This window comes from Onychostoma macrolepis, chromosome 06 (assembly GCF_012432095.1).
Source record: "Onychostoma macrolepis isolate SWU-2019 chromosome 06, ASM1243209v1, whole genome shotgun sequence".
In the NCBI taxonomy this organism is placed as follows: Eukaryota; Metazoa; Chordata; class Actinopteri; order Cypriniformes; family Cyprinidae; genus Onychostoma; species Onychostoma macrolepis.
The window spans coordinates 32336666-32460761 of record NC_081160.1 but is presented as its reverse complement, the minus strand read 5'-3'; the positions used below and the strand labels follow the sequence as shown (position 1 = coordinate 32460761).

Sequence of the window (124096 nt, the reverse complement as noted above, 5' to 3'; positions counted from 1 at the left end):
AAACAATTAAACAAATCAGGTGAATAAAACTAGTTTAATGGTATCTTGAGGACTGACATTACGCATATTTGGAGTGTAAATATTTATTCTACCACCTGACCAATTTTTGGACAAAGAAAACAGGTTTACTTCATGGCTGCATGTGTTATTGTTCCTTATTGCTCTGCCTCTGACTTCAAGACCCAGGAATGTCATAATTGTGTGTACTTTTAGACGTGTCTTTAGATCCACCTGCCTACAACAACCCAGGTGATACACACACAAAAGCAGCAGTATGTGAGCAAACAAAACAGCGTCAGTTTCATTTATCTATAATTTCCATCACATGGCCAGAGTTCGTCATAAACACATGATGACACGTACACAAACACACCCTTATTTTACTCAGCTTCGATGACTGATTCAGCAGTACTTGATTGCATATGAGTCTTATCAGCAGCAATACAGCAATAATGGTTTAGAAACTATATTCAGAAACCACTGGGTCAGTAATTTCCATATCCAATACCTGATCAGAAATGTAGTCATAGACAACCCAAAAAAAACTTGCAAGATACAGAAACTTCACAGATCCCCAGGAGACACTAAATTGCTATAGACGGTGATAAACAACAACTTAGAAATTCTGATGTGTTGCCAACATAAATAATCTCTTGGATGCGTTCTTAGTTTCCCTCAGTTGCAAAAATGACAGACACCTTCTTACGAACTTGTTATGATTTAATCTTATTTTAAATGGTTTTCAGTAATCAGTTCGCAGCATATAGCTTAGACATTTCTCTTTAGGTCACTGAAAAACAAACCAACAAGTCTGAGTCAGTGACCCTTGAAATTTATCTAAACTACCAACGTGAATGAATCATCCTATAAAGTGCAGTGTAAATGTGGATACAGCCATGGTTTTTGTTTTGTGAGATTCAGACCTGCTAAATAACAACCTAGACCAGACTAAATGACCAGATTGTACCATTGATGGTTACAAATAAGGTATGTTTTGACAGTTTCAAGCTGGTTTTATCTTAACCACTCGTCTAGATGGTGTATCGGCAACAACCCTCTTAATCAGCTTGTGTCAGAGTAACATACCACTAATGCCAATCTAAAAACAAGTCTTTAAGCTGGTCCAAGTTGTTTTGTTTTTCAGCAGGCAGATAAACTTCATGGTCAAAAGTATGTGGACACCTCTTTACAATAAATGTGTTTGCCTAGTCAAATAACTCCAAATCTTAATGCTACTCCATACAATATCAGTCTGGAGATTGTTTTTGGATGATGCTTTTCAGTTTCAGCATGACAAAGTCCTTGTGCACAAAGCAGGTGACTGCGATTCTGCCAAGTAGGGCATGTTCCTTATTGGATCAACATCAGCCAATCAGATTTTAGGAATAGGTAAAAGGGTTTGTTTAGGGTTTGGCTGAGGACTGGAGCTTGAGCAACGTTCTTATCAACTTCCCTCTGATTTTAGCCATAATTTATGATAAAGGTTGGATTTAGGGATAGGGATAAGACTTCTTGTTCTAGGATCAACAGAAGATGTTGATCCAGGAACATCTCACAAGTCAAGGTCCATCAAGAAATGCGAAAGATCTTGACTGGCCTACACAAAGTCCAGATCTGAATACCTTTGGGATGAACTGGAATAATGACTCCCAGAAGATCTAGACATTTTATGAAGAACGGATTGCCTATTAATGCCCATGCTTCTGAAATTAAACAATCAACAATCATGTATGGGTGTGGTGTTTGGGTGCTCACATACTTTTGTCCATGTCGTGTATGTGGGATGCTGTTATAAGCTCAGACGTTTATTGATAAGGAAAACTGATAAGGTGAGTCTGATATGACCTCTTAAGACAGTGTGGCCAGAGAATGAGATCTACTCCAAATACAGTCGTGATTGAACGTCTCATGGCTCTGGCGTCAAAGAGTGTCCTCAGCCAGAGAACTCAGTGTGAAGTTATTCTTACGGACTTCTGCAGCATGAAGCTCCTGACTGTCACGAATCTGGTCTGCACTTCCGTCCATTCACCACCAGAGGTCACTCGCTCACCACATGGACTTTCACACCACACATTTACATTTACATTTACATTTACATTTAGTCATTTTGCAGACGCTTTTATCCAAAGCGACTTACAATTTGGGGAACACATGAAGCGATTCATCTTGAAGAGGCAATCCGACAAAGGAAGTGCTTGTAACACCAAGTCTCAGGCATTGTTTAAATAAGTACAAGCTAGCAAGGGAAGGAATAAGTAAGGAGAAAGATTTTTTTTTTTTTTTTTTTTTATGTGTAGGTTGAAGTCAAGTAGTGTCGAAAGAGATGAGTTTTCAGCTGTTGCTTGAAGATTGACAGGGATCCAGTACTCCGAATATGGGTGGGAAGATCATTCCACCAGCCAGGAATGGTGAACGAGAATGTTCTGGAGAGTGATTTTGAGCCTCTTTGTGATGGTACCACGAGGCGTCGCTCACTAGCAGATCTCAGACTTCTGGAGGGATGTAGATTCTTAATAGTGAGTGCATGTAGGCGGGTGCTGAGCCTGTGGTTGTTCTATGAGCAAGCATCAGTGTCTTGAACTTGATGCGAGCTGCGATTGGTAGCCAATGCAATGAGATAAAGAGAGGTGTAACATGGGCTCTTTTGGGTTCCTTGAAGACCAGTCGTGCCGCCGCATTCTGAATCATTTGTAGAGGTTTGACTGTGTTTGATGGAAGTCCAGCCAGAAGAGCATTGCAGTAGTCCAGCCTAGAAATGACAAGGGCCTGGACAAGAAGTTGTGCAGCATGCTCCGTCAGAAAGGGCCTGATCTTTCTGATGTTGTGTAGTGCAAACCTGCAAGATCGAGCAGTCTTTGCAATGTGGTCTTTGAAGGTCAGCTGGTCATCAAAGATTACACCAAGATTTCTGACCGAAGTTGATGGGGTAATTGTTGATGAACCTAACTGGATCGTGATGTCATGCTGTAGAGTTGGAGCGGCAGGAAAGACAAGAAGCTCAGTCTTTGCCAGGTTGAGCTGGAGGTGATGTTCTTTCATCCATGCCGAGATGTCTGCCAGGCAACCTGAGATCCTTGCAGCTACCGTTGGATCATCTGGTTGAAAAGAGATAGAGCTGTGTGTCATCAGCATAGCAGTGGTAGGAGAATCCATGTGCCTGTATGATGGGACCCAGTGATGTAGTGTATGTGGAGAAGAGGAGGGTCCAAGAACCGATCCCTGAGGAACCCCAGTGACCAGTGTATGTGCTTTGGATACCTCCCTCCCAGGCCACCCTGAAAGACCTACCAGTGAGATAGGATTCAAACCAGCGAAGTGGAATTCCAGCGATGCCCAGTGATGAGAGAGTGGAGAGGAGTATCTGATGATTGACAGTGTCAAACGCGGCAGATAGATCCAGCAGAATGAGGACTGATGATTTGGAATGGGCTTTTGCAATTCGCAGGGCTTCAGTGACCGAGAGAAGTGCAGTCTCAGTTGAATGGCCACTCCTGAAACCTGACTGTTTAGCGTCCAGTTTGTTGTTCTGTGAAAGAAACAATGAGACCTGGTTGAAGACAACACGTTCAAGTGTTTTCGCTATGAATGGAAGGAGAGAGACAGGTCTATAGTTTTCTATAAGAGAAGTGTTTAATGTAGGTTTTTTGAGCAGTGGGGTTACCCGAGCCTGCTTGAACGCAGTGGGGAAGATGCCTGTGAGGAGGGATGTGTTGATGATGTGTGTGAGTGTCGGTAAGAGCGTGGGAGAGATTGCTTGCAGAAGGTGCGAGGGATTGGGTCAAGAGGACATGTTGTAGGATGGTTGGAGAGGAGAAGTTTGGATACTTCAGCCTCCGTCAGGGGACAGAAGGAGAAAATGGGAGGTTTAGCAGTGGATGTGGTTGGTTGGGGGTCCTGTGTGCGTGGAGGTGAGAACTGATCACTGATCGATCTAGTTTTGTCTGTAAAAAAAGTAGCAAAGTCATCAGCTGTAATAGAAGTGGTGGGAGGTGGTGGAGGGGACAGAGGAGAGAATTAAATGTTCTGAAGAGATTACGCATGTCTGGAGCGCTGTTGATCTTGTTGTGGAAATGTGAGGATTTGGCAGTGTGGACATCAGCAGAGAAAGATGAGAGCAGAGACTGATACCTACTCAGGTCCGACGGGTTGTTTGATTTGTGCCATTTTCTCTGCCGCTCTGAGTTTAGTCCGATGTTCACGAAGAACATCAGATAACCAGGGGTTAGAAGGGGCAGTCCGTGCTGACCTAGAGGAGAGAGGACAAATGTCGTCTAGACAAGAAGTTAAGGTAGAGCATAAAGTTTCAGTAGCTGCGTTTACATCCAGAGATGAGAAATGGGTAGGTGAGGGAAGGAGGAGGATACTACAGAGGAAAGATGGGAAGGAGAAAGGGAGCGCAGGTTTCGTCTAAAAGTAACCGGTAGGGGGGTTGGTGGCACACGGGTAGCAAAATGTAGTGTAAATGTAATGAAGAAATGGTCCGAGATATGTAGCGGTTGTACCAGAATGTTATCTGCAGTACAATTGCGTGTGTAAATTAAATCAAGTTGGTTGCCTGATTTGTGCGTGCTAGTAGTGGTAAGGCGATTGAGATCAAATGAAGCTAGGAGCGAGTGGAAGTCTGTAGCATAAGGCTTGTCTAGGTGAATGTTGAAATCACCAAAGACTAAGAGTGGAGTGCCATCCTCCACAAAGAGGACAACAACCCGTCCAGCTCCTCTAGGAAGGTGGCTAGAATTTGTCCAGGGGGACGGTAGATTACCACAATCTGGAGTTTTATCGGAGCTGATACAGTAATGGCATGACATTTAAATGAGTTGTAATTGCAAAGGGTAGAGTGGGTTGAGTATTTCCAATTGTGTGAAACGAGCAGGCCAGTACCCCACCCCGACCAACTTGACGCCAAGTATGAGAGAAAGAGAAATTAGTAGAGAGAGCAGCTGGGGTTGCTGAGTCTTCTGGACAAATCCAGGTCTCAGTCAAGCCCAAGATGCTGAGAGTGGATTTTAAAGAAAAGGCAGAAATGAAGTCAGCTTTGTTGACGGCTGACTGACAATTCAGAGACCCACAGAGAAAGCCAGAGGTGTAGTGGAAGATGTAGAGATAGGGCGTGAGGTTAGCAGTATTACGTTGCCGTCTGCGAGTGATGTTAGAGCGTGGCTGAGAGAGAACCGGAATGTTTTGGAGACACATGATAGAGGTAGAAGGAAAGAGGATAGGAGAGCAGAGTGAGGAAGGAAAAAAGATACTTAAGTGTGTAGCTCGGTGTCGTTGCTCGGTTCAAGTCGCACAGGAAAAAGTCGCAGGTCTTTACACTCCTCGGTCTTCACACGAGGAGGCTGAACACGACGGCTGAACGCTTCCGCAGACGCTTCCGCGTCAGCGCACACACCTCAAACAAATACACAGTCTAGAGTGAAAAAAAGCTGTGGTCGCTTTTAATTAGCACAACCACCAGCCAATCGCAGGGCAATGGCTCAAATCGAAACTAACACTTCGTTATTATAATGATCAGTAAGTGCAATCAAAAATATAAACCACAACGAAAAAGCAGAATAGAAATAGGTAGGAAACGAACTATTCTTTCCTAGCAGCAAGGAATTAATTTAAACAACAGAGCTAAGAATGAGTATTAAAACACTTACGCACTGCCGTCTGTCTCTTCTGGTGACTAATCGCCTTCTCCCACACACCACATGGACTCCATTTCCCATCATCCAACACTGATCACAGCTGTCAACAATCACTCATTGCACTATCACACGCACACCTGATCCCATGCACATACTGATCACACACGCTTTATAAGCCTTGGACTTTCTCTGCCTCTCTGCCGAGTATTGTATGCGTTTACCGCTCCCATAGCCGTAGCTACTCTACAGAGCCCCTGTTGTTTTCCTAGTTTTCCCCTGCCTGTTTGGTTTGTGTTTTCCCGTGTTTGTTCTAGCCCGTGTTTCCCTGGATTAACCCTTGCCTTGCCGTTTGGACTCTCATTGCACCCCATTGGATTCTAGCCTGTGTTCCCTGGATTATCTCTCTGCCTTGCCCACTGGATACTGTTGCCGATCGTCGACCTTTGCTTGCCCTAGGATTACTCTTTGTCTTGTCTCTGCCATACCTGTTTGCCATTGTTTCGACCCTGCCTATACGACCACGTCTCTGCCTAATAAAAACTTGCACATGGATCCGCACGAATTTGGCCAGGATGCCGGGGTTACACCCCTTCTCTTTTTCGAAGGACATCCTGGGATTTTTAATGACCACAGAGAGTCAGGACCTCGGTTTAATGTCTCATCCGAAGGACTGTGCTTTTTACAGTATAGTGTCCCCATCACTATACTGGGGTGTTAGGACCCACACAGACCACAGGGTGAGCACCCCCTGCTGGCCTCACTAATACCTCTTCCAACAGCAACCTAGTTTTCCCAGGAGGTCTCCCATCCAGATACTGACCAGGCTCAACCCTGCTTAGCTTCAGTGGGTAACCAGTCTTGGGCTGCAGGGTGATATGGCTGCTGGCAAAATAAAATAGCATTACCAGCCCATTTGATACTTTCTTAATTTTTTGGGTCTTGATTTTATTCATCGGATCATGAAAAGTGTGTTTCAAACAAAAAACATTCCCATAGCTCAAACAGTAGAGGTACCAGCAATGCTAAGGTAATTGGCTCGATTCCAAGGTAATGCATGAACTAATAAGATATATACTTCACATGCAATGCCAGTTGCTTGGGATTAAAACATGTGCCAATTGCAAAAATGTAAAATGGATTCAGATCTGAATGAGAACTTTTGAGAACACGGCGGCACTTTGAATGGGACGTTGGAGGCTGAGAGTCATATTCTTTATATAATAACATACACTGATTGACTGATTCATTAAAAACAACCAGACAGACTCACCTTCTCTCTCAGACGCTGTTTGAGAGCATTAAGTCGGGCCATGCGATTTTCTTGGATCAGCTCCATTTTGTGGTGAAGTTTCTCCTCGGCCATCTTGCTGTAGTTGTTGTTGACCTCCTGAACCTTGGTGAGCACCTCCTTCTCACGCTCGCGTTTCTCCGCCAACTGCTTCAGCACCTGCTTCTCCTGAGACTACAGAAAGAGGTGCAGAAAGGTGTGACAAATTTAGACAGTGAGATTTTTCTGACATTTAAAAAGTGCAGAGTAGAGAAGCCAGAAAGTGAGAAAAGTCATGAAAACAGCAATGGACATACAAAGAGGACTGTGGTGCTATCATGGTATCAAATGGCAATCCCATGGTACTGACTGATTACCATATTCATATCCTATGGTATCCACATCCATTTACCATGGTGTAGCACCTCCTCTTTTCAAAACAGTTTGAAGACGTCTGGGCATCGAGGTTATGAGTTTCTGGAATTTTGGTGTTTGAATTTGGTCCCATTCTTGCCTGATATAGGTTTCCAGCTGCTGAAGAGTTTGTGGTCATCTTTGACATATTTTTCCATTTAATGATGCGCCAAATGTTCTCTATAGGTGAAAGATCTGGACTGCAGGCAGGCCAATTCAGCACCCGGACTCTTCTACTATGAAGCCATGCTGTTGTAACAGCTGCAGTATGTGATTTTGCATTGTCCTGCTGAAATATACGTTGTCTGGAAGGGGAGCATATGTTACTCTAAAACCTTTATATACCTTTCAGCATTCATAGTGCCTTCCAAAACATGCAAGCTGCCTTATGCAAGCCCATACCATCAGAGATGCTGGCTTTTGAACTGAACATGCTGGAAGGCCTCCCTCCTCTTTTGTCCGGAGGACACAGCGTCCGTGATTTCCAACAAGAATGTCAAATTTGGACTCGTCTGACCATAGAACACTTGTCCACTTTGAAACAGTCCATTTTAAATGAGCCTTGGCCCACAGGACACGACGGCGCTTCTGGACCATGTTCACATATGGCTTCCTTTTTGCATGATAGAGCTTTAGTTGGCATCTGCAGATGGCACGGCAGATTGTGTTTACTGACAGTGGTTTCTGGAAGTATTCCTGAGCCCATTTAGTAATGTCAATGACAGAATCATGCCGATGAGTGATGCAGTGTCGTCTGAGGCCCGAAGACCACGGGCATCCAACAAAGGTCTTCAGCCTTGTCTCTGACGCACAAAGATTTCTCCAGTTTCTCTGAATCTTTTGATGATGTTATGCACTGTAGATGATGAGATTTGCAAAGCTTTTGCAATTTGACATTGAGGAACGTTGTTTTTAAAGTATTCCACAAACTTTTTACGCACTCTTTCACAGATTGGAGGGTCTCTGCCCATCTTTACTTCTGAGAGACTCTGCCTCTCTAAGTTACAGACCTGATGTCAATTAACTTAATTAGTTGCTAGATGTTCTCCCAGCTGAATCTTTTCAAAATGTCTTGCTTTTTCAGCCCTTTGTTGCCCCATGCCAACTTTTTGAGACCTTGTAGCAGGCATCAAATTTGAAATGAGCTCATTTAGTGGATAAAAGTGTAAAATTTCTCAGTTTACACATTTATGTTCTCTATGTTCTATTGTGAATTAAATATTGGCTCATGTGATTTGAAAGTCTTTTAGTTTTCATTTTATTCAAATTTAAAAAACGTCCCAACATTTCCAGAATTCGGGTTGTACATGGTAAAATCTAAAAAAAAAAAAAACCTTTCAGTGATAATTTCCTAAAATAACCATTTTCTCTTAGTTTGAAGGACATTATCTAATATTCCAAAGAACCTTCTTCCACTATTAAGAACCTTTAATGCAGTGAAAAGATTCTACGCTATTAAAAATAATGGTTCCAAAAGAACCTTTTCATAAAGTTGCCATAGATGAACCAATTTTGCTTCCCCAAAGATCCTTTCTGAGAACAGTTCTTGAAATAACCATTTATTTCTTAGTGGGCAGAACATTTTAACAATCTAAAGAACTTTTATTTTTCCATTTTAAAGAATGTTTTGTGCAATGGAAAGGCTACATGGATGATAAAGGTTCTTCACAGAACCATTGATGCCAATAATTTAATGGTGTCAGTGTCTGGTTGTAACGCGGTCGTAGTTGTAGAGAGGCACAAAGAATGAATGAATAAACGCAGACAATCTTTAATTAGCTTCAACACACATAGACCATGAAAATAACATTAACTAACATCAATCCGAGACGAGGAACAGAAAGAAACAGAAGGCTTATAAAGACAGGGAAACAAAGGAGCAAACAAGATGATTAATTCAACACAGGTGATCAGACTGACCGATAATTAGACAATGATTAGAACAGGAACTAAACGGGAACATACACGTGACACTGGTATGGTATAAAAAGAGCAGGTATGTAGAATGATGGTATGTATGTTGGTGTTGGATAAGTGTAGTATTGTGAATAGATGCTTGCTGGCATGGCTGGTGTCCCATTAAACCAGGGTTGCTCAATTAGTTTTCGCCGAGGGCCGAATTCTGCCAACAATACCAAGCCAAGGGCCACTGACCTAGATATATATATATATATATATATATTATATTACTGTTGCTTTTGTTAAAATAGTCACAAAATGGTCACAAGATAAATATTCAGTTTTTTCCCCCCAGTAGTCTGTTTTATTCAAACAATTATGAACATTTTTGCATTTAGATACAGAACAACTTTACCTGTTGAATATTAAAAATAAATGAACAAACAAAAAATCTGGATCTCCATGTCTGCCATTCAAATCAACTGTTCCTGCTCGTCTCCAGACTGGACCTCTTCTCTCCACTTTCCCTAATTGCAGATTCAATTATTAGATCTGTCAGCATGAATATTTTACACTTAGATTTTTTAGGGGGGGATCAAACTGTAACACCGTGTGTCCCAACCAGACGTGACACGATAAAAGTATCTTTTCAATGTAATTTTTGTCCTAACCACCCACGAAAGCGACACAATTCTGTTGAGCTTATGAATGCAAACCACCTGATTCAAACACATTGAGACTCAAACATGATGAAGAACAGCGACGTTAGTGAAGAGAAAAGCATTTGAAACACAGATACAGAGCTAATCAATCACATTTTTATTTGTGACTTTGGTGTCCAAATACATTCTGCAGCTCTTGTATGGACTGTTGTGCAAATTATGTAAAGAGCTGCACAGTAAACATAAATTATGAAGTATATTACATTCACAGATACATCTTTATACTTGTAAACAAATAAATACAGAACCTTCAGGTTCTTGCATTACAATTATACACTCAGACACAACAGAAAACATTATAAATACAATTGAATACAAATAATTCAACAACACCTAAAAATATGTCATACACAGTTACTAATTGCACTTTGCCTTAGGATTGCTTTATATGCTAGTACAGCACCTCTAAGTGGTCAAACATTGACATCGCGATAGTCATAGTCTAGTGGTGCTCTCCTGGTAAAATTGATTTGAAGATTGAGGTAAATAACAATGTCCTTCATTTCTATATTTCGTAATTACATGGATTTATTAATTTATGGCTGAGTAATGCAAACTTCACAAGAAGGCTGAAATTAAAATAGATAAATACAATATAATTTCCAAGACTAAAACAGACTTAAATATATTTAATATTTAATTAAAAGTTAAGATATACTAAAGTGCCATTCAAGAGTAGTTATTTTATGATGATATTTATGTATAGCACAAATATCCAACAGGTCTGACGATGCAATGTTCCCTGATGTCCATTTTTTTTTTTAAATCACAAAGTAATGTATAAATGAGTGAATGTAGAGTATATGAGTGCACATTTAACACAGCTATAAAGTAAATGCAGCTACAAAAATAAAACTGGATGAAGCACATCATCTTCTAGCAGTTCTCAGCAGACTTTTAGTGGGTTTTTGAACCTGGATGTACCGGGCGGGATTCACTACACATCCTTTCTCCTTATAATGATCCAGAAGTCTTCTCCACAACACACTGCACCGCAGCAAGTTTTTATTACCTGTCAAAATAGCAGAATCAGGGCACTGTAATCCAAGCATCAAATATAAAACTGTTGATAATAATAAAATACATAATGTAGACATATTAAAAGGAGGTTTAGTTTTATTTTAATAGCATTTGACATATTAACCGTCACAATTAACATAAACTGTACACACAAAAAAAAAAGATAAATGATATCATATCGTTCTGAAATTATTATAGGCTTATAGGACTGAATAATACTCATAATGCTTAAGAGACAAAAATGCGATGTGTGCATTATTCAAATAACTAGCAGGTGTTTACGGATCAAATCATTCACATATTATTGACTCCCACAAGCACAGACTGTTTGTTCATCAGATTCAGAGCAGATGGCGTAACTAACCAATGATGCACAGGCCTTCTTGAGCCCTGGTGATGCCCACGTTAACTTGGTGTGGGTCCATGATGAATCCAAGTCGTTTCATAATCCAGGATTTGGTTGGTTCTGTTTCGATATCAGATTCGGGACAAGAGCGCACAGTTGACATGATGACATATTTCCATTCACTTCCTGTGTTTCACAACAAACAAAAGAGAAAAGATCAGACATAATTAATTCAGAAACAATATCTACATGCCATTGTCAAAACATGCAACCATAAACAATTTTTCAAGTAGGCTATGTATCTGCCTTAAAAACAACAAAAGAATAAAAAAATCCTTAATTGTATTTATTTTTATGAAGACAGCAAAATAATGATAATTGTAATTTCTGTCATGGGTCAAGGTTCAGTGTTAAAAGTTTTAGTAATATTATATGTTTATTGTGTCACTTGTAAAATGGCATTTGTTAAAATTGTTATTACCTTGACTTTTCATGATGGTGTTGACTGTGATGTCACTCATACCCTTATCGAGCAGGGAATCCTTAATATTTGCCACTTGAGCATTATATGGTGTGAGAATGGCAATGTCCTTTGTGTTTATCCCAGCCTCAGTCAAAAGAATGGCGATCCGCACCTGTAGGAAGATTATCACAATTTGAAATAAATTGATATATAATTTTATTATATATTCTTAGGAGGTATTTTGAATTTACAACAATAAAGTCTTTGAATAAAATAACAAAATTTACACAGTATTTGTCCATTATTTAGAAACGGCTGTCATGTTTTAAGTTTTGACGGATGTGTTAAAGATGGACAAAGCCATGCCATGTTAGATTTTTAGATTAGTCTAGATAAAGTCTAATTTACAATATACTCGTAATTTAATCTACTACACTTCTCTCTTACCGCTTCTTCTGCCTCTTCCAAATTTGCTTTTGAATTTTCATTCCCCCGTTCAGTCGAGACCACCAGACTTTTCTCCTTTCCTTCAACATGACCAAAGACGATGCATGTTGGCCTTGATTTAATAAGGAAGAGACTTGGTTTGGGTGATGTTTTAGTTTTTAACTTTCCTTCATAGAACTCCTCAGATGGAAATGCACAAATGTCTTCTTGCTGAAAGAAACAAGATATGCAATGGAGAAATTTTAATTTGAATTAAGTGAAACTACTGCTGTTTAATTGTTTAGATTTATCACAAGATAAAAAAATATATATATTATCAATGGATAAAAATAAAACATATAACTTTAAAAGAAAAATTGAACAGCAGTTTATAGACAACTTCCAAAAGCAAATAACAGCACCAGACAGAAATGTTTTATTACAAATATAGTATTAGAGCTATTTATTTTATTATTTAAATAGCTATTTATTAATTTATTACCATTCTGTACTGAGTGTCAAGCATGAGTGCTTTCTCCACGTAACGCTCAAAAAGAGATTTGCTCATTCCCAGTCGCTCCACCACATCACAGTGGACTACAGGCTGCAGCTGCTTATGATCGCCCAGAAGAACAACCTACAACATGACATTAATACAATATTAAGAACCTAGAAATGAATTCAAATATGTTGCATCTTTGTTCAATGCAAACATAATGAAATGAAAGTGCTAATATCCAAATCAGGGTTTGTCTAAAAAGAACACTACTTTGGAGTCGTACCTGCTCAGGCTTATGAGCCACTAGTGGAATAAAGGCTTCAGGTTCAGTTGCCATGGCACATTCATCAATGATGATCTGTTTGAAGTCGAGGACTTTAGCTAAAGCATGGTGTGAGGCTGCTGTGCAAGTGCACAAGATGACATCATGCCGCAGTAATTCATGCTTTCGAGCCTCTTGGAGAACGTCTTTGTAGCTTTAAAAAAAGTTACATTTTTATTTTATTTTATTAGTATTATTTTTATTTAAGCTTTTCATTTCGATAAAATTGTTTCCAAGCAATTTCTAACATACAATAACACAGAATCAAAAAGAGATTTGTAGTTAATGAGCCATACATACAGTTTTTTTTCTTCATTAGTGAATTGAGCTCCTCTTCTAATTTTATTATCAAAAGCTAATATTTGTGTGGAATATGGGTTGTCATCCTTTCGAATCAGGTGGTGTAGTGCAATGGAACTAATAATTCAACAACAACAACAATACACATCTGTTAGTGAAAAGCAAGGTTTAGATTTGAAGAGTTCCAATGCAAAAGCCTCTAAAAGCTATCTTGGGCAAAAATAAGATAACAATACTGAGTGAATGCTCTCCACACATAGTATATGTGAATCAAGTACTTTCCCTTCGAATGCGCTAAATCCCAGCCTCAACCCATTCAGTAGTACCAGGACTTAAATAGAAACCTATACATAGTAGCCAAAAAGAAATGCTAATTTTAAAGAAAAACGTCAGACGTACTTGGAGGCTTTTGCAATTTATAAACTCTTCATTTATAAATACATGCATATTACATCGGCAGTTATATCTACACTCAAATAAGTGATAGATGGACAGCATTTGGCAAATACCTGAGCTCTGTGTTGGGTTTTTCGCCTCTTTTTGAATTGCGTGACAGCTTCAGATTGCAGCCTGGGTAAGGAAACTCCAACATCTCCGTCTGATCACTGTAGACTCTGAGAGGTCTAAGTTCATTTTGAAGTTTTAGGAGATGACCTGCAACACATTCATATAAAAAAGTTTAAGTTGCAGTGATCCTTAGTCAGGCAATGTTCTTTCCCCCCGGATAATTGGCAATACAGAAAATTTACCTGCAACAACATCAACAGACTTATTTGAGGGGCCACAGTACAGAACAGCTGTCTTCTTCTGTGAACTGGTGGCAGGAAGCTGTTGTATATTCTTGAGCAAACAGTACACGATATAGACACCAACAACAGTTTTTCCAGTCCCTGTGAAAATGCACAACAGTAATATAATAGGTGTTACGTCCCGTGACTTAATTGTGTATGTTGGGATATGGTCATATGTTTTTTCTCTCCTCCCTCTTTTTTTCCCCCCTTTCTCTCTCTCTTTCTCTCTGCCAAGCAGTGCTCCAAATCATCCACAGCTGATTGCATTTAGCGGCAGCGTGGTTTCCCTGTTACACAGTGTGCAACAGATATAAAGGAGCAGAGAGACACAGCTTGGGAGGAGTCCCTTATCTGCTATCCCAGAGACATTGTTTTATTTGCTCTTGAGCAATTTGTGAAATGTAAACCTCAAGTGTGGTTACAATGATGTTACTGTTGAGATTCTGTGTGAGTCTAGTTCTGTGAAAGCGTGTAGGGAGATGGGCGTCGATTTATTTGGGTTTATCCCCTTCTAAACTTTTCACCTGTTTTTCTTTAGTCAGGGAGAGAGGTAAGATTATTGTCTTTTATTTTGTTTTCTTTTGTCAGGGAAGTTATTTTATTATAACCTTTAGAACAACTGTTTTGTTTGGTATTTTGGCATTTGCTCTCTCCTGACGCCTTGGTTATTTAAGTTGATTAAGTGCCCTGATATTGTATATTTTCGATATATATAGTCTTTCGGTTTATGTTAAGCCCTTAATAAAACACTTAAGTATATTTCTGGCATTTGGTATTCTTTCGTATTATGGTGTTAAATAGAGGGTTTTGTGTGAACCTTTATGGGAAGTGTCAATGGTGAAAGTGATAAGAGCTGGGATAGAGGAAAATGAGATTTCTAAATGCTCACTTATTTATTTAATCACATCTTTTAACTTCGTCACTTCCGCTCTGTAACCCCTAGACTAAAAGATGCGATCGTAACTTAGGGAAGGAATGGAAATTACAATAGCCTAAGGCCAAAGAAACCAAAGAAAGTCCAAAAATATCTCTCACCTGGTGGGCCTTGGATAAGAGTGAATGGGTTGTTCAGTGCCTCTCTTATAGCTTTGCACTGACTGTTGTTTAGATGGGAAAACCCAGAAGGGAGATACTTGTCAATCTCAAAACTGGCTGGCATCTGCTTCAACATGTTGCATCCTTTGAGGAAATACAGTGTTAAACAAAATGAAACTATATTTGAATGTATAATTGTTTAAAAGATGGCTAGTGAATCATTAGTTTTGATAGTAGGATTTGAAATATAGATATGCAAAACATTTATAATGAGGCAGTAAATGTCAAACTGTTGCACCTCCTTCAGAGTTGATTTTTCTGCCCATGGCGATATTTTTTACAAGTGTGTTGGCTTTGGTTAGACTGTTAATTGCGTCCTCTTTGCGCCTGAAAATTAAATAAAGCATAACAATTAATGAAGCATAGCCTACACATATTGTTTGAAGATGTGATTATAATCTATACACATAAAACAATACAGTTACATTAATACAACATTTTAATAAGCTTTAGTGTCTATAATTTATAGTCTTACGCATCTGGCAGAAGCTTTGGAATCAGCTCCAGAGTAAATCTTGTCCTCTCACTGAATATTGCTTCTGGAATCTTTGTCATGGGCATGTGGTTAATCTGAAAATCAATTTGTAAATTCTTCGGTTCTTTGGATTCTGTTTCGTCAACTTTTGTAATTATGCCATGGGCCACCCAAGTGATAGAAGGAATATCCATGAGAGCTGTGCACTGAGAGGGACTACTCTGGTGAATCCTAGTTCGAATGCAGAGGAAACTGTTCCTGAGGTCACAGTCAATGGACCACTGAGATTTTTTGTCCAGTGGGAGGAGAAAAACCCCCTGATGCGTCTTTTGAGGAGAGGTTTTCCATCTCAAAGCTGCATCTTCAATAAGAATACTTTCATTTTCAGCAACAGCATTGGAGGCTGACTCCATTTCACACAAAGGTTTCCATATTTCCTGATAATCCATGTATGTCTTGTATGAATTCCTTGATGAGTGGAGAGCATAGTTAGAAAAACACTTGATTGGATCTTTCACATGCTCCAAACAAATCTCAAATTTTGGATGAACAGCAAACAGCTGAATTGCTGGCGTCATTAGTCCTCGAGCCGTGGCTGCACCTAGCTGTACTTCGACCGCTTCACCTGGCTTTATTCTCATCGACAGTTCGGCATAATGCTCAGCATACATAGGATCAGATTTTTCTGAACTTTTAGCATTTCTCAGTCTTTCATTGAATTGTCTTGCATGGATTCTTGAGCTGACGTCAAGCTCCTCAATCAGGGGAAACAATCTGTCCCAGTTTTCTTCTCTAAGAGCAGCTGCTACGCATTTCCAGGTCTTTGTAGAGACATAGGCCATGACTGAGTTTGGATTTTGCTTTTTCACTTCAGCAAGGATGTGAGGATTGGAGAATGAATATATCCTTCGCACCCATTTCAAGATCATGCAGTTGTTGGTTTCATCAAAATGTGGTTGATCTGCCAACTGAAGATCCCTGTACATAATGTCTAAGTTTTCTGATATAGAGGTTCTGTTAAGTGGGAAGGATAATCTGAAGTTTGTCCCTGATGCATTGAGTTCCACAATGTAGGCCACCTTTCTTTCGCTTTGGGTCGACAGTTCTATTGCAAAATGTAAAGCATTTGCTTTCCTCTGATATGCTGACTGTTGGTCGTTTTTTCTGGAAAATTCCATACAAGACAGGTCAATGTCATGAGCTTTGTACCTAACATTTGTGTTGTTAATCACAGAATGAAGAAGGCGCTGTACAATAACATCTATATATCGGCGGACTGGAGATGAGGAACATGTATAGCTGTCAAGATCTAAATCATGATGCCCAATTCTTGAGACATGTGTTGAGTTTGAGCGCAGAATACATGCTTTGTGAAACAGTCTCCTAAATGCAATAGCAAAAGGAAGAAGTTGGGGGTGAATCTCATCAGTTACAATAAAATCAATTATTTTGTAGATATTTTTCTGCTCTACTGCTGTCTTCAAGCATCTCAAAACAGATTTTAATATGGGGAAGGTTTCAGAATCAGAAATGCCAGCCTGAGGGTTTGGCATGGCTCTGCGGTGGATCAAACCTTGGTTATTCAGTTCATGAGACGCATATTCACTCTTATGAATTTGAATTTGACTTGAGAAGTGAACAGAAAGTGGAATCAAGGAGGCATTTTTGTCAAAAAGTTCAGCAAGCTTTTCATTTTTTGGCCTGTCCTGGCATCTCAGTGGAGTTATGCTCCTTGTTGTTTCATCAAACAGAAGATGTTCAGAAACCATGTGGTTAAACATGACCATCAGCTCTTCCACCATTAGGTGAGATCGCCTTCTTCCCAGAGTCACGTCTTCATCTGGCTGTTTGTAGCACCAGTCTTCCTGTCTCCTCAATCTCCTGTGGACCTCAGCAAAGGTCCATGCTTTCAAAAGGCAGATTTCAAGCAGGTCAGAATGCTGATGAGTGTTTTCAAGGATGTCTTCAGCTTCATCATAAGAAAATTTCCTCTTGGAGTGAATGACAGATTTGCAAATTAATTTTTCCATTATGCGGTTTGTCTTAGTATCTACTTGAATTATCAAGGAGATTGCTCGTCTGTCATGGTTAGGAATCAAACTGAAGAAATTAGCACTCAGCTCTTTAGGGAACATGTGTATTGGCTCCTTCCCACTGGGATAGAATGTAGTACACTGCTGTCTTGCATATTTGTCCAGTTCACTGTCTTTAGCCACAAAGCTAGCAACATCAGAAATGTGAACTCCTATTTCATAGCACTCACCTAAATCCCGTACACTGATTGCATCATCAAGGTCTTGTGAATCAGCAGGATCAATGGTGAATGTTGGCAGCATGCGAAAATCTTTTCGCCCATCTTCAAATAAATCAAGACTTTGAAAGTCTCTCATCTGTATTTCCAAAGATGAAGAAAGTGTCCTGCTCAACTGGAACTCTATGTCAAGAACCTTTAATCCATCATCTAAAGTTGTTATCTTTGGAAACTGTCCCACAACAATCCCCAGGGGATATTTGCAAACATTTCCCCACTTAAGCAATTTGACAACGAAGAGATATTTTCTGTGTGCCTCTTCACTGATTTTGATGAACTTCTCTACTTTGAGGTTCTCAGGATTTCTTATAGCAATGTGATTTGGTTTGTCTTTCCAGAATGGTGTGTAGATTTTGGAGATGCATTTGTTGATAGGTATCATCACTTGACTGTCGTGTCTTTCAAGGGTGCAGACAAATTCTTTGACAGCATCCGCACTTTCCAGGATGTTGATTACTTTTCCCGTAGGAGGATCTGATATCTCACTCAGGATCTCCACTGTTACCTTGTCTCCTGGGAATGCCTGTCCTATGTTTTTTCTGCCCATGATCTCAATTCTTATGGAGGGCTCGTCAAGTGGTTTTGCATAAGCTCTTTCAAAGCTCTCTTTGACCAGCTCACAGTGCTTATGTGTTGAAGAGTTAGTCAACAATTGCTCTTCATCTACTTCTGCAATTTGGTTTCTAACACTACTGATGAATTGCTCATGTTGAAAAACTGGAAACAAGCCTTCCTCTGTCAATGTAACGTTTATGTATTTGCTCTCATCGAGAAGCTCTTGAAGTATTGGGTCTTCTGTGTCTGGTATTTCAGATGTAGTTGATTCACTATCACTGCTGTCTTCATCCTCACTTCTGCAGAGCTCAGATATCTCAAGGAGATCTTGTTTCAAAGAATCCAAGGTGAAGTTATGGGCACTTCCCTTGTTGATGCAATCCTCTGTGTATGATGTCCATAGTCTCCAGCATGTACCGAATTGATGGCAGCAAAGGGCAGCTGCATCTCCAACAACAAATATTTGGGATTTGGCTCTTGTCATAACTGTGTTCAGCACTCGCATGTCATTGAAAAACTCAAGACAGGTCTGGTCCGTCTCCAATAAGCTGTTCTTGGTGTGCACAGTGGAAATCACGATTACTCTGAACTGTTTTCCTGCAAAATATGGGAAAAGGCAGTATGCTCTGTAAATCACAAGCATTAATACTAGTGTCTTTGAGCATAATCATGCCACAGTATTATATTTGAGTAATGCATCATCTTTACCTTGCACATTTTCTGCATTCTCCACAGTGAAACGGGGCTGTCCAAGCTGACACAGTCTTTGTCTGATTTCCAACACCTGAAACACAAAAGAGGCAAAAGCATCTTGTGTATAAACACACTTACATGCATTTGATACAATAGCAGGATGCCATTAATAAAAGCATAATATAAATTGGTAAGTAGCTATAGGTTTGATACCTGTCTGCCTTGAGAAAGGACACAGATTGATTCTGGATCTTTATCACCCCACTCTTGAGGCCATTCCTCCATTATTCCTTGCACAATGTCAACAACGCTTAGAATTTGTTCCGCATTGAACCAGGACATGCTTGTTGGGTCCAAACAGCATTCTCCTCTTACATGATGGAACTGCAAGGCATGCTGGTCTGGATGAGGAGGCACATCTCCTCTAGCCTTGATCACATCACTCTTTCCCACATAAAAATGTGTTGATACAAAATCCACAATGTCCTTTGTGGAACGGTAGTTTTCAGTGAAAATGATTCTGCTTTGTTTGGCGATGTCACTGTTTTCAGCTTGGTAGTAATAGAAGAGGCGATTGAGCAGGGTTTGTTCTGAGCATTTGTCTTGTCTCACAGAGAAGAGCTTGGGTCCCATCTGCATGTGATCTCCTGCTAAAACAACACGTGTATTTTTACCTGCTAAGCCCAGTGCCATAAGAGCCTCACACTCCAACATCTGCGAAGCTTCATCAATCAGAATGTGGCTGAAGTAGTTTTCAGGGAGCTTCATGTCATGGAAGAAACGAGCCACAGCAGTTGTTGTTATGATGATTCTTGTGGAATCTAAAACAGCTTTATCAGGAAACTCAAAATGACTGCCGTCTCTGGATAAATGGCAGTACTGTAGAGTGATGGTATCAGTGGATCTGGGATTGCTCTCCTTTGCCTTGATTCTCAAAGGTCTGGCTTCATGATGAACAGCTGCATATTCATGAAAATGTCCTTTTACATAAAGATCAGCAGAACTGTATCAAGAAAAAAGAGAAATAACTGTATCTTTCAATGACTGTATTAAACTTACTTGCACCATGCTTTACTGTATGAGCTAGAGAAATACCTACTTCTGTGGAGTAGTACTCCGAAATGCCACTGCATTGTGATGCCTTACCTGTTTGTGTGTGTGCAAATCAGGATTTTGTTCTGTGGTTGCTGCACAAGAGCCTGGGTCATCTTTGCAAGGGTTCGAGTTTTCCCTGTTCCAAAAGGTCCATAAATCAACAAAGGTGGGATGCTGCTTCTGTTGTCTGTTACACTCAGAACAAAGTTCATTGCTGCTTGCTGCTTCTCATTTAACTCTCCTGTATCTGACTGAGAAGAAATACAGACGTTGCTGTTTTTCAGGTCAGGTAAGACTTTGTCTAAGTTGGGGAGATCATCAATGGCTTTGTGCATCTCGCAGAACCAGAGACGATTTAGCTGGAACTGGACTTCCATCTCACACTGCTGTCCATTCTGCAGGTTCAAATCAGTGCAGCATTGTTTGGAAAGCTGCAAAAGTACTTGTGTCTCTGTGGCAGCGTCTTTTAGAAATTCAGCCTCATAAATAGGCCCAAAATAATCATTGTTTTTCACAACACGAACAAGAGATCTGATAGCCTGTCTTTTCACTATGAAGCCTTGAGGAGCATCAGGAGTTAGTGGGTGAGACAGAGCCACAGAAGCAAAAAGTTCCCCTGGACAAGCCCATTTCATTCCAAACCTGAGATCGAACAACTGATTTTTCAACTGCACAGTGCCTCGTAGATTCAGCCTGAAAAGAGAGAGTACAGTTTGTGAATTAGAATTCTGTTTCAGTTGTCAAATCCAAATATATTTACATATTTATACATACCTAGTAAGTAGTTCGCCTCCTTCTTTTTCCTCCCGAAATAAAAAATTGTGCATGCTTTGTTTGTAATTGTCATGGTTAATCACACTGTTCATCTGGTCTGTCGTGATGAGCTTGTATCTATTGATCAGCTTTCTCTTTGCCTCTTCTCTTTTAAAATATGGAATGATTTCCAGGCTTTCCTCATTCCAGGGCTCAAGATTCCCTTCAGTCTTTTGTTTTTTTAGCGGAATCTCAGGTGCTGGGGTCATGACTGATGTTCCCATACACTCATCCTCTCCAACTCTGACCTTGATTTTTTGTCGTAGTACGGGTCTCGTGTTGAAGTCAAACACTACCCACTGCTCATACTGGCCTGGTTGGTCAGATTTGAAGGACACTGGGATTTCATACTCTGCAGAGCCTCGAGACATTGACATAAAACGAGGACTTAAGGTTTTAGGTTTATCACAATAATTCAGGCAAAAATAATTTTTGAACTTGGCAGTTCAACAATTAATTAAGTAATTAGTGTTAGTAAAAGCATGCCATACGATTTCTTGCTGGGTTTTGTAAGAAATATTCAGTCACCTGTTTGGTTGTTTTTAAACCAAGCACTACTGGAATATGTCAGTTCCTCATCGGGGTCTTTGCCAAGGCTGAATTTCGCCCCCAGTTCCCGTTTGAATAAAGCAATAATCACTAGAAGTTCCTGGAGGGATTTAAGTCAGTTTGGAATTTCATTAAGATCAGTGTCATTGCAGAGGCTATCCTACACTACTGGCTCACACTTTCAGCCGTCTAAACATGTTTAGAAAATATTATTATTTTTTTCTTATCTTACTTGTGGACATAAGGATAAGGACTTCCTTAAGGTTTGTTATCAAAATTATGAGCTGAACCCCATAATTCTTACATTAAGAGCAAATGTAGTACTATCATTACTTAGTAACTGGTATTACTCTATTGTAACATACCTGGTCAAATGTAACAATGACAATGTTTTTTAAAGACAAACGTTATACATGTTATACGGGTTAATGCACAAACCTTGGATTTAATGGTAAAATTCCATGTACACTGTATTCCCTTTTTCCTTACATACACACTGTCTATATCTGGGTCACAGATGATAGAAACATCAGGAAGGGTGTCACTGATCTGCAGGAATATTGATTCAATCAGTGTTTATGATATTGTAAAAAGCAATTTTAAAAATGTACAATTAAAGCTTTGGTTGTAAAAATATAATAAAAAATAGCATGGGTCAATAAAATGTATTTGTTAGCATACATAACAGAAGGTTCAAATTAAATGCAAGTACAGTAGCAATGCAAAAGTGTCAAAGAGATCAAAGTGTCAGAGAGGTCAGAGATACACCTGTCAACATGTCATAACATGACATTATTCACTGTTCATTACTGAACGGCCCACTTACAATCATTTTCTTGTCATTGCTGTATCTGTATTCCTCCAAAAGCTTGTCCTGATAGGACAGTAGACCCATCTCGGCTGCATCTCTGGCTCTTTTTCGTGAAGCCTTGATTCTCTTTTGCCATTCACGAAGTTCCTCTTGACTGTGTGCCTTTGTGCAGTTATCACCATACTCACATATCAGGGATCTATGAGAGAATTTTTTATAGGCTGCTTTAACTTACTTTGACACAAGCAAACATCTAATGCCATGTCACACTTCATATAAATACCTTTCACACAATTTCAGGTCCTTGTGTGTTGGTGGCGGATCACGATACTCCCAAGTCTGAGAGGTACCTGTATCTTCAAAGATCAGTCTCCTGTGTTTCACACTGAAACAGTGGTTCATCAGTTTCTCATCTGTTGGGAAGTGGATCCGGCAGAATGTGCAGTCAAACTGTCTTCCTTTTTCTTGAGACTTTGACTGCAGTGTCCTTTGGTTTGGTTTTATGACTTTCACTAGCTTAGGAATTGTCCAGTTTTCATCCTTCATGATGTTCCACAGCGCTGCTTCTTCTGAGCTCCTAGCAAAGGTACATCTACTTCCATGCTGCTTGCATCCACTTTCCTCAGTGAAGTGCCAGCAAACAACATATTTGTAAGGTCTGGGAAAGTCTGGCAGGGGGGCAACGGGCCTCCACACTGAATTGTTACCTTTCCGCTTGATTAGTAATGTGTTTTCTGAGCAGATATGGCTAATCTGCTTGTAGGAGTATGAAATCTCTTTTTGTTTTTTAAAGCACTTATTACATCCCACACACAGCTCATACGACTCTTGTAATGTTTGAAGATTATGATGATTTCCTGCAAAAGCCATGACTTAAAGGACACAAAATTCCTGTGAAAATAAATAATTTGCAATTAGAAGTTTTCGCTACTTCCATTTACAATGTATTTTTTATAATAGTTTTGTTAGAGATTTTCCTATGTGTTTTTATAATGGGGGTTTTCAAGTAAAACAAGGACTGTGATAAATATAAATGGACAATACTTTTGATGTTTTGCCCTAAAACTTAATTTACACACACCCATACAACAAAATTTCCCAGTTATAGTCAAGTTATGCTTACTACAGACCTTGCTTTGCTCATATATTTTTGGGGCAAAAAAACATTATAAAAACCTAAAGGGAAATGTCAAGGGAACCCAGATAGCAAATTACTCTTCCAGGTTTTGATGTCATGGCTGCAGCACTCTGTCACACCTTCTAATATTGATCAATAAACCTTTTCAGCCTTCAGACTGAATAAACAAAAGTTGTAAGGAACATGTCTTTACATATGGTAATTTGTGTTTATAAAAACGGGTGTGGTAATTGAAAATTCTTGTGAACCTGTGAACACAACCTTTACATTTCATTAAATGTAATGCAAAAACAAATTTGTATAACTGTATAAGTGCAATTATGACACAATAAGCACAATCCACATAACTTTTTCTTATTTGAATTAATCTACAGATAAGTGAACACCAACAACAATAATTTTCAATCAGCATCTCTTAAAGGAACAGTTCAACCAAATGACATTATGTGTAACTCAAAAGGGAATGTTTATCAGAACGAGAGACTTAGTCACTATTCACCTATTTCTATATAAAAAATAGTAAAGTAAGCAGTGACTGAAGCTGTCAGCTTTGAATTCCACAGATGATTACAGAATTTAATGATCTTTGGTATAAAGATGAACTATTTTCTAATAAATAATAAACTGTTCACAAAAGAATTAGTAATGCACCGCATTCTTACCTTCATAATTTCCTTCCCATCCCAGTGGTTTTCTGATATGTCACGATCTTCCTATAACTCTAGAGGCATTTAAACAATTTATGGAGTTGTTACTGAGCGACGCTGGATAAGCCACTCCTTCCTAGAATTAAAGAATAACTTTCTTTTTCCAGCAGAGTGTGCTTGTACTGAACAGTGCAAACACAGTTTCAGCTTTCAGTTTCAGTACTGATGAAAACCACAGGAAGCAAATAGAGTTTAGGCCTGTCCTTTAACTAAATCAGAAAAAAAAACAACCCTTAATGTTCCTATTAGACTTTTTATAATATCTACACCAATTTCAGCATACATCAGTTGTTTTTGCTATCCTAAGACATTAGAAACTAGTGTTTGCATGCAACATGCTTTTTTTTTTTTTAAACCATGACTGAACAAATTAATAATGTTTTCCCCATTGGACAAGCTTAAATTTTTCCTGAAATGTTTCAGAATGGAACTTACCTAGTAATATACTGACCATTCTTTATCCTGTATTAAAATGTTTCTTTTAACAAGAAAGTAACAGTCTTATAAGGAAAGTAAAACAGATGCATGATTTAATTAAATGAGACATTGTTATGAGGAGATTACCCGTTTAATTGCTAATGCAGAATTACATTGTGGCAGTTTAAAAAACAATTAGCGATGATCAAATGATCAAATTTAAATGAAGGAATATTGTTTCCAATGTTGTGTCAACATTTTACTATTATACTTGCCATTAATCCTAATAACCAAACTTAGAAAATTTATTTTAATTCAACAAATGCACAGTACTATTATATTGAAACTCACTTGGTTGAAACTATCTTGGTTGGTAAGTAAAACTAAAACACTAGAACATACATTTAGATCTATTCTGGGCATTGGGCAGTTGAAAACAAATTAGGCTTATTACACATGAAACCAAACACTCCCTTTCCGTGCCATTTTAAGTAAAGTTATGTAAAGGACAAACAAAACAGGTTTACATCATGGCTGCATGTCCCATTTTGACTTTAGGACCCATGAATGTCATAATTGTGTGCACTTTTAATTGTGTTCTCAAATCTACCTACCTACAAGAACCCTGGTGATGCACACACACACACACACACACACACAACAAAAGCAGCTGTATCTGTCTCAGTTTCATTTATCTGTTATTTCCATCACATCATCACATGGCCAGAGTTCGTCATAAACACATGATGACACGTACACAAACACAACCTAATTTTACTCAGCTTCGATGACTGATTCAGCAGTACTTGATTGCATATGAGTCTTATCAGCAGCTATACAATCATAATGGTTTAGAAACTATATTTAGAAACCACTGGGTCAGTAATTTCCATATTCAATACCAGATTAGAAACTTAGTCATAGACAACCAAAAAAAAAAACTTGCAAGATACAGAAACTTCACAGATCCTCAGGAGACACTAAATTGCTATAGACACACTCTCAGAAATAAAGGTACAAAAGCTGGCACTGGGGCAGTACCTTTTCAAAAGGTACATGTTTGTACCTAAAGGGTCCATTTTGGTACCTTAAAGGTACATATTAGTACTTAAAGTGTACATATTTGAACCTAATAGGTACAAAAGTGTACCTTTTGAAAAGGTACTGCACCAGTGACAGCTTTTGTACCTTTATTTCTGAGAGTGCGGTGATAAACAACAACTTAGAAATTCTGATGTATTGCCAACATAAATAATCTCTTGGATGCGTTCTTAGTTTGCCTCAGTTGCAAAAATGACAGAGACACCTTATTATGAACTTGTTATGCTTTAATCTTATTTTAAATGGTTTTCAGTAATCAGTTAGCAGCATATAGCTTAGACATTTCTCTTTAGGTCACTGAAAAACAAACCAACAAGTCTAAGTCAGTGACCCTTGAAATTGATCTAATCTACCAACGTGAATGAATCATCCTATAAAGTGCAGTGTAAATGTGGATACAGCCATGGTTTTTGTTTTGTGAGATTCAGACCTGCTAAATAACAGCCTAGACCAGACTAAATGACCAGATTGTACCATTGATGGTTACAAATAAGGTATGTTTTGACAGTTTCAAGCTGGTTTCATCTCAACTACTCGTCTAGCGAGTCTATCGAGTCTAACTACTGGTCTATCGGCATCAACAACCCTCTTAATCAGCTTGTGTCAGAGCAACATACCACTAATCAGCAGGCAGATAAACTTCATGGTCAAAAGTATGTGGACATCTCTTTCCAATAAATGTGTTTGGCTAGTTAAATAATGCCAAATCTTAATGCTACTCCATACAATAACAGAGCTTTCCTGTAGCTCAAATAGTAGAGCATGGTGCTAGCAATGCTAAGATCATGGGTTCGATTCCCAGGGAAAACAAGAGCTGATAAAATGTAAAAACTGTAACTTGAATGTAATGTAAGTCGCTTTGGATAAAAGCGTCTGCTAAATGTAAATGTAACAGTCTGGAGTTTGTTCAACATCTTTGGATGATGCTTTTCAGTTTCAGCATGACAAAGTCCTTGTGCACAAAGCAGGTTACTGCGATTCTGCCTAGTAGGGCATGTTCCTTATTGGATCAACATCAGCCAATCAGATTTTAGGAATAGGTAAAAGGGTTTGTTTAGGGTTTGGCTGAGGACTGGAGCTTGAGCGACATTCTTATCAACTTCCCTCTGATTTTAGCCATAATTTGTGATAAAGGTTGGATATAGGGATAGGGATTAGACTTCTTGTTCTAGGATCAACAGAAGATGTTGATCCAGGAACATCACACAAGTCAAGGTCCATCAAGAAATGCGAAAGATCTTGACTGGCCTACACAAAGTCCATTTGGGATGAACTGGAATAATGACTCCCAGAAGATCTAGACATTTTATGAGGAACGGATTACCTATTAATGTCCATGCTTCTGAAATTAAACAATCAACAATCATGTATGGGTGTGGTGTTTGGGTGCTCACATACTTTTGTCCATGTCGTGTATGTGGGATGCTGTTATAAGCTCAGACGTTTATTGATAAGGAAAACTGATAAGGTGAGTCTGATATGACCTCTTAAGACAGTGTGGCCAGAGAATGAGATATTCTCCAAATGCAGTCGTGACTGAACGTCTCACGGCTCTGGCCGTGAGCCAGAGATCTCAGTGTGAAGTTGCTTATTCTTACGGACTTCTGCAGAATAAAGCTCCTGACAAAGAAAAGAGAGAGAGCATAATAAACATCCAATAAGTAAGAACTGTTTACATGCTACACGCCTTTTCTTTGCTACCTGGCTCCCTTCCCAAGTTGCACGAACTACATCAACTGACATTTCCTCTGAACATGAGGCCACATACTGTTCTATGTCCAGAGGACAACAAGAGAGAGTGTCAGCATCTATATTTTCCTTTCCTGGGCGGTACTTGATGTCAAAGTGGAAATCGGACAGTTCTCCCACCCAACGATGACCCACAGCATTTAACTGGGCGGTGCTCATCACATAGGTCAGGGGGTTGTTATCAGTGTATACAGTGAAGTGAGGTGCATAAAACAGATAATCATAGAATTTCTCACATATAGCCCACTTCAAAGCTAGGAATTCAAGCTTGCCAGAGTGAAGATTGTAATTTTTCTCTGCTGGGGTAAGAGTTCTAGATCCATAAGCGATAACCTTTAACTTTCTGTTGTGCCATTGATAGAGAACTGCGCCTAAACCCTTCTCAGATGCATCAGTATGGAGAGTGAATGGATAGTTGAAATCAGGATAAGCCAGGACAGGTGGATGGGTAAGAATGTCAATCAGTGTTCCCAGGGTGTTCTTGTGTTCTTCAGTGCAGACCACTGGTGTTCTGGTCACACATACGTGCAGTCGTGTGTGCAGTAAAGAGAGCAGAAAGCAGCGCACATACAGATGAAACTTTCAGTGAGTGAAAAAAAGTTGATAGTTCCATAAAAAGTAAAGACAGTAAAGACACTCGGACCCTGTGGCAAGCCATCCAGACCATCACTGACCGCAACACCTCGAGCACTACCACACTGAGCACAGGGGCCCCACAAGGCTGTGTGCTCAGCCCGCTGCTCTTCACGCTGCTGACCCACGACTGCACTGCCAAGTCCAGCTCCAACCACATCATCAAGTTTGCTGATGACACAACTGTGGTAGGCCTCATCAGCAACAATGATGAAACGCACTACAGAGAGGAAGTGGCACAGCTGGCTGAATGGTGTGGTGCTAACAACCTGTCCCTCAATGTGGGTAAGACAAAAGAGGTTGTGATGGACTTCAGGAGAAACTCTGTTGACCACCCCCCACTGACCATCGACGGCTCAACCGTGGAGAGAGTCAGTAGCACTAAATTCCTGGGGGTGCACATCACAAAGGATCTCACCTGGACCACCAACGTCACGTCACTCAACAAGAAGGGACAACAGCGCCTCTACTTTCTCCGTCGGCTGAAAAGGGCAAGTCTCCCTCCACCCATCCTCACCACCTTTTACAGGGGCACCATTGAGAGTGTGCTGACCAGCTGCATCACTGTCTGGTATGGGAACTGCAGTGCTGCTGACCGCAAGACCCTACAACGGACAGTGAACACTGCCGCAAAGATCATCGGTGCCCCTCTTCCCTCCATCCTGGACATTTTCCTTGCACGATGCTCCAGCAAGGCCTCCAGCATCGTGAAGGACCCCACCCACCCCTCCCACAACCTCTTCCAGCTCCTGCCATCAGGAAAAAGGTACCGGAGTATCAAAGCTCGTTCTGTCAGATTGCTCAACAGCTTCTTTCCCCAGGCTGTGAGAGCTCTTAACTCCAATCTCCCTGTCCCGCTCTGAAACCATGAACACCTCAGCCCCCCAACTATAAATAACTATTGACAAATTTCTCCTAAGTGCAATTCTGGGTGTGCTACACACAGGTGAGTGGGCTATACAAACCACCTGTAGTAACGCACTCGTCCCACTATATGCACACTAGACACTTTCTATAAACACTCCCTGCAACAAAGACTCAATAAGATAATATATGTTTACTTGAATATTGCACTATAAAATAATGTTTACTGGAACATTGCACTATGCGCTGCTTCCCACAAAATCTCTCTTCTGAACAATTTAATGTAAAAAAATATATATTTCCTGCACAATTTCATGTACAAATGTCTCTTTAGCACTATTTCATGTACAATATTTATGTAAAGTTCTTGTACAGTCTCAGTTTGTGTATGTGTAGTCAACTAGGTATAGTAGTTATAGTATTTATAGTACATGTATAGTCAGATGGTTAAACTGTTGTATAGCCCTATTGTGTATTTTGTTTTTTTCCCCCATATTTGCATTGCTGTATGTGTATCTCATGTCTAACTAGTATGTAGCACCGTGGTCCTGCGAGACACGACATTTCGTTCCACTATATGTCCACACATGTAGCAGAATGACAATAAAGCTCAACTTGAACTTGAACTTGAAGTCTTAAATGTTTTTGTACCGTTATAGATCATGTTAGTTCCTCTATAATGGGCAATAGGCAAAGTAGTTAGTGTAATCATTTATGGGTGTCGTGCCATAAAATATTTTTAATACGGCTGCCTTTGTATTTAACGTGAATTTAATAAAAACATCGTAAGTTAATTACAACACTTTCAACGTACAGAAAGAGAGCAAAGAACATTTACATTATCAAAGAACATTATCATTGACTTCAGTCTAGCCAGAGTTCAAGCACTCTCAAAAACCCCCATTATAATCACTGAAACTGTTTACATTGTGAAATGAATATCTTCGATCATAATAGCGATTGTACGCACATCTGCACTTCGCACATCGCCAGAGAGAGCAGAATTCAGTCAGTGAGCGCCTGCACTGAACAAAACAGATGGCCTGGCACTGAGCCAGAGACAGAAGCGTTTTTACAGCGCTGCACATTTTAACCAATCACATACGATTCTGTTGAGCTTATGAATGCAATTGCCAATCAGAGGTGTTCAGATGAGTCATCGCTGAAATGCCGGTGTTTTCAATGCAGATTTGAATTTAGCAGCTGATGATGTGCCACTCTGAACCTTCTATTCACACTGCTGTGATTGTATCAAATTTATTTGGCTATTTTTTTGTCTTTTGGAAGCTGCATTCAAAATCCACTTGGCTCAAAAATCTGAGGGGGCATGTGATTCCTTATGCCTGTGATTTTAAATGACTTCAAAACCACCTGATTCAAACACATTGAGACTCAAACATAATGAAGAAGCGACGTTAGTGAAGAGAAAAGCATTTGAAACACACAGATACAGATCTAATCAATCACATTTTTATTTGTGACTTCGGTGTCCAAATACATTCTGCAGCTCCTGTATCGGCTGTTGTGCAAATTATGTAAAGAGCTGCACAGTAAACATAAATTATGAAATATATTACTTTTACAGATAATTCTTTATACATGCCAACAAATAAATACAGAACATTCAGGTTCTTGCATTACAATTATACACTCATAGACACAACGGAAACAGTATGAATACAACTGAATACAAATAATTCAACAACATCTAAAAATCATATACATAGTTACTAATTGCAAATTGCCTTACGATTTGTTTATATGCTAGTACAGCACCTCTAAGTGGTCAAACATTAACATTGTAATAGTCATAGTCTAGTGGTGCTCTCCTGGTAAAATTGATTTGAAGGTTGAGGTAAATAAAAAATGTCCTTCATTTCTATATTTCATAATTAGATGGACAGAAATGTCACTGTATCTTTGTCTTTTTTTCATTTATATACACAAAATTAAGATTTGTTGTAACAAATTTAATGCTAAATGTTTTTTCTTCTTTATTAATTTATGGCTGAGTAATGCAAACTTGAAACTCAGGCGCGGCTTGTCTATATGGGCATCAAAATATTCATCCAAAACTTAGACCTCTATATAAACTGAATCCATAATAAATTGTAAATGTGTTCAGCATTCTGCAACAAATATTTTTCGGATTTTCTAGACTATTTTAAGTTGTAAAGTAAGCAGTATATATTAAAATCCCGTGCATGGCTTTAGCAGGCATGTATACATGATACTAAGGCTACGTTCACACTGTGAGCCTTAGTGCTTAATTGATTTTTTTTGTATAGCTGTTCACATTATTGTTTTAAATGTGGCCAATATCAGATTTCCAGTGTGAACAGATCATGGTTCTGAACTGACCCGCATGCACAAAAGAACGATATGAACAGTGTTTCCAGATTTTCACAACAAAATCCACCCAATTGTTTCTCAAAACTAGTCCAAAACTAGCCCAATCATGTTCAGGGGGCTAAATATTGCGTTAGTGGGGTCGCGTCAACCCACGAAGTGGATTTGGCAACACTAGCACAGCGCGTAAGCGTAAAGTAAGCGATTATGCGTTCATTTATAGTGTGATCTGCTGCAGAAGCCAGCAAAATTATGCACTGGCAATATGAACAAATAAAGACAAGGATGTGACGACAAGAAAGCAGAGTTTTGAAACTTTTATGATACGAGCCCTCATGTTTTGCTTGTTGTCACTGTAATACATATGAGTTCTGACACATCACACTTCCACTGATTACCTTTCGCTACTGTCTTGATAACTTTGGGCATGTACAATCTTTGAAGTGTCTCGCGTCAGCGTGGAATTATGACGAATGTTGATCTAATGTTGATAATCTAATCTAATCTAGAGTGACGTAAAATGAAATCCGACATGACTGTTCACTGCGGTCGCATTGCAAAACATCTGACATGGATCGGATTTAGTACCACATATGGAAGTGGCACAAATCAGAATTGAAAAGATCAGATTCCATGCGGTTTGTGCTGTTTACACTGTCATGACAAAAACAGATCTGAGTCACATGTGAGCAAAAAAAAAATCAGATTTGGGCCACATTTACATTTATCACATACTGATAAATGTAAATGTATAGCCTGAATGCACTGTAAGTCGCTTTGGATAAAAGCGTCTGCTAAATGTAAATGTAACAATGTAACATTTGCCTGCAGTGTGAACGTAGCCTTAGCCTAAGTGGGTCAGACAGTGCCTGAGCCCTCCCGAGCTCAACAGCGCCCCCACAATTTTGCAACGTAAATCTGTGGTGAAAAGGGGAACTGCAGTGCGTTCTAATTGAGAGCCATTGGGGCAGATTTGAGACTTATTTTCACGTTACCTTACGTGAACCTCGCTCCACCAAGACGATATCAATCCTCTTCAGCTATGTGTCTGCATCAGGCCAGTAACTAGTTGGCATGTCTGGGTTTTTTCTATGTGGAGTAGTGGATCAAATGAACAAAGTAGTCTATACATTAAATCCTTTAGTTTAAATGTGCTCACATGAATAGCCTTTATATGGTTCCGATGTGTTTGTTTTGTTTATTTTGAGAATAGACATATGTGACCCTGGACCAGTCTTAAGTGTCAAAGTGTAAATTTTTACATAAATTACGATTTATACATCATCTGAAAGCTGAATAAATAAGTTTTCCATTGATGTATGGTTTGTTAGGATCAGACAATATTTGTCTGAGATACAACTATTTGAAAATCTGGAATCTGAGGGTGCAAAAAAATCAAAATATTGAGAAAATCGCCTTTAAATTTGTCCAAATGAAGTTCTTAGCAATGCATATTACTAATCAAAAATGAAGTTTTGATACGTTTACGGTAAGAAATATCTTCATGGAACATGATCTTTACTTAATATCCTAATGATTTTTGGCATAAAATAAAAATGGATAATTTTGACCCATACAATGAATTTTTGGCTATTGCTACAGGCAGGTGAGGTTTTTTTCAGGGTTGGAGCTTTTTTTAATTAAAAGTTAATATGTACTAAAGTGCCATTCAAGAGTAGTTATTTCAACAGATCTGACAGTGCAATGTTCCCTGGTGTCAATTAAAAAAAATAAATCAATAAAAAAACAATCACAATAGTAATGCATAAATAATAAGTGAATGTAGAGTATATGAGTGCACATTTAACACAGCTGTAAAGCAAATGCATCTCCAAAAATAAAACTGCATGAAGCACATCATCTTCTAGCAGTTCTCAGCAGACTTCTAGTGGGTTTTTGAACCTGGATGTGCCGGGCGGGATTCACTACACATCCTTTCTCCTTATAATGATCCAGAAGTCTTCTCCACAACACACTGCACCGCAGCAAGTTTTTATTACCTGTCAAAATAGCAGAATCAGGGCACTGTAATCCAAGCATCAAATATAAAACTGTTGATAATTATAAAAAACATAATGTAGACATATTAAAAGGAGGTTTAGTGTTATTATAATAGCATTTGACATATTAACCCTGACACTATTAACATAAACTGCACACAATAAAAGATTAAGATAAATGATATCAATATTGTCTTGAAATTATTAGATCCTTATAGGACTGAATAATACTCATAATGCTTAAGAGACAAAAATGCGATGTGTGCATTATTATTAGCAAATAACTAGCAGGTGTTTACGGATCAAATCATTCACATATTATTGACTCCCACAAGCACAGACTGTTTGTTCATCAGATTCAGAGCAGATGGCGTAACTAACCAATGATGCACAGGCCTTCTTGAGCCCTGGTGATGCCCACGTTAACTTGATGTGGGTCCATGATGAATCCAAGTCGTTTCATAATCCAGGATTTGGTTGGTTCTGTTTCGATATCAGATTTGGGACAAGAGCGCACAGTTGACATGATGACATATTTCCATTCACTTCCTGTGGTCACACAAACAAAAGAGAAAAGATCAGAAATAACATTTTACACACCTTAATTCACTATACATACCTATTTAAACAACATTTACATGTCAAGTGTCAAAACATACAATCATAAACACAACTTAGAAAGTATAAATGCCTTGAATCTCTGCCTTAACTGTGCCTTAAAAACCATTAAAAATGTTTATTTTATTTAAATACATAGTTTTTCATGGGTCCAGGTTCTGTGTTAACGTGTTTTAGAAGATTTGAACAAGTGCATGCTTATTGATATTCACTGTGCCATTAGTGGACTCACTGATGTGAAATGGCATTTGTGAAAATGTTCATACCTTGACTTTTCATGATGGTGTTGACCGTGATGTCACGTAAACCCTTATCAGACAGGAACTCATTAATACTTGCCACTTGAGCATTATATGGTGTGAGAATGGCAATGTCCTTGGTCTTTATCCCAGCCTCAGTCAAAAGAATGGCGATCCGCACCTGTAGGAAAAACGATTATCTGAATTAAACATTTTAAAATATTTTTTTAATATTAAAAATATTAAATAGATAAATATATTTTAATTCATGAAACATGATAAATGGGTGGAACTAAGACATTTAAAAATTTTTTAATTTCTATTAATTTCTTTACCATGTGTATTTTAATATGTCCTAATTTAATTTCAATTAAATTTTGTAAATTTTATTATTAGCAGATGTAGCGTGAAGACGGCATGGTCACGTGATGCCTTTTACTTTTCACAGCGTTGATCTAGGTCAGCCACAGATAACTGGATAATTAGGTTTTATAAATAATTTTACAGCGACATCAGAGGCATATTTTGGAATTAATATAACTTTTTAAATTAGCCTTTTAACCGTCACCCGTCTCCTCAAGTTTACTTCACTATATTACAATTAAATCCTAATCTAATCATGACATCGTTATCGTTGGATAGGTCTAAGACTCCTAAATAGATATTTTACCATTGTTTTCTGTTACAAATTATGTAGTAACAGTAATAGATTAATTTATGAATTTAAGAGTGCACCTCAAAAATCAGGAGTTCTGACCTTTGTCTGCAAAAGTCTTTTTTCGTTGCCTTTTTCCCGGTCATGTTTTAGAAATCATCATAAATTATATATCAGTTGAAAGCTTAAAACCTCAAAATGCATCCTTTGAAACCCAATTTAAAATCTGACATTGCATTACCATGGAAATGGTACTTCAATATCATATTACAAAATGTATTTGTTCATGAATTATAACAATTTACAGTTAAATAAGAAGTTATAACAAGTGACAGTTAAAGGGTTAAAACAACTTCCTATTATATAAATATCTCAACAACAACAACAACAACAAAAAAAAGTCCATAAAAACGTCCTGAAATTTGACTGTTAGGAAAGGCAGCGTTTGAAGTCCTAAGCGAGCCCCCGAGAAGAAGTCGTCAATTAGTTATTCTAGCTGGTGTTATTAAGAAATTATAGACACTTCAGCGTGTTATGAGAGGCAAAAGTAGTAATTATCAGGAGAGGTTCTACTGTATGGATCCATTCTTTCATTTACTGAAATATCAGAATAATATACTGTGTAATATGCTATGTAGGAGATTTTAGGTTCACAGTCCTAAGATAATAGTTCCTTCTCTTACTTTCTAAACAAACACGCATACTGCACCTGCAGCAATCTGAAATGAAAGCACCCTAAAATAAACCATGTCATGTGTGGAACTTACACTATAGCCCAAAATACACATTATTTCATCTACATGTATCTTACCACTTCTTCTGCCTCTTCCAAATTTGCTTTTGAATTTTCATTCCCCCGTTCAGTCGAGACCACCAGACTATTCTCCTTTCCTTCAACATGACCAAAAACGATGCATGTTGGCCTTGATTTAATAAGGAAGAGACTTGTTTTGGGCGATGTTTCAGTTTTTAACTTTCCTTCATAGAACTGCTTAGATGGAAATTCACAAATGTCTTCTTGCTGTAAAAGACAAGATATGCAAAGGAGAAATTTTAATTTGAATTAAGTGAAACTACTGCTGTTTAATTTATTAAATCATTGTTTAATATCACTAGATAAAAAATACTATTAATCAGTAACAACTATATGTACAATCTGAAGCAAATATGTACCATCTGAAGTAAAGAACAGTTACAGAGAAATGTACAGATACAAATAATATTGATAATTTATTACCATTCTGTACTGAGTGTCAAGCATGAGTGCTTTCTCCATGTAACGCTCAAAAAGAGATTTGCTCATTCCCAGTCGCTCCACCACATCACAGTGGACTACAGGCTGCAGCTGCATATGATCGCCCAGAAGAACAATCTACAACATGACATTAATACAATATTAAGAACCTAGAAGTGGATTTCAAAAGTGTTGCATCTTTGTTCAATGCAATCATAATGAAATAAAAGTGCAGGGTTTGTCTAAAACAAACACTACTTTGGAGTCGTACCTGCTCAGGCTTATGAGCCACTAGTGGAATAAAGGCTTCAGGTTCAGTTGCCATGGCACATTCATCAATGATGATCTGTTTGAAGTCGAGGGCATCAGCTAAAGCATGGTGTGAGGCTGCTGTGCAAGTGCACAAGATGACATCATGCCGCAGTAATTCATGTTTCCGAGCCTCTTGGAGAACGTCTTTGTAGCTTTAAAAAAAAGTTTAGTTTTTTAAAATGTATATAAACTCTTAATTTCTATGAAATTGTGTCCAAACTATTTCTAACAAACAAAAAACAATAACATGGAATCAAAAAGAGATTTGTAGTTAATAAGCCATACATACTGTTTTTTTTCTTCATTAGTGAATTGATCTCCTCTTCTAATTTTATTATCAAAAGCTAATATTTTTGTGGAATATGGGTTGCCATCCTTTCGAATCAGGTGGTGTAGAGCAATGGAACTAATAATATAACAACAATACACATCTGTTAGTGAAAAGCTTACATTAAATACACACACATTACATTGGCAGTTAGTATATACATCTAAATAAGTGATAGATGGACAGCATTTGGCAAATACCTGAGCTCTGTGTTGGGTTTTTCGCCTCTTTTTGAATTGCGTGACAGCTTCAGTTTGCTACCTGGGTAAGGAAACTCCAACATCTCCGTCTGATCACTGTAGACTCTGAGAGGTCTAAGTTCATTTTGAAGTTTTAGGAGATGACCTGCAACACATTTGTATAAACAGTTTAAGTTGCAGTGATTCTTGGTCAGGTAATCTTCTTTAAAAGACAAGCGTGTAACTCCTGCTTCACTAGACAGACAAAACTGCCTAAATGGATAATAATTGGCAATATAGAAAATGTACCTGCAACAACATCAACAGACTTATTTGAGGGGCCACAGTACAGAACAGCTGTCTTCTTCTGTGAACTGGTGGCAGGAAGCTGTTGGATATTCTTGAGCAACCAGTATACAATATGGACACCAACAACAGTTTTTCCAGTCCCTGTGAAAATTCACAACCATAATATAACAGGATAGGAATGGAAATTACAATAGCCTAAGACCAAAGACCAAAAAATATCTCTCACCTGGTGGGCCTTGGATAAGAGTGAATGGGTTGGCCAGTGCCTCTCTTATAGCTTTACTCTGACTGTTGTTTAGATGGGAAAACCCAGAAGGGAGATACTTGTCAATCTCAAATCTGGCTGGTATCTGCTTCGAAACATTACAACCTTTAAGGAAATATAGTGTTAAACAAAATGAAACTACATTTGAAGGGATAATTTTATGAAAGATGGAAAAGATGGCTGTAAATCACTCATTTTGATAGTAGAGTTTGAAATATAGATATGCAAGACACTATAAGAGGCAGTAAAAGTCAAACCACTATACCTCCTTCAGAGTTGATTTTCCTGCCCATGGCAATATTTTTTACAAGGTTGTTGGCTTTGGTTAGACTGTTAATTGCATTCTCTTTGCGGCTGCAAACGAAATAAAAAAGCATAATTAATGAAACAGACGTGAAGATGTGATCATAATCTAAGGATACACATAAAACAATACCGTGCACATAAATAGAACATTTTTAGTTAGCAAGAGTATCTATAATTTGTAGTCTTACACATCTGGCAGAAGCTTTGGAATCAGCTCCAGAGTAAATCTTGTCCTCTCGGAGAATATGGCTTCTGGAATCTTTGTCATGGGCATGTGGTTAATCTGAAAATCAATTTGTAAATTCTTCAGTTCTTTGGATTCTATTTCTTCAGCTTTTGTAATTATGCCATGGGCCACCCAAGTGATAGAAGGAATATCCATGAGAGCTGTGGACTGAGAGGGACTACTCTGACTTTGGTGAATCTTAGTTCGAATGCAGAGAAAACTGTTCTTGAGGTCACATTCAATGGACCACTGAGATTTTTTGTCCAGTGGGAGGAGAAAAAAACCTTGAAGCTTCTCTTCACAAGAGTTTTCCCATTTCAAGGCTGCATCTTCAATAAGAATGCTCTCATTTTCTGCCACAGCACTGGAGGCTGACTCCATTTCACACAAAGGTTTCCATATTTCCTGATAATCCATGTATGTCTTGTATGAATTCCTTGATGAGTGGAGAGCATAGTTAGAAAAACACTTGATTGGATCTTTCACATGCTCCAAACAAATCTCAAATTTTGGATGAACAGCAAACAGCTGAATTGCTGGCGTCATTAGTCCTCGAGCCGTGGCTGCACCTAGCTGTACTTCGACCGCCTCACCTGGCTTTATTCTCATCGACAGTTCGGCATAATGCTCAGCATACATGGGATCAGATTTTTCTGAACTTGTAGCATTTCTCAGTCTTTCCTGGAATTGTCTTGCATGGATTCTTGAGCTGACGTCAAGCTCCTCAATCAGGGGAAACAATCTGTCCCAGTTTTCTTCTCTAAGAGAAGCTGCTAGGCATTTCCAGGTCTTTGTAGAGACATAGGCCATGACTGAGTTTGGATTTTGCTTTTTCACTTCAGCAAGGATGTGAGGATTGGAGAATGAATATATCCTTCGCACCCATTTCAAGATCATGCAGTTGTTGGTTTCATCAAAATGTGGTTGATCTGCCAACTGAAGATCCCTGTACATAATGTCTAAGTTTTCTGATATAGAGGCTCTGTTAAGTGGGAAGGATAATATGAATTTTGCCCCTGATGCATTGAGTTCAGCAATGTAGGCCACCTTCCTTTCGCTTTGGGTCGACAGTTCTATTGCAAAATGTAAAGCATTTGCTTTCCTCTCATATGCTGACTGTTGGTCATTTTTTCTGGAAAATTCCATACAAGACAGGTCAATGTCATGAGCTTTGTACCTAACATTTGTGTTGTTAATCACAGAATGAAGAAGGCGCTGTACAATAACATCTATATATCGGCGGACTGGAGATGAGGCCCATGTATAGCTGTCAAGATCTAAATCATAGTGCCCAATTCTTGAGACATGTGTTGAGTTTGAGCGCAGGACGCATGCTTTGTAAAACAGTCTCCTAAATGCAATAGCAAAAGGGAGAAGTTGGGGGTGAATCTCATCAGTTGCAATAAAGTCAATTATTTTGTAGATATTTTTCTGCTCTACTGCTGTCTTCAAGCATCTCAAAACAGATTTTAATATGGGGAAGGTTTCATAATCAGAAATGCCAGCCTGAGGGTTTGGCATGGCTCTGCGGTGGATCAAACCTTGGTTATTCAGTTCATGAGACACATATTGAGTCTCGCGTGCTTGACTTGAGAAGTGAACAGAAAGTGGAATCAAGGAGGCATTTTTGTCAAAAAGGTCAGTGAGCTTTTCACTCTTTGGCCTGTCCTGGCATCTCAATGGAGTTATGCTCCTTGTTGTTTCATCAAACAGAAGACGTTCAGCAACCGTGTGGTTAAACATGACCATCAGCTCTTCCACCATTAGGTGAGATCGCCTTCTTCCCAGAGTCACGTCTTCATCTGGTGCTTTATAGCACCAGTCTTCCTGTTTTCTGTATCTCCTGTGGACCTCAGCAAAGGTCCATGCTTTCAAAAGGCAAATTTCAAGCAGGTCAGAAGGCTGATGAGTGTTTTCAAAGATGTCCTCTGCTTCATCATAAGAAAATTTCCTCTTGGAGTGAATGACAGATTTGCAAATTAATCTTTCCTTTATGCGGTTTGTCTTAGTATCCACTTTTATTATCAAGGAGATTGCTCGTCTGTCATTGTTAGGGATTAAACTGAAGAAATTGGCACTCAGCTCTTTAGGGAACATGTGTATTGGGTCCTTTCCACGTGGATAGAATGTAGTACACTGCTGTCTTGCATATTTGTCCAGTTCACTGTCTTTAGCCACAAAGCTAGCAACATCAGAAATGTGAACTCCTATTTCATAGCACTCACCTATATCCCGTACACTGATTGCATCATCAAGGTCTTGTGAATCAGCAGGATCAATGGTGAATGTTGGGAGCATGCGAAAATCTTTTCGCCCATCTTCAAATAAATTAAGACTTTGAAAGTCTCTCATCTGTATTTCCAAAGATGAAGAAAGTGTCCTGCTCAACTGGAACTCTATGTCAAGAACCTTTAATCCATCATCTAAAGTTGTTATATTGGGAAACACTCCCACAACAATCCCCAGGGGATATTTGTAAAACTTTCCCCACTTAAGCACTTTGACAACGAAGAGATATTTTCTGTGTGCCTCTTCACGGATTTTGATGAACTTCTCTAATTTGAGGTCCTCAGGATTTCTTACAGCAATGTGATTTGGTTTGTCTTTCCAGAATGGTGTGTAGATTTTGGAGATGCATTTGTTGATAGGTATCATTACTTGACCGTCGTGTGTTTCAAGGGTGCAGACAAATTTTTTGACAGTATCCGCACTTTCTAGGATGTTGATTACTTTTCCCGTAGGAGGATCTGATATCTCACTCAGGATCTCCACTGTTACCTTGTCTCCTGGGAATGCCTGTCCTATGTTTTTTCTGCCCTTGATCTCGATTCTTATGGAGGGCTCGTCAAGTGGTTTTGCATAAGCTCTTTCAAAGCTCTCTTTGACCAGCTCACAGTGTTTATGTGTTGAAGAGTTAGTCAACAATTGCTCTTCATCTACTTCTGCAATTTGGTTTCTAACACTACTGATGAATTGCTCATGTTGAAAAACTGGAAACAAGCCTTCCTCTGTCAATGTAACGTTTATGTATTTGCTCTCATCGAGAAGCTCTTGAAGTATTGGGTCTTCTGTGTCTGGTATTTCAGATGTAGTTGATTCACTATCACTGCTGTCTTCATCCTCACTTCTGCAGAGCTCAGATATCTCAAGGAGATCTTGTTTCAAAGAATCCAAGGTAAAATCATGGACACTCTCCTTTTTGATGCAATCCTCAATGTACGATCTCCATAGTCTCCAGCATGTACCGAATTGATGGCAGCAAAGGGCAGCTGCATCTCCAACAACAAATATTTGGGATTTGGCTCTTGTCATAACTGTGTTCAGCACTCGCATGTCATTGAAAAACTCAAGACAGGTCCGGTCCGTCTCTAATAGGCTGTCCTTGGTGTGCACAGTGGAAATCACGATTACTCTGAACTGTTTTCCTGAAAAATATGGAAAAGAGCACCATGCTCTGTAAGTCACTATTGAATTCTAGTGTGCTTGTACAAATTATGGCATAGCATTACATATGAGTAATGCATCATCTTTACCTTGCACATTTTCTGCATTCTCCACAGTGAAACGGGGCTGTCCAAGCTGACGCAGTCTTTGTCTGATTTCCAACACCTGAAACACAAGAGGAAAAAACATCTGGCATAAACACGCTTACATGAATTTGATACAATAGCAGGATGCCATAAATAAAAGCATAATTTAAATTGGTAAGTAGCTATAGATATGATACCTGTCTGCCTTGAGAAAGGACACAGACTGATTCTGGATCTTTATCACCCCACTCTTGAGGCCATTCCTCCATTATTCCTTGCACAATGTCAACAACACTTCGAATTTGTTCCGCATTGAACCAGGACATGCTTGTTGGGTCCAAACAGCATTCTCCTCTTACATGATGGAACTGCAAGGCATGCTGGTCTGGATGAGGAGGCACATCTCCTCTAGCCTTGATCACATCACTCTTTCCCACATAAAAATGTGTTGATACAAAATCCACAATGTCCTTTGTGGAACGGTAGTTTTCAGTGAAAATGATCCTGCTTTGTTTGGCGATGTCACTGTTTTCAGCTTGGTAGTAATAGAAGAGGCGATTGAGCAGGGTTTGTTCTGAGCATTTGTCTTGTCTCACAGAGAAGAGCTTGGGTCCCATCTGCATGTGATCTCCTGCTAAAACAACACGTGTATTTTTACCTGCTAAGCCCAGTGCCATAAGAGCCTCACACTCCAACATCTGCGAAGCTTCATCAATCAGAATGTGGCTGAAGTAGTTTTCAGGGAGCTTCATGTCATGGAAGAAACGAGCCACAGCAGTTGTTGTTATGATGATTCTTGTGGAATCTAAAACAGCTTTATCAGGAAACTCAAAATGACTGCCGTCTCTGGATAAATGGCAGTACTGTAGAGTGATGGGATCAGTGGATCTGAGATGGCTTTTCTTTGCCTTGATTCTCAAAGGTCTGGCTTCATGATGAACAGCTGCATATTCATGAAAATGTCCTTTTACATAAAGATCAGCAGAACTGTATCAAGAAAAAAAGAGATATAACATTTTGAAAATATACCACTCCATATCAATCGCATACAACAAAAATACAGAATAATTAGAACAATCATTAACGCGCAATAAATAACAGTGTCATATGATCATATCTATAGGCTACACATTTTTCTAGAATGTTCTTGCAACCCGGTAGCAATTGTTCCACGGCCCGGTAGTGGGTGGTTGGGGGCCTCTGCATTAAACTATTACTTAACGACAAAATTAAGACCGTGCCCTTACCTGCACCATGCTTTACTGTGTGAGCTAGAGAAATACGTATTTCTGACCTACTTCTGTGGATTAGTACTCCAAAATACAGCTGCATTGTGATGCCTTACCTGTTTGTGTGTGTGCAAATCAGGATTTTGTTCTGTGGTTGCAGCACAAGAGCCTGGGTCATCTTTGCAAGGGTTCGAGTTTTCCCTGTTCCAAAGGGTCCATAAATCAACAAAGGTGGGATGCTGCTTCTGTTGTCTGTTACACTCAGAACAAAGTTCATTGCTGCTTGCTGCTTCTCATTTAACTCTTCTGTATCTGACTGAGAAGAAATACAGAAGTTGCTGTTTTTCAGGTCAGGTAAGACTTTGTCTAAGTTGGGGAGATCATCAATGGCTTTGTGCATCTCGCAGAACCAGAGACGATTTAGCTGGAACTGGACTTCCATCTCACACTGCTGTCCATTCTGCAGGTTCAAATCAGTGCAGCATTGTTTGGAAAGCTGCAATGCTACTTGTGTCTCTGTGGCAGTGTCTTTCAGAAATTCAGCCTCATAAATAGGCCCAAAATAATCATTGTTTTTCACAACACGAACAAGAGATCTGATAGCCTGTCTTTTCACTATGAAGCCTTGAGGAGCATCAGGAGTTAGTGGGTGAGACAGAGGCACAGAAGCAAAAAGTTGCCCCGGATAAGCCCATTTCATTCCAAACCTGAGATCGAACAGCTGATTTTTCAACTGCACAGTGCCTCGTAGATTCAGCCTGAAAAGAGAGAGTACAGTTTGTGAATTAGAATTTTGTTATAAATTGTAACTGTCAAATCCAAATATATATTTACATTTATACATACCTTGTGAGCAGTTCACCTTCTGCTTTTTCCTCCTGATATAAAAAATTGTGCATGCTGTGTTTGTAATTGTCATGGTTAATCACACTGTTCATCTCATCTATCATGATGAGCTTGTATCTGTTTATCAGCTCTTTCTCTGCCTCTTCTCTTTCAAAAAAAGGAATGATTTCCAGGCTTTCCTCATTCCAGGGCTCAAGATTCCCTTCAGTCTCTTGTTTTTTTAGCGGAATCTCAGGTGCTGGGGTCATGACTGATGTTCCCTTACACTCATCCTCTCCAACTCTGACCTTGATTTTTTGTCGTAGTACGGGTCTCGTGTCGAAGTCAAACACTACCCACTGCTCATACAAGCCTGGTTGGTCAGATTTGAAGGACACTGGGATTTCATACTCTGCAGAAACAAATCACAATAAATCAGGTGGAAATAATTTGTGAGCTTGGCAGTTCAATGAATGAATTAATGGCAGTTTAAAATTTGTGAGCTTGGCGGTTCAATTAATAAAGGAAAGGAAAGGATGTGACGTGTGGCCAAGTATGGTTTCCCATACTTGGAATTTGTGCTCTGCATTTATAAATGCAGAGCACAAATTCCAAGTATGGGACACCATCAGAAGTGTTTGTTCACTTCTCACTGCTGTGTGTGTGCACTTGGATGCACACACTCAGCAGTGAGAAGTGAACAAACACACACACACACACACACACACACACACTGTGAACACACACAGAGCAGTTGGGGGTTCGGTGCCTTGCTCAAGGGTCTCACCTCAGTTGTGGTATTGAGGGTGGAGAGAGTGCTGGACATTCACTCCCCCCACCTACAATCCCTGCCCTAACCTTTGGGTTACAAGTTCGACTCTCTAACCATTAGGCCACGACTGCCCCCTGAATTAATGACTGCCCCTTATTAATAAATTAATAAGTATTAGTAAAAGCATGCCATACGGTTTCTTGCTGCATTTTGTAAGAAATATTCAGTCACCTGTTTGGCTAGTTTCAAACCAAGCATTAGTGGAATATGTCCGTTCCTCATCGGGGTCTTTGCTGATGCTGAATTTCGCCTCCAGTTCCCGTCTGAGTAAAGCAATAAATTCTAGAGGTTCCTGGAGGGATTTAAGTCAATTTGGAAGTACAGATCAATGTCATTGCAGAGGCTCTCCTACACCACTGACTCTTACAGCTGTCTAAACATATTTAGAAAAATGACACAGGTGCTTGGCAGCTTACAGATCGCACCATATACACAACATATCCACTTGGTAATAACACGTTGCTAATAATTGTGGCAAGAGCTTGTTACAATCTGCAAAGATGCCTTGAATCATTATTTTCTTATCTTACTTGTGGACATAAGGATAAGGACTTCCTTAAGGTTCGTTATCAAAATTATGATCTGAACCCCATAATTCTTAAAGCTGCAGTCCAAAACTTTTGGCACTCTAGTGGTTAATAAACAGAACTGCATGCATCTTGGGGAAGAACATTGTAGCCGGAGCTACTTTTCTCTATTTATGTCTATGATGAGTCACGCAGATACTGGGCTACTCTGCAGCAGTTCCTACCAGAACCAGTCTAAAATAGTTTGAAAATAAAACGCATTATATGTATACCATAGTGATTCAGGATAAGCCAAAAACAAGGTATGGAAACTGGATTCATGATGCACTCACTTATTTTACATACATTTTGTAAATTACGAACACAAAAAAAGCTACAGACTGCAGCTTTAACAATAAAAGCAAATGTAGTAGTATCATTAGTAACTGGTACTGCTATATTGTAACTAACCCTATCAATGACGATCTTTTTTTACCTATTTATTTGAAAATTAAAGACAAACATTAATATATGTTAATGTACAAACCTTAGAAATAATGGTAAAATTCCATGTACACTGTATTCCTTTTTTTATTACATAGATGCTGTCTACATCTGGGTCACAGATGATAAAAACATCAGGAAGGGTGTCACTGATCTGCAGGAATATTGATTCAATCACTGTTTATGACATTGTAAAAAGCAATTGTAAAAATGCACAATTATAATAATCTTTACTTGTAAATATATAATTAAAAAAAATTAGCACTGGACAATAAAATATATTTATATAAAAATATATATATATATCACAAAATCCAAATTAAATGCACGTGGCAATGCAAAGTGTCAAAGATCCGAGGTACATCTGTCAACATTTGTTTTACAAACCTGTTTACATTCTGTCCAAGAGCTTTACTCAATAATGACATTATACACTGTTCATTACTGAATGGCCCACTTACAATCGTTTTCTTTTCGTTGCTGTGTCTGTATTCCCCCAAAAGCTTGTCCTGATAGGACAGTAGACCCATCTCGGCTGCATCTGTGGTCCTTTTTCGTGAAGCCTTGATTCTTTTTTCCCATTCACGAAGTTCCTCTTGACTGTGTGCCTTTGTGCAGTTATCACCATAATCGCATATCAGGGATCTATGGGAGAACGTTTTATAGGCTGCTTTAACTTACTTTGACACAAGCAAACATCTAATGCCATGTCACACTTCATATAAATACCTTTCACACAATTTCAGGTCCTTGTGTGTTGGTGGCGGATCACGGTATTTCCAAGTCTGAGAGGTGTCTTCAAAGATCAGTCTCCTGTGCTTCACAGTGAAACAGTGGTTCATCAGTTCTTCATCTGTCGGGAAGTGGACTTGACATAATGTGCAGTCAACCTGTCCTCCTTTCTTTTGAGACTTTGACTGTAGTGTCCTTTGGTTTTGTTTTATCATATTCAAAATCTGAGGTATTGTCAGTTTTTCATCCTTCATGACGTTCCACAGCGCTGCTTCTTCTGAGCTCCTAGCGTAGGTACAGCTACGTCCATGCCGGGTGCATCCACTTTCAGTGAAGTGCCAGCAAACAACATATTTGGGAGGTCTGGGAAAGTCTGGCAGGGGGGCAATAGGCCTCCACACTGAATTGTTACCTTTCTGCTTGATCAGTAAGATGTCTTCTGAGCAGTTATGAATGATCTCTTTACGGGAGTGCAAAATCTCATTGTGTTTTTTACAGCACTTATTACATCCCACACACAGCATGTGTGTCTCCAGTAATGCTTGAAGGTTTCCTGTGAGAGCCATGACTTAAAAGAGACATGAAATTTGAAGTTTGCGATTAGAATGAGATTTCACAACTGCCATCTACAGCTTATTTTTTGTTCCCTTGAGGTTTTCCAATGCATGGTTTTTAAAAAAATCAAAATATGAGCAAAACAAGGTCTGTGAAAAATATAAATTGACAATACTTTTGACGTTTTGCACTAGTTTAAATTATAAACACCCATACTGAAAACGTGAATTTTGAAGGAGTTGTTTTTTTTTTTTTTGTACATAAAGTTTGCAGTGCGAGGGTGTGCATTTTATGCTGTGCAGCACTCTATTACACATTCTGATATTGATCAATACATTTTCCAGCCTTCAGACTGAATAAACATCAGTAAGGAACATATCTTTACATACAGCAATTTGTGTCTATAAAAATGGGCGTGGTAACTGAAAATTATTAACCTGCCAACACAACCTTTACATTTCAATAAATGTAAATACAAATACTGTATAAGTGCAGTTATGCCACAACAAGCACAATGCACAGAACAATTTCAGACTCCTATTTCAGGATATAAACTGCTTATCAGAGTTATATAATTATAGTAATTTCAAGTAACCATCTCTTAAAGGAACAGTTCACCAAAATGAGATTACGTAATGATTTATTCATTCTGTCATGCTGAGTACGACTTCCTTTTATCCGTGTAACTCAAAAGGGGATGTTTATCAGAAAGAGAGACTTCACCTTCACCTTTTACTATAGGGAAAACAGTAATTAAAGTAAGTGGTGACTAAAGCTGTCAGCTTTGAATTCAACAGATGATTATGCAATTTAATTATCTTTTTTTTTATAAAGATTCATTAACTAATTTTAATTAAGTAATAAACTTTACAAAAGAATCAGGTAACTTGAATTAGTAATGCACAGCATTGTCTTACCTTCATTTTTTCCTTCCATCCCAGTGGTTTTCCTGATATGTCATGATCTTCCTGTAATACTGGATGTTTCAGCCGCTCTGTGTTATGTGCATCTAGCTTGAGGCATTTAAATATTTTATAGATGTTGCTGAGCGACGCTGGATAAGCCACTCCCTTTCTAGAATGAAATAATAACTTTCCTTTTCCCAGACAGTGCAAACGCAGTTTCAGCTTTCAGTTTCAATACTGATGAAAAGCACAGGAAGCAAACAGACAGAGCTTCAGAATTAAACAGCAAACCCTTAATGTTCCTATTAAAGCTCTTATAATGTCTACACCAATTTCAGCATACACCAGTTTACCCTTTAATATGTTTTTGCTATCATAAGACAACATTAGAAACTAATGGTTTCATGCAATATGCTTTTTTTTTTTTTTTTTTAACCATGACTAATTTAAAATTAGTCATGTTTTCCACATTGCACAAGCTTAAATTGTTGAACATTCTTTATCCTGTATACGAGATGTTTCTTTAGAAAGGAAAGTAATGACAAAGGAAAATAAAAGTGTTGGGGTCCTTCAAAAGGATACTCAGAGAGACATCTATGAACGGCAAAAGATGTAGCAGATGTGCCCACATTTTCTACGGTGAACATTGCTTACAAAAACAAATCGCACATGACCGAACATACCTGAGGTGACTACAGACTGGAAAAGTACACAAACTAACAAACAAATTAGATGAATGAAAGTGCTTTAATGGCGCTTTGAGGACTGACATTACATGTATTTGGAGCATTAATAGTTATTCTACCACTTGACCCCTCCCTTTTAGTGCCATGTTAGGTGAAGTTATGTAAGGTTTAGACGAACAAAAAGAGTTTACATTATGGCTGTATGCCCCATTGTCCCTTATTGTTCTGTTTCTGACTTTAGGACCCAGGAATGTGATAACTGTGTGTACCTTTAAATGTGTTTTCAGATCCACCTGCCTACAACAACCCAGGTGATACACACACACACAACCAAAGCAGCACTATGTGAGCAAACAAAACGGCTTCATTTCCATCACATGGCCAGAGTTCGTCATAAACACATGATGGCACGTACACAAACACACCCTCATTTTACTCAGCAGTACTTGATTGCATATGAGTCTTATCAGCAGCAATACAATCATAATGGTTTAGAAACTATATTCAGAAACCACTGGGTCAGTAAATTCCATATTCAATACCAGATTAGAAACTTAGTCATAGACAACCAAAAAAAAAAAACTTGCAAGAGACAGAAACTTCACAGAGTTCTTAGTTTCCCTCAGTTGCAAAAATGACAGAGACACCTTATTACGAACTTATGCTTTAATCTTATTTTAAATGGTTTTTAGTAATCAGTTAGCAGCATATAGCTTAGACATTTCTCTTTCAGGTCACAGAAAAACAAACCAACAAATCTGAGTCAGTGACCCTTGAAATGCATCTAATCTACCAACGTGAATGAATCATATCCTATAAAGTGCAGTGTAAATGTGGATACAGCCATGTTTTTGGTTTTGTGAGATTCAGACCTGCTAAATAACAACTAAGGCCAGACTAAATGACCAGATTAAACCATTGCTGGTTACACATAAGATATGTTTTGACAATTTCATGCTGGTTTTAGATTAACCACTCGTCTAGCTGGTCTATTGGCAACAACAACCATCTTAATAATCAGCTCATGTTAGTAACATACCACTAATGCCAATCTAAAACAAATTTGTCATGGTCTAAGTTGTTTTCTTCAACAGGCAGATAAACTTTGCGGCCAAAAGTATGTGGACACCTCTTTCTAATAAACGTGTCTGGGTAGTAGAATATTTACTAATCTTAATGCTACTCCACACAATGACATAATGGAGAATTGTTTAACAGTTTTAAATGGCATGTTTCAGCATGACGCAGTCCTTGTGCACAAAGCAGGTGACTGTGATTCTGCAAAGTAGGTTATGGTCACAGATCAGTATCAGCCAATCAGATTTTAGGAATAGACAAAAGGATTTGTTTTGGGCTTGGCTCAAAGCTAGAGTTGAAGCTTGAATACATTCTAATCAGCTTACAATTTCCCTCTGATTTGAGCCATAATTTAAGGATTGGTTGTTCTAGGATCAACAAAAGATGTCGATTTAGGAACACCAACATAAGTCAAGGTCCATCAAGAAATGTGAAGGATCTTGACTGGCCTAAACAAAGTCCAGATCTGAATACTTTTGGGATGAACTGGAACCCCGACTCCCAGAAGAGTTGGAGTTGTTAGGAAGGACGAAATGCCTATTAATGCCCATGCTTCTGAAATTAAACATTCAGCAAGCATATACAGGTGCTTTGTTTGGGTGCTCACATACTTTTGTCCATGTCGTGTATGTGGTATGCTGTTATAAGCTCAGACGTTTATTGATAATGAAAACTGATAAATGTGAGTCTGATATGACCTCTTAAGACAGTGTGGCCAGAGAATGAGATATTCTCCAAATGCAGTCATGATTGGACGTCTCACGGCTCTGGCGTCAAAGAGTGTCCTCAGCCAGAGAGCTCAGTGTGAAGTTCCTTATTCTTACGGACTTCTGCAGCATGAAGCTCCTGACAAAGAAAAGAGAGAGAGCATAATAAAACTGTTTATTACTAAACAGGAAGGAAAAAGAACTAGTTCTCTTTTTACTGACAATAAAACACAGCTGTAAGCCTGTTACTTTAGAAAAACAACATGCAATAGGAACTGTGGGAAGTTAGAAGCCCATACTACTTCATTATGCAAACATGTCACAATAAAACAGCATTACCAGCCCATTTTATACTTTCTTGATTTTTTGGGACCTTTTTTTTATTCATTGGATCATGAAAAGTGCGTTTCAAACAAAAGCCATTCCCATAGCTCAAACAGTAGAGGCGCCAGTAATGCTAAGGTAATTGGTTCGATTCCTAGGTAATGCATGAACTGATGAGATATATACTTCATACGCAATTCCAGTTGCTTGGGATTAAAGCATCTGCCAAATGTAAAATGGATTCAGATCTGAATGAGAACTTCAAACATTTTGAGGAGTCATATTCTTTATATAATAACATACACTGATTGACTGATTCATTAAAAACAACCAGACAGACTCACCTTCTCTCTCAGACGCTGTTTGAGAGCATTAAGTCGGGCCATGCGATTTTCTTGGATCAGCTCCATTTTGTGGTGAAGTTTCTCCTCGGCCATCTTGCTGTAGTTGTTGTTGACCTCCTGGGCCTTGGTGAGCACCTCCTTCTCACGCTCGCGTTTCTCCGCCAACTGCTTCAGCACCTGCTTCTCCTGAGACTACAGAAAGAGGTGCAGAAAGGTGTGACAAATTTAGACAGTGAGACTTTTCTGACATTTAAAAAGTGCAGAGTAGAGAAGCCAGAAAGTGAGAAAAGTCATGAAAACAGCAATGGACATACAAAGAGGACTGTGGTGCTATCATGGTATCAAATGGCAATCCCATGGTACTGACTGATTACCATATTCATATCCTATGGTATCCACATCCATTTACCATGGTGTAGCACCTCCGTGATTTCCAACAAGAATGTCAAATTTGGACCCGTCTGACCATAGAACACTTGTCCACTTTGAAACAGTCCATTTTAAATGAGCCTTGGCCCACAGGACACAACGGCGCTTCTGGACCATGTTCACATATGGCTTCCTTTTTGCATGATAGAGCTTTAGTTGGCATCTGCAGATGGCACGGCAGATTGTGTTTACCGACAGTGGTTTCTGGAAGTATTCCTGAGCCCATTTAGTAATGTCAATGACAGAATCATGCCGATGAGTGATGCAGTGTCGTCTGAGGCCCGAAGACCACGGGCATCCAACAAAGGTCTTCAGCCTTGTCTCTGACGCACAAAGATTTCTCCAGTTTCTCTGAATCTTTTGATGATGTTATGCACTGTAGATGATGAGATTTGCAAAGCCTTTGCAATTTGACGTTGAGGAACGTTCTTTTTAAAGTATTCCACAATCTTTTTATGCACTCTTTCACAGATTGGAGGGTCTCTGCCCATCTTTACTTCTGAGAGACTCTGCCTCTCTAAGACATCCCTTTTATAGCTGATCATGTTACAGACCTGATGTCAATTAACTTAATTAGTTGCTAGACATTCTCCCAGCTGAATCTTTTCAAAATTTCTTGCCCCCATGCCAACTTTTTTGAGACCTTGTAGCAGGCATCAAATTTTAAATGAGCTCATTTAGTGGATAAGTGTAAAATTTCTCAGTTTACACATTATGTTATGTTCTACTGTGAATTAAATATTGGCTCATGTTATTTGAAAGTCTTTTAGTTTTCATTTTATTCAAATTTGAAAAAACCGTCCCAACATTTCTGGAATTCGGGTTGTACATGGTTAAAAAAAAAAAAAAAGGTTCCATAGAACCACCATTTTGGGTTCCTCAAATAACCTTTCAGTGATAATTTCCTAAAATAACCATTTTCTCTTAGTTTGAAGGACATTATCTAATACTCCAAAGAACCTACTTCCACTATTAAGAACCTTTAATGCAGTGAAAAGATTCTACGCTCTTAAAAATAATGGTTCCAAAAGAACCTTTTCATAAAGATGCCATAGAAGAACCATTTTTGCTTCTCCAAAGATCCTTTCTGAGGACAGTTCTTGAAAGAACCATTTATTTCTTAGTGAGCAGGTACAATGGAAAGGGTATATGGATGATAAAGGTTCTTCACGGAACCATTGATGCCAATAAATAACCTTTATTTTTAGAGTGTCAAGATTCTCAATTACTCATGTGATTGAACTTTTCATGAATGCTTCTCAATAGATAATGCATCCGCTAAATAATTAAATGTTATTCTAGTCGGCTGGATGTGTTGCTCAAGAAACATCCTGTTGACAAACTCTACAAGAGCAAGAAGGTGTCCAAAAAACAGGAAAACTGAATGTTTATGTGCAGTGCTTCACAGAAAACAACTCAACAGATGAAATAATAAAGCAATATTTAAATGGCATCATCATATTACCTTCCGTCTCTCCTCGGCAGCCTCCAGCCTCCTCTGTAGTTCCCCCAGTGAAGGCTCCTTCTTCTGGGGCGGCAGTGCCAGAGTCTGGGGTCTCTCTGGAGACGCCTCAGTCGGGCTCTTCAAGATGACCTCAAATGCCTGGCCAGAAGCTCGCTTATTCAGCGACTTCACCTCCATATCTGTGGAGCAATGTGATGATTTGTGATGCATGACCTTAAACCTACATATTCTGGTAGTAAGGCCTTCAATCATTGGCTGTTTGACTGTTGAAGCTCCTACCTTCAAACAGACCGAAGGTGTTGGGATGCGGCTGGGAATACAAACAGGAGCAGAGGAGAGATAACACCGACATCTCTCTCAGCTTCTCAGAGTAGGCTGCAAGAGAAAGAGAGAAATCTTATTTGGATACAGTAAATATGACAATAAATCAGTGATGCATGCATGCGGTGAACTAACCAGAACTTTACATGCAGTGGGTAAAGTGTAGACACCTTTGGTCTACGACATGCTATTATTTTAGACACTAGTTAGGTGTCTTAGCATACTATTTAGGACCGTGTACAGTTTGGAGAGTCACAGAATGTTTAAATATTTTATATTATTTGTTTATAAATGTATCTTGATTTAAGAATCTTTTAGACATTTGCACAGGAAAACAAGACAAAAAACTGGCATTTCTCTGAACTGACCGGTATTGCTTCCTGAAATATTTGATAAGGGATGCATAACTGCAAGCATGTTACTGGGCTGCATTTGGCATCGAACCCCACCCTAAACCCGATTCATGCATTATTGATCCAGTTAACACAGCACAAGACATGGCAGCCAAATAATGCACTGTGTGAACTTGTGTGAATCTAAGCTAAATTTCATGATGGTCACTCAGTAAAGCAACATCATACCGCTCCTCAATAAGATGCATTGAGGAATCATAAATCACCAACACAAAGCAAACGCATGCATGTAAAAGGGACAGACTTAAATGTTCGTGTTTATTACAGGAGCTAATGGTGTCTGTGTGCATTGGAGCACGTTTATTTATTACCCATGAGCTCAACAGAAAGATGACTTTGCAAGAAAGCTGAGACAGCAAAGATAACTCAAATCCTGCTTTGTCTGCTGGACATTAGAGCAAAGCACACAATATAATGTGCACAACTTACTGCTGTTATTTATAGGAGATCTACAGCTATTTCAGATGCAAAACACAATGCAAACTAATTTCACCAATGTTGCAGAGCAGTTCTGCTTATCGGCTGCTCAAGGTTCTTTCTAAGGTCGTATCAAAGTCAATATGAGATGATCAGACTATAGTGGATGACTGATTCCTGACTGCATGTACTTAAATGCGATCCAGACAGTCACATCTACAATATTGCGCCACATTTTGCAGCACTGCTACCCTCCAAATGAACCCATGTTTTTTATAGCCCAACATCTGCAGTGTTGAGCATCAGCACACTCCAATGCACAATAACAGTTTTGTTCAAACAGAAATTCCATGTATTAAAAGGATCTATTCATTAATGACATTATTATCCCTTAGATAGCATGGAGCATGCATGCTTGACAAAGGACATGTTCACCAGTGCCAATGTCACGCTAAAAGATGTGATTCTGCGACAGCCAATGCAATAACTCGTGCTAAAATCTCCCTAGTGTCTCAGGTTTATTTCTAAAGACAGATATTATTCTGGGTCTTACCTGAAACTGTGCTGTCCATAGTGCTGCCGGAGGAGGACGGATGGATGCTGAGCGGAGAGATGAACGGAGTGAAGCGCTGAAGGAGTGACGCACAGCCAGTGGTCTGTATTATCAGGGGAGGAATGATGGATGGGAGGCGGAGGGAGGGAGGAGGAGGTGAAGGTGGAGAGGACGAGAGATGAAGAAAGAAATGGCATCGCTGACAAAAGCAGCAATTTTGTTGGATCAAGAGATAAACTGAGAAAAAATACAATAATGAAATGATATAGTGCCGTTGTCTTGGAAACAAGAGCTATTTTTTACTGCTCACACAACCTTCAAAAAGAATGTTATGCGTATATCTGAGCATCACACTAAAAATAACCAAAACACCCGTTTATAAGTCATTTGGGCTGAGAAAAGTTCTTGCAGTATTTGTTTGCTTGCTTTGATATTTTGTTATATAATATTTTCTAATCTAATGCTTGTACATTTTGGGCTGCTGTCTCTGGTTAATATTTCTAGATATTGTTGTCTATTTAAAAAGAGTATTGTACATCTTTGGTCCAGTCGATGAGGTTTTGAAGAAATCAATACATCATTGACAGGACAAAAGATTTATTGGCTTCAGTTGTACAACATTTGATCGCTTTTCCAGTCAGCTATTGATCTGAAACTGACACTTACATACACCAGACCGCTGGGAGTAATGTAGTGGATCAAGACTGTACGATGGAATAAAAGTAGAAAATTCTCACGTGCAACAAATAACTATCCTAGTTATACTAGTCCTGATTTTTTTTGTTATTGGTGTGCAGTAACTAGGGTGTTCAAAGTGCCTTTTTGCATGTTGCCATGCAGTAAGCATACTAGTCCAAATTAGGCACTCTTCAGTGTAAGTCTGTGATGTTTGAAATAAAATAATTACAATTAATTTAAAATTTAAGAAAAAAGAAAAAAACCTTCAAAGTCTGGGAGATAAATCAACATAAAAAAAATTAATTAATTAATAAAAAATAAAAAGAAGAAAAATGTAAAAGTCTGGGACGTTTTTCATCTGGCAAAAATAAAACAACAAAATAGAAAAAAACTAAAAATTAAAGTGCACATCTGTGATGTTTTTATCTGCCAAAAATGAATAAAAAAAATTCAAAAGATAAAACTATTTGCAATGGGGTGAAAAAAGTTAATTCAAGATAAATTTTCTAAAATTACGTTTTACCAATTTTGCTTAAAGAAACTTTTTAATTTAATATTTAAAACAAGGCAAAAAATACTGCAAAACACATTTTTTGCAGAGTAACCCGAGGTGCCAGAGCTAATATTCAAGTTCCATTCCAAATCCACTGATGCACCATTACGCAAGTCTTCATACACAATTCATGCCTCTGCTGAAGGTTTGCGTGCGAAGAGTCTGCTGTCCTAAAACAACTGCACAAGGGAGCAGCCTGATTCAAGCTGGTTTAGATCATCGCTCTCAAACTTTTTTATACTCACTGAACAATAAGACTAATTGTTAGAAATCTGAAAAATAAAATACTTTTTTGAGCAAAAATACTAGTGATGTCTGCCTTAAACACCACTGAACAGTTGAATAAACACATGACATCTGAGTCTCTAAACTGGGAATATTTGGTCCTAAAGAGGTGCATTCAGAGCAGAGAGAGGTGGCACATGTTCATCATTATATTGACTATCTTTCACACACACATACACGTATAATATTCTGCAGGTCAAGAGAACGGTTGAAGTGTCTGAAGTCACAGATGTGATGCTCGCTGCTGTAATAACATTCATTACATGAGCAGCACTTATTGATCCACTGCTGCCTTCATGCAAAATGCATTCAGCTTAGGCAAAAGTAAATCAATAAAACCCTGTCCTGACAGAATAAGGCATTTCCTGGATTTGTAAGAGTTGGGAAAACATCGGTCGTGCAAATTAAACAGAGACACAAGTGCTTTCTTTTACATCTCTGCTCTTTATTATAGAATTGGTGAGTGATTAGAAATTGGGTTTTGATTGGTTGGGTCTTAAAAACAACACCACTTGAAATGCCGTATAAGGAATGTCTTCATTCTGTTTAGAAATCATTGATTTAATCTGAAGGTGATTTTAGCAGAGAACCTAAAAACTCATCAGAAAACAAAACTAGTGTCAGTTCAGCATAGAAATTAATATCTACAATGTCTGCAGTATCACAGCAAAGATATCAAACTCTGAGTATCATCCATATATAATATCATAACTTACATGTGGTATGATAACTGCATCCACTCTCTGAATTTACAGAAACACTCTACACTCACACACACACACACACACACACACACACACACACACACACACACAGAGAGAAGCCGCTCTATGTGATGTCTTTCTGTCTGGGTGGGCGGTGAATGTTCCGGATCACACATTTGACCATCCATTCAATGCCGTCATTCACGCCCTGCCTGAAAGAAACACAGCCGGACAGAAAACATTAAGAATTTAAAACAAGAAGTTAAAAAACAATCAAGGATTAATAATATTTAAGAATTGTCATTTAGCATTAAATAACATAACATAAACAGCAATATTATCTAGATACACTACTAGTCAAAGGTTTGGAATAATTAAGATTTTCTAGTATTTCTGAAGAAGTCTCTTCTGCTCACTGAGGCTGCATTTATTTGATCAAAAATACAGTAAAAATTTTGAAATATTATAATTTAAAATATCTGTTTTCTATGGGAATATCTGTTAAACTGTAATTGATTTCTGTGGCGCAGCGCTGAATTTTCAGCATCATTACTCCAGTCTTCAGAGTCACATGATCCTTCAGAAATCATTCTAGTATGATGATTTGCTGCTCAAGAAATAATTCAGATTATTATCTATGCTGAAAAGTGTCAGTATTTTTGCGGAAACTTATTCCAAACCTTTGGCCAGTAGTGTATATTTAAAAAAAAAAAGGTAAGCATGCATGTGCAAACTTCTGAAATTACTTCATAGTGCTGAATCAGAGCTTATTTGCAGAAGTAAAATTCTACATTCTGTCAGCATTATTATTACAAAGGTTTAGATCAGAAATTATATTAAAATATTTGTTTTAAAGCTCTCATACTTGCGAAACTGGAATTGTGGTAATGCTTTAAAATCACTGCAATACTCACGATTCATTTTATATTGCCTACAAAATATCAGTTAAAATATATAACGACACTTTACTTAAAGCCTTTATATATAATGCTTTAAAACAGTAGTTTTAATGCATTATTTATGACTTGTAATTCTCCTTATAATGATTTCATCAATGATTGTAACCATAGTTATAATGCATTATAATACACCTTTAGAAAGTATAATGCATTAAAACGCATCACAAACCTTTTTTAATATGCATTTCAAATTTGATTACATCTATTTATAAAAAAAATTTAATATAATGCATTACAAGGTATATAATGAATACCTTTATAATGCACTACACAAAGCCTTTTAGTAAAGTGTTAGCAATCAACCTATATAAATCACCAACTCATCAGCGATTGAACTTGAGCACAGTTTTTGTTGTTTTCTGTGCATTTCTCAGAACTACAGCATCGTGTTTTTTGGAGTGCTTGAACACAGCAGGGTTTCCACTTCCACACAGAGCACTGAATAATAAATGAGTGAAACGAGGCAGACGTACCCTGATAAAGCACTGCAGGGCTGCACCAGACAGTCTCTTTTACCGATTTTGGAAGCGCAGTCGCTGAAAGCAGTCTTAATGTCGGGCACAGACAGACAGTCCTGACGAACACAAGACAAGCAGTGCAATCGTTACAACTCAGTGTGGAAATGAAGGAGCACAGCACCACCTACAGACCACCGGGAGATGACAGCTATCCCAGAAGGCTGTGCTTATACGGGAGTTTCTGAGATCTTCGAGTTGTGTTTTCTCACACAGATGGTCTGGAGTTCATACCTCAACGTCCTGTTTGTTGGCCAGCACAAGAAGAGGAACTCCTTCCAGAACTTCACTGCTGATCATCTTCTCTGTATGATGGGAACATAAAGTCATTTTACATTAGACACCGATTCAGACCTGATCAGCTTTCCACCAGATCATCTGACTAGGCCTGCCACAATCCATTTTATTCATATTATTTTTCACTTCAGGGCTTCTGAAGGTAAATTTAAGACTTTAAGACCTAGCAAAGAAAATGTAAAGAATAAATTGAAGGAAACGCAATGCTTCAATATGTCCTTTAAATGTCTAGAATATGAGACTTCAGAATATGAAAATACAACTTCTCAAGAACTTTTGAATTTATTGTACAAAATACAGCTTGAATAGATCTGTTTACAAATATTGGAATACGGAAATAACTTTTACTGTTCCTTCTGACTGCACTGCAAAAAAAAGACGCTCTTCCTCAGTATTTTTGTCTTGTTTTCCAGTGCAAATGCCTGAAGATTCAATAATCAAGATACATCCACTTGAGAAGCAAAATTACATTAAATAAGAAGTTTTGCTTTCTGTGAAATTGATCCAAATTAAGTTTACGAGGAGTTATCTGCCAGTGGAGTCAGAAAATTCAACTTAATTCAAAGGTTTAGCAAGTTTAACAGATATTTGCTTTTTTTTTTTTTTAGTTTAGATGTTTGTGTCCAAAAACAAGACAATACTGAGGAAGATATTCTTTTTTTCTTTTATTTATTTTGCAGTGCATGCAACATTTAATGCTACTCATTTATGAAGCGAAGACTGTTGGCTCTGATTTTAGGCCTTTATTTGTGAAAGGGTAAATTAGGACTTTTTAATCGTATATAATTATAAAAAAAATATAACAAAATAGGCCAATATGATTTACTTTAATGCTGTGAAAACTAACATTTATAATAATTAATTATGCATAAAATAATATAATATAATGCAGTCTGATTAAACAAGCTTTGACTATTTTTGTGTACATTATAAATTAAATTTATACTTAAATTTCCTTATTTTAGATGGGCTTTAGATCAGTTCATAAAATGACACCACTTATATCAAAACGGTGATTGTACAGAATTGGATTGATCCCTCATTGCAGCAAAACTCACCGAAAGCTTCCTTTGATTCGCCCAGTCGCTCCTCATCGGTGGAGTCGATGACATAGATGACACCATGAGATTCTGCATAGTACTGACACAAGTAAAACATGATAAATAACACATTATAAAGAGATTCAATGGCCAAAATAAACAAGATCAGCATTAGAATGACATTTCGTGAATGTGTGTCACCTTATCCCATAAAGACTGTAGTTCTTCTTGTCCTCCAAGATCCCAAAACATCAGACGAGCTTTTCCCATATCGATGGTGCCGACTGAATCATAAACATGAAAATTAAGTTAAACCACTGCTTATACATCAATTGATTTGATTCAGTTTTACAGCATCACTCACTGTTGAGGCCGACTGTCGTGGTGATCTTCGAAAGGTTCATGCCCTTGTAGTTTTTGCTGAATTTTGTTTTTGTTTGTTCCAGAAATGTCTACAATATTCAATAAAAATAAAAAAAACAACAAGTCAAGTGAGAAACTAGTGAACTGTCAACTTAAAAACCTCACTTTGGACATCGTATTTAGTGCAGCATCTAGAAACAAAGTCAAAACTTAGTGTGCTACCTAATTAGTGAGCATTTTAACCTCAATTTCTAGTGAGCAGCCTACCTAGACAGCACCGTCCTAGGCAGGATTATTGTGCATCATAAACCCAAAAATGGTAGTAACTCAGAACGCGTTTTATTGAACAATTTTATCAACGGTTTAACTACTATTAGTAACGTTAGTGAAGGACGCGTTAACTTATTCTTACCGTTTTTCCCGCATTGTCCAGACCGAGGATCAGGATGCAATACTCGTCTTTTTGAAACATATATTTGTAGAGACCCGATAATAAAGTGTACATCCTCAATAACAGGCTGCTGACCAGTTCATATCACAAACACAACACTGTGTACAGTTAGCTTAGCTTAGCTTCGGCGCTCTGAACAACGTAAACAGTCATGAGCTCTCGTGGAAATTACGACACAAAACACGTTAGTTTATACAAACACAACCGAGTAAGTCAGTGAATCAGATGTAATTCATGAGACTCTGGTTTTCCGGTTTGTTAAATCCATTTTGGCAGCGGTCGGTAATAAACACGTCCTGGGAAGTTGTTGGCGATTTTTGGTGCATTGTGGGAAATGTAGTTCATCATCTGTTCGGCGGCAAAGACCGGAAGCAAGTTTATTACACTAATAATTTTACCACAGTAAAATCTTGTTTTTTTTTGTTTGTTTTTTTAATATTGTGAATTTTACACTCTTCAGGTTTGCTTCTTTAATACAAGGAAAAAAAAACATCTTCTAAAAAGTTACAGATATTTAGTTCACTGTGTTAAAATCTAATATAGGCCTATAAATGTGTGACTTTTGTTACTTTAAATAATAATTAAAAGACCTGAAAAAAATATTATTTATTTTAAAGATGAAAAAGTTTAGAGGAATGTCAAACACGTTGCGATGATTAAAATACATAAATACATTTAATGCACTTTTAATTTCCACCCATCATATTATATATTATTAATAACAACATTTACAATATATTAACACAATTTTAACAACAGAAGAACAAAACAGCATCAACAAATGAACTATTTAATTTAATTTGAGAGAACATTATCTTTCATTTCATTCTTTAATTTTTCCATATTATAAGGATCGTTATATTCACAAGCTCCAGATCTATGAGTTTTGCGGTTTTATTTATTTATGATGAAGATGATCATCAGATCATTCCAGCCCACCATGGAGGGAGGAAGAGGCCTACAATACCCAGAATGCACACTAATATAAACATCCACAGGAAGAGCCGATCGATGACCATGGCCACATACTTCCACTCTTCCCTCACCTGAAATAAAACAAAGAATATTATGGTCATGGAGTAAAAAATGCCAAACATGGACATTTTTCTTATTTTATATATACGTTTATACATGTATACGTATATAAATATATAAGGTCACCATTTCATTAAATTATTTTGTCATGCAATAAAATAAAATAAAAAATGACAAAAAACAAAAACAAAAAAAAAGACAAAAACATGCATGTTTCTCAACATTTTGTTAAAAGTTATAATAATGAATATTGTATGTGTGTGTGTGTGTGTGTCATTATTTAATTTTAATTGTCATGCAATAATTAAAATGCATTATTAAAAACATTATTAAACCATGTACATATTTCTTATTATAGATCAACATTTTATGTTTTTTTAATTTATTTTAATATATGTAAACATATAAGGTCATCATTTCATTAAATTATTTTTGTCACGCAATAATTAAAAATGTAAAAATAAAAAAAGACAAAAACATGGATATGTTTCTTATATTAGATCAACATTTTGTTAAAATTTATATTACAATTTTTTTTTCAGCTGCTTACACACATTTTCAAAATTTGCCTCTTTTTTTCCAAAACTTTACACACAAATCCAAAAATGCCTCACATTTCTTGCAAAATGAAGCATTGCATTCACAATATCACAAACACATCTCAAAAGCAAACATTTGCAAACACCTTTGCCATAATATTAATTCCTGTTAGATTGTTTTTTGTGCTACAGAATTGTGTGTTGTGTTTTGCAAAAAGTGTTTTATGAAATTGAAAACTGAGTCAAATGCTGGGAATCAGTGTCTGGTTTTGCAGATTTGATGTGTGCTTCTGCTGTTTGAGTGGCAGCTTTCAGAAATTGTGCGACAAGTAAAGATTTTGTGTGTATGCAGCTGAAAAAAACTGTAATGAATTGTGTGTGTGTGTGTCACTATGTCATTTTTTGTCATGTAATAATTAAAAATGTATTATTAAAAACATTATTAAAACACAAATATTTCTTATTTTGAATTAACATTTTATATTTGTTTTAATATATAGGCCTAACGTAAACACACACACACACACACACACACACACACACACACACGTCATGCAATAATTAAAAATACAATAACATGGATGTTTTTTATTGAACATCAAGTTTTATGTTTAAAAAATTGCATAAAATTACTTATTTTTTTGCAGCTGACTTAGTCTTGCAGTTTGACAAATGAATATTAACATGAATGCCTCATATCCAAATCAAAAGTAAATATGATGTCAAGAAATATTATAAAAATCAAACAAGTTTAAGCTACTCAAAGGAAAATATATCCCTTAATGAGACGTACAGATGAATCGGCGTGTTCGGCGCGCAGGTGCTCAGCGATGTCCCGCACTCCTTCGATGGCCAGCCGTGTAGCATGAGAAGGAGTGAACTGTGGATGTTCTCCAGCGCTGCTCACTTTGGAGGTTTTTCTGGAGGGTCTCCATTGATCTTGTTCGTGCAGAGGACAGAACTGGATGCTGCTTGAGCGATAACGCATGCTGGCGTTCTCTCGCTCTCCAAGACCGATCTCCACACTGTGTGAGCGAGTCTTCGATGCAAACGAATGCATGATTGCAGAATGCACCAAATTACTCTTCATAGGAATGGATAAAGCTGGTTCCTTCTTCTCTTCGTCGTCCCAAACAGAAGCAGCGCTGCTCTTCTTCCTCTTCCGAGGATCAACAGATGTTCTTCGCAAGTTCCTCTGCAGCACAGGAGGCTTCTGGATGAAGAGGAACCTCGGCATGATGTCTAAGAAGAATGTATGCACCCATTTAGGCATCGAATGGGTTTCTGGTGACCTGTGATGCACATTCAGCACAAACACAGTGATGATGATGGATAGAGTGACGAATATCATGGTGAAGAGCAGGTATTCGCCAATCAGAGGGATCACCAGAGACGTAGACGGAATGATGTCTGTAATAAGCAAGAGGAAGACGGTGAGCGACAGGAGGACAGACATGCACATGGTGACTTTCTCTCCGCAGTCGGAAGGGAGGTAGAAGACCAGCACGGTCAGACATGAAATCAGCAGACAGGGAACGATGAGGTTGATGGTGTAGAAGAGCGGAAGTCTCCTGATGATGAAGGAGTAGGTGATGTCGGGGTAGACTTCGGAGCAGCACTCGTATTTCTTGAGGTTGTAGGTGGCCACCGCGCTGCTGATGGCCCATTCGCCGCTCTCCCAGTAATCTGTGCGGTCTGCGCTGTCGGCTGTGCGGATCAGGTCGATCTTCTCGCGGTCGTACGTCCAGGAGCCGAACTTCATGGTGCAGTTCTGCTGGTCGAAGGGGAAGAACGTGACGTCAATGCTGCAGGAGCTCTTGTAGATGGCCGGCGGGATCCAGGTCACTCGTCCGTCGTGGAACAGGTGAGCTTTGGTCAGGTGAGTCACGGTGAAATCACCGTCTGCGCTGCAGAAACACAGCATCAGATCTTCAATCTTGTTTTGCCTTCATGCACTCTTAAAAATAAAGGTGCTTCAAGATGCCATAGAAGAAACTTTTTTAATGTCTCCATAAAGAACCTTTAACCTTTTGTCGCCACAAAGAAGCTTTTGTGAAACAGAAAGGTTCTTCAGATTATAAAAAGGTAAGAAAGAGATGGTTCTTTGTGGAACCAAAAAGGTTCTTCTATGGCATTGCTGTGCCTTAACCTTTTAAGCACCGTTATTTTTAAGAGTGTGGAACACAACATTTTGAAGCATGAGTTTTGAAGAATCTTCACATTTTTTATACAATAAAAGTGAATGAGGGTTTGCAATGTCTTCCAAATAAATATCTTTTTAGACACCTCGCGTGTCATACCCAAGGTCTACAATTTCTGAAGTAATTCCATTCATGTCCATTTTAAACTTTTAAAAGAAAAGAAATGAAAAGGAAAGGAAAAAAGAAAACAAAAGAAAAGAAAAATGAACTGAAATTAAAAATAAAATCATGATTTGAAATATTCAGTAAATACCAGTGTTATTTTATTATCATCAATATACTATTATAGTTTTTGTTAATATTTTAAATTAGATTTTAATTTTGCTTTCACTTTAATATTTTAGTACTAAACGAAAATGAGAATGTGTGTGTGTATACAGTATATATATATATATATATATATATATATACAGTGAGGAAAATAAGTATTTGAACACCCTGCTATTTTGCAAGTTCTCCCACTTAGAAATCATGGAGGGGTCTGAAATTGTCATCGTAGGTGCATGTCCACTGTGAGAGACATAATCTAAAAAAAAAACAGAAATCACAATGTATGATTTTTTAACTATTTATTTGTATGATACAGCTGCAAATAAGTATTTGAACACCTGTCTATCAGCTAGAATTCTGACCCTCAAAGACCTGTTAGTCTGCCTTTAAAATGTCCACCTCCACTCCATTTATTATCCTAAATTAGATGCACCTGTTTGAGGTCGTTAGCTGCATAAAGACACCTGTCCACCCCATACAATCAGTAAGAATCCAACTACTAACATGGCCAAGACCAAAGAGCTGTCCAAAGACACTAGAGACAAAATTATACACCTCCACAAGGCTGGAAAGGGCTACAGGGAAACTGCCAAGCAGCTTGGTGAAAAAAGGTCCACTGTTGGAGCAATCATTAGAAAATGGAAGAAGCTAAACATGACTGTCAGTCTCCCTCGGACTGGGGCTCCATGCAAGATCTCACCTCGTGGGGTCTCAATGATCCTAAGAAAGGTGAGAAATCAGCCCAGAACTACGGGAGGAGCTGGTCAATGACCTGAAAAGAGCTGGGACCACCGTTTCCAAGGTTACTGTTGGTAATACACTAAGGCGTCATGGTTTGAAATCATGCATGGCACGGAAGGTTCCCCTGCTTAAACCAGCACATGTCCAGCCCGACTTAAGTTTGCCAATGACCATTTGGATGATCCAGAGGAGTCATGGGAGAAAGTCATGTGGTCAGATGAGACCAAAATAGAACTTTTGGTCATAATTCCACTAAACGTGTTTGGAGGAAGAAGAATGATGAGTACCATCCCAAGAACACCATCCCTACTGTGAAGCATGGGGTGGTAGCATCATGCTTTGGGGGTTTTTCTGCACATGGGACAGGGCGACTGCACTGTATTAAGGAGAGGATGACCGGGGCCATGTATTGCGAGATTTTGGGGAACAACCTCCTTCCCTCAGTTAGAGCATTGAAGATGGGTCGAGGCTGGGTCTTCCAACATGACAATGACCCGAAGCACACAGCCAGGATAACCAAGGAGTGGCTCTGTAAGAAGCATATCAAGGTTCTGGCGTGGCCTAGCCAGTCTCAGACCTAAACCCAATAGAGAATCTTTGGAGGAGCTCAAACTCCGTGTTTCTCAGCGACAGGCCAGAAACCTGACTGATCTAGAGAAGATCTGTGTGGAGGTGGGCCAAAATCCCTCCTGCAGTGTGTGCAAACCTGGTGAAAAACTACAGGAAACGTTTGACCTCTGTAATTGCAAACAAAGGCTACTGTACCAAATATTAACATTGATTTTCTCAGGTGTTCAAATACTTATTTGCAGCTGTATCGTACAAATAAATAGTTAAAAAATCATACATTGTGATTTATGGATTTTTTTTTTTTTAGATTATGTCTCTCACAGTGGACATGCACCTACGATGACAATTTCAGACCCCTCCATGATTTCTAAGTGGGAGAACTTGCAAAATAGCAGGGTGTTCAAATACTTATTTTCCTCACTGTATATATATATATAATGTGTATTCAATAATAACTTGTTTTAGAAGACTTCCAATATGTTTTATTTTATTTTTTATTTTATTTAATTTTACTTTTTCTGTGCTTTTTGGAATGTGATTGCTTTAGTCCACATTCACTTTCATTGTATGGAAAACAATTATTCTATTCTATTCTATTCTATTCTATTCATTTGTTTGTTTTCCATTGAAAAAAAGAAAAGTCACTTGGTTTGTAATGACATGATGGTTAGTAAAATGCCAAAATACAAATTTACATGCGCCTACATGCAGTTTTGATTCTAATAGTTACAGTAGAATTAATTTCAAGAGTTTATAACTCAGCGACATGCCAAAAACATCACGCCGAATTCCGTCACCTTCAGTTAAAACTCAAACCTCATGAATCAGAGCTCTCAGGTGCTTTTTTACACAGAACATAATGAATAAATCATAAGAGGTGATCATGGTGATTTACACTTTTAAACACATTTTAAGCAAATAAACTAAAAATAAAACACCTAACCCTAAATGCACACACAAAGACTGATGCGGCATGCTTGAGCGATGCTGTGGCGCCCCCTGTGGAGCTTGTATGTCACTGCAGCCAGTCAATACGGTGTGGTTTCTTTGATCACCTACTTGTTGTACAGCACTATATCGGGCTTCCAGATGAACTGCGCCGGTATCCGCATCGAGGTGATGTTCTCATAGTCTGCGGGCCTCCAGCGGAGCCGGTAATCATGCCATTCCTAATGGAGAGAAGGGCTGTGATTAAACGAGCTGTCAGGAATCAGGATGAGTCAGAGCAGGACACTGAATCGTGTTTAACAGGGAAACACTCACTTGTTTCACCCACACATTCGTGGTCATCATTTGATTTTTTTCATTCTGGTGAGGGACATAAAACAATTGTGGCATTTAATGCAACCATAACCACACATTTCATTATAACACAGCATAAAGGTTTGGCTATTATGTTGGTGATCGATCTGTGAAATATAAAAGTGTTATGCCATTACAACACCAGAGTAAAATTGTTTATGAAGAAGTAAATCCCGTTATCAAACCAGAAACAAAATATTTAAGAAACAATTTTTAAAATAGGCCTATTTTATTTTATTTTATTTTATTTCACATAAGATTTTTAATGGTTTTAGTTGAACTATAATAACTCTTCCCCTTTGGAATTCAATTTTTTTGTCTAATAATACAAAAACGAATAAATTTTATCATTCATAAAAAATAAACATAAAAACGATTAAATAAATAAATAAAGCTTAAAGAATTTAAATCTATTTTTAAAAAAACAACAATTAATTGTTATTTTTGCATTGTGACATTTTCATTATATTTTGTGACATTTCCATGTTTTTTTGTTTTTTCTTAAAAGCTTAAATTAGGCTTCATTTTCTTTATAAAAAACTGATAAAACATAAAAATACAACACCATGTACCATACATTTTTCTGGAATACATTTTTTATTTATTTTTTGCTTTTTATAAATAAAATGTAATATAATGTAAAACTATTCACGTATCTATCTTACTTTTAATGTAAGTACAGGCGCAGCCATTTGCAACTCAAAAGTGTTTATGTTAAATATAAGGTGGATACAAGTATAAAACATAGGTTTATATATTTCAAGTTTATTGCAAATATTTGCATATAAACAAATGTGTTTGAGAGGATTACATTTGTAATGTTTCAGCCAGCTGTTGGCTTATAGAGAAATCAATGTATATCCTACAGGATTTGCAGATTGTATGATTTTGCATGTGTTTCCTTGCAGATTGTACCACATCAGTGAGCTGGGCGATGGACAGTCCAAAGCGGACGTGAACCACATCAGTGATGTTCTGGACCGGACGGACCAGTTTACTGTATCCTGTGAGCAGAAACCTCAGCAGACGGTCTTCAGCCTGAACTTCACCACAACAAACTAGAGACGGACAAGAAACAAACTAAATCAGTCTGCACATGCACCAGATATTTAGTATAGAGTCAGATATACAGTATAGAGATCAAAAGGGGAACCAAAGTCTGCAATCATAAGTCAGAGAGATCAATATGTGACCCTGGATGACAAAACCAGTCTTAAGTGTCAATTTTTCGAAATTTAGATTTTAAATAAGCTTTCCATTGATGTATGGTTTGTTATGATCGGACAATATTTGTCTGAGATACAACTATTTGAAAATCTGGAATCTGAGGGTGCAAAAAAATCTAAATATTGAGAAAATCACCTTTAGAAAAGAAAGGGAGGGTAGGGTAGTCTTTATTTATATTTTGTTTATTATTAGTTTATATTTTATTTTATTTTAGTTTTCATTTTCATTTTAGTTAAAGTTTTAGTAATTTTTGTGTTTTGTCATTATTATTATTAGTAGTATTGCCATTATTATCATCATTATTATTATTTTAAAATGTCTGTACAGTTTTATTCATTTTTATTTTAGTTTTAGTTGGTATATCAAGTTAGACTAAATAAAAGTAAGATGTTGCTGAAATAAAATACGTTTTTTTGTTTATATTTTATTCTGTTTCAATTTACTTTATATCCCATAAATCTTTTTTTTAATTATTTTAATTTGAGTTAACTATAATAACCATTCTCACTTTGAATTCTGTGCTCTATGAAAAGTCTATTTATTGTATAATAATGCAAACATAAATTTGATCATTCTTAACAAATATTAGAATAAAATACTAAATAATGCTTTAAACAAATTAAATCAATTTTTTTTTAGAACAATTCATTTTTCTTTTTGCATTGTGACATTTTCGTTATATTTCATGTTCATGTTTCTTTTTCTTAAAAACTTAAATTAGGCTTAATTTTCTTTAGAAATGAATAAAAACTCCATTAAAAAAGTCCATAAAAATACAGCACCATGTACCATGTTATTACGAAGGTATTTTCTTTATAGATTTTTCATAGGAATTTTATCTGCGTTTTCAGTTACGTATCTCATTGTTTTATGTTAAATGGTTGATGGAAATGTCTGAAACTTAATGGAAAAGTCGCTGGTATCAGCTTTCTACTGATTTTTCCTTCACATTGAATATATAAATACACAATTTAATTGTTTTCTTCTTCTGGATTTTGGGAAGAAATATGACCCAGATTTGTTTGTTTTTTTGTTTTGTTTTTCATAAAATGCATTAAAAATATTTTTCAACATGAATGCATTCCTTGTTGCATTAGTGATGTGTACTCTCTGAAGATGCAGTGCTTTACCTTGAGGAGGATAAAACAGCAGGAGGACCAAAAGATGAAGACAGCGAGGCATGATCAAGCGTCTCTGTTCCTGCTGTTTGATGGACAGTCTGCTTTTTGTTCTGAAAACTTCCAAAAGCACTTTCTTTTCAGCTCATTCTGTCCCTCGACACTCATAAATCCATCCAAACCATGTCACAAAGAATGAAAATGTCTCCAAACTTTTAGTGAAGAGCTCAGATGCATCAGTTCATCTGCTTTAATTTCGCATGCATTTCAGGAAAAACTAATTTCTGTGACAGAATTCTCTCATTCCTTCAAAAGAAATGTCTTGACTGGAAGAAAACCTCTTAACAACACACATTAAACAACATTCCCTGGAGAAAAAGGACTGCCTTTCTCTTAGTCACTCAGCAGCCATTCAATGCATCTGGGACCTTCGGACCCTTCCGGCAACGTCCGGCTGCATTCACACAGAGCACATCAGTTCATCTGCATTCACAGTCTTCATCAGTGTCACACTCAGCATCCATCACGCGATGCCCCGCCCACATCCCACATCCCACATCTGATCGTCACATTGCAGGTCATGCTAAATGTGATGTTTTATTTCACACTCATGTTCTTCATGCATATATTCATGTGCGAGTGCATGTGTGTGCAATATTTATGTGCATATTTACACTTCAAGAGGCTGCTAATGGACCGATTCCATTACATACATGGCAAGCTTCCCTCTTTCACTTATATTAATGCAATAATAACCCCACAAAAACATGTTCAGGTCAGAAAAATCTTAAAAAAACAAAACAAAACAAAAAAAACAACACCATCTGAGGAGTCAATTTAGAATTTGACAATCAGCAAATTCAAAAAGACATTGTATAACCAGGTTTTATCTCAAAAAATTTAAAATAGAATATGCAAAAGACATCAAGAGAAACCAAAGAACAATGTGCCAAAAATAATATGCATTGCACAAACATGAAAAAGTGAAACCAGGACTGTTTTGCATTCAGTATGAAGTGAATTGCATTGCAATAACGTGTGAGATTGCTTTAAAAGGGTTTGATTCACTAGAGTTCATTGGGAGCGTTCACATGCACACCAACATTCCTGCAAACCGCTCTCTGATCAGTTTGTTTCTAAAGAGCAGCAGATTCATTGTTTTAATAGAAGAATTAATATTAGCTGTAAGTGACCCGGTCACAAATAAAATGGACTAAATGAGTTCTGAGGCCAGCTTTAAAGGCAGAAACAATGTAAACGAAGAAGAAAAGACTCTAGAGACGGCAGACATGGACAGTGTGGTTTCTGAGAAGCATCAGAGACAGTGTGATTACAAAGAAATCTGGGACTTCTTAACTTTTTGTGCTGTTGTTAGTTTGGTTCTTTTAAGGCGAGACGCTTCAGGCAAAACCATTGTGTTTCCATGCACAGATCAGTGTTGAGATTTTGCTTCAGTAACTTGTCTTTTTTCAGACAAGTAGAAAAAAAATATCCAAAATACACTTGTTTTACTACACTTTATTGATTTGCATCTGCATTTCAATTTCCAATACAAATTGAGTTTTTTTTTTTTTTTACTTCAGCAGCACTTATTCCTATCTATATCTAGAGGGTTTTTTCTGTTCATATAGCATTTATCATATATCATTTATATAAAATTTTATATCAAAAATGTAAGTGATTTTGTATGTATTTTCTGATTTATGGAGCGATAAAAAGAGAAAATATTCTAAATCTACACTTTTAGATTACTTTTGAACTAACTCATTTATCACATAGAATTGAATGAAATTATTGTGTAATTTATTAAGAAAAAAAAAAGAAACATATTATTTATTATCAACATCATGAAATGCATTTAACGTTACCGCAAGGTTTCCCAAACTGTATATTAGTGGTAGGTTCATTTAGAAAGGAAAATAAATAAAAAAATAAATAAAATAAAGAACTGGAGTGAATCAATAAGTTATTAATAATTTACTGCCATTGTGTAAATAATGTAATCAAGTAATCCATAAAAAAGTAACTCTAATCTGACTATGAGCCTTTAAAAATCTAAAATCTAATCTAATTACAAGTACTTTATTTTTGGAATCTGATTAAGTAATCCAGATTACATGTAATCAGTTACTAGCCAACACTTCTTATAATCTCTTTATTACATCATCAACAGATAATATAACAACTAATTAAACTATGAAGCCTATATTCTGTTAGTAAGGCACTATTCTTTATTAATGATTTATATTGTGAAAATCACTATATAAACTCATTTGAACTGTTTGAAGGCCTTCATTAGTGATGTAAAACATAATTAGATGAACAAGAACGACAGCAGCATCTGAACTTTATGATATACAAAGTTTATTGTACATTTGCCCATGAGCTCATGGATCTGAGTGACTACACAACGGATATGCTACATAATAATCAAAAGCTATATAGATATGGCATTCAACGGTTCAAAACATGCCGGCAAGCATTTACTTTTCTTGTGAAGAAAAATAAAAGACAACAGTGCTCATCATTTGTGAAAAGCAACAATCATGGATTTGATCCGAGACTGTCGAGTAAACATAGGCATGATGATAAAATGACATTAGCTAAAGCCATTATGTGTGTGTTAGCTGTAAAACAAGATTTCTGTCAATGTGAATCACATAAGTGTCACTTACCACACATAGACAAGAAACTTAAGGCTTGCAGGATGTGTGACGTGTGTGGGCCGTGTAGTATCGCAAACTTTCCTTCTGCTGGATTCATGCAATCTTCCAGAGAAGGCCATTTCCGCCACAGAAATAACAAATAAAAAGGTAAATGTGACTTTTATATCACAATTCTGATATAAGCTCACAATTACAAGAAACAAAGAATTATGAGATATAAACTCAGAATTCTGACTTCCTTGTAATTCTTAGCTTATATCTCTTTTTTACTCATAATTCTGAAAAAAAAAAACGAAATCATGATATAAACTCAGAATTGCGAGACAAACTCAGAATTATGAGACAAACTCAGAATTATGAAAAAACTCAGCTCAGAAGATATAAACTCATAATTATGATATAAACTCGAATTAGAAGATTTAAACTCGATCAGAATTGCGAGACAAACTCAGAATTATGAGATATAAACTTAGAATTATGAGACAAACTCGGAATTATGATATAAACTCAGAATTACAAGATAAACTCAGAATTATGAGATATAAACTCAATTCAGCATAATGAGATATAAATTTAGAATTATGAGACAAACTCATAATTGAGATATAAACTCATAATTGATATAAACTCAGAATTACAAGATAAACTCGGAATTATGATATAAACTCAAATTACAAGATATAAACTCGATCAGAATTGTGAGACAAACTCAGAATTATGAGATATAAACTTAGAATTATGAGACAAACTCGGAATTATGATATAAACTCAGAATTACAAGATAAACTCAGAATTATGAGATATAAACTCAATTCAGCATAATGAGATATAAATTTAGAATTATGAGACAAACTCATAATTGAGATATAAACTCATAATTGATATAAACTCAGAATTACAAGATAAACTCGGAATTATGATATAAACTCAAATTACAAGATATAAACTCGATCAGAATTGTGAGACAAACTCAGAATTATGAGATATAAACTCATAATAAACTCAGAATTATGAGATAGAAAATCATAATAAACTAAAACATTATGAGATAGAAAATCAGAATTGAGAGTAAAAAAGGTCAGAATTATGAAATAAAAAGTCACAATTACCTTTCTTGTTTTTTATTTCATGGCAGAAACGGCTTCCATAGATGATGAATAATGAGGTCAACCCAGTTTCTGAGAAGTGCCAAGCTAAGATTTCTTCCTCAAACAAGCGTTTAATATTCAAAAAGCAAAACTTTTGGTCATCTTGATTACATTTTGGGAGTAAAAGCAAGACTAGCAACTTTTTTGTTAAAAAGACCATGACTTTTCTCAGCCAAGTGTATGCTGGTTAGTGCTGGTCATTCTGGTGATGCTAACTGACCGCGTGAGTCCTGCTGGTTAAACTAATTAAACATCCTAGTGGTGCAGAATCACTAATACCACATATGCATTTGACAAATGCATCTAATGCAAAGATTTACGTGTTTACTCATCTTTTCAGATATCGCAAACCTATCTGACAGATTCTCGTGTCACAGAAGCTGGTTGTGTAGATCTACAAAGTATATGAAAGTTGTCTGTACAGTGAAAACAAAACGACAGCATTTAGAAATACATTCACAAGCATTTCAGAACCAAACTGACCTCAAGTAAACATTTACACACAACAGGAACAAAACCGACAGCGTTAGAAAAGATACCAAAGGCAATTTAGCAAAACACATAGATTCTTTGGAAAACAAATTGAAATCAAGCAAGGCAGCTGTGACGATATTCAACTCAAATCACTGTTACAGATTCACTGGGACTGAATGTGCAGAACTCAACTGTCCCTCACAAACAAGTACTGTGGTGTTACCGTAATACAGTGACGGCAGAGAATACCATATTCATGTAGCATGGTATTTACATGGTACGCCAAGGTACTTCAAAGAATACCAGACGCAGTACTTTTTTGTAAGTGATTTTCAGCTTCAGAACTGCCATATGACCCAACTGAACCAATGACTTACATCTATATGTCTCTGTTAGGGTAAATGAAGTTCAGCGGCCATTTACCACAGTATTCTGACTGTACAGTATGTTATATTAATCCAGGAATTCATTCTGGTGCTTTTGCTGAATTTTAAGCATTTTGCATTCAAATCGGTGAGACAAGGCTAGTTGTCACATGGCAAAAAGGTTTTAAGTAAAAAGTGAAAATAGCAATTTTTGTGTTTGTTGGTTTGTTGCTGTGTTTGTTTGTTTTTTATTTAGATAGTATTACATATTTCAAACAAATATATTTTTAACATTCAGCAGGAGGTTTCCCTTTGTAGTAGTGTGACAACATGCCCCATATACACTGTAAAAATGATTTTTCAAGTGGAGTACGTTTTACAAGAAAAAACTATTTCAGTCTTTCTACTTCCAAATGTCAAATTTAATTCAATGCTACTTGCCAATTCTTTGTCATTATTTGTGAAATTTACTAGCAATTTCTGAGTGAAAAGTGTTAAATTATACACCAGTTGTTTTCATAAGTTTGATTTTTCAGCAAATGCATGACCTGATAAAATGTAAACCTTGCATGCAATGTAATTCTCTTTTTTCAAATGCATGAATGTAAATTAACTATTTTTCCTGAGCAACAGCATTTTGTAATCAAGACTTTTAGAATTTTGTCTGTAAATCCATCAGTTCACCATGTGACAACTAGCCCCGGTCTCCCCCATCTGTCCAGCACAAGCAGCAGATGACCAGCATTAAAGGGAGCGTTAGAGAAAGACTCCGGCGACTGAGATGGAAGACGGATGATGTAAATGAACTATCCTCTTTGGAGATGTGCAGTCTGCATGTGTGAAGTGGTGTAGAACACATACGGATGATTTCTACAGGAAACATACGTTAAATCCGGTCAGCTGTCCGGTCTCGATACAGACATTTTTGTTCAGTATGGTTTCAACCAATAAAACAAACTATAGAAGGCAAAAGAACATCAATTACATCAGAACAAGTGCATTTCACATGTGCTCTCAGTAAATTAGTGCATTCAATACAGTATTTTCCCCTGTTTCATGAGCGAGATTCAATTAACTAACAAACTAACTAAATGATTAATTCATATTCAACTTTATACCACATCTGGCCCTCATGTTTTCTGATGGCATGTTTTAGAAAACGAGATGATTTTTTTATGTATGCTGAATGATTGTGAAGCAGACATATTATATTATTAAACGGATACTTTTGTTGTTACAGAAATAGTTTTAGAAATTGCTTTGGAGGGTTTAGTATCTTTAAGAAAAGAAAAATATTGGCAGAAAATAGGCTTTTTTTTATCATTATTTCAAGAAGCTGTTAATTTGCAGTATGAAATTAACTTTAAATATACAATCTTACTAAATATTCCTAATTTATTGACATGCAAATTATTAATTCAGGGAGTAATAAAAAACTGTAAACTTGAGAGAAAGTGATATTTTATATTTCATATGTACTTGAAGTGAATTTCCTAACCATGGTAATTAATTAAGGGAATATTATGATCAACATTAAGTGACCTGGTTTAGAGATGTTTTAAAATTCACAAGCTGTCGTGAAGTACATTCACAAGCGAACATGGACGACATGGTACTACAGAGACATGATTTAAAGGGATAGTTCACACTAAAATCTCAATTCTCTCATTATTTACTCACCCTCATGTCATTTATCACCAAATAACGACTTATATTTCACTGATTTTAGAATTTCAGAAGACTTGACATATGGTACTAAGTTAAATAAACTACCTTTTTATAAACTAGGCTTCCTGTAGCAATGCTAAGGTTTTGGGTTCGAATCCCAGGGAAAGCAAGAAACTATACAACATTGTATTTTAATCGTAATGATGATTTCTGCTTCTTCTGATTTATTAAGCATAATCATTTGTGATATTTGTCTGCTGGTCAAATATCCAGAGAACATTTAATTTTAATTTGGCATTTGTGCTTTCTTGCGTTGGTAACAAGCCTCCACAAACATTAAAGGTTGCGGTTGCCAGATCAAGCTTTAAATCCCTCATTCAGAGCTTTTTTTTCATAAATAAAATAAAGCTTTTTTTCAAAAATTTCCTGCCTGGTGGTTAAACTTTATGTGTTCTTTCTCGCAATCGTTTGTGCTGTTTTCTGTGACTAAATCTGCGAGCAAACCCATACAGCAAATAAATAAAATAAAATAAAAAAATGTTAGGCCAAAGCTTTAAAAATATACTAAGTATATGTTGTAAACAGCAAAGCTTAATGATTTTTGAAAAACCAAAGCAAAATATTTCAGAATGTATTACAGGGGAAAGAAAATACATTTCAAATTTCACATTTAGGCTTTATTCAGTATTTAATTTTCTTCAAATGTGATATACTGTATGTGAATGGATTGAAATATATGGAGGGCAAAATATATTTTTAAATGCTTTTAGTAAAGTTATATTTTAGCAATCATATTTTTTGGCCATTTTTTTGTATATTTCAACATTTTATTTTATTATTTTTATTTTATTATTTTTGCTGTATGGGAATTATGTGAGTTGACATTCTCTTGGTTTGTGCTTATGTCAGAGTACAATCATTTTGATGAAGTGTAAAAAGTAAATAAATCAAATGAAATTATTAATAACCATGACTGTATTCTTTGAGCAAAATAATAAAATAGCTGTTTAACCATTTTCATGCAGCCCTACTTGAATACAATGTTGCTTTAAATAAAAGCATCTGCCAAATGCATAAATGTACCTTCATGATATTTTTATGGTGCTTTTGTGTAGTTTTGGTCCTTTTGATGCTTGACAGATGCAAAAACTGTCCTACTTCTTTTGTGTTGCACAAGAAAGCAAGTCATACCATTTGGTGCGACTTGAGGGTGAGTAAATAACAACAGGATGTTTGAGAGATTTTTGAGTGAACGATCCCTTTAACCAGCTGACGATGTGAAATCAATGAGACGTTCTTAAAGACGCAAATGCACCACATATTGTGACCCTGGAGCACAAAAGCAGTCATAAGTCGCTGGGGTATATTTATAGCAATAGCCAACAATACATTGTATGGGTCAAAATTATCCTTTTTTTTTTATGCCAAAAATCATTTGGATATTAAATAAAGATCATGTTCCATGAAGATATTTTGTAAATTTACTACCGTAAATATATAAAAACTTCATTTTTGATTAGTAATATGCATTGCTAAGAACGTCATTTGGACAACTTTAAAGGCGATTTTCTCAATATTTAGATTTTTTGCACCCTCAGATTCCAGATCTTCAAATAATCTCATCCAAATATTGTCCTATCATAACAAACCATACATCAATGGAAAGCTTATTTAGTCGACTTTCAGATGATGTATAAATCAAAAAATAAAAAGAAAATGACCCTTATGACTGGTTTTGAGGTCAAGGGTCACAAATGAAATGCTAAAGACTCTCCCAGCGTCTCTCATGTTAAAATCCGTCTTTCTCCAGACATGAGCCGATGGATAAGCAAGTGCTCGGCTCGCAGAAGCCACTGCATTGCATCTTCACTGCGTCTTGCCGTTTCCACCGTATCTTCTGCCCATGGAGCCGAAGACAAACGCTGCTTTTTTTAAACACGCAAATGTAGTCCAGCGCGCGTTTGCCAATGGTCGAATCCCAGATTTGTGAGGTTTACTTCGGGCCGGACCATCCTCTGTCTGCGTAAGCGCCGTCTCCGGTGGCGGAATGAGGCGACGGGGCGCACAGATCGGAGTCCGTGTCCGACTCGCCCTCTGCGATGTACGGCCTGACTTTAGTGCAGCGCGACACGCCGCTGAAGTAGGCGTTGTTGAGGAAGTCCAGGTTCTCTTTGGACTGCGAGATGCTGAAGCCGCTGAAGGAGCGCTCCAGTTCCTCGTGGTCCACCGAGGGGATGGATATGGACGTGTCGCTCTCGGCTCCGGCCTGCTGCTGGGAAAGAGCCAGCGGGCGTCCATCTTCGCCCCGCGATGCATGATGCTGTCCCGCCCCGCGAGAGCCTCCATTGTGGCCTGCGGACGAGCGCTCATGGGCCGGAGGTGGCGGGATGCGCACTAGCGAGGGGTCGCCCGTGGGTGACGTTCCTTGCGTGGGTTCAGGGCGCCTGTGAAGGTGCCAAGACGTGGAGGGTGGGCAGTGGTGGTTGATGCATGTAGATGGCGGCGGGTCGAAGTTCTTCTGGCCCGCTGAGCTGTTGGAGCGGATGATTTTGGTGATGGAGCCGCTCTTCTCCATGTGCTCCACTGGACTGTGGTATGGAGGCGCCGGGTCCGGCTCCTTAGAGGCGAAGTAAGCATCCGTCTCGGCCTGCGGGATGCCCATGCGCTGGATGTAGATGTTGACCAGGAAATCCAGCTTTCTCTCCATTGACATCACCTAAAAAAGAAGGACGATCTGATTATTATTTTTTGCTTAGAAACACTTGGGATCAGTTTTACTAACAGCTTGTGCCAGCGCAAATCGTTTTTTGCCGTTAAAGGGGTCATCGGAAGCCAATTTCCCATTTTCCAAGTTGATATGATTCTTTAGGGTCTTAATGAAAAGTCTATAACATACTTTGGTTGAAATTTCTCTATGGTAGTGTAAAACAACACCCTATTTACCCTGTCAAAAACAGCTCTGTTCACAGCGACCCATTTCGGTGCATGTTCCTTTAAATGTTAATGAAGTCTGCTCACCCTCACTCAGAATCTCAGAACAACCTGAGAAAGTGATTATTATTATTGGGGATTTACTAAAAGCACTGGGTGGATATTTAGCATTATAGGATGGATGTGTACACACACTGCCAACACACATTTATGTTCAAACAACATGTAAAAGTGAATTTTGCATCCGATGACCCCTTTAAAATAGTACTGTCAGGATTTACTAAAGATGCACAGTGATGAATTAGGGCTGAAAAGGCATGGACACAGTTATTTTAGCACCTGACCTTACTGAATATACATTTATAGGAGTTTTTCCTTTCAGATGCAAAATTTATGGCAGGAGAGCAATGCAATTTACTAACACTTGCGCTCGTCAAATTACTGGTATTTGTGCCATTATTTGACGCCCAAAAAAAGCATGTCTTAAACTATTTTGTGCTGGTAAAAGGGAGAGGATTTTTTCCACACGTATTAATTTATTTGGAATGCCAGAAGAACACATTTTACGAACATATCATTTGCCAAGCCATGTTATTTTTAATTTGCTTCAGGAAATAAAAGACGACTTGGAACCCTCAACTAGGAGTCCAGGTTCTTTCAAACATACTATGGCTTCTTTATTTCTTTATTTGCGACTGCTCTAATTTGCGCTGCGCTTGGTACATTGCATTGGTCGATATGTAAATGAGATGTTGTGTCTGTGTTCTTTAATTTGTGTATTGTTAGTAAATCACCTGAAGAAATTTTCACGCCCATCTGCTTTTTGGAATTGTGCTCTTGCACTAATTTGCCTTGTTTAGTAAATATGGCCCTTGGTTATTATGGGTGAATCACATTAAAGTGAACTCATCTCCATGCTACTACACTAGTCAAAGATGGCTAAACAAACTTGTAGCAGCATTTTGTTCTATGAAAATTAACCAAAATATTGCTGAATATTCACAGGAGCATCTGCATTTATTTGTCCAATCAACCAATTATTATTATTATTTTTTTTTTGGTAGGTAGCTCATATATTAGATTTACTTCAGGATAATTAATATAATAAATAAAATAGCCTGGTAAATCTCTCAAAGAGTGTCCAAATAATGTAAAAAAGCAATTTTAATACAGAAGCAATATTTTTTTTAAATAAACATTTTTGTTATAATTAAAAGTTAATTCAATACATTAACATATTAAATACGATTTAAAATTTATTTAATACAAAAATTAAACCTTCAAGTTATGATAATAAAAAATAATACATAAAATAAACATTTTAGTTATTATTAAAACTATTTAATACATAAAATACACTGTACATTGTTCAATATATAACAACACATTATAATTATGATTCAAAAATAATTTGATACTTAAACATTATACTTAACATAGGGCTGGGCGATATGGCCTAAAAAAAAAAATCCCAGATTTTTTCACAACAAATCCAATTTACTATTTAAATCGATTTTTTCCCACCTACTTAAAATCATTCTGCAGATGACAAAGAAATTGTTCAAAACAAGTTTTAACTTTTTGTTTAGATTTTTCCCTTCTGGAATTTGATCTGAAAGTGCCATCAGAAACAACAAGCCAAAAAGACAAGATGGCAGGCCCAGTCATTGTAAACAGTGAAAATGTAACATAACATAGCGTAACATAACATAAAATGATGTGACCCTTTTTGATAAGTTTTCTTTAAACACAAGTTTAACATCTTGCTTTTCAGTAGATAGGAGATAGTTCTGATTAAGTGCAAACAAAACATTCAACAGCATTAAATATCAGTGACTGTAGGTTGTTTTTTGGCTTGTGTAACAATGGTGAAACATTGTTAGGGGGGTGTTAGGGGGTTAGGGGGGTGTGCCAGAAAGGCACGGAAAACAAATAACGCTTGCTAATGGTTGCCTGTTACAGTTACATTACAGTACATAAAATTTCACTTACCACATAAACAGAGTAAGGAGAGATGACCGAGGATGATGACGAATGATTTGCAGATCTTGAGCACCACTGACAAACATCTAATCTTGTAAAATGTGTAGTAAGTACTGCCGCAGTACGTGCTATAGCGAATCTCGAATCTCGAAAGTGAAAGTGAAAGTGAAACTAAAAAGCGACCGTGCATTCAAAACCAGTTTCAATGCCAGGCATAATAGTGGCTCCCTGATTCCCACAATTTTATATACAGTATGATAATTACCCAATGATAAAAGGTGAGAGAAAGTATTGAAATATTCGGAATTACGGGAGCCCAGAGGGGAGCGTCGTGGATGTTAAAGAGAAAACCGATTTTCATTCAAACAAGTCGATGTAAACTACACATTCAAGTAACATTCAATAAAATCGATTTATCACCCAACCCTAACTTGACATTTAAAAAAGGAAATTATACTTAACATTTAAAAAAAAAAATTATTTAGTTCAAGAATTTAGTTATTCAGAAACAACGAAACAACCTCTTAATGTTCTATAACATGCTTTTTAAATTAAATTTAATAATTCAAAAAGTCATATAAAGAATAATTTTAAATGTATTTCTTTCTATCAGTAGCAAAATTGAACATTAAACAATATGTATATATCATAAATCAATCAGCGAACAGGTGTGACTAACCTGTTTCTCCACTTTCCCAAGCCGTCCCATCATGCTGGGATCCTCTGGCAGCTCTGCGTCCGTGGTTCCTTTAGGACGATCCTTGTCTGTTATTGAAGGACCTCGACCAACAATCTGATCGACTCTAACAATCAATTAAAGACATAAAACATCTAGAATAAAAACTTCATAACTCAGAGTCAAACTAAAAAAATCTGTTTTAGGAGAAAATGTGTCAATCAGTGATTCATTACACATTAAACATGGATAAACACAGAAACACAGAAATACATTTTTTTTTTATATTCACCAATTGTAAAATAGACTAGATTTTCTTTTAAATTGTAGATTTAAAAATAATATATAATAAATATAATAATATGTTTATATATATTTATAACACGAATATATATATATATATATATATATATATATATATATATATATATATATAGTTAATATTAATATCATTTTATATATACTGTATATCAAAATGCATCAAATAAATATTTCTCTTACATGTTTATTTATCACGTTATATATGTGAACTGTCAGAATAACAACAACATTCGTATGAAAGATGTATAAAGTGTTAACTTTAAGAAATAATACACCATGTATTCTATCTTAAAGCACAAAGCAGTGTGAGAAATTAAATGAATGCATGCAGAGGGAGGGATTTGATAATGAGAGGGCGTGTCCACACGCAGACAGACAGAGATGATTGGACAGAAAGAGTCAGGCCCTCCAGACGGACGTTTTCTGTTGATATTTGCCACTTTTGAACAATGTGTCGAAGTGAAATCACATCTTTAGTTGCATATTACAGTATGAGCTGCACATTTGACACATTATCCAAAGCTGATGGACTACACTAGCAGGGGTGCGTCTGATCCGAGACACTCCGTCTAAATACGGCATCGGATGTGTTGTTTGGCTGCTTTAAAAAAAAGAGATCGGTGGGAATCAATCAAGCATGAGGAAAAATGACTGTGCATCATGTGGCATGCCTGAAAAAACGCCATGCCGACATGCATACGCAAAAACAGCGATGCTAAATGAAATTAAAGACCATTCAGACATGTGCATCTCCATTTGCTGCTTCTTGATGCCGCAACGCTTCATTTCCACACAGCGGTGCAGGCAAACTAGCTCAACCAGTTTTAGTTCAGCTACATGACTAGTAACTCACCGAAATGTGGTATTTGGTTCCCCTCGACTAAACGTCTCTACAAAACCCTTCGGTCACAGCAAACAAAGGTCATGAAGTGAATTAGGAGCTGATTATCAGAAGCCGCCCGGAGCGTTCAGGCTTGATGCAATAATAGCCTAGTGTGTTTAGGTAGCTCAGTTTCTACTAGCCATGTAGTCTGAAACAGAAGCAGGTTTCTTGGTTGGTCTCTGGAGCGAGAGAGATCTAACGCAGGCCCGGGAGATGTCCTAACCTAGAAGACAACTGGGGCGACTCTTTGGTTCCTTTGGTTGAACACTTCTTTTGACGAGGGGTGCTGGGGCCCGGAGGACCCAATATCATATCTAACCTGGCAAAGCAAATAGAGTAGAGGACAGCAGAATGCAGAATGACGTGACACGAGCAGCGCAAACCCAAACCAACAACAACAATAAACCCTCCAAATATATTCCAGACATTACTGTAAAAAGCTCTCGCGCTTGCTGTCAGCGATCAACATGTGATGAAAGTATGCCAGTAATGTTTCCAAAATGTGTGCTTATTTATAAGCAGGAATATATTTACATGTCAAACCACAACCACATTCATTTATTCATACAGGAGGACTGGGCTAAAATATATTAATATTAATAATTAATAATATTAATAAATAATAATAAAATATAGAATAAAATAACAAAATATTTCAGCTTTAAATATTTTATCTAAAATATTTTCATTATATTTTTAAATTTTTCATTATATAAAATATATTTTTAAATATATGTATAAATATATGTTGGTTTCATATGGCATTGAGAAGCTTTAATATTATTTTCAACCAAACTTTCAATTAATGACTTAAAAATATTATAATTTAAAATGTATTTATTCATATACATTAATAAATAACAAAATATTTCAAATGTAATCATTTATCTAATTACATTTTATTTTGCTGTTTTAAATGTTTTAATGTCAGAAATGAATATATGAAAGATTTTATTTTATGATATTTCATTATTTATTATATAAATTTTTACATGACATAAAATAATAAAATCTTTCATGCTTAAATATTTTATCTAATAAAACGTAATAAAATATTTTCATTGCATCTTAAGTGTACAGATCTTAAATCTTTTTAAAACATTTTTATATTTTACAAGGTAAAAATATTTGTACAAATATGAATTTCTGAATCATGAATATCAAATTTTCTCTGATAAAGAACATCACATTTTGATCTAATAAAATCGAAAATATTTTCATTAAATCTTGAGTTTACAAATCTTAAACATATTTTCAAATTTATTTTAAAGCTAAAACATAAATAAAAATATTGTTACAAATACCGTATATTTCTGAATCATGAATATCACATTTTCTTAGGGTTTTATGATTTGAAAACTAAATTTGCCATGTCATAAAAAAATGATCTGATACTTTTGAAACACACCGTTATGATGGTATTATCACTGTAAAAAATAAAAACTAATTCAAAGTTGTAAATAAAACAAAGATTATTGGAGTAGGTTTTACAAGAAAATACAAGAAAATTTCGCATTTAATTCAGTGTGTTACTCGCCATTTCTTAGTATTTGTGAAATTTACCAACAATTTCTGAGTGAAAATTGTTTCAAAATAAATCCTACATCAAAGTTTTTCAAAGTATTAACTGCCTTTTTATTTATTTTTGAATAAATGAATAGATCTGTTAAATAAAAATAAGTCCCACATCATTATTGACCCACATATGCTGCTCTGAACTGCTAAAATATCATTGTATCTCAATAAATGAAAATGTAGATAATGTTTCTCAGTGGAGGCATTTAAACACAACAAAAGCCACTGAAGACAGCGTTCGAGCCGGTTTTCAGTATCATATACATACATGTGAGGATAGTTCTGATTCTGACGGATATGGACATCAAACCAGTGAGAGACGTTTAGGAAACTGAGCCATGCAAAACACAACACAACACAACACAACACTGTCTAGTATGTATGAGTCAAGCGTCACTGTCATATCCGACGGTGTGAGGAGTGCGTGAAGAGAAGAGAGAAAGAGAAGCAGCTGTATCTGCTCTTGCCTGGACTGCAGATTTTTAATGCGCGCCAGCATGTCCAGATGTCCGGCCGAATACTGCTCTATCACGTCCATCACGTCGTACGGCCGCAGACTCTCTTTAAACTTTCGCTTGGACACCATGAACCTCATGATGCTGCAGGGACAAACAATCACACACATTATCACGCTTAACACTGCACACAAAAACAAAGGCTGAATCTCAAAGAAGCTTTCGAGAACATGTCCAGGTCATATTTCACCCAAAAATATAAAGAAAGAAACAAGAACATATGTTTTGATTACCTATTTATAGTACTAAAACCATTAAATAAATAAATAAATAACTGAAATAAAACAAAATATTTAAAAAAAATTAATTTCTCAAACTCATTTTATTTTGGCTAGTTTATTACTTGAAATAAAATAAAATTTAATTTTTTTCAAATTGTACTTATTTTATTTCATGTAGTTGCCAAGGCAACATTTCTCATTTTAATTTAGTTTAATTTTATGTACTAAAAAAAAAAAAAAAATGAAATGAAAATGAATAAAAACTATATGGTTATATTAAACCATATTAAAACAAAAACTAATAAAAATGACAAAAGCACACAACAAAATGACTAAATGATAAAAACTAATTCAAAGGTAAATAAACTTAATAAAAAAAAAATAATAATATTATCACAATGATACTAAAATAACAGGTATTTCTTGGACACAGTGTGATTTTAGTATGACTGAGATGCTACTACAGTTTTCACTAATATTCTGAATTAGTTTCATTTTCATTTGTATGAAAGTTTTAACAATTTTGTTGTGGTTTGTCTTTTTTAATTTTTTTTTTATATAGTTTTTATACATTTTTATTTCAGCTTTACTTTTAGTTATTTTAGCTAATCAAGTTCAATTAAATAAAAGTGAGAAATAAAACAAAAAATAAAATAAGTTCAAAATAAAAAAAATTCACATAAAATATATAAAACAAGTTACAATAATTAAAATAATAAAAAAATATATTATTATTTGATTTTATTTAAGTAAAGAAACTGTTTAAAAAAAAAAAAAAAAATAATTATGGTTATAGTTTTGAACAACTAGGATTTTCACTTTTAATCTTGCAGTAAAACATGACCTGAACATGTTTTTGTGAGATTTACTTCATAACTGAGTCCCAGACACTGATCTATTTTTTTTTTTTCAGGCTTGATACCGACCATCAATATTCAAAATATCTCATGCATAAGAGTTGCTGGCATGATCTGAGCAATGAAAGTGTGAATGTAACGAAGGATTCAAAAGACTGAATGTAACATGTTTTGTAACTTACATTCAGGAAAGACTGCGTTTATGAGGTAATATTATGTGATGCAGACTGCTGTAGTTTTATCAATAATATTACTCGTCTGATGGATGCTGCCTGTCTCATCTTTGCTTACCACACGGCCCTGATGGTAACTTTTAGTCCCGGCGTTAAATCCTGAGGGACAAACTCACAATGGCAGCTCTTATTGTCATCAACAATGTCTTCTCCGGGAAGGCTGGCTTCTAAAAAACACAACACGGACAGCAGGACTCTGGAGTTAGTGCACAAACCCCCTAAACCCTCCAAAAACCTAAACTTAGCAGAGCTGCAGCCGTTAACTCGGTTAACTAGCTCAGTCCCACACCAGACTGGTCAGTGCAATCTTTATAAAGCTACGAGACGGGCATCACGGGGGATCCAAGACAACTGTGGCCCAAAGAATAACAAAGCCATACAGTGACCCCAAAACACATCTGGACATTTAAACAGTTAAACTGAATTAGATAATAAATTTAATGTTTAAATTGAAGATGTTAAATAAGTTGCTTTAAAAAGAAAATTAAATACATATGAACACAATAAAAAACTCAAAAATCGCTAGCAAATTTCACTAATGCTAGCTGGTTTAAAACGATAGGTAAATAAATAAATAATACGGAGACTGAAATTTATAACAAATTACAATCAATTAAAAAAAAAAAAACATGATAATAAAATTTTCTGATAAAACACACTCCAATAATGTACTTTGAAAAATACATATTTTTACAGTGCAAAGTATTTGTGTAATTTAAATGTTAGTGAAACGTGTTCATAGTTAATTTAATGAACTACAACTACATCAAGCATCAAGTTATGAAGTAAAAAAAAAAAAAAAAAACTTGCAAAATTGTGCAGATTTGATATTTTGTATCTAATGCAGTGACATTCAGACACATTTAAGTGTAACTTAAGTCCAAACTGTTTTTTGAGGCTGCTGTAAAAGCAAACAGCAATGGACTTTGCCATACAATTAAATTAATAATTCTTTCAGCACACTGACTTTTTTGTAGAAATGCTGACACGTTTTTGTCAAAAGACATTATTTAATGAAGTGTTTGACTACGAGTGAGTTAATAAAGCACTGAGGCATCTGTCAAATATGTTAATGACCATAATGAAATGCTTTCTTCAGTTTAATTGACTGTTTTAAATGATTTTCTAGAGTACTGGTGATTGATTAAACTTGTACTCAACCAGTGATACCTCAGTGCTGGACTCGTCTAAACTACCTTGAATCTAAAAGCAGCGGTTCTCAACTCACTTTATGTTGAACACCCAACACAATGCCAAACCTGAAACCAGCATTTAATGTTATACAGGCCGTATTTTCTTTATCAAAACAGATCTGTAACTAACTTTTGGGTCACGACTCTCATCGGTTGAGAACCACTGATTTAGAGTCATTAACACTTAGAGGAACAGTTCAACCAAAACTGAAAATGTGCTGTTAATTAACTCATCCTCAGGCTGTCCAAGATGTTTTTTTTTTTTATCTGAAACTGTGGCCCTTAGTGATGTCACAAACACAAAAATGCACACAACATTAATTGGCTCCTGGCGATATATACTGAGGTCTTATGAAGTGAAACAATCGGCCTGTGCAAGATTATTTACAACATTATTACCTGTAATCCAGAGCCTCAGGCAAATGGGGAAATATGATTAGTTTCCATGAACATATAAAGTGAATAAACTAGTCTTCATCAACTCACTTTTTAAATAAACAATGAGAAACCATAAAAACTTTCACTATTATAAACTGAACCGTTTGCCTGAGGCTCTGGTTTACAGGTAATAATGTTGTAAATAATGTTCAGTTTTTTGCACAGACTGATCACTGCGCTTCACAAGATCTCAATATATCATCAGGAGCCACGGGGACTAGTTTTATGTTCTTTGATTAAAAAAAAAAAAAAAAAAAGGGTAGCCACTGAAGTGCATTTTATGAATCACCATGGAACACGATTTCAGCTATTAATCTTCTTTATTGTTCTACTAAAGAAAAAAGGCACCTACATCTTGGATGGCCTGAGGGTGTGTAAATTAACAGTTAATTTTCATTTTTAGGGTGAACTGTCCCTTTAAATAACACTAACCAGCCCATTTTCTCATATTCATGCAAAACGATTGCATCTGTCATTTTGGGTCACAGTTTCTTTCTCCCGTGTTCCCATTAGTTAGCACAGGCCATCTGGCACAGGACAGGTGCGTACAAATAAATCTACCTGTGCTTATTATGCCAAATAAACCACAGAGCCTCAAAACAACCGTCCGGCTCCAGACCCTCGAGTGAATAATGACGGTCTCACACCAGTTTAATGAGGTTGACTAGTTGTTCCACAGCTCTGTGGTCTTCATTGCATTAACTTTTCATCCTCAGGACTAACTAGTTCTCCTCACATGCAAGTAAAAGAGCAAAGTTTGCTGCCATCCACTAGCACTAGTTCTAAGGTTGGTAAAAAAACAAGCTCCTCTTTGATAATCGCTTACTGATTAACCCTTCAATTGCTGCGATAGTTTGGGGAGGAGAGATAGTAATAAAGTTACAAAAACAACAACAAAACAGACCTGCTTATAATCGATAACTTCAAGGAACAATGGTCATAATAATGAAAAATAAAACACATTCAGAATTTTCTGAAACTTGTAAATTATCTGAAGGTGAACCAGATTTAGTTCTAAAGCCAGATTTTGTTGTGCAGTTATCCAAAGCTTCAGTGCTTCAAATAAACGATTCACCTTCAGAGAAATGACACACACTCTTTCTTGCATGAAGTGAAATGTTCAGATACAAATACTCAAAGAGTGTCAGTTTTTAAATACAATGAAATGACATTCAAATGAAGGTGCAAACTGAATTCTGCACACTAACAAGACATCAGGTGGACATTCTTGCAATCACAAGGTTTTCTTTGACTTTCCATTGCCTTTATAATATGCTAACCATCTGATATCTTGATAGCAATTTATAGAAGACAGCAAGATATTTCATGAACTTTACAGCATCATTACTAAACAGAAGTACAGCATTGCAAGCTGAAATTGCTAGATGTTTCTAAAAACAAAACTAAAATGAGAAAAGAAGGGGAAAATCATTAATATACTGTTACTATTAAAAAAGCTCATGACTCATAAAAGAACACTGAAGAAAAAATCTTTAAAAATACACAACATGAAATACAGAAGGTTTAGTTGCACCACAAATTATCTCATGCATATCAGTGTAAAAAACATAAGTGCAATATGAAATTTTGTGTTCTGGAATGTACCAGGACTTTGATTGGATTTTAATGTAATTTGATTCAGTTTTGTTGTTTTTTAATCTGTTACTGTAGCTAAAATGTCAAATTTGTAGCCAGAAACCAATAATTATGAATATATGCATGTTTTAGGACATTGAATATATTTCACAGGCAATGGGACTTACAACATTATTAGTAACATTATTAGATTGATACACTCTCAGAAATAAAGGTACAAAAGCTGTCACTGGGGCGGTACCTTTTCAAAAGGTACATGTTTGTACCTAAAGGGTATTTAATGTGTAAATATTTGAACCTAATAGGTACAATAGTGTACCTTTTGAAAAGGTACTGCACCAGTGACAGCTTTTGTACCTTTATTTCTCAGAGTGTAACACTGTCTAATTAGCTTCTTTTTTTTTTTTTAAAGGTTCACGTGTAAAATAAAATGTAAAAATAAAAGTACTAACTAAAAAAAGATTTCATTTTAGAGCATAATAAAAATTTTTTTAAATCAGTTCATCATGCTAAAGGTTTTCAAAGGTATCTTAAACATGCAAGCATTTTAGCAAAAGAACACAACAGATTTTTAACTAATATTTTTCATTGCTCAAAATCAAACAGAAAGAATAGTGGACAGTCCAGCATTTAAAGCAGGTAAGACTTTACAGACTGGCATATTCTCAGACTGCTGTGATGTACTCAGTATAGAAGGGGAAATAAACTGGATCCAAACAAACCAAATTTTAATCAGCTTCCTCAATCAAAAGGAGTTGTGGAGATACGTAGCTTCCTAATTGTAGCATTTCTATAGGCGCAATTACATGAAATTTGGAGCATCTCCTAAGATTGTCCTGGTGTCTTTGTGCACCAAAATTTGCACATTGCGTTCACATGATACAGGATTATTAGTGCATTTATTACATGGGAGGAAGAGACGCGTAGTTTCACATTTAGAACAACTCACAGGTATTGCACCCAATTCAAGACAGCAGTCCAAAACAGTAAATATAAAAGTTAACTTCAGGAATTAACAAAGATGCATCGATGAGCTTGAAGTACGGTGTTTGACAAAACAGAGCAAATGGAAAGAGAAAGTGCGACCTATGGCTATTATTAGACACAGACAGAAAGAAACGTTGTGTGGAAAGATACACATGTTGTTAATGTTGTTCAAATTAATGTACGAATCAAACTGGTAGCTGAAATATCCACATAATAAAAAACAACACTGAAATAAGAGCGTGCAGTTTATCTGTCAATCAAATGTGCATGAAAGTTCTGTTACTACAGCAACAGCAGAGTTTTCTTTCAGAATCATCCTGGGGTGATTAATAATATTAAAATAAAGTGATGCGTGATAAAGACACACAGAGCTCTGATGCTGATGTGGTTGGATCACAAAATCAAAATTGTGTAATTGTCTGTTAAACATATTAAAAAAACAGTTAAAACTCAATCATATAAAACTCTGTATATGAATTATGAATATGTTGGCTACCATTAGCTATAAATAAAGACTTAAGGTGACACGAAACTGTAGTCTAGCCAAAATAAAAAAAAATGCGCTATTCACTGTACCTAAAATGTATAATTGCAGAAAAAATATATATGTGTTGTATTGAACATTAATGGAGCAAAAGATTTTGTGTGAAAATAAATCATTCAAGTTGTTTATTTTGTTTAAAAATCTTATAAATGCATGAGGTGGCAAGGGGCACACGGTATTGATACAAATACTTCAGCTAAAATAATGTTTTTTTAAAAATAATGTCTAATACTTGTTCAAAACAATGACTTTAGCAAAGTTTGTACTATTTTTTGCTTATTTTGAAAAAGAAAAGTATTAATTTTTGTGCAATAAATATACTGTCATTAAAATATGTTAATATAAAAATATATATTTTAAAATACAGAAACAAAATCATTTTAATAAGTAAAGATTCTGAAAGTATTAAAGGAGATACAATAATAATTGAATTTATTTACAGTAGTGACAACAAATTATATTTTATTATTTGATATGATTAATATCATGTTTTTAAATATGATGGTTTCATTATAAACATGGTGATTATCTCTAATATGGACACCCGGCATAATATATGATATTTATCATCTGAATCTAACCATGTCATGTCAACAAATGGAAAAGTCAGCCATCTATTAATTATCATGTTAATTACTGTGCGCAACAGCAGGGGCGCTTTTACCCCAAATACCCTACTTTGCGCGCGATCACGTCAAAGATCAGAAAAAAATTTATACGTGCATCTTGAAAAGCAAATGTTTAGGAAAGTGCCACGCCACGTTTTTGTGCCATCTACTGCTTTAGAGGAAAATAATATCAAAAGGCGCCTTTAGCCCCGTTGTACCCTACTACTCACGTTGTGCCATAATGCCATGAAAATTCTCAATTGAGTCTCTCTTTAAATTCATCCCAGCAGTCTTGAGAGATGTGCAGTCATTCAAGAACAGAAAATCTTACATACTGTAGCTTTAAATGGGAAAAAAAATTAATAAATACATTTAGCATGCTGTATAAGTGAGAGCTTTAGTCAAGAGACCCTTGAGCTTTACTTTGAATGAAACCCAATTAAAACACATAAGGAATTAAACTGGACTAATGAAATCACATGTTAATATTCAGAGCAACAATATGATTGTGTATGATACAATATATGAACAAAGTATTGGGACACCACCTTCTTATGAACAGGTTTGACTACTTTAGTACAAATCTTAATGTTAAAGCATATAATGATAGTATAGGGAATTGTGGGCTTCTAATTTTACTGCAACAGTTTGGCCTCTGTGTATAAGGCAATGTTCAAAATGAAATGTGTGACTTTAAATGCAGACCTTGAGCCAAAAACTCCAATGACTAGCATATGGACAAAAGTATTGGGACACCCCCTTCTTTAGAACAGAAAAAGGCACTTCCAAAACTGTGGCTACAAAGATGGAAACTTAATTCATGTATTTAAAAATTATATTTCCATCTCTGTTGCAACAGTTTTGGAAGTGTTTAAAATGACTGTACCCATATGTACAAGTCACTGGTGTTTGCTGATGAGTTTTTGGCTCAAGGTCTGCATTTAAAGTCACACCAATGGTTTCTGCAGACCAGTCAAGTTCTTCCACACTGACTCAATCAATCGTTTCTTTTTAAGCCTTGCCTTATACACAGAGGCATTGTCATGTTAGAATACAAAAGGGTCCTGTCCAAACTGTTGCTATAAAATTAGAAGAACACAATTCCCTAGAATATCATTATATGCTTAAACATTAAGATTTGTACTCATGGAAATGACTAAAGTAGTCAAACATGGGGGTGTCCCAATACTTTTGTCCATATAGTGATATTGCTCAATTAATGCAAATAAATTCAATAAAATACTATTTTTATAAAGCATGTAAGATACGTAAAATGTTAATCATAGCCCAAACCAAACTCAAAGCATATTTGCAGACTGGTAGTCGTGCCGTGACTGAAGCTGGTTAGTTTGACTGAATATGCTGCTTTGGTTTTAAGTGGTTGAATGGGAGCCCGACTCATCTGGATTGCCTGACCTGGAGAGTTCCTGTGTCTCAAATCTTCCTCTTGCATCTCAATGAGCACTTTAGCATCAGCATCCAAAATAGAAACGGAAAGGACAGCATCAGGATCCACATTCATCAGAAAAAACGAGGGGAAAATCATAAACACACACATGGATTACAAAAGGTCAACTTTCCACAAGCTGCCGTCCACTTGATTCTGTCAAATAGTTTTATTAAGTTTCACAGCTGACTGCCTTTATATTTAGTCATCTGAAACTGTACATTATTAAACGAAAGGTCAAGGATTCTAAAAACCATTTACTTGAAAATAAGCAGTGAATTTGCACTTTGTGGAAAGTGTAACCAAAGCACAAACCTTTTCATAAATTATATTTCAATATTCCAACACACAGCCTAATGATTCAGGCCAAATGTTATGATTGGTATGTAAAATAATATATATTTATGCCATAATACATGCCATGAAATCATATACTGCATTCATACCAATCATAAAACTAGCTTATGTTAAATAGCTTACATAAATTAATAGCACATTTTAGCTAATAAAATAATTAGCTCATAATCTTCAACTCAAGAACTTTCAGTTTCTCCACAAAAAAACTGGCAGTAAAAGCAACACGTGATTCGATTATACTAAGATAAATTTGATATGCACAAATAATGCTGACAGAAAGAATTACACTGATCACAATACAACACTGCAAAAATAACATGCAATGGCACAACAGAAAGACAGAATAAGAATCCTGATGTGTGAAACTTAAATCTGAATCTGGATTATATAAAATTAATCAAATTTCTGTCTTCATGCCTTCTTCTACAAATCTCAATGCATCTTATTCAAGTGAACGTGGACATGTCTAACCAGTTTAAAACAATCTCAAACACAAGACCGGTGTATAATTCCTCAACCAGGCACTAGTTTTTCTGTTGCATCTACTGCAACTTCAAATATACAAACTATAATGAAGGTCTTGCACTTCACAAATTGTTACTTGTTGCATTTGAATCTACAACTTTTAATTGTGATGAGTAACATTCTGTAACAAATGCAACATTCTACAACTACTATTTTGTAACATTCTGTAACAGTTGTAACACATGTAACATTCTACAACTACCACTCTGTAACATTCTGTCTATGTAACATTCTGTGTATGTGACACTAGGTAACAACTGTAACAAATGCAACATTCTACAACTACTATTCTGTAACATTTTGTGTATGTAACATTCTGTAACAAATGTAACATTCTACAACTACTATTTTGTAACATTCTGTAACAGTTGTAACACATGTAACATTCTACAACTACCACTCTGTAACATTCTGTGTATGTGACACTAGGTAACAACTGTAACAAATGCAACATTCTATAACTACTATTCTGTAACATTCTGTAACAAATGTAACATTCTACAACTACCACTCTAACATTCTGTCTATGTAACATTCTGTGCATGTGACACTAGGTAACAACTGTAACAAATGTAACATTCTACAACTACCACTCTGTAACATTCTGTAACAGTTGTAACAATGTAACATTCTACAACTACCACTCTGTAACATTCTGTCTATGTGACATTCTGTGTATGTGACACTAGGTAACAACTGTAACAAATGTAACATTCTACAACTACCAAACCACGACCAAAGTGGACAGATACAGAAGGCAACACTGGATAAGCGCACAGGAACGGGTTGCTTTCCCTCACCTTCTGAGTTCTGGCGGGACGCGGCGCCTTTGAAGCGGAAGGCCTGTCTGGCTCGACTGCGGTCGCAGAAGCTGAGGCTCTTGGGTACTTTGGAGGGACTGTCCTCGTTGCTGTTGTCAGCGCTGGGAGAACGTCGCAGGGGCTGCTGACTCAGAGGAGAGTTCTTCCCTTTGTTTGCGGAGTTTCTCGGGCTGGAGAACACACGCTCTTTCAGGCTCACTTTCTGACTGTGAAGGGTGGAAGAGTGTTGAAGTTAGAGACTGAGGGTTTGCAGATGCTTTAGTTATGATGTTAGGAAAAAGTACTTGTGTCGAGCACACACAAAAACTACTGAAAATGATCTGTAAAGTTAGAAAACTCCACTATAAGTTGACATTCACCCAGGAGTTTTACCTGATTTGGCAAAATTCATGTAACCATTTTACACATTCTGATTGGTTGACACATATCAAGGATGTTGATTCATTTATTGTGATTGCAGGCCTATGAAACATGCATAAATAAGAGTAATTTTGCATTGCATAACCACCTTGAGTGTGCATTAAATTTTCATTAATTCAAGAGCCTGCCATTAATTTTGCTTCCACACTATAAATCATTATATTTACAATCAAAACAATATTTAAGCCTAAATATAAGTCAATGAAGGTTATAATAAAGTGCTTCCTGTAGAGATTCACTGTCTTCACAACATGTGTTTCAGTGTTTTGTTGAAACGTGGGCGGATGTATTCATGTGCATTTGACTTATTAAACGCCACACATCTGTCTGCACACAAACAAGGTCAAACTAATATACGCACACACACACACACACACACACACACACACACACACTGTGTCCATTGATGTGGACTTGCATGGACTGGCAAAATATTTGCACACAAACAACGTCCATGAAACACATCCTGCGCTGGCGGCGCTGATGACACCCAAACGGACATGATGCATACAAAAGAAAGCATTACAACTCACATTTAGCATCTGTGGTGCCTGAGAAGTATTAGATCATTGATATGTACGGTGCACATGATTTTACTAACCTCGGAGAGGGTTCTGTTTGGGATTCCTTCCTGTGTTAGAAAACAAAATCATACTTTTTTAATGCAATGATAGAAGTCCTTTCACAAACTAAACTATCTAATAAATATTAAAATGTATCAATTTAGCTTGAAATGGCGCAATACAATTCATTAACTCATTAACTATTCATCTGAGAGAATCAGAAATAAAAGTCGCCGTTTCCCATCACCTAAAGGAGAGGCCGGATTTGCTCTTGAGGTTTCTCAGCAGATCGAGCTGGTTCAGAGGAGGGATGAGTCTGGAAAAACACACAGAGTCTGTTGGCACACGGATGATGTGTGAAGAGGAAATGCTGTGCAATGCTTATGTAAATCTGGAAGCTTCTTTGGACAGAAAAATCGACAAAAAACTAACAAGGTACTATTAATAAATACACCACTGACTGTGAGAGAGACATACTGTAGAGAGAGAATGTACAGGAAAAAGACAAGAATTTGCATAAATATATATATATATATATATGTGTGTGTGTGTTTATGTATGCATATTCATTAGACACACAACTACTTTTACACTACTATCTCTTGCACAATATAATGACTTTTTAAACAGACAGAAAAAGACAGAAAGAAAATATATAGGCTGACTACAGAGAAGTAAACCTGAAGTTTATAATGCACCAAATACTCTGGGAGGTTTGTTCAAATCACTAACAAATAACACTGTTTGTTCTAACATGAAATATGAGCACTAATATAATAGAAATGCCTGAATTAAAAAACAAATAAGAGATTCATTTGCACATAATTTTTTGGCTCAGTAGAGTATGAGATCAGAATTTTTTTTATGTTTTTGAAAGATTTTTGCTCTGAATTTGTGGCTGAATTCATTTAAATATGAATTCAATTAATTTAAATATTCATAATTAAAAACAATAAAACAGTAAAAATTGGGAAATATTATTACAATTTAAAGTAGCTGTTTTCTATGTGAATATATTGTTAAATGTAATTTATTTCTGTGATGCCGCGCTGAATTTTCAGCATCATTACTCCAGTCTTCAGTGTCACATGATCTTCAGAAATCATTCTAATATAATGATTTACTGCTCAAGTAACATTTCTAATACATTTCTAATTATTATCAATGTTAAAAACAGTCTTTGTTTCTTAAACTCCAATGCATTCAGTGCAATAGATGCTACAAGTTCATCAGTAACAGTGGAGGTGTGTTGTATTGCACGAGGCACATCATAAACACGTAATTCTAAAGCTTTAATGTTCATATACTCTCTCTTATGACTCAAAAGCAGCATTAGCTGATGCAGCACATGACATATGACATGCAACATCACATGCATCCCCTGCTGATTCGACATTTGAAATCAAAGTGTGATGCATGAATAAAACATGGCATAGGTATGATGGCAGGGAGTGTGTGGCCAGCACTGTTGACCTTCACAACCTGCACAAAAACAGCCTCAAAGGTCAGTGAGCAGATCGATGCAGAGACGTCTGAGGAGATCTCATCTGACACCCAGAGGGATGCTGGGATAGCGAGAGAGGGGGATGGGGGAGGGGAATGTGTGCAGAAGTACATATACCTGTACATGGGCACGGATACAGTCCTCTCGTAATAGTCCCACGTCGAATAGAGATCCGTGCGATTCAGGTTTGTGGCGTAAAACCTCCAGGCAGCCTGAGAGATGACATCATTATCATATTAAAATATACCATGCATTAGATAATTCACCTAAAAATTTAAATTCATACAAGTTTGAAACAACATGAGGGTGAGTAAATAATGACACGTGAGCTGTAAATTTAATGACACAGACTGATAGTTTGGTTTGTTTGGGGAGGTTTGCTCAAATTACTTAAAAATCACCAAAAACAAAAAACATTTTGTGGGCTCAGTATGAGATCAGGTAGATTTTTATGCTTTTTTAAGTTTTTTAAGAGGCATTTATTTGATCAAAAATACAGTCAAAACTGTACAATTGTGAAATATTATTACAATTTAATGTAAATGTAAATTTAATGTAAAATGCAATTTATTGCTGTGATCAAAGCTGAATTTTCAGCATCATTACTGCAGTCTTCAGAGTCACATGATCCTTCAGAAATCACTCTAATATGCTGATTTGCTGCTCAAGAAACATTTCTGATTATTATCAATGTTGAAAACAGTTGTGCTGCACAATATTTTTGTGGAAACCGTGATGCATTTGATTCTTTGAGGCTATCAGACTGTGTCAGAGCTTCTCACTTGTTCAACAAATTCAGTGTTTTTTCGCAGCTAACCGGAGCCGATGACACTGAGCGTATCTGGGATGATGAGATGAGGCGTGTTGTACCTGAATTAGGCCGGCAGCTGGATTTCTGCGCTTCTCAAAATGTTTCTGCCGATGCTGTTCCTGAACTTTCAAGGCAAACCCAGAACCCAGAATCCCCTGCGGAGTGTGAAAAGAAACTTTGTTAATGATGATTGGACCTAGTTCTTCCAGAAACTGAGCCGTGTCGTCTATTATTCTGCACTATAATAGAGTGTCACGACATTAAAGGGGTCTTATCTTCTGATAAACTGCTCTTTTATTGGCTTCTTTCTTTCCCTGAGCTCTAGTTATAAAGTTTCTATCAAGGTTTTTGCAGCAAAAACAGTTTAATCATTCCACCTTCTCTCTGAATATTTATGGTTATTATTTGAATATTTGAGTTTGTGCTGTCAAAATATCCAAGGATTTCAGAGTTTTTCATCTTAGTTTCATTGCATGATCTTTTCGGACTTGGGAGGATATCCTACAACCCTAGAGAATTTTTGTAACACTTTACATTTATATATATTATTCATTATAAAAGTATTTTTAATGCATTGCTTATTCTTTGTAATGCACCCTATGATCCACTGTAAGAACTCATGAATAACTGCAATCACATTTATAATACTTATCTATTAACTGTTATGCTTTAAGAACATTTATTTCATTAAAATCCATTATAAATCACAAATTTCTATGAAAGCCCGTTTTTGCCTCAGAATTAAAAATAAGGGGAAAAAAAGTTAATTGCAACTTCTTTTCCTCACAATTCTGAGTTTGTATCTTGCAATTTTTGTCTGTGTCTGAATTGTAAAATAAAAATACGTATTACCTTTTTTTATTATTATTATTTTTAAAATGTATTTTATTTATTATTAAATAAAATAATATATATTATTTAATTTGTATTCTATTTAGAATGGCAAAATAAAAAGTTGCAATTACTTTTTAATTTTATTAAAATTATTTATAATTAATTTTATTTTGAATTGTGAGATTTAATTGCAGGAAACAAAAGTCATAATTTTGAGTTTATATCTCGCAGTTCTGAATTTTGAGATAAAACGTTGCAATTAGTCTACCTTTAAAAAAAATAAAAATATTCTGTTGCAGAAACAGAATTCCATAAATTATAGATGTAACAATTAAAGATGTATAGATGCACTCTGAATTTGGTTAAACGTATTTATGAAAAGATATAATGCATTATAATGTACATGAACACCTTTATAATAATAATTTTAAACTACGGTTAAAATAAATCCGAAATGATGAATCTTAATTCATAGATGCATTTACATTAAAGCACAACTGCCATACAGAGAAACACATTAAGCATCCGGTGGGATTGTTATATTCATAATAAATTGCAGTGATCTAATTCAGCGTCTGCTCTCTCCACTCAATTAAAAGCCTGTTCGAATCTATCTGTTCATTTCCTCTCGAATCCCCGGAGACTCACAGCAGGCAGAGCGAAGAAAGACACGCCGATCAGGGTGAAGGTCGCCGCGAGGAGACGTCCGTTCCAGGTTATGGGATATTTATCGCCGTAGCCGATGGTGGTCAGAGTGATCTGTGGGATATTGAGAGAAACCACCGTCAGTTTTCAGTTAGCCGTGAAATCAGTTCAGATCCTGCACAGTAATTCAGTCATTGTCATTGGCTGCTGTCTGAGGTGCCTCTATATTCAATTATTTTAAATGGGTCACATTTCACACCAAAAAACAAAACAACATATATATATATATATATACACACACACACACACACACACACATATGTGCGTGCATTTCATTGGCCCTGTACTTGCACTATACTCTGCACTATAACAATAAAGTTGAATCTAATGTAATCTAAATCTAAGAAAAAAAAGAAGAAAAAAAAGCATATTTTCAGACCAGTCAGTTTTAAGATTAGGACTAAAAATTAATTAGTGTTAATTAAGAATACATATACATGCATGATGATTCCCATTAGATTCTCATCATATATTCATACATAAATACTTGACAATTTGTTATTAAATATGAAATGAAAATATAACAATATATATATATATATAGTTTATTTATGCATGATTTACCCTTTTATTAACATTCAAAGGGATTGATTAATTAATCAGTCAGTCAAATTAAAGTAACAAATAATAGAAATCCTTTTATAAAAGGTCAGATGATGAGAATCAAATCAGAAAAATAAATATTAAAACTGTCATTAAATTATGCAAGAGCACGAACTCAATCCACACATGATTCCTCTGTGATCTTTCTGAAATATCATCTCATCAAACTCAACGAGCGATAAACATCACTGCATAATTAATAATCCTCACAGACGCGCTCGTCTTCTAGTCCTGTGTGCAAACTTCAGCTGCAGCTCTGCGGATCTGATGTCCTTGAGTTTATTTCCAGAGGAATCACGCCAGCGCTTTACTGAGTCCCGAGAGGAGCCGCTGGCTCTGATCGAGAATCTACCCTGAGTGCTGATTAACTCTGTAATAAAGCTTAAATAGGAAACCCAGCGATGCAGAAGTGCTTCTACACCAGAACACTTACAGAACGTCGAGTGCAAGAAAACAAATGGTGTTCATCCGTCCATAAATGTGGTTGAATGAAGTAGCAAATTAAACACATCTTCGAATGCAATCTGCTCATGAAATCATATCGATCTCAGACTGCATTATGAGAGATTGTGGATATGCTGTATTACTTCAAGCATGTTTGTTGATGCGAAGGGCTTACCAGACCCCACCAGAGCGCATCGGCGTAGGTCTCAAACATCTCGTTATCCTCCTTCTCAGCGAGATACACCAGGAACGAGGCCAGGATCAGACACAGGAAGCCAATGTACCAGGCGGTGATCAGTTCCTGTTAAACACACCATCAATAAATGTCAATATCAAGTTCCTTCTCTGATGTTTGTTGCCTGTTTAAAAGTCAGCAACCCATGAATGATGATGCACTAAAGTAGCAATGCAAGGCTGTAACACTGGTATGATGCAGAGTTATTATAGTTAACCAACACTAAAACTAAATCCATAAAACAATTTTTTGTTATAATTGGTGGAAAAACAAAAACCTTTAAGTGAAATAAAATAAAATATAAAAACTTGAACTTATTTTATTTCAGCTAGTAGCCAAGGCAACATTTTTTATTTCCATTTAGTTGATCTTGTACTGAAATAACTAAAACTGAAAAAAAAAAAAAAAATGAAAATGATTTATGCATATGCAACTAATCAAAATGACAAAATGAACTAACTAAAATTGAAAAAAAGAAATATATAAAAAAAAACTATAATAGAATCTCAATGAAACTAAAATAACCCTCCTGTTATTTTAGCATTTTTTTATAAACTATTATAGTTTTATTAATGCTTTAAATTAACTTTTATGTTTTTACTTTCAATTTTGATTTTAATTTTACTTACGTTTTTAGAAATTTAGTTATGTGCTCTTTTCTTTATTTGTTTTTTATATTACTATTTAGGTTTAATTTATTTATTTTTATTTCAGTTTTAGTTTTAGTTCAGTTTTAGCTTTTATTTATTTTGTTTACAGCTAGCAATTTGTAGTGCTTCAACTTAAACTAAACGAAAATTGAAATAAGTTCTTCATCTAATATTTATATATTTTTCAGCTTTATTTCAATTAACAAAAATGTTTTAATAGTTTTAGTTTAGTTAGTAACAATTATAACTGTGATGTGAACACCCGCTACCATAATCACAATCAGTGAGCAAACTCCTAAAACAAGCCAAACGTTTTTGCTCTGTCAGCATGTGCGTTTCTTCGTTCCTGCAAATGCACCTTCCTGTGGATGCTAAGAAATGGGACACCGCTCAAACACAGACGCTGGAACGTTACGCCACTGCGACTCATTTTAGACCGAAAACTGCACCGTCAGCGCATCGCTCACTTTCTTGCCCTTGAGAGAGAGACGTCGCCTGAGACTGAACTCATGATGGCATCTGAATGAATGAATGACAAGACACTTTAATCAGACTCGTCTTGACTGCAGTCTGATCCACTTCTCTGATTAATCTGGCCAAAAACTGACCATCTAGAAAGGAAGGAGTGTGGTTCACTTTTTTTAGGAGCTTGAGTTGATGAGAGAAAGAGTTGATGCCACAATAACAAAAAAACTCATTTTAGTCTGTGAACAAAGAGAAATTAGCAAACAGTAAGGAGTTGCATTAATTTTGAACAAAGTTTCTTCTGCTCACCAATGCTGCATTAAAAAAGTCAAAAACAAAGTAAAAACAGTAATATTCTGAAATATTATTACAGTGTAAAATAGCTTTCTATGTGAATAAACTGTATGTTAAACTGTAATTTATTCCTGTGATGCGCAGCTGTATTTTCAGCATCATTACTGCAGTCTTCAGTGTCACATGATCTTCAGAAATCATTCTAATATACTGATTTGCTGCTCAAGAAATATTTCTGATCATTATTAATGTCGTGCTGCAATATTTTTATGGAAACCATGATGCATTTTATTTTTCACGATTCTTTGGTGAATAGAAAGTTCAAAAGAACAGCATTTATTTGAAACAGAAATCTTTTATAACATTGTCACATTTGATCAATTTAGTGCATCCTTTCAAAAAAATCCTCACTGACCCCAAACTTCATTTTGCTGTGAATGTGGCGTAAGTTTATTTGTTTGAGAATTTCATATCATCAAGTCTTCATTTTTCTCACAACACAACATAAATAACCTGTTTTCCTCTTTCGATTAATATACTCGGCATGAATTATTAATCAGACTAATGCTGCTATTTCACAGACGGCTTTCCTTTCCTCACATCACACTGCAACTCCCTTAAAACTCATTTATATTTCAGCATGTTCATTGTGAACATGCATTTTCTTTAATGCATCCGTTTGTTAGAGAAAATGTGTTTTCATCACCAGGACAACAGACGATGTTCCCCGTATGTTTTCACAGAGCACAAAACTGCTGAGGAATCGCGCAAAATGGAGCTGCACCACGAAACGAGCCGAGCTTAAAATAGATTCTCTCTGCAACGACCGCCGAGGAACATCAGTGCATGAGATACAAGCAAACTATTTCTAGAACTGTTTGTGTTTTCTACTTTAATACACTGAGTTGCATTACAGTACCCAAATGCATTGAGCTCTGTTAGATGAAGCATCATCCTCATCATTGCCCCAGCGAACAGGGAACGTTCTCAAAACATTCTGGCAGAAGTTATGAACAAATGCTTTTACAATAACGTTAACAGAATGTTTGTTCAAAGTTATCTGTGGCTGGTTCCTGAAAAAGCAAGTCACAAGTTTTTTTTTTCTTTAAGACTGGACGTAACATTCTCAAAATGTAACTTTAATAACATTCTCAAAATGTTACCACAAAAACATTTTAATTGCATATTTGAAACATTACTACTTACTACTTGTTTCAGACGTTCAGATAACATTCAAAAGTAACATTCCCATTTAAAGTAACACTCAAAACTTAATTTCCAATTTAAAAGCTACATTCGAATGTAACACTCCCATTTAAAAGTAACACTCAAAAGCAACATTTCATTGCTTGAAAAATGTTTTCTGTAACATTCATATAACCAAGAAAAATGTTTTAAAAACATTTTAAAAAAACTGGATGCTGTAAACGTTCAGGGAACATTCAGAAATGCAAAATTGGAACATTAGCAAAAGGTTCTTAGAGGTTCTTTCAACTTTGCCCATTTTTACTAAATCTTCACAACGCAATTTGCATTAAATGTAATATTCTGTCTGTCTTGTTTCTGTCAGTTCTCCATCTGTGACCGTGTGCCCTGCATTTACAGCATGAGTTTATGCCTTGCCAAGGCTTATCGATCGCAAACCTCCAGCTGACACTTCATCAGGATGTCTCATTAAGCATCGCCCCCACTTTGGCCTTTTCCTCCTCTCCTCAACACAGCCCCATGTGCCAAAAAGACGCCATTAAATCCATTCCACGAGAGCATCTGACTTCTCAAACCCACTTCAACCATGAGCAGGAAATTTTGGGCTTGGCAAATGGCACATGACAGAACGACTCCTGTGGTTTCAATCTTCAATATCTGCACCGCAAAGGCCTCATGGAGCAGCCAGAACAACAATAAACCTCTCAAAAAAATCATATTTGGTCTATGCGCAATATTTCTTAAGGGCGACTGAAATGGGACTTTGCAGTTTGGAAATTGAGTTTGTATATTGTTGATTCATGCTCAGCTGCATTGTTTGAGGGCATCAAAAGACTTCAAAATATGTTTTAAAATAACATGAAATTACATTTGCAACTGAAAAATGTCCATAATCTGACATATTTTTGCATAGAGACAGGATATTGAAGCTGAAAAAGAAAGTGATGCTTTGTTACATTTTGAATTTAGATTAATTTGGAACAACATGCATTGATCAGTCTTTAACAATAAGACTAGGAACATGAATTAAGAAAGATAATATTGATTTCATGTTGACTTTCCGTTTAAAAAGTAACATTCAAATGTAACACCCCCATTCAAAAGCAGCACTCAAATGTAACATTCAAAAGTAACACTCAAAATTAACATTCCATTGGAACACCGTGCATTGATGAATCACTCACAATAAGACTAGGAACTTGAATTAAGAAAGTTAACACTGATTTCATTTTGACTTTAAAATTTGCATGGATATGTACTGATATTACCATGAATTGCATTTACTTCTAATGATATGCAAAATCAGACCAGATGCGTGTATTAATTAAGTAAATAGGGTTGACTTGATGAGCGTAATGAATTGCTTTATCTCGAGCCAATAGACCTTTATCTCTTATGAAAGTCCCACAGTGAATATTGTGAATGCCCAACACGTTCTCACTCCCAACTCATCACATATTGAAGCTTTGTCAGGATCACTTGGCGTCGCTTTATGATGCTCATAATTTTTCGACTTGCAGGCTATAAATAGGAAACCCTTAGTGTCAACATGCCGACGTGATACTGGGAATTTCATCGTCATGATTAAATTATATATTGGGTAATTACATTGCCATTATTGCATATATGTTGGGGTGTGATTTTTCAATGTAAACAGTCACAGCAGTTTTATTTATATGACATTATTTACACATTTATGAGCACGTAACCCAACCCCTGCCCCTAAACCTACCATTTGTCAATAAAACACTAGATATAACAGACAACTACTGTCATAATTTATTAAAAAAATATTAATATTCCAAGTCTTCCGAGGCAAAACCATTGATTTGTGAGAGGAATAGACGCGATCGCCGTCTCCGTCATCCTGTGTGCTGCAGTCTGTGCGCAAATCCAAAAAATGCCTCCAGAAGAAGCCTTACGTCAACCTTGGTTGTGAAATGCTATTGGCTCTTGTGTGTCTCGTGACCGATTGCGTCATGCTACGGGACGGGAGTATGCTTTTAAATGAGATGTGAGCGTGTTAACAGAGTGGGATCATTTTCAGCGATTAAAACCTTATGTTTTACACTTTGCGCATAAAGACTTCGTATGGCTTCAGAAGACTTGGAATGAAACACAACTTATTTGTAATGCTTTTATACTGCTTGTTTATGGTCATTTTTTGCAATAAATACCTGTGGCTGCACTTATATTTGCCTGTTACGTGTTTTATATTGTTCAGAGGAGGGTAGGTTTAGGGTAGGGTATTTTTACAAATGCATGCAAACCATTAAATCAACACAAACAACTAAAAACAACGGAGGACCCTGCAAGTCGAAAAATGATGCTAAAGGGGTACCTTGAGCGTCAAAAAGCGACGCCAAGTGATTCTGACCAAGCTTCAATATGTGACGAGTTGGGAGTGAGAACGCGTTGCAACGCCAGAATGTGGGATGAGATTTACAGGAGCATATTGGAAGTGTTACTGCTTACTGAACAGTTTCAGGAGTGTTTATCATCTTCGGTTACCTTGCTGTGAGCGTAGACCACAGATCCCAAGAGCTTCCAGGTTCCCCCGCGCCGATCCATGCGGATCATCCGGAGAATCTGGAGGAACCGGAGACTCCTGATGGCAGAGGTGGCGAACACATTCCCCTGCGTTCCAGCGGCCAGAACCGAAATCGAGGCGATCAGCACCATGATGTCTGAGGAATACAGCAGCAACTGATCAAACTAAATGTACAAGCATGATAGAAAATATACAAATTTACATGCATTTAGTAAGTGACTTCATGCATACAGGCATGCATTTGATCTCTGTGTAGATAGAGGTACAATAAAAGAGGTATAGTAAAAATTGTCAAATATTATTATAATTTAAAATCGCTGTTTTATGTGTGAATATATTGTAAAATTTAATTTATTTCTGGGTCAAAGCTAAATTTTCAGCATCATTACTCCAGTCTTCAGCGTCACTTCAGAAATCATTCAAATATGCTGATTTGCTGCTCAAGAAATATTTCTGGTTATTTTTAATGCTGAAGACAGTTGTGCTGCTGCACATTTTTGTGGAAACAGTGATACATTTTATTTTTAGGATTCTTTTATGAATCGAAAGTTCAAAAGAACAGCATTCCTATTCGTTCGCACATGTCTTCACTGTCACTTTTGAGAAATTTAATGCGTCCTTGATGAATAAAAGGATGCATTAAAAAATTACTTTGGATTTACTTTGACTATTTTCACTGAGTAATTGATAATACATTTCATGAATTATTAAAAGAAACAGCAAGTGCATGACATTTTGAAGTAGAAAGACTAAAATGGCATTTTCCTGTAAAATGCACTCCAGTAATCTTCATTTACAGCTTTAAAAAAAAAAAACAATTGCCGTGTAGCTTGGCAGACCTTCAGAAATCCTCACCGATAACACAAAAAGGTTTCCGGGCGAATTTTAATCTTCCCCTCCATCCTCTGTATCGACAGCAACATCCTGCAGACCAGATCCTTACAATGTATTCCACTCCGAAAACCACAATGGTTACAATTTCCTACAAACACACAGACAGACGTCATGTTAGCATGAGGTCAATGCACACATGTTAAATCTATACCTCTGTGATATTACATACCAGGATGTAGAGGGCGTCTTCTGAGCTCTTCTCGTATTCTCTGATGGTGGAGAACACGGACAGAACCAGACAGGAGAAAACCAGCAGAAAACTGAAATGACAAGAGAAAAACCAGTTTACCTGATGTGCATTGCATTTGCATGTGATATGTGCAAAATAAAACCAAATGCATGTATTAATACAGTAAATTTGATTGGTATAATGAACTACTTTATCTAAAGCTGATCAGGTTGCACCTTTTAAGGTCTTCAGAAGGAATTATCCAGCAAATAGAGACCAAAAGCAAGTGTATCGGTGTAATCTGTCCTTCAAATGCCACATTAAAGTGGGTAATTGCATTGCTGACACTGTTTTTCTCACCATCTCTCTGTCAGTGTGAGCTCTGCTGCGGTTCCTCGACAAACTCAATAAGAATCCTGCAGGAAGTGCTGAGCTGGCTGCTAACGGCGCTCAGCCGCAGACATATGAGGAATAGCGGGATATCAGGCTGGAGCTAACACACGCTAGCCCTCCGCGTGACCACATTACACAAACTATTTATTGACACAAACATTATAATTCTCATAACACACCGACCCAGGCAGTAAATTCTACAGAGTGATGTGTTTTTATATTATCATCTAATGAAAGCGTCAAAAAGTGCAGCTATCAACTACTCTACAGAGAAATAACAGCTAAACTAAACCAACAGCTGACCTTTAGAGAAAGCAGTTACATCACAAGCTACATGACAAAATTAGACTGCATAATTTACATAATAAAATAGTAAACAAGTATTAGAAAACAAAAGACATTTCATAGTGCAAAATAAAATGATACTGCTGTATGCACAGGTGAATAAGGAGAGAAACTGAGAGTTTTTTATTTTTATTTTTTTCCAAAAATTAATATGCAAAATGTACAATACTATTATGATTTAAATACATTATAAAATATATTAAATATAAATATATTACATATATAATACAAATTTAATTAATAAAATATATATGTTCATATTAGTGCTGTTTATTATGTATATATAAATACAAACACATGCATATATATATATATTTAAGAAAAATATGTTATGTTTATAAATTAAATATATTTATATATAATATAAATTATATTAATATAAATATATACATGTAAATACATGTAATTATTTTCAAAATATATACTATATGTGCGTGTATTTATACAGGTATGTACATAATAAATATACACAGTACACGCACATATATTATATAAACAAAAACTTTTATTTTGGATGCGATTAATCGTTTGACAGCACTAGTTCATATATACTGTAATATAATAATATAATATAATGATTATATGCACATGCACATACACATGTATATACATATTTATTATACATAATATTATATTGATATTTATTATTAAAAAAATATTTATATATTTCGATTTCATGTTCCTCAGTATGTATTCTAAGGTTTTGTTTAATAAATTAAAAATTAAAACGTAATAAATAAATATACACACATATTTATTACACATAAAAATAAAAAATTAAAATGACATATAAAAGAAAAATAAATATTGTAGCAAAATGATCAATTTGACTTCTATGTATTATTTTCATGCATTATAAGTATTTTGATCTTTCAAAATCTTTCTCTATTACAGGCTCACTTTTTCTTCACTTTACTTTAACATCATGATAATAGAAGAATCTCATTTTCTCTGCGAGGTCGTGTTAGAGGTTCATGGAAAGGTAAAAACTAATATTCACACAGGTTTAGTAACAGTGATTGATAGTGATGACACTGTACTGATAAATGACACTCTTGCGTCTTGATTTCTCTGTTTTCACAGCAACATAATTTCAGTCAGTAAAGAGCAGGAGGAAGAGTCTGTGGACGGACGCGGCGCAGTAATCCTTCCCTGCGGGCATGTAAAGTGTAATTGGACTTAACGTACACACGGACGTAATATAACGCTCAGCTACAGCGCATCGACTCACAGCACTTCAGAGGGGTTTTCTGCCTCTTTAGCTCTGTTTTCACTCTCACAAACATCTTTGTCAGCACTTTCTCCTAATGAATATCAAGGGGGAACTTGAGCTTGGACTGTTCTGTGTTTAACAAGGATTAATTAGCTGGTGATTAGATGAAAAGAACATGCAAAAGCAAGCACTAACACGCACAGATACAGAGGAACACAATAGAGAGAAAGACGTGAGACAGGGTTTTGGGACATTCAGCGGAACGGCCAATCGGAGCGCTTGTGTGGGAATTCAATCTCTTTTCTCTGTCTTTGTTGCCAGGCAAACTTTTCAGTGTTGGGATCATATCAAAGGTGTTTGCCGTAGGTGTTAGATGTGCATTAACTAAATAACTGAATGCCAATTTTGTTAACTAGAATCAGGGTTATTGTTAACTAAAACTGAAACTAAAACCATGAAAACTAAATGAGATAAAATAATAATACATTTTTTTTAAAAATAAAATTAATAATAGTTAAAACATTTTAAAATAGTTTTTATTTTATTTCAGCCAACATTTCTCATTTTAGTTTAATTTGAGTAACTAAAAAACACTAAAAATAAATAAACCGAAAATTATATATGTGACCCTGGACCACAAAACCAGTCATAAGGGATAATAATCATCTGAAAGCTGAATAAATCATCTTTCCATTGATGTATGGTTTGTTAGGATAGGATAATATTTTTCTGAGATACAACTATTTGAAAATCTGGAATCTGAGGATGCAAAAAAAAATCTAAATATTGAGAAAATCTCCTTTAAAGTTGTCCAAATGAAGTTCTTAGCAATGCTAAGTTTTGATTTATTTATGGTAGGAAATTTACAAAAACTTTAATGGAACTTGGTCTTTACTTAAGATCCCAATGATTTTTGGCATAAAAGAAAAATCAATAAGTTTGACCCATACAATGTATTGTTGGCTATTGCTACAAATATACCCTGTGCTACTTATGACTGCTTTTGTGCTGCAGGGTCACATACTGTATGTACATTAAACACTGACTAGTCACGCAGAACTACCTAGCAATGACCTAGCAACCAGATCATCTTAGAAACACACAGCAATGCCCACAACATCCACATCACACATTTTCTAGTTATTAATAACCCAACTTCATGTCATGCCTGACAGCACACATTAAACATGATAAAATCAATGTAAAACAAGGCCTTTCTGTCATGGCTTTCTGCTTTATTGGTATTCTGCGGGAGTGAAATTAAACCACCCAGAAGATTGAAGATCTTTACTTGGGGTCATTTTCTCAGAAGTCTACATTTGCTCTATAATCTTAGCCATTTTTTTTTTTTTTTTTACAACTTTGGTAACACTTTCCAATGTCTCATTTGTTAGCATTAATGCATTAGTTTATATAATCTAACAATGTTAGTTAACAAAAATGCAATTGTTACTTCAAAGTGCATTAACTAATGTCAACAGATACAACTTTGATTTTTAAAAATGCATTAGTACATTTTGAAATGAACTAACAATGAATTCACTTGAACTAACAAGGTGTTACCATGATTTTTCTGTCAAATGCATGATCATAAGATCATATTGTCTGAAATTTGAGCTGTTTACCACTTTTCACAAATGCATTTAAAAACCTGTCCCTTTCACTCCAAGAAAAGTCTGTTAATATGAAGGAATTTTGTGTATTTTAAATTTTGCATTGCATTTTGTTGTGTTTAGAGTAATTTTCTGCCAGGATATGATCTGTGTTACTGCTGCGTCTGTAACATCCTGCATCTATCAAACATTTGATTTCAAAGCGGGTCTGCTGTCGTACGGCTCGTGTTACTGAGTCCAGTCCGTCCAGAAGTCGCGTCTCTGGTCCGGCAAACAGCCTCTGTCCAGTGGATTAGATGACAAGACTACAGCTCTAATTATAGATTATCGACCCCGAACAAAACACCCAGGTCGATACGGAGAAGAGCCATCTCTCTCCTCCTGCTGAGAGCACGAGGGACGGGACGCAAGCAGGTTTCCAGTGGGTTCAGGATCTTTACGTTCAGTGAGTTTAATGTGTGCATTAACACAAAACATGGATTTCCGTGTGTGGTTTATGCTGGTCAGAGCCAGTCTAACTAGTGAATGCGCGTGAGATTTGGTCAACGTGATCTTTCTGATTTACCTGGTTAAGGAAGTAAAGACTAGTATATCATCATCCAAAACACAACATATGATGTGACAGCAATACTGGACTTTTGAAAAACAAACTATTTTAATTATATTATCTATTGTATTGTCTATTTTAATTTTATCAGCATAGTTTATTTAGTCAAGGTTTATCATACACACTGCAAAAAAAAAAAAATCATATTCTTAATTCTTATTTTCATCTATTTTATTGTGAATATAAGTAGGCCTATATATTATAGTCTTATTGCACTGGCAGATTTTTACACTTGTTTATACTTAAAACTAGTGAAATATTTTGCTGATGAAGCAGGGTTTTGTAATTAACTAAAACTAATATAAAACCATTAAAAAAAAAAATTGTTACTTTAAACAAAATAAACATTAACTTAAATAAAACAAAATGTAAAAACTTTAACTTAATTTATATTGTACTCAAATAATTAAAAGTAAAACTAAATTAACAAATAAATTAATAAATATCTATATCTATCTATCTATATATATATATATATATATATATATATATATATTATTTTTTTTTACATACATTTAAAATTAAAATGAAAACATAAAAACTAGTTGAAAATATTAATATTAATAAAAATAAAAACATTAACATACAAAACATACATATTAAAGATGCATCCTCTGAAAAGACTTAATATCCCATGGATTATTGCTTCTCAAGTAAATTTATTAAAAAATTATTGAAATTGAGATGTTTTAAGTGGAAAACAAGGCATTAAAGACTTATTAAAAACTTAAGAAGTCATTAGGCAGCGGCATGAGCTGTTCCTGTCATTGACCAGTATGACACACACACACACACACACACACACAATCTCAAGTGTGATTTTCTTTCCTGATAGCACACAGGACGTCCTACGATGGTTTCCTTGAGATAATTGAACGGTCGCTCACAGGAAGCTGCTGTATTTCCGTTGGTTCGCACTAATGGATGCACACGAGTGCGTTTCCTCATCTACGGCTCTCATACTGCCTGATTTGCTCCTTCATCTGTAGATCTCTGCCTCTCAATACATCAGCCAGACAGTAAGGAGAGATCAAGAGAGAGAAACTACATTTCCATTTCCTGAATGAACCAGCAGTGATTACAGGGAACCAAAACACACACACACACACACACATCGCTTTCAGTGCAAAGAAATGCATGACTTATCACAACACATCATGCAAATTTGAAATTCAAATGTGAAAAGAAATAAAAGCAAAGCTTTACAAAGCTTTTAATGTTTATATGGCACATGCAATGAGAGAACGATGGGTGGATAGATGGATTCATGAGAATGAAACAATAAAAGCTTAAAACAATTAAATTAGTAAGAGGAAGCATTGATGAGGACATTACAGTCAAGAGCTTCACAGACATTAAGGTCAGTATCAGACACACCCCAATGAATACCGCGGTCAATTACCACACCACAACACAAGCTCAAACTCAGAGAAAATCACATTACACTCCAAACGATATTAGTGACACACACTGTTCATGTAATTCAATTTCCAGTTCTATATCCCGTTTATCAATTCAAATTCAAATTCAGGAAATGATTTGTAATTTGAAGCATTTCAATTGCACTGAACTCAGAAATGCTACCACACACACACACACACACACACGTACATCAGCACGCTCATTAAACCTCCTGCGTTAATGTTTCTTTTCTAATTTACTGTTTGATTCTGGAGTAGCAGGCCTGATGCTCCCGGAGCTTCTGCTCACCTGATTACAGTAATTACAGCTGCTATGAGACTAATGACGTGCTGCTCATGACGAGACGCTGCCGCTCCTCACAACCCTCTGAAGACCTGTGAATATAATCAAATCCTCAAAAATAAACCTCAACGGTTTACTGGAGAGTGGAGCAGATCCATCAAGATCTCAGAAACAAGAGAAACAAGATAAGAGTGATAATGTGATTTAAAAACTCTCGATAAGCACTGATGTTCGGACTCGACGTGTTCCCTTCAGCGCTTCACTTATCATGTACATGTGATTAGACGACTTAAAACAGAAGACCAGGGAAGACCTGCAGCAATATTCACTCACAGATCAGCACTTTGGGCTTCTTAGGAGTTAAAACTTAATGAGTTAAAAATGCCTTGCACTTGTGAAATAGATGAGTTCATTGCACGATGAAAACCATAAACTAAACTGTTCTGCTCACCAAGGCTGCATTTATTTGATCAACAATACAGTACAAAAAATACAGCTGTTTTCTATGTGAATATCTGTTCAAATGTAATTTATTTCTATGATGCGCAGCTGAATTTTCAGCATCATTACTGCAGTCTTCAGTGTCACACGATCCTTCAGAAATCTGTCTAATATGCTGATTTGCTGCTCAAGAAGCATTTCTGATTATTATCAATGTTGAAAATAGTTGTGCTGCTTCGTATTTTTGTGGAAATTGTGATACGTTTTATTTTTCAGGATTCACAGATGAATAGAAAGTTCAGAAGAACAGCATTTATTTCAAATAGAAATCTTTTGTTTAATTTTGAACGTCTTTACTGATCAATTTAATGCATCTTTGATGAATAAACATATTAATTTCCTTTTTTTAATCTTACCCCAAACTTTTGAATGGTAGTGTATCACAGTGTCCATAACAATATGATATTTTCAACATTGATAATAAAAGAAGATGGAAAAAATTGACCAATATTGTCATGTTTCCAGCTTACAATGTTAAAAAATGGATCGCTTCGGTCTGATCTGAACAGAGAGATGCTGGAAAACTGACATAAAACTAAATTATGACTATTTCTGATGCAAAAAACCTTAAATAACATTGTAAGTAAAATGCTAAAAACAAAACGAAGTGCTAAAAATGATGATCTGACCTCTTCTGCTCTACCTGCATAATAAACAGAGCATTATAGTGTGGAATCAGCAGCAAGATCTAAACGCTTTTAACAAGAACACGAGCACTATGAGCAATCGCTGGCGTCACAGGTGCAGTTCCACCTACTCGTGACCCTCACACACACACACACACACTCATAAACGGCTCTCTGGAAATGAACCAGTGTGTGTGTGTGTGACAGTGATTGAAAACACTCTAATAGCACAATCCTGTACTCATTACAACAGTCCTTTCTGAAGTGTGAAGGTGGTAAGAGAAGCATGTGACACACTCATCTGCATGCCGCTGTCTTAAAGCGACAGTACACCTACAAACCATCATTTACTGAGCACAAAAGGATCAGTTTTGAAGAACAAATGCATTTTAGCATGCAAGCCTGATGTGATATTATCAATGCTTTTTAACTGCATGAACATAAACCATCTACTTCTGTGCTCCACTGAAGATGGATTTGTCTTCAGATTTTTTTGTGATCTCTTCCTTACACACACTCATCAGATGGAGTGTGTGTGTGTGTGTTCAGTAAGACTATAAAACTGAATCTGGAGGCTGAAGGTCCTGAGGGTTTCTCGGTTGACCGATCTGTCAAAACTCTTTCTTTCACTCGAGAGAGAGAGTGAGTGAGAGAGAGAGAGAGAGAGATGGACACACCAGTGAAGAGGATGAGTGTTCAGGACGGGACACACCCAACAAAAGAGAGAGAGAACCAATACACGACTACTGTTTTACCACAGTCACACACACACACACACACACACACAAATGCATGTCATTCCAAACCTGCATGAGTTTCTTTTGTTAGACAAAAGGTTATTTAAATAGGATATTGAAAATAAGAACATAACCATATTTAAAAGGATATTGAGAAAAATATATAAATAAAGATGTAAATTTGGCCCACATACAATGAAAGTCAATGGGGTCCATAATTGTTTGGACTTCAAAACAACTTCACAGGAGAAAATCATACAGTTTTGGATGGAATGAGGATGACTAAATGATGAATGATAATTTCTGGTGAATTATTTATAAAAAATTTTTTACATTTTTATTGTTTATTAAAATGGAATTATTATTAACATAATAGATTATTAATAAGATTAAACATTTTAATATTACATAATAATTAATATTAATTTTAATGATCAAATTGTGTCTAATTAATTTCCCTATATCGACATTCTTTCTGTTTATAATATATGTACTACTCAGAATACTGACCATTTCTATTCATTCTCCTCTGTTATAGTCCATAATTCTACATTAATGCTCACCTTAAGAGACACATCAGCCAATGAGAGAATGATACAGAAACCACAGTCTGTGCTTTACTGCATTACAGATGTGCTGCTAAATATGAGAAATATATAATATCAGTTTAAAAAAAATCAGGAACTCCCTACAACACCATCAAAAACACAAAGTGCAGAAGAAGAAAAGATCTGAAAGTAAACCCTCAGAGGGACGCAGCGGATGTTTGTGATCTTCACACAGGTCAAGATGTTCTGAGACGGCAGATTCACTGCGGATGGTGACATGTCAGTGTGTGTGTGTGTGTGTGTGTGTGTGCGTGCGCTTTATGAGCATGTTAGGACAGTGTGCTTGATTGATGCTTTTATTAGGGCTGTGACACACATGCTGCAATAAATACAGTTAATAAACCACTAAACTGACCCTGATGAGCTTCTAATGCATCATGAAAGCAACAGACCTATATACAGAGTTATATATACAGATATACATTGTTTGGTTCAAATTCATTAAATTATATGATCGCGTCTCATAATTCACTTGAACCAAAAAAATGTATATCTGTATTTATAACTCTGTATATATAGGTCTGTTGCTTTCATATACAGGTATATATATATAATTTAATTGAACCAAAAAAAATGTTAAAAGAATTTTCAGATATATCAGATATTCAATATATCAGGTAATTTCATATATGTTTAATTTAATTGTATTTAAATGTACAATTAAAAAAAAAAAAAAAAAAAATATATATATATATATATATATATATATATATATATATATATATTGTGCGTGCTTGTGTTTAAATGAAAAGCACCATGGAAATGGGATGATTGATCATACAAAGCTCCAGGGCTCTATTATCTGATGCTGTATGATTCTGGCACAATCATGCACATCGTCTTTCATTCAGCCGATCTATGTAAATGTATGTAAATGAAATGATGATGAAGGCATATAGTAATAAACACATGCACACATAAAAACACTCACGTATGATTTATTCCCACAGTGTGGAGGAATCACTAGGAGATGTTTGTAACTTCATTTCGGTCATTAAACTTCCTGCGGGTTGCAGCTGCTCTGGTCATTTAAATGGACCGAAGCCAAAGACCAGAACAGACGGCTAAATACCAACACATGCTCACACACACACACACACACACACACACACACACACACACATCAAGATCTGACTCATTCTGACAAAAAACAGCAATTTTACCAGTCCAATCAGTTCCTGATAGATAAAATACTCTTTCATCTCAGTGAATATCCAGCTTCACTCAAAAATATGTCATTTTACAAAGGAAAAATGGGTTGCAAAATTTAAACGTCTTTTCATGTTGACTTCATCTCAGGCTGTTGTGTGACTGAAATAGCAGCTTTCAGATGGTGCAATTCAACCCACAAAACAGCAACAGCATCATCGTACTCCGCAGAAAGCGAAAGGCCTTCATTTATGCAGTTATGTGATGTTTTTCCCTCTTACAGGACGATTGTTCTTTGACCCACGAAACTAGGCTTTACTTCCCTGACTGACAGACAGAGCGACACGGAGTTCTGCATGAAGACACAGTCCTCCAAATCACTTTAAACGTCCCACAACGTCAGCCAGACTGACATTTCCCTTTTACAACAAAGAGATGAGTTCACCTCTAAATGTCACACTACCAGACGAATTTTGGAATAATTAAAATGATGAATGTTTTTGAAAGAAGTCTCTTATGCTCAGCAGGTCTGTGTTTATTTGATTAAAATACATAAAAATTGTGAAATATTGTTAGTTTAAAATAGCTGTTTTCTATATGAATCTATGTTCAAATGTAATTTATTTCTGTGACGCGCAGCTGTATTTTCAGCATCATTACTCCAGTCTTCAGTGTCACATGATCTTCAGAAATCATTCTAATATGCTGATTTGCTGCTCGAGAAACATTGTTGATTATTATTAATGTTGAAAACCGTTACACTAATACAAATATGGGGTTTGGAGATTTTTGTTGTAAAAAAAAATCAATACGTTTATTCATCAAGGATGCATTAAATTGCTCAAAAGTAAAGACATCGATAATTGATGATTTCTATTTCAAATAAATGCTGTTCTTTTGAACTTTCTATTCATCAAAGAATCCTGAAAAACAAAATGTATCAAGGTTTCCACAAAAATATTGTGCATCACAACTGTTTTCAACATTGATAATAATCAGAAGTGTTTCTCGAGCAGCAAATCAGCATATTAGAATGATTTCTGAAGATCATGTGACACTGAAGACTGCAGTAATGATGCTGAAAATACAGCTGCGCATCACAGAAATAAATTACATTTTAACATAGATTCATATAGAAAACAGCTATTTTAAACTTTAATAATATTTCACAATTCTTACTGTTTTTTTTATATAAATGCAGCTTTAGTAAGCAAAAGAGACTTCTTTCAAAAACATCAAAAAAAATCTTATTTTAAATCATTTTGGCCAATTTCAAGCTTTTCTATAAATGAACAAATGCACAAGGTTAAAAAACAAAAAACAAAAAAACAAAAAAACAAAAGTGAAGCTATTCTGATGCAAAGAAAATGGAAAGAGTGAAACAAAAAAGCTCATAGTTGATTATCAATAATTAATGATTACATTTGTGTCTGTTCATCACACAAATCTATTATATAACATCACAAGACCTGGACTGACATTCACATCAAGACTAAAAGCTTGAACTGATTCTTTGGTTACTATAAATCAGTGCTTCAGCTCATCAGAAAGTGCATGTTTATGAGGTGCATCTCCTTCATCACTGTAACGGTGTGGCACACTAACAGCTCCATATAAACCGGCCGGAGCGCCTCATGAATCAGACGGTTTACTGTGTGCATCTGGTGCAGGGCCGATTGCCCGGACGCGTCTCTGTCGGCCTAAAACCATGCTGCTTTTTTCACAGCAAACTTAAATGGTGGTGCCTGATTCACACCTGAGCTGAGAGCTCACACACACACACACACACACACACACACACACAGTCTACCTGGCTCTGTAATGATGGGTTTTAATCAGAAAACTGCTGACGCTGGTTGCAGAAAGACAGCAGCGACCAAAAGACCACATAAGACATGAGTTTTACAGCACAATGTCGTCACATGAGAGACGTGTGTGATATATGTCTGTTCTAACAGCGAGACGATGACCAAATTCATCACATCAGCAACACACTCACATAATATAGTGAGTATAGAGTAAATGAAGACTGCATAAAATTGCACCTTTTTCACAAATGTTAGTGAAAGCTAAAACTGGAAAACTACACTGTATAAAATGACTGTAATTTTAATGGTAAAAATATTATAAAAACACTGCAGTAAAAACCTAATAAGTGGTTAATGGTTTAAGTTTCCATACAGTGAAAAATTGCAATAAATCTAATGGGACATCTAATGACAATTTTATAATAAAATATGTGACCCTGGAGTTCAAAACCAGTCATAAGGATCAATTTTTCAAAATTGAGATTTATACATCACCTATCATTTATTTATACATCACCAGGATAATATTTGGCTGAGATACAACTATTTGAATATATGGAATCTGAGGGTGCAAAAAAATCTAAATATTGAGAAAATCACCTTTAAAGTTGTCCAAATGACGTTCTTAGCAATGCATATTACTAATCAAAAATGAAGTTTTGATATATTTACAGTAGGAAATGTACAAAATATCTTCATGGAACATGATCTTTACTTAATGTCCTAATGATTTTTGGCATATAAGAAAAATCAATAATTTTGACCCATACAATGTATTTATGGCTATTGCTACAAATACACCCCAGCGACTTAAGAAAATAAAGCGAAAAACTGTAAAATTGACATAATTCCCTTTGTGACTGCTTACAATTGATTGTTTTTCACTTTAATTACAGTTTCTTCTTATTTATTATCTCATCAGTTATGTACATTAGGTTTATGTTACATTTTATGTCATTATTTTAATTTTTACTGCATTATTTTATGGTGTTTTGTATGCACCTTCTACAATTGGTATTTAATTCAGAATGATGTCTTTATCATCTGTGTTTTTAATGTAGCTTATAAAAGGTACAAAGCACATTACAATAATTTAGTATATTAACTATTTCAGTTAAAGAAATATAATGTTTTTTTTTTTTTTTTACTGTCAGTTAATGCAATATACATTTTTTATTGTAAATTTATGTTCAACCTGCAACACTTAACATGTAGCTATCATATTTTTCATGGTAAAGTTCTGGCAACCATGGACACTATATATATATTTCAATAAATTTAAATTGTATTTATTTATTTTTTCTAGTATGTAACAGCTTCAATTGCATGTTTGTGAAATACTCACATCAGGACTCTCATCGTTTGACTTTACTGCATGTTATTTGGTGAACATCAGCACCTCTAAAACATCATGTCAGCGCAGTTTTGAGTCATTTATTTATTTAACTCATCCTCTGGTTTCCAAACTGTCTACTACGATTAGCAGTTTTTGCTGACTTGAGCTTGTTACTCCGCATACTTCTTCATGACATGGAAACACAGCGGTTCAGACACATCTGCAGCTAAAATACAGTTTCAAAAACACCTTACTATTGACTACAGACTACCAAATCAACACATATAATGTGTTTCTAGCTTAAAATATAGCATTAAGTACATGCATTTTATACATAGCGTCCCAAAGCAGCTGAATAGATTTGAGTGAGACTAAGACGACTATGGCATGAAAAGAAAGCTTCGCAGGAACCATGAATAAACTAATCCTGTCTCTACACCCACACAACTGCTAATCTGACCAGATATAATCCAGATGCTCAGGATTCATGATAACATTGACTAATGAGTCCATTGTTTAATTAAATATAATTATGATAAAAAGTAAACCAGATAAAGAGAAACAAGTACATCAGATAGGAAGGGGAAAAAACTGCATATATGGAGAAATGGGAAAAAAAAAAATAATAATTTTCAGCTGTGAAGACAAAAAGATAATAAAACAGATGCCAAAAAGGCAATATGACGTCAGGTAACTAAAGACCGTGATTACATTACAGTCCTGAGTAATATGCACTATTAAGTTTAATATGCACTATTCATTTATTAATTATTTCACCATTAATTAAGAGAATTAAGAACACCATTAAGAGGCAATTAAGAGTATTTTTGAGATTTTTTAGCATTTAAAAAAAATCACAAATATTAACATAAAAAAATAAAAAAAATGCACTAAACTGTTATAAACACTGATGATTTACGCCTCAGTGAAAAAAGCATTATTTGTGTATACTTTCTTGAAATAATCACTGCATGAGTTCAGATCAATGAGGCCTACGATCAATCTGTTCCAAACCGGAATAAAAACATGTGCTAATTGAAAGATAACTAGTTGATAAAAAGATTGAATCCAATTTGCAATGATCTTTCTTTCCATTCTTTTTGTATCTAATGACCTAGTGTCATAGTGTTGTTTTATATGTGAAGTGCGTGTAAATGCTGTTCCTGCTCATGCATCTGTGTCTCTGGACTGCTGTGAGATTCATGGGAGCTGTTCACATGCCACGGTGCTGAAACCAGCGCCTCACATTGCCTTCAATGAGCCGCTGACTCACGCTTAATTGAGTGAGATTAGACGCGGTCGGAGGGTAATGCTGTGAAGATACGCGCACTGGTATCGCCGTACGCTTCAAAACAGGGTCGCTGGTGAGCACGTCTACATCTGCAGCTGATATCACCAAACATGCTGTAAATACATCATTAAACTTTGATACAACCGACAATGGTACATACACTCTTAAAAATAAAGGTGCTTCACGATGCCATAGAAGAACTTTTTTTGTCTAAATGGTTCCATAAAGATCTTTTAACATCTGAAGAACCTTTCTGTTTCACAAACGGTTCTTTGTGGCGAAAGAAGGTTTTTCAGATTATAAAGAAATGGTTCTTTAAAGAACTCTGTGGAACCAAAAACGGTTGTGTACAGAGTGTACCTGACACATTAATCATGGTACAGATAATCACTCAGTACCACAATGTAATGCCACAGTATATGATTGTAATGGTAATTTGATGCATGGAAACTGACCATATGCAGTATTTTCTGTTTCAGTTCTTGATTAAACAGTGTTTTTACAGCATGTTTCGGTGATTGCAGACATTTGTTTGCCATTCTGCCTCCGGTGTTGATCATGGGGTAATAATACAGTATGAGTTACAAGATCCAGATCTGGATGTGGAGATAATGAGAAACAACGCAGGTTGACGTGAGCTCTGGACAAGCAAATACAAGGGAATGTGAAACTAAATCTCTTACAAGCTTGAAATGCGCCTCTAAATGACATTCGATTGGATTTCTTCAGCTTCATTGTGAGCATGAAATCTGAGCATTGAAAAGATTCTCTGGGTAAATAATAACTATCAGTATCACAAAACAAGCTTTCAGAGTGATATAATGAACCACCAAAAAGGCACACAGAATCATATTCTGTTGCTAAAACAATCTCCCGTTAAACATCCGTAACTGCGTTAGATGCAAAACTGAAGCACGGAATTTGACGACAGCTTCACTTTGGTGCTAAACAATCCAGTTGTGATGATTAATTTCACCTGGATACTAAACTGAAATATTAATGCCATTAAAATCTTCTCAGATAGATATAATGAGCAACCAGAAGGAAAATGCGCCATCTTCTATTGCTAAAACAAGTACACATCAGTCAAATGCATGAAATGCACAACAAGTGTTCATCCAGAAGAACAAGAGCCTAAAGGACATTCAACCACAAACACAATGATTCATTTCAGTACAAAAGGGTTCTTTGGGCATATATGATTCTTAATGCCAATTATTCACATAAATAAAGCTTTTAAAAACCCAGTCATACAATAATCTAGCAGAAGAAATGACACATCATCTTGTATTAATACAGTAGATCAATCCTGCCACTCTATAAAGATGACAGACATGTAAACGCTTTTTCCAAAAGGAACAGAAGCCAAAAGAACATTAAGCCTCAACACAAAGGGTTCTCTGGGCAGATCTGGCTCTAAACTGAACAATTAATACCATTAAAGAAGCTTTAATCATCTTAGAATGACATAATAAGCAACCAGAAGGAACGGCACCATCTTCTATGCAATAACTTCTGTCAAATGCATGAAATGCATCAGATAACAGTTCATTGTTGTGCACCATCCTTCATCTATTAAGAACAAGAGCCTACAGTCCCAAACAGAATGATTCATTGCAATTTAAGAGGGTACTTTGGGAGGCAATTCATATAAACAAAGCTTATTTAGAGTGATATATCAAACAGAAATGCAGCAGATAACAGTTCACCGTCATGTAACAACCCTTTACCGTGAAGAACAGAAGCCTAAATTCTTTGGACATTTAAACAAAGCATTTTAAGAATAGCAGAATAAACAGAGGAAAAGTCACATCATGTTCTATTAGGCTAACAATCCGGCCACGCTGTGAACGTGAAGTGCTTTTCTACAAGGAACACAAGACAATGCTCTTGAAAGGGTTCTTTTGGGCAGATCTGGCTCTTAACATAACTATTAATACCATTGCCATTATACTATTGCTTTAATCTTCCAAGAATGATATAATGAGCAACCGGAAGGAACTGCACCATCTTCTATTCCGATAAGTTCTGTAATATGCATGGCATGCACAACAGAAATGCAGCAGATAACAGTTCACTGTCATGTTACAACCCTTTACCAAGGAACAAGAGCCTCAAGTCCCAAACACAGCGATTCACTGCAGTATATGAAACGTTCCTGGGCAGATCTTCATTTAAACAAAGCATTTTAAGAGTAACAGAATAAACAGAGGAAAAGTCACATCATGTTCTATCATTAGAACAACGCTGTAAACGTGAAGTGCTTAAGGAACACAAGACGATGTTAATGAAAGGGTTCTTTGGGTTCTAATCTGAACTATTAATATTAAAGGAACACCCTTTGTTCGATTGATACAAAGGCGAAGCAGAAAGCAGCATTTCTTCTATCGCCACCCTGTAAACATCTCATCAAGTGCGCGAACAAAAGCGAGATGATGCCAGTCAGTGAGCCGCCAGAAGCTCTTTGTTTTGATGGCCAGCGGATACTCACACGTAAGCGTGGTAGATGAACGCCCATCCTCGAGGTCTCTCCAGAACATTGTAGAGGAAATTCTGCAGGCGTCGGTAGAACGCGTTGCGCTTCGGCGGCCTCTTCCCGGAGATGCTGGAGCGCTGTTTGCTCAAGATGCTGCCGCGCTTCGTCGCCTCAGCGCCCGCGATCAGCAGCGCGCCGTCTCGGCTCGATTCCGTGGCTCCCGCCTCCAGCCCCACGAAGCCCACCTTCAGCTTCTTCTCGGCCTGCGGCGCGGGATACACGCCGCCGTTGCGGGATTTCTGCACCATGCTGGAGATGCTGCTGTCGTCATGGAGATCCGCTGGTGCTGATGCTGCGGTTCTTCCGCCCTTCGCCAGGTGCGAGCATCACTGCGCGGCGCTGAGGAATGAGAAGCCAATAGCCTCTCCCTCTCTCTCTCACACACACACACACACACCCTCCCTCTCACTCTCTCTCTCTCTACAGGTTTGACTCTGCCCGGAGAACTAGCTTTGGTGTTGCGAATGTAATTAGTCCTGTTTGGGTTTCCAAGGCGAGCATTTTATATCATATCGATTTTTTTTCTTTCTTTTCAGAATCCAGGTGTAATAGATGAATTACCTTTCTGTAATTGCCTATGATGGTGTATTTAGCTGGTCGCCCCTGCTTTATCTCAAAATCCTCTAAAAACAGCCTTCAGACTAGCATAACCACTTTAGGCTGAATTAAAAGATTTTTTTCAGAAGGTAAGAAACTTTTTTTTTTTTTGCATTTTTATTGCATGACCTGTTCGGGGTTCAAAAGCAAGTATCATACATAACCATAAATGATGTTTGTTTTTGTTCTGAATACAGATTTAATAGATAAATGAATGCCCTTTCAGTAATTGCCTGTAATTGTTTAATTAGCCGGTTTAAGTTGGTCACCACTGCTTGATTCCAAAACCCATTCATTCATTTATTATTTTACAGCAGGCAAC

General features: G+C 36.4%; 5 protein-coding genes across 13 annotated transcripts; all 5 read right to left on the bottom strand.

Annotated features, from left to right (window-relative positions):
• Positions 1 to 10055: 10055 nt before the first annotated feature.
• On the bottom strand, positions 10056 to 24420 carry LOC131542696 (helicase with zinc finger domain 2-like). The gene is made up of 21 exons (XM_058779610.1): positions 24300 to 24420; positions 22783 to 23390; positions 22515 to 22698; positions 22127 to 22237; positions 21668 to 21788; positions 21101 to 21491; positions 20378 to 21019; positions 19445 to 20234; positions 19247 to 19322; positions 15673 to 19135; positions 15436 to 15524; positions 15138 to 15281; positions 14061 to 14201; positions 13821 to 13965; positions 13312 to 13428; positions 12973 to 13165; positions 12693 to 12827; positions 12212 to 12421; positions 11783 to 11936; positions 11320 to 11487; positions 10056 to 10947 (listed from the first exon to the last, which is right to left on the bottom strand). Exons 2-21 carry the CDS (start codon positions 23367 to 23369, stop codon positions 10805 to 10807), a joined length of 8004 nt encoding a protein of 2667 aa, XP_058635593.1. The 5' UTR covers positions 23370 to 23390; positions 24300 to 24420; the 3' UTR covers positions 10056 to 10804.
• Positions 24421 to 30595: 6175 nt separating this feature from the next.
• LOC131543000 (helicase with zinc finger domain 2-like) lies at positions 30596 to 47899 on the bottom strand. Of its 2 annotated transcripts, XM_058780157.1 has the most exons (21): positions 47759 to 47899; positions 46284 to 46854; positions 46016 to 46199; positions 45598 to 45708; positions 44716 to 44836; positions 43734 to 44124; positions 43004 to 43645; positions 41856 to 42645; positions 41662 to 41737; positions 38091 to 41553; positions 37862 to 37950; positions 37558 to 37701; positions 37332 to 37472; positions 37044 to 37188; positions 36805 to 36921; positions 36475 to 36667; positions 36207 to 36341; positions 35781 to 35990; positions 34342 to 34495; positions 33839 to 34006; positions 30596 to 33457 (listed from the first exon to the last, which is right to left on the bottom strand). In XM_058780157.1, the coding sequence occupies exons 1-21, from the start codon at positions 47775 to 47777 to the stop codon at positions 33315 to 33317; spliced, it is 8007 nt and encodes a 2668-aa protein (XP_058636140.1). In that variant the 5' UTR covers positions 47778 to 47899; the 3' UTR covers positions 30596 to 33314. The 2 variants fall into 2 exon arrangements, 1 of the variants encoding a protein (XP_058636140.1); XR_009271838.1 differs by lacking the exons at positions 30596 to 33457; positions 33839 to 34006; positions 34342 to 34495; ... (3 more) ...; positions 36805 to 36921; positions 37044 to 37188 and having other exon boundaries at positions 37341 to 37472; positions 37558 to 37681.
• A 575-nt stretch (positions 47900 to 48474) lies between these two features.
• On the bottom strand, positions 48475 to 56855 carry stmn3 (stathmin-like 3). The gene is made up of 6 exons (XM_058778203.1): positions 56715 to 56855; positions 54483 to 54585; positions 53058 to 53153; positions 52779 to 52957; positions 50885 to 51076; positions 48475 to 50355 (listed from the first exon to the last, which is right to left on the bottom strand). The coding sequence occupies exons 2-6, from the start codon at positions 54499 to 54501 to the stop codon at positions 50296 to 50298; spliced, it is 546 nt and encodes a 181-aa protein (XP_058634186.1). The 5' UTR covers positions 54502 to 54585; positions 56715 to 56855; the 3' UTR covers positions 48475 to 50295.
• On the bottom strand, positions 56776 to 60643 carry arfrp1 (ADP-ribosylation factor related protein 1). Its single transcript, XM_058778202.1, has 7 exons — positions 60289 to 60643; positions 59878 to 59965; positions 59715 to 59797; positions 59532 to 59613; positions 58411 to 58481; positions 58135 to 58235; positions 56776 to 56914 (listed from the first exon to the last, which is right to left on the bottom strand). The coding sequence occupies exons 1-7, from the start codon at positions 60379 to 60381 to the stop codon at positions 56827 to 56829; spliced, it is 606 nt and encodes a 201-aa protein (XP_058634185.1). The 5' UTR covers positions 60382 to 60643; the 3' UTR covers positions 56776 to 56826.
• A 98-nt stretch (positions 60644 to 60741) lies between these two features.
• LOC131542001 (potassium voltage-gated channel subfamily KQT member 2) lies at positions 60742 to 123539 on the bottom strand. 8 transcript variants are annotated; one of them, XM_058778194.1, is made up of 19 exons: positions 123133 to 123539; positions 106711 to 106801; positions 106503 to 106629; positions 105608 to 105783; positions 100422 to 100547; positions 99143 to 99253; positions 97720 to 97815; positions 96967 to 97061; positions 95593 to 95661; positions 95384 to 95413; positions 94342 to 94568; positions 92629 to 92676; positions 85905 to 86013; positions 84488 to 84619; positions 81245 to 81368; positions 66947 to 66991; positions 66743 to 66852; positions 62695 to 63808; positions 60742 to 61373 (listed from the first exon to the last, which is right to left on the bottom strand). In XM_058778194.1, exons 1-19 carry the CDS (start codon positions 123423 to 123425, stop codon positions 61248 to 61250), a joined length of 3249 nt encoding a protein of 1082 aa, XP_058634177.1. In that variant the 5' UTR covers positions 123426 to 123539; the 3' UTR covers positions 60742 to 61247. The 8 variants fall into 8 exon arrangements, 7 of the variants coding, with proteins under 7 accessions (XP_058634177.1, XP_058634178.1, XP_058634181.1 ...); XM_058778195.1 differs by lacking the exon at positions 92629 to 92676; XM_058778198.1 differs by lacking the exon at positions 60742 to 61373 and having other exon boundaries at positions 63675 to 63803.
• Between the last annotated feature and the right edge of the window lie 557 nt (positions 123540 to 124096).

Excerpts from the sequence above, each read along its gene's own strand:
- LOC131542001 (XM_058778194.1), bottom strand. The coding sequence starts at position 123,425 with ATGGTGCAGAAATCCCGCAACGGCGGCGTGTATCCCGCGCCGCAGGCC. Across the intron at positions 97,816-99,142 it reads CTTTCTTCGCTCTGCCTGCT|GGGATTCTGGGTTCTGGGTT; the intron begins GTGAGTCTCCGG and ends CACACTCCGCAG. Across the intron at positions 84,620-85,904 it reads GTTACCATCAGGGCCGTGTG|CATCATGAGGTTCATGGTGT; the intron begins GTAAGCAAAGAT and ends TTGTCCCTGCAG.
- LOC131543000 (XM_058780157.1), bottom strand. Across the intron at positions 36,668-36,804 it reads ACTAATGAAGAAAAAAAACA|CTACAAAGACGTTCTCCAAG; the intron begins GTATGTATGGCT and ends TTTTTTTTAAAG. Across the intron at positions 34,496-35,780 it reads TGGAAGAGGCAGAAGAAGTG|GTGCGGATCGCCATTCTTTT; the intron begins GTAAGATACATG and ends TTTTTCCTACAG.
- LOC131542696 (XM_058779610.1), bottom strand. The coding sequence starts at position 23,369 with ATGGCTTTTGCAGGAAATCATCATAATCTTCAAACATTACAAGAGTCG. Across the intron at positions 22,699-22,782 it reads GACCTGAAATTGTGTGAAAG|ATCCCTGATATGTGAGTATG; the intron begins GTATTTATATGA and ends ATTCTCTCATAG. Across the intron at positions 12,828-12,972 it reads TGGCTCATAAGCCTGAGCAG|GTTGTTCTTCTGGGCGATCA; the intron begins GTACGACTCCAA and ends GTCATGTTGTAG.
- stmn3 (XM_058778203.1), bottom strand. Across the intron at positions 51,077-52,778 it reads CTGCCGAGGAGAGACGGAAG|TCTCAGGAGAAGCAGGTGCT; the intron begins GTAATATGATGA and ends CTCTTTCTGTAG. Across the intron at positions 50,356-50,884 it reads AACAGCGTCTGAGAGAGAAG|GAGCTTCATGCTGCAGAAGT; the intron begins GTGAGTCTGTCT and ends TTTCTTTGTCAG.
- arfrp1 (XM_058778202.1), bottom strand. The coding sequence starts at position 60,381 with ATGTACACTTTATTATCGGGTCTCTACAAATATATGTTTCAAAAAGAC. Across the intron at positions 59,614-59,714 it reads TACAGTCTTTATGGGATAAG|TACTATGCAGAATCTCATGG; the intron begins GTGACACACATT and ends TACTTGTGTCAG. Across the intron at positions 58,482-59,531 it reads CGAATCAAAGGAAGCTTTCG|AGAAGATGATCAGCAGTGAA; the intron begins GTGAGTTTTGCT and ends CCCATCATACAG.